Here is a 144,179-nt window from a genome sequence, read left to right as displayed (position 1 = left end):
TTGAAGTACAACAGGATGAGGATACTGGTGTAGCTGGCGCTGAGGAGGAAGTTGGCGAGGAGGATTCTGATGGTGATGTGGTTTGTTTAAATCAGGCTCCGGGGGAGACAGTTGTTGTCCGTGGGATGAAAAAGCCCATCACGGTCATGCCTGGGCAGAAGACCAAACATTCCACCTCTTTGGTCTGGCAATATTTCTATCCAAATCCGGACAACAACTGTCTTGCCATATGTACCATATGTAAAGGTGAAATAAGTAGGGGTAGGGACGTCAACCACCTAGGAACATCCTCCCTTATACGGCACCTGCAGCGCGTTCATAAAAAGTTACTGTCAAGTTCAGAAACTTTGGCTCAGACCGTAAGCAGTCCAGGGACACCTAAATCCCGTTGTCCTGTTGTATCCAAGCGCCTGCAAACCACACCGTCAACTCCCTCCTCGTCAATTTCCTCCTTAGTCAGGATCGGAAGTAGTCCTGCAGGCCATATCACTGGCATGACTGACTCTCCTATCCGGGATTCCTCCGGAGGATCCTGCATTGCTACGCCTACTGCTGCCGCTGCTGCTGTTGCTGCTGCTGCTGGGAGTCGTTCATCATCCCAGAGAGGAAGTAGGAACACCACTACTTTTACTAAACAATTGACCCTCCAACAGTCCTTAGCGAGGAGGATGAAGTACGACAGCAGTCATCCTGAAGCAAAACGTATAACTGAGGCCTTGACTGCTATGTTGGTGTTAGACGTGCGTCCGGTATCCGCCATTAGTGCAGTGGGATTTAGACAATTGATGGAGGTAGTGTGTCCCCGGTTCCAAATCCCGTCTAGATTCCACTTCACTAGGCAGGCGATACCGAGACTGTACAGAAACGTCAGAAAAAGTGTCCTCAGTGTCCTGAAAAATGCCGTTGTACACAATGTCCACTTAACCACGGACATGTGGACAAGTGGAACAGGGCAGACTAAGGACTATATGACTGTGACAGCCCACTGGGTAGATGTATCACCTTACGCAGCAACAGCAGCAGCGTCACCAGTAGCAGCATCTCAGAAACGCCAGCTCGTTACAAGGCAGGCTACGCTGTGTATCACCGGTTTCAGTAAGAGGCACACCGCCGACAACCTCTTAGAGAAACTGAGGGAAATCATCGCCCAGTGGCTTACCCCACTTAGACTCTCCTGGGGATTTGTGATATCTGACAACGCCACCAATATTGTGCGGGCATTACATCTGGGCAAATTCCAGCACGTCCCATGTTTTGCTCACACAATAAACTTGGTGGTGCAGAATTTTCTGAAAAGCGACAGGGGCGTGCAGGAGACGCTTTGGGTGGCCCGAAAAATTTCTGGCCACTTTCGCCATTCAGCGACTGCGTGCCGAAGACTGGAGCGCCAGCAAACACTCTTGAACCTGCCCCGCCATCACCTGAAGCAAGAGGTTGTGACGCGGTGGAACTCAACCCTCTATATGCTTCAGAGGATGGAGGAGCAGCAAAAGGCCATACAAGCCTATACATCCACCTATGACATAGGCAAAGGAGGGGGTATGCACCTGACTCAAGCGCAGTGGAGAATGATTTCCGTGTTGTGCAAGGTTCTTCAGCCCTTCGAACTTGCCACACGTGAAGTCAGTTCAGACACTGCCAGCTTGAGTCAGGTCATTCCCCTCATCAGGCTTTTGCAGAAGCAGCTGGAGAAAGTGAAGGAGGAGCTAAGACGGAGCGATTCCGCTCGGCATGTGGGACTTGTGGATGAAGCCCTTCATTCGCTTTGCCAGGATTCCAGGGTGGTCAATCTGTTGAAATCAGACCACTACATTTTGGCCACCGTGCTCGATCCTAGGTTTAAAGCCTATGTGGTGTCTCTCTTTCCGGCCGACACAAGCCTGCAGAGGTGCAAAGACCTGCTGGTGAACACACTGTCAGCTGAAGCGGAACGTGACACGTCAACGGCTCCTTCTTCATTTTCTCCCGCAACTGGGGCTGCCAGGAAAAAACTTAGGTATCCTAAGCAACCCGCTGGCGGTGATGCAGGGCAGGCAGGACCAAGTTTGGACATCTGGTCCGGACTGAAGGACCTGGCAACAATTTCTGACATGTCTACTGTCACTGCATATGATACTGTCACCATTGACAGAATGGTGGAGGATTACATCGGTGACAGCATCCAAGTAGGCATGTCAGACAGTCCATACCTGTACTGGCAGGAAAAAGAGGCAATTTGGAGGCCCCTGTACAAACTGGCTCTATTTTACCTGAGTTGCCCCCCCTCCAGTGTGTACTCCGAAAGAGTGTTTAGTGCAGCCGGGAACCTTGTCAGCGAAAGGCGTAGGAGGTTGCTTCCACAGAATGTGGAGAAGATGATGTTCATCAAAATGAATTATCAGCTCTTCCAGGGAGACCAGCCTCCAGAACGTACAGAGGGACCTGTGGTGGTGGATTCAAGTGGGGACGAGTTAATACTTTGTGAGGATGAGGATGTACACACTGAAGAGGGTGAGGAATCGGTGGATGAGGAGGATGAGGATGACATCTTGCCTCCGTAGAGCCAGTTTGTGCAGGGACACATTAATTGCCAGCTTGTTTTGTGGGGGCCCAAACGAACCAATCATTTCAGCCACAGTTGTGTGGCAGACCCTGGCGCTGAAATGATTGATTTGTTAAAGTGTGCATGTCCTGTTTATACAACATAAGGGTGGGTGGGAGGGCCCAAGGACAATTCCATCTTGCACCTCTTTTTTTCTTTGCATTATGTACAGTTTGGGGCCTAGTTTTTCTAACTGCCATCCTGTCTGCCACTGCAGTGTCACTCCTAGATGGGTCACGTGTTTGTGCCGCCCACTCGTGTCGCTTAGCATAGTCATCCAGCTACCTCGGTGCAACCTTTTGGACATAAAAACACTATTGTGAGGTGTGAGGTGTTCAGAATAGACTGGAAATGAGTGGAAATTAAGGTTATTGAGGTTAATAATAGCATAGGAGCAGAAAAACCTACAAATTCTGTGATTTTAGCTGTTTTTATGCTTTTTTTAAAAAAAATACAGATGCAAAACACAAAACCCAGAACCCAAAACACGGAAGGGTGGTTTTGGCAAAACCAATCCAGATCCAAAACACGAAGAAAGATCCAGATCCAAAACCAAAACACAAAACACGAAAAGTGGCCGGTGCACACCCCTAATATAAATATAAATACATTTATTGAGCAAAACCATACATATAAATTAGACTTGACTGTAGTCACATATGTTATTATAAGTACGGAACACACCAAGAAATAAGGAGAACAACCAGCGTAATCATGAGAACATAGGGGTCCCTTGGCTGGTATAGCACTAGATTGGAGAGTCACTTAGTTCAGTAGATGGAGAGTGTCCTAGACACCATACATCACCAGGTTTTCATTCCAACCAGCAAGATTGGACAGATATCTGACAGAAAATTGTATAGTGGATGCTCAGCTTTACTCTTGAGGGAATTAGAAGGGCTCCCTCTCATTGGCAGCAGCTGCTAATAACACTGGTTAGCATCTCCTTATAAGAGCACCTGTTGCTTGTTTTTGCCATTTTCATGGACACACCCATCTGCATACCATTGTTACTCATCCGATGCAGATGCAATAGCTTGCTCCTAGAACAGAGGTTCCCAAACGCAGTCCTCAAGGCTTCCCAACAGTTCAGGTTTTAGAGCTATCCATGGTTAAGCACAGGTGGTTATATCAAATTGACATTTGTACTAATTAAATCACCTGTGCTCAACCATGGGTATCTCTAAAACCTGAACTGTTGGGGAGCCTTGAGGACCGTGATTGGGAACCTCTGTCCTAGAAGATAGTGAAGTTTGATCTCAAAGGTTAACTGGTCATCATAATATATTGTAAATGCCCGAGATGAGTCCTGACATCAGATTGTCCTCTATGTAGATCTATTCAAAACTGGTAAGCTTAATGGTCAATAATGGTCAATACATTTGTCATTGACAATCAAGCAAAAATATATTGCTTGATATAGTTATAGGAGTCTAATTTGAGGATATCTCATTTTATTTGTGCAAGCTTTCCCAAAACAGTTATATAAATAACATAAGTCTGAATAAAGAAGTTTATTGTTTATTTTGTATGTACAGTACAAGAGGTACAACATCCAGACACTAAAAGCTTTGAAAAGTTTCTAATACCCCTTTTACACCAGAGCTAAAACCGGGGTATTGCAAGGTTAACCTAGGTAGCTCCTTGGTGTAAAAGGGGACAGGGTTAGATTCCCGGGTAGAGTGACACGGCAATCCAACCCAGGTAACTTGCAGGGTTTAACACGGGAATGACCCGTGAAACCCTGCAGTGTAAATGGCGCGATCCGGGTCACGAATACCTGGATCGATGACGTCATCTCCAAGCGTCCACTTCAACACTGGAACAGCAGACCCGGCTCCGGTGTGAACTGCGCCAACTCGGGAATATCCTGGGTCGGCGCCGGGGAAATTCCGGGTCTGATCCGGATTGGAATCCTGTTCCAACCTTCGGGTCAGGCCCGGAATTTAGGTATAAAAGCAGTATAAAAGACAGATGTTTTCCACTTAGCTCCAGAAAGACCCGATTATTACCCGACATAAAGCTGTTCCAGCATCTCTACACCACTACCTGCAAGCATCATACACTCACCGGCTGGTGAGCTGTATAGGACGCCACTCAAGCTTTGCTCCATCACCAGCGTACATGTAACAGTGAGTACGGCTGTACCTGCTATTTTTCTATTTTTTTTTAAATACGTTTTATTTGCCGGATCACAGTGAATAACACAGATCATAGAAATCAAAAACACATTTGAACAAATACCTGTCAAAAAGACAAGATCTGATTCTCACAAAAAATAAAATTCGAGAATTGTGATCCATTTATACAGTTTTAAACAAATAAAGACACTCAAAAAAAAAGAAGAAACACTTGAATAAAAAGAGGCTGAGTAGAGTAAGAGAAAAAGCCAGAAAGGGGTAAGAAAAGACAGGGAGGTCCCCGGGGTGGGTCGCCAGACTAAAAAATAAATAAATGACCACACATACATGTTAGAGATGAGCGAATTCAGTTCCCTGAGAACCGAACCCACCTGAATTATGGGGATCCGAGGCAGATACAAGTCGGCTCAGGTGTTCCCGCCTGACTCTGATCTGAAAACGAGGCTAAACATCATCATCCTGCTGTCGGATTCTCGCAGGTTTTGGATTCTAGAAAGGTCCCGGGATTCACCACCATTTTTCATTCTGGCTGTGGAGAGTGAAGAGGGAGGGAGCTGGGAGCTGAGCTGTTGTGTTGTGTTAGGGGCTAGTTACTTTTGTCCATAAGGGCTGGCTGTTGTCTTCTATGGAGGGTCTGGCTGTTGTCATGTCCATAGGGGCTGGCTGGCTGTCGTTGTCCTGTCCATACTGACTGGCTGTTGTACTTGTCCTGTCCATAGGGGCTGGCTGGCTCTAGTGCTGTGTTGTCCAGGGGGTGCTCTGTCCTTCAGGGGTGCTCTTCACCCACCCCCAATGTGAAAAAAATAAAATAAATTAGTGTTAGCCACACTTGTCATCAGTGCAGGGGTGCTGTGCTGCTGTCTGTTAAGGGGCTGCTGCCTTTTTTCAGGGGTTCACCCCAGAGTTAATCAATTTTTTGTGTGTGGTGTGCTAGCCACACCTGTCATTGGCGTAGGTGTGGAGGGGTGCTGTGCTGCTGCCTGTCGAGGGGCTGCTGCCCAAAAAATAAATAAACATTTTTTTTGTGTGCGTGTTAGCCACACCTGCCATCGGCGTAGGTGCGCAGGGGTGCTGTGCTCTTGTATGTCAAAGGGCTGCTGCCCAAAAAATAAACAATAGTTTTTGTGTGCGTGTTAGCCACACCTGTCATCGGCATACAATAGCTGTGCTGGGTGCTGTGCTGCTGTCTGTCAAGGGGCTGCTTGAATATTGCAATTAAAACTTTATTCTTTAAGTTATTGGGTTACAAAAAGTTGTTTTTTTTAATCTTAAACATAGCAGAAATGTTATCCTAACAACTTATAAAGTTATATGCTCTAGAAAACTACCTACAGTATATTTATTTACAAACCTATGTAGAGTGGACATCCTAAATTCTAAAACTGTTCTATTCAAAAACGTAAACAAAAGCAAAGATTATGTCTAGTGTGTTATAGTGTGTTATTATGATGTTAGAATGTAGAAGGCCAAAAATTGGGTGGACCACACATGGCTGATTGATCAACCATGGTGACTGGATTAGTGTCATAAGGAAGAGGAGGCTGCAAACTGGGTGTCATGTTATGAGTTGGCCATATGGGGTATATTGCTGTTAAGGGATCAGACTGGTTATCAGTGGACACATTATTATTATAGTTGTTGTTATTTTGGGTTGCCATCTCCTGAAGGGTGTTTACCAATAGATAGAGACTACTTATCAGCTCAAGCATAGACACTTCCTGAGGAACAGAGCTCTGTTCTCTGGAGGGAAGCCAGATAGGTGGGAGCCCCTGTTCCAACATCTGAAGCTCTTCTCTCTTCACATCATCTATTATAGATGAAAAAAAAATTTAATCAGGGACATCTAGCTCCTCTTTCTGTACCCTGCTCACCCTTTTTGGACAGGAAGTCCAGGATGGATGGTTTGGAAGAAGAAGGCCTTGCAACAGATGGGGATGGTCATTATAAAGACCTGGTCTTCCCAGTGGGTGTGGTCTGGGAGGTATTGGTTGGCATGCAGGCAGCGGAATAACAAAGGGCTCCATGTTGTCTGTGCTCACTATTCCATATTTCAGTTTGCGGTTCAGGGAGGAATAAAGTCGGCTACAGAACACAGAATTACTGGATGTCTTAGTGCATTCAGGCCAGATACGATCCATGAATTCCCAGACAGATTCCGGACAGATGAATCCTTTGCTTGTGATATTCTTTGGTAATTCCTGGCAAAGGTGGGTATTATAGCCAGACACTTTGAAGGCTGTAACCTTGAACTGCTTTATAGAAATCATGTGAATGAAACCTTTCCACACTGCAGAACATGATGCAGAAATCCCTTGAAGTTCAGCACCTAGAGCATCTTTTTTCATGTTCTCTGAGGCCTATCCTGACTGTGAAAAAAGATTCTCCACACTGTAGTCTTCCATTGTGACTTTGTAATGGTGATTTCAATGTTGTCCACTGGCTGAGGTCCATCTCATCTGAGGGTTGGGTTTTCCCCATGCTAATGAGACAAATTCACATCCAAAAGGTGACTCTTAAGTTTATCCGTGGTGTCAGTCTCTCTTTTGGTAGAATTTGCACAATCTTGGTCTTGGGGGCACCATGATGAATCAGACAGATCCTCCAGTGTAAACATCTGATCTGGTGTTGTATCTATTTCTATTAAACCTTTGTGTGTGAGTTTAGTCATCTGCCGCTTGCGGTGGAGCTCTTTTTCTGCTTTCTAAATGATCTCCAGACACAACGTAAAATTTAAACCTTGAACTGAAATGTTGCATTTAATGCTCTGTTCTGCTTGTTCACATATCTAAGAAGTGGACAGTGGGAACAACGGCAATTTGAAGGCCACTAACTAACTCTATTTTTTTAATGTCCCTGTACAGGTTGGGAAATTCTTTTACAGAACAGAAGGTTCGCAAAGGATTATTTAAGGCAATTGTTTATCTATTTTTGGAAAGCACACTTCCTGGTCCCTTTCTGGGATGAAAAAACTCCACTCCCAGCAAGCAGGCATGGCACTCAAGAAAGAATTCTCAAGAAAGACACAACGTAAGACTTAGGACTTCATTCAGAATCGGTCGAAGCGGCCGCACGGTCGCACGCAGCCGATGTTCGCTAAACTGCGCATGCGTACAGGTCGCAATGCGCGTGCGCAAACTAGCCGCTACGATCAGAAATTTCTCTCTCCTTGAACACCGCCAGGTCGGTAGTTTGAGTGACAGATTGTGGCGTTTGTGGGTGGTAACAGGGGAAGGTGCTTGAAAACGGGGGAGTGGTGATCCGAACGCAGGTGTGCCTCATTATGCGATCGGCGTTTTATGGGAGTGCATAATTAACAAAGTAGTGTCATGGCACACGTGACGGGAGGTTTTACACTGACATGATCGTAGAGCTTAAGAGAAGGTAAGGTCAACCTTTAGCTCTACGACCAGTTCCGATGGCTTTCGATGCTCGCGATTAATCCTTATGTAGCCGGAGATGACATGTGGGCGTATTTTTAGCGATCCGACCGCATCCACCCCTTGGTCAGCCAGCTAACGATCCGACCTTAGGGACGCAACATGCGGGTGCATCATTAGCATATCCGGCCCCTTTTTCTGTACAACCGTGCGGCCGCTTCGACCGACTCTGAATGAGGTCCTTAAACCTTAAATCTGAAATGTTGCATTTAATGCTCTGTTCCGCTTGTTCACATATCTGATATGGTTAAGTGGACAGTGGGAACAACGGCAGTTTGAAGGCCACTAACTAAATCTGTTTTTTTTTAATGTCCCTGTACAGGTTGGAAAATGCCTTTACAGAAGGTTTGCAAAGGATTATTTAAGTCAATTGATTTTTGGAAGCACTCTTCATGGTCCCCTTCTGGGATGAAAATCCACTCCTAGCCGCAGAAGCAGGCGCAGGATTCTCAAGAAAGACACAACGTAAGGCCTTAAATCAGGGGTAGCCAACCTCGGTCTTCGAGAGCTCATGTTTTCCAGATGACCTAGCTGGTGCACAGGCGTATTCATTACTCACCAAAACATTTAGAAAGATCCACAGGTGGAGTTAATTATTATAGTTGTGATTCTATGAGGAGACCTGGAAAACATGCACTGTTGGTAGTTCTCGATGACCAGGGTTGGCTACCCCTGCCTTAAATCATAGATCTTACGCTTGTCCACATATCTGTGCTGGTTAAGAGGCACTTTGAGGCCACTAACTATGTTTTTTTTTATATCCCTGTAGAAGTTGGGAAATGCCTTTATAGAAGGTTTGCAAAGGATTATTTAAGTCAATTGTTTATTTGTTTTTGGGAAGCACTCTTCCTGGTCCCCTTCTGGGATGAGAAAATCAACTCCCAGCAGCAGCAGCAGCCATGCTCAACGATTCTTCTGTGGCAAAGACTGCTGTGAATGTATCACATTTTTTTTGTAAATACCTCCTCCCCTCCCCTCCCCTTCTCCTTCATATATTTTCTTTGTAATCAAAAAGCAAAATTACATTTACTACCAATCAACCCTCCCTGTCCCTGCCCTGCCTTCAGCTACATACATAATCCAACTCCCTCAGGCCTATCTTGAATAATAAAAGTGTTTCCTGATGTGCCATGTTTGAAGTTGAACTGCCATGTGTTTGTGCTGCCCACTGCTGCAGTCAGCCAGCTATCTTGGTGCAAATTTTGTGCTTAAACTAGATGAAAAAATCAATATTGTGAGCTGGTCAAAATTGACTGGAAACGAGTGGAAATAAATGTTTTTGAGGTTAATAATACTGTAAAGGCCGATTTTATGTAATTTTAACCGAAAAACAAAACACGGAGGTGAGGTTTTGGCAAAACCAATCCAGATCCAAAACCAGGGGAGATCCAGATCCAAAACCAAAACACGAGGGTCAGTGCACATCTCTAATACATGTGCACACAGATTGTAAATACACATATATATATAGAGATGGCTTTTACAAAGCAAAAGGGTAGGGGGTATATTGAGAAGCTAGCCACGGGCTCCATATTTTATCAAAAGATTTAGCAGAATGGTTAATAATGCTAGTCATATATTCCATACAATAAACATACAAGATGCGAGATAGCATAGACTGCATAGAGGGGGGATCGAGCTTCTTCCAATCCGAAGCTATCTGACATTTTGTTGCATTAACAATATGGCGCATCACTTTTTTTTGGTGCCTAGTTAGCGTAGGAAGATCTAAAGGGAGAAGAATATATTTAAAATCATAAGGGATAGGTATATTGAGTAAACTGTGTATCAGGCCAATAACTTCCTTCCAAAGATTTACTATCTTAGGGCAAGTCCACCAGATATGAAGAAAGGTACCCTCAGCTGTACAACCTCTCCAGCACCTATCTAATGTACCAGGATACATTTTACTCAATCTAGAGGGGACATAATACCACCTATATAATAGTGTGTACATATTCTCTTTGCTCCTAACACAAATTGAGCTGGAGGCAGCATTATCCCAGACCTCTGCCCATTCCTCATCATCTAGAGAGGTACCCAAATCTGCTTCCCAAGCCTTTTCGTAAAATTCACATTGCGGAGACAACCCCTCAACGAGCACTGTATAGAGGGAAGAAATTAAACCTCTGGTTGAGGAGCGTCTCAAGCATAAAGCCTCAAAGTAGGAAAGGGGTCTATTGACTAAAAAGGTGTTTCACCTTAGAATGGAAATGCCTAAGTTGCAAAGATTGGAAAAAAAACACTAGGGGGAAGTGCTGTAACCTCCTGGATCTGAGAAAATTGGGGGAAACTTAAATCTTTAGTATTATCGTTTAAATAGAGAATATTCCTCTCTTTCCATGGAGAAAAATATATCTTATCTGTGCCTGGAGGGAGGTCAGGGTTATGAAAAATCAGAATAACGGGAGAAGGACTGGGAGCCAGTCCAAATTTTCTATTAGCATAATCCCATATTGATAGCGAACTGGAAACAATCGGGTGTGAGACTACATTTTTAGGCCGATGTGACCTTGGAAGCCAAAGGAGAGAAGAAACCGTAGATAGACCCAACTCAGCAGCCTCAATAGTGACCCAGAGCTTCCTAGCATCAGGGTTACACCATTGCACACAGTGAGCTAGTTGCGCAGCTGGATAATATCTATTAAAGTCAGGGATACCCAACCCTCCATTATGTGTAGGACGTTGCAATAGTTTCAATCGTACCCGGGTGTTTATTAGCCCATCTAAATCGTGAAGTCTGAAACTGTAGAAATTTAAAAACAGGGAGGAATAAAAATCGGGAGAGATTGAAAAAGGTACAGTATCCGAGGGAGCATGTTCATTTTAACAGAGTTTACTCTGCCTATCCAAGATATAAAGTAACCAGACCAAGAATTCAGATCTGACTTTATTTTGTATAATATTCGGGGAAAATTTGCCTGAAATAGCTGGTGGTAGCGATGTGTTAAAAAAAATGCCAAGATATTTGATTTTTTGTTTATGCCAATTAAATGGAAAAGATGTCTCCAAAAGAAGTTTCGTTGGCCCAGGAATATAAAAGTCCAGTACCTCCGTTTTACTTGTATTAATTTTGTAGCCCGAATAACCAGAGTAAAGATCAATTTCAGTGAGGAGAGGCTGCAGAGAGTGAGCAGGGTTTCCAAGGGATACAATAACATCATCCGCATATAACGCAATTTTATGCTCAGAGGAACCGGCATTTAAACTGACAATGTCAGGATTGTGACGAATCCTAGCCGCCAGGGGTTCCATTACTAGAGCAAAGATCATGGGCGAGAGCGGGCAACCTTGAATGCTGCCATTGGCAATTCCAAAAGGGAAAGAAGTAATAGATTGACAGAGACTGTGGCAGTAGGAGACTTGTATAGGGCTAAAATACCATCCAAGTATTTTCCAGAGAATCACATTTTCTGAAGTACCCCAAACACAAAGGCCCAGGAAATACGGTCGAATGCCTTTTCAGCATCCAGCGCCATAATTATCGAGGGTGATTTTTGAGTATGGATAGCTTGAATCAGGTTAATAACATGCCTGGTATTGTCAGATGCCTGACGTCCTGGTATAAAACCTACCTGGTCTGGGTGGATTAGATGGGTAATAAGGGGGGCTAAGCGATTCGCTAACATTTTTGCGTATATTTTAATGTCTACGTTAAGCAGTGAAATTGGCCTGTAATTAGAACACTGTGTAGGGTCTCTGCCAGGCTTTGGAGTGACCACAATATCAGCTAATGTGGAAGCCGGTGCAAACGATTATCCTTCCAGAATAGTACTGAAAAGAGAGGTAAGATGCGGGGCAAGCTCCGTCACAAATGATTTATAATACTGACCTGTGAAACCGTCAGGACCTGGGGCAGCTAAGGACTGCATGGATTTTATAGCAACTGTCGTATCTAATGAAATCTCCTTATTAAGCTCAGAGAGCTGGGATTCCGACACACACGGTAAAGGAATATTGGACAGATATGAACGTATTCCCTCGGGACCATCGGAAGAGGAAAGGGAAGGCTCTGGTAAATTATAGAGAGAGCTATAAAAGTCCCTAAACTCCTCCACCATCACCGCAGGATCATATGTAAGGACGTGTAACTTCCGGGAATACAATTTATCTATAGTATTCAAGGCCTGCTTACATCTCAACTTGTTGGCTAGAAGAGTATCAATTTTATCAGCTTTGTCATAAAACCGCTGGTGTAGTTTCTGTAAAGTAGTAGTTCGGCGAGACAAAGAGTATTTAGTTGCCCTTTCAGGCATTCTATCTGGGAGAGGAGAGAAGCCTGTTTATGTTGAGCCAAAAGAGTAGAGATTTGAGATTCCAAAGACAAGACTTCTTGGGCTGCTTTTTTGCGGACTGCAGAAGCCTTTGCAATTAAATGGCCTCGAATGGTAGGCAGCCTTATGAGCCTCCCAGATAATTCCAGGAGAGATATCAGGGGATATGTTCTCTTTAAAATAATTCGACAAAGCATTTTTAGTTTCCAGAACCGTAGAGGGATGTAATAAAAGGGAATCATCTGAACGCCATTTACGAGTCCCCCGTGGAGCCCTATATATATCTAACAAAATATAATTCACCGCATGGTCAGTCCATGTAAATGGAGTAATTCCAGCATCAGCAATTAATGACGTGAGTGACTGAGAAATGTGAATCATCTCAATACGGGAGTAATGCTGGTGTGGTGCAGAGAAATGGGTATAGTCTCTAGCGGAAGAGTGGCAAAGGCGCCAAGAGGCACATAAATTGAGCTGTTTGAGGGAAGACGTAAGAGATGGAGAGGCACTAGATGGTGTCGTCTCTTTTTTCGTTTTAGGAGAACCAGACCTATCTAAGAGAGGATCAAGGACAGTATTAAAGTCTCCTCCTAGAATTATATGACCCTGAGCAATTTTACTTAGGTGTTGGAACAAAGGCCCTCATTCAGAGCCGTACGCTCTGAGCAGAGCGCACGCTCTGAATGAGGGCCGGGCTCCATTTTCATGGAGCGTCCTCCTGGACGCTCGTATAGCTGTGGGTCACCACCCACAGGCTATACGAGCGTGCATTGTGATGGTCGCGATGGTCCAGACCATCGCGACCATCGAAATTGCGAGCCGGAGCCTGCGGTTGAGGTTTTCAACCGCAAGCTCCGGAGTGATTTTGGCTCTATCAGAGCCAAAATCACTCCCACTGACATCACTAGTGATGTCAGTGGGCCGGCTTCTGACGGGAGGCGTTCCCGTGGGAACGCCCCCGTCAGGGAGGCACGCCCCCGGCACGCCCACCAAAGGGGGCGTGCTGTCAATCAACATTGACAGCACGCCCCCTTTGATCGGACACAACGAGCGAAGGACTTTCGATCGGACAGCCGCTCGCGAGTGGGTCTGAATCAGGCCCAAAGATTGAAACAATTTTGACTAGTCCTGGTTAGGGGCATATGTAGAAACAAGGGTGAAAACCTCTGTGCGGATGGTGCCAATTGCTATTATATAACGTCCTTCTGCATCAACTATCGTTTTAGTGTGCACAAATGGGATATTACGGTGAATCAGGACAGCAATCCCCCGTTTTTTACAATCTGCAGATGCAAAGAAGGTCTGGATAAATTGCTTACTTTGAAGCCGAGAATGGGAACCAGTGAAGTGGGTCTCTTGTAGGAATAGTATATCGGCCATCTCTCTCCTACAGGCGCCCAAAATCAGAGTACATTTTCTAGGCGAATTAAGGCCCTCATTCAGAGCCGGACGCTATTTGCGGTCGTTCGTTCACAAAAAAGGGGTGGCTATTCAAATGAACCGTTCGCTCTTTGCGGTCTGTTCACGCCTATAAGTCTGAACGAGCGAACAAAACTTGCAGTCGTAATTTTGAAAAAGACGCCCCCTGGCCGCACGCACCATACGTCATGTCCGCTATTTATTTGATTAATCGAGTACATCGAACAGCGTATGAACTGCTCGCTATTCTTGTGGCTGGTTTTTCCTACAGCTATATTGTGAGCAGTTCAGAGTATAAAAAAACCAAGTGACGTGGTCAATGACGCTGCTGTTTTAATTATGCACTCCCTTAAAACGCCCGTTTTGACCTTTAAGCACGCCTGCGTTCTGAATTCCACTCCCCGTTTTCAAGCACCTTCCCCTGTTACCACCCACATACGCCTCCTCCTGTCACTCAAATTAGCAGGCATTCGCTATATAGCGAACAAACGTTTTTCGGCCGCACTGACTGGTTCGTGCATGTGTATTATAAACCGTACGCATGCGCAAATGTGCGAACATCGCTCGGAACAAGCGAACGGCCGCTTACGAGCGGCTCTGAATGTTTATAGATAATAATTTTAGAGCCATGGTAAGGTATTAACAAAGTTCCACGGTGGCAAAACGTATAACAGCCAAACAATTACAGAAAGGCCGTCAGTGGCCCACCCCAGGAAAAGAAAAAGATATAGAATGAGAATATAAAAAAAAAAAGTATTGAAGAAAAAAACAGAGAAAATAAGTAGAAAAGAAAAAGATGCCCAAAAGGGCAAAAACCCTACAGATAAGGATCCTAATCAAGGACCGCTACAAATAAAAATAAACAAACATCAATAGCAGTTAAAATAGGGTGCATGGGGGCAGTGGTATGAAAACACATGCGCAGGATAGATCGGTCCCCGACTAGTCGGATTAATCCGATACATCAAGAACGTTCCCTTAATAATGGGAATCAAAACGTGTCACCTATAGAAACAGTATAAATTGTACCTGCTATCTTTCAATAAACCAACACCACTGGTTAAATAACTGGGCTGCTCATAGTTTGAGCCATCCGCTGCTGTGTGCCTACATAACTCTGCAGTATCAACAACTGCACACTTACCATTTAAATTTTTTTTTAGATATCTATGCCTCCTGATGTAAATTATGCCTATTTATGTAAAGCAGAGGAGTATATGGCTATCTACATGCCATCTGAGATACTTTTGGTTGATATGCCTTTGGATGTTCAAATCTACATTCTGGCTACAACTGGGTATATATTTGTAACACTGGCTAAACACAATGCTTACACCTGTGTATTTAAGGTACAGATTTGCAGTCTCAATTTACTGAAATTTCTCTGTATACAAAACCGCTCACATGACCTAAACCCTATGATAATTTTAACTTTTCTGCCATCTGAATTTGAAGACAAAACATTATATCCAACTGCGGTGTGGTTATTAAAAGAAATCCTAATATTAGATATACTGTATTATTCCTGTTATAACTACAGACGGACAAAAGTTTATTAGCTAATCATATACCATGACCAAGCAGTGTCCCAGTTACTGTGACACTTGAATGACCTTTGCTCCCCTAGCTAATAAAATGTAACCAATCTCTGTATATCAAATACAATCTAACGGTTCTATTTGTTACGGTTCTCGCACGGTTGTGTAAGACCTCTAGAGCCAACAAGAGGATCTTCCACCAATAACAGCTACCCGTTGTTCCCTTAGTGATTTATACTCACACCGCTACTTAGGTGACTGCCTGGATTTAAGCCTTCAGCAGTAGAGGCTTACACAACCGACGAGAAACCGCATGACTGCTGACTACAAACAAGGCAGAGCTGAGGAGTGGCAGTCCTTCCACTACTGGAACTAGCTGGAGTGAGGCTGCAGGCAGATGATTACCAGTACAGATGTAAAGGACAAGACACACAAGCAGCAACAGCTGGTGATGATCTCAGCTACGTCTTGTGACTATGGTGCAGCTACAAGGAGTGGTTAGACAAAGAATACAAGCTGCAGAGCTGGAGTAACCTGGACAGTGATAGTGCAGGATTTACAGACAAGGATTAGACAGGCAAGATAACCGATGCATCAGGGCTGCGTTACAGTCAACGACAAGACAGACAAGAAATACACTATAATGTGGCTGGGCCACTGGCTGAAGTAACAGACTAGGTTCAAGGTGCGGTCTTGAGGACAGAGGTATGACAAGAACACAGTGAGGCCTTGAGGGCCAATGTGCGACAGGAACGACATGGTGTGGCCTTGAGGACCGAGGTACGACAAGAACAGCACAGTGGGGCCTTGAGGGTATGACAAACCACTGACTGAGCAGATAAGTGAACACAGGTGCGGCTGGAACAGAGGCTCGAGGCAGCGAGGTAAATAACACTGCTTGCTTGAATCAGCTGGACACAGACTGACGCGGCTAGAGTGGACTGTGGTATGGAAATGCTGCGGGCTGTGGAGAGGTAGGCCGCGGCTGCAGAAGTCACTGCTCCGGGAAGTCCCACCAGCAAGGACGTGAGCAGATAGAACCACAGAAGATGACTCACAGGCGACTTTTGATCAGACAGACAGGCACAGGACACAGGAGAAATACTCCCAGCAAGCAGGAACTTCAGAACAAGGTGAGACCGGCTAAAACTCATGCTTCTGAGCAAAGGGACAAACACATACTCTGGAAGTCAGACAGTATCACTGGCACAAAGTGTAGGGCTGGCTGTAATTTATCAGAAGCAGGAACCAATCAGCGCAATCCCTGCAGAAAGCCTCTCTAATCACAGTATAGTATGCAGCTGATCTCTGCACACAAACTGACAGGCAGGAATGCAGCAATAAGCTGCATGCAGACACAGACAGAGTTCCAGCTACCTGCAAGAGCCGGAACTGGAATCAAGGCATGATGTAGTGTCCCAGTCACCTTATATGGTCAGGACCTGCCACCAAGATGATCCGCTACCACGGATCATAACACTGTTATGGTCTTATACCATACCAAAGCTGCGTCTATTGGCGGTTGCCTGTCTGTGACTTTATGCAAATGCTGCTACAGACTCCTTCCCTTGTGTTCATGTCTGTGTCCGAATGTGCAAAGGTTGAGACTCCCACTTTAATTGTCCATACACGCAGTAATACCGATTGTTGCGTCCATCGGTTGCAGTATTGATACTTGCACCAGCCCATGTTTGGTCTCCTATGTGAGCTGCTAAGCGTCTGTGTGCGCTACCACTGTTACTGACATGCTCGCGGACTCCCATAAGACGGACCATCTCCGAGCGTGCGCTAAGCTACCTCCATGTCACCACCCAGGAACACCGGATACATTTTCAAAAACACTTCTCTCTGGGTGCGCCTGAAATGAAAACTGCGAATCCACATGGACACAATTGGGGCGTGTGCACGGTGCGACTTAGGTGCATGCACAATAGTAAAACGTTTTAGGGAGACTCAAAATCTGTAATGAATGAGCTACCTAAGAAGACATTTGCTTAACATATGCCTACTCTATGACTGCATTTGGGAAACCAGAATAGAATTGTTAGTCAACTAGAACAATTAAAGTCCTCTATGTAACTATCTAACATAACATTCCTTAACCATTGCACTAGTTAAGGTACATTAAGGTAATACAGATGAAGCAAAGGTAGCCCCAAAATTGCATAAACCTGTGTACTGTAGCTGTCATTCTGGCTGTGGACTCCATGGGGTATATTTACTAAAGTGCAGGTAAGTGGAGCTGTTGCCCATAGCAACCAATCAGATTCTACCTATTATTTATCTAGCACCTTCTAGAAGATAATAGCCAAAATCTGATTGGTTGCTATGGGCAACAACTCCATTTCTATAAACCCGCACTTTAGTAAATAAACCCCATGGGGTGCATATTTAACGCTCCAAGGTGGAGGCCCCAAGACAGAGGTAGCAGACAGAAACACACAGTTCTTGACCATGGAGCTTATCTTGGGGGGGTGAGTATATAATTTGTTGGCCTGGGAATGGAAGTTTTACAATAGTTAGAGGCAATGCAGACAGGATCGTTGGGTTACGGACTATAGATAGACAGTAAAAAGGTCGACAATGTCTAGATAGACAGGAGATGTTAGAAAGTCAATAGGTTGACTGGGACAAAGGTCGACACACCAAATGTTGACATGTAAGAATGTCGACAGTTACAAATGGTTGACGAGGTCAGTGGGTCCAAAAATGGTCGACTCAAAAAAGGGTCACCCCATGATTATTTTTTGGGGTTAGGGTTAGGCAATTACCTTGATGGTTAGGGTTAGGCACTTACCCCGACGGTTAGGGTTAGGCACCAGGAGGGAGGGTTATGGTGCATACACACGGTCAGATTTCTCAGATGAACGATTTTACCAATGATTTGAACGATTTTACCAACGATGAACGATTGAACGATTTCTGACTGTTTCAAATGAATGTTTAAAATGAATGAAATCGTCAAAATCTGACTGCAAACACAGACGATGTCAGATATCATTTTCTGACATGCCGGAACGCGCATCATTGGTCGATGCATGCCCTACATGTCAAAGATATGCACGATTGAATGATTTTTACAATCGTTATCGTTCATATCTGACAACAAATCTGACCGTGTGTATGCACCATTAGGGTTAGGCACTTACCAAAGGGTCAGGCACTAGAAGGAACCGTTAGGGTCAGGCACCTACCCCAATGGTTAGGGTTAGGCACCAGGAGGGATGGTTAGGGTTAGGCACCAAGGTGAGGGTTAGGGTAAAGATTAGGGCTAGAAAAAAAATCATGTTGACCATTTTTTGTATTGACCATTTGCATATGTTGACCATTTGTGTCTGTCGGCCTTAAGTGTGTCAACCTTTTGTCCCAGTCGACCTATTGACTGTCTAACTCTAACATCTGGTGTCTATCTAGACACTGTTGACATTTTTACTGTCTATCTCTTAATCCACAAGCCCTTCCGTTGCATTTTCTCATTTTAGGGTGTGGAGCCAAGCTGTTGTCACGGTCTGTGACGAGATTTCCCCAGTTGATGAGGTGAAAGATGAGGTCCCTGGTTGAGGGAGGAACCGGAGGCGTGGGGCCTGAATATAGGACTTCATCATCCACAAATGTCAGATGTTGGCGATACCAGTGCAAAAGTGCAGAGTCTAACCAGCCAGGTGGTGTTCACCAGTGACCCCACCAATCGTGATATGTGTTTAGCTGCACCCAGCTGGCAGGTCGCAGTCCTTTGCACTGGTGTCCGATACCATGGGAATGGAGTCCAAATATATGATGGCCCAAGGAAATATACTTCAAGGAGAAGTACAGCACAGGAGGGGGAAATTAAAACTTGAATGCTGGTATGTCACAGGGAAGTCCTTGAGAGATATTCCTCCAGGGAGAGTCCTAGACGCTAGTTTGTGTCAAGTACAACACTAGAATTGAGTTTCACCAAGACGAGGTCCTGGACGCTAACTAGCGTCAGAATACACTAAACGCACACCGGGAAGGGGTCCGGGACGCAGTATTGCATTATTCGGTGGTGTCGGGTAATTGCCCCGGCAGATGCTAGATGCACAATTGCGTGATCAGTTGCCACTTGGCACACACAGGCTAGATGTAAGGACGCACTGTTGCACTATAGGTGGTACTCGATGCACACAGGCCAGATGTTAACACACTGTTGCAGAGTGAGATGATACTTCGTCTAGCACACAGGTTTAGATGTTAGGAACACTGCTGCTGAGAGAGAGTTGGTATAGACTTGCACACAGGCTGGATGTTAACACACTGTTGCAGAGGGAGATGATACTTCGTCTAGCACACAGGTTAGATGTTAGGAACACTGCTGCTGAGAGAGAGTTGGTATAGACTTGCACACAGGCTAGATGTTAGTTGCTCTTGCAGAAAAGGACAATACTAGGTCACCAGTAACTCGACGGAACCTGGAACAAGGTAGCGGCAATAACACACATGTAGCGACAACATTGCACAGGCAACTTCCTGTGGTCCGAAGTCTGGCTTTATCCCATGCAGTAGCAGATCATTGGTGGATAGCGTCAGCTGACCACCGCCACGCTACCATTGGGTATGGAGTCGTCAGGTGATGCAAACTGTCATGGCTGCGTCCATGACGGCAAGTGCAGGAACCAGGCACGGCGCAAAACAAGGCAGTTCACATGGCACTAAGCTGAATACTCAGTGCGTTACCCTCTGCCGCACCTGACGTCTGAGCACATGGGAGATCAGGGGAAGCCGGCGCAGAGGTGAGCAACGGCCGATCCTAGGCCGTAACCTGACAGCTGTTTTATAAGGAGATGACAATAAATGCCCTAAATGAATGTCATTATGTTACTCATTCAGTGTTTCAGGTGCCCCAGTAATCCCTGGCGCCATCGTTTGTCTGCATTGTGGTGGCTCCAATTCTGAATGCAGAGGTCAAAAACAAGTCAATACTATGCTAGCTGCAAACCTACTGTAGGCTGGGTGTAATGAGCTGCAATCGGGTTGGGTATGAAATCCCTACGGCTTAATAACCGGTGGGTGAAATACCGACAGTGGAAACCCGACAGAAGCAGAATCCCAATACGCAGGTAAGTCACCTAACCCTACCCTTCTCCCCCCTAGCCCTCCCTTGGGGGTGCCTAACCCTAAAACTCACGGGGTGGTGCCTAAACCTAACTCCCCTTTCCTGCACACTAAACCTAACCCTCCCGGGTGGTGCCTAAGCCTAACCTCCCCCCAGTGGTGCCTAACCCTAACCCCCCTTCCTCTAGCCTAACCCTCCCCAGGGGGGTGCCTAAACCTAAGTCCCCCCTGCGGGTGCCTAAACCGGACCCTCCCCCCCGCAGCTAAGAACTAAGTGTCCCCGCTTACCTACTTTCGGGAAGCCGTCCTGTCGGGATTCCGTCGTTGGGCTAAAGATTGGCGTCTGAATTTAGACGCCTGTCTAAGATCCATGTCAGGATTTAGACTGCGGGATTCCGACGGGCGGCTTCCTGTCCGCCAGTATATTGACTGTATCCCCTGCAATCAGATTACTCCTCACCCTTTATTATACTGTTGTCAGATGAAGGTCTGCTTTTCAATCAGTTGTTGCTCCTCATTGCTAATGTCCACAAAGTGCTAAGATTTGCTCCTAGTGTTTGCGGTTCTGCCAACTGTTGAGCATCATCGTATTATATTAGTGTTGATTCCTAATAATGTGCTTCAGGTGTGTACAGTTTTGCTTCTGTCGAGAATCATAGATATGGCATCACTAACTTGCAACTGATATAGGTTTTGATTGAGCGAAATTATTACTTGCAAATTTCTTATTTTTCCTCAACCCAAACAAAGGGGTAGATGTACTACTAAGGCTTTGAGAGAGATAAAGTGGAGAGAGATATAGTAAGAACCAATCAGCTTCTAGCTCTCTCTACTGTCTCTCTCTCCAAGCTTTGATCAGTTTCCCTCAAAGTCCATTATAGCTGGCTGAAGGGCAAACCTTCTCTCCTGTCATAGGAGCCCACTGGATCCTGCTCACCTCTCCAGTGATCCTGAATCTTGATATCACGATTCACATAAAATTCCATTATCATAGTTCCCGCCCTGGGGTGCAATGGTAGGACTTGTGCCATTGAGCAGCAGGGTGCTTTCAGATCTTGTGTTACACAGCATCAGTCAAACTCAACATCACACCCATAGTGTCTTGCTCATAGGCATCATTACGATGTTAGAGGTCTGAGAGAATACTTTTCTAGTATACAATATTCGCCACTTACACCTTTCATATATTCCTCTATTAAGCCTAATTGTCTCTAAACAGTAATCAAAATCATTAGTACATCCTTATGGAATTATAAAAATAAGTTTACCCATCAAATGTACAATATGTGTCAATACGATTCTATAAACGTTTAACAGTTTCCGTAAAGCAATATATTAACATTTCAAACCTTGAATACTGTGTGATTGTTTAATATGCTGGGGGAGATGTATCACCATAGCCACCAATCAGCTTCTATCATTTCACAGATTGTGCTAGATAAATGATAGCTACTGTAGATGATAATTGGTTAATATGGGGAATTTCTCCATTTTTTTCTGCCTTGAAGGTTCGATAACTCTACCCTTCAGAATTCAGAGCAGAGCCTATCAAACTATGGCTTTCTTAAAGGCCTTTATCCAGTTCAGTAGGGATGTAATTCTATGCTCTTTTTATGTATTCCTATGAAAGGCTATGTGTATCAAAAGCCAACTGATAAACATCTTCGGGCCTGATTCAACTTGGATCACAGTTACTAATACGCACGCAATCGGACGATTGTTGCGTTCTGTGCATGCGTACGCATCGTTGTACGCGCGCACAAGCCGGCCACTGCTATCGGGACTGCTACCACAGAGACTATGCAGATCCATCGCAGAGTGATTGACATGAAGCGCCATTTGTGGGTGGTGACGGGGGGGGTGGTCGGCCAAACACTGGTGTGCCAGTGCGTTTGCGTGCATAAATTAGCCACTGCGATAGCCTACGCAGCCTGAGGTCTCATAGCGTGCCTGACTGTTAGCAATTTCTGAGTAAGGTCAGGGCTTATGAACTGTGCGTATGGGTCCGATGGTAGTCGATTGCACCAATGGTTTTGCTATTCTGCTAAGTATTACGGATGTCCATATGGTAAAGTGGGCGTCCTTATGTAGTGCTGAGTTTGCATTGCAATCGCAGTGGATTAGCTTGGTATTGCAGTTGAACTGCGTGCATACGCAATATTGCGATCCGTAGATAATCAGGCCCCTAGTAAGAAGTTTCAAGTTTGTCTTAGTCACAATTTTGTAAACTGAAAAATATCTCTCATTTAGGGCCACAGGGGGAGATTTATCAAAAGTACCAATCAACTGCTAACTGCCATTGTTCAAGCATAACCTATAAAATGACAGTTAGGAGCTGAGTGGTTAGTACTTTATCTCTCTCCAAGGTTTGTTACATCTCCCCCTTAGTTTTCAATGATCACAAAAGTCCCTGGTTAATTATAATTTGTTATTGCTGCATATCATTTTAGCTATTTATCAATTTTTCTTGCTGGGGCAGTGGCTCTGATAAGAGCCCATCCCAGGGGAGATTAAGAAGTATAGTAATAGCTTACACTATCAGTTTACTGATGGGTTTGGACCCAACTTGTCTACTGCAAATGTACAGCCATGTAGGCAAGCTGGCAAGTTATGCGAAAATGTAGCCTATAGACTACAAAATGGCATTAGTAGGGGTCAAGCTTGGAGCTTGGTAAAGTGTCCATTTTCGCAGTCCCCATAGAAAGCTATGGAGACTTCTTTTATGATTGAAAATAAAGGGACCACTTCAGATTTAGGGGTGCATCTATAATAGGTGCATGGTGTGCGGTGCACACAGGCTCCTGGGTCCAAGGGGGCCCACACTGCACCCATTTATTCAATACTTACCTCTCCAGAGTCCCGCGTCGGCAGCAGCAGCGCTGTATAAATCACCAGCCAAATGGACCCCCTCATTTTACGCAGGCACAAACTAAACTGCTAAACTCTCACATTTTCTAAACTCTCACCCTATTACATTTGGCCCTCTATCTCTAAATTCTAAAATTAATACCTACGGTAACTTTGTTAAAAATCACATCTTCACATAATCCACATATGGCTGTTTATGAGTCGTGTCATTTGAAGTGTACACAAAAAACATAATAAGTATAAAGTTTTTTAATGTTATATTAAAAATATAGTTTTGGGTGGAATTAGGTGAGATAGTGAGTTAAGCGACATGGGGAAATGCTTGTTCATTCGAGAAACTGATGGGGGTGCAGCTTCGATGACACCTGAACAATCGGAAAAACCTGTAGGAGCGGATCTCCTGCTCATTAGACGCATGATGGGGACCTGCGAGGTCAGAGTATCCAAGCTGTAATCGGTAGGTAAGCAATTTTCTTATTGTCTGTTCTCACCTAAACATAAAGTTCAGTTTTGATTGGATTTATCCTTGAAGATACAACACTCTTCAGGTTTTCTTCATTGGTTGATGATTATATTGATTATTATTGATACTTTAGTGGTCCGATACTGTCCTTGCTGTATACAATATCTGCAGTGTCAGTTTCAGTCTTCTCTGTTCTATGAGGATCACTGCAGCTTATGAGAAAGACAACACACATAAAACTCAATTAGAATATAATCTCAATTCATTGTGGTCCAAATGCCACATCAGCTTATGTTATCACAACATACTGTATGTTGCACAGCGGAGGCAGACATTTTAAGGCCTGAGCTCGATAGTCACGACTCAAGTAAGCAGCTTATTCATTGACAAGGGACAAATTACATCATTAAGGTAGAAAGTTCTCATGTTGACAGCCACTCACCTGGTTGGGCAAGTAATATATCATAGATGCTTCTTCTCCTGTTAGAAAACACAAAATTAGACTTAAGAATTTCCAAAACTATGTTTTAAAATGATGTTTTAACACTTGAAGTGTTTGGAAGAACATCTAGATTGATAACTGTAACTGTCAAATAAACCGAGGCGTCACCATGGGAACTTTAGAATGACATAGCTATGTCTAGCTGGACACACCCACCTATGAGCAGAAACTACTATTAGTGTGTAATATGAGGTGCGTTGCTAAATATTTTAGTATTTATCTGACAAACAGTAGTTTAAATATGACAATATTCTACAGCTCAACTAATAAACGACAAATTATAGGTACACAATGTAAAGGGGATGCTCTTTAAAAGGAGAACTTTTAGGATCTATCTACTTGCCTACCCTCCCAGAATGGCCAGGAGACTCCAAAAAAATCGTCTGGGGCTCCCGGATGCTTAAATGATGCAACACAATGGTTGGGATAATAAATACATGGATACTATTTCTTACATAGCAGCACTGTACATGATGAAAGACACAGCTGTAAACCTACTATTATTTACTAGCTACACTTAATATCCTCTACATGGGGACAATTATACACATGGTAAGGGGAAGTGAAGCTTAAAAATGTAATATAGAGCCGCTACCATTATTTGCTATGGCTTAAACAAGGAATGGTCGGTCTACAGAGTTACATTCTCAAAGGCTATGGAGGGAGATGTATCAAGCCACCTAAAGAGTGGAGAAACAGACATGTGAAGAAGTTTCAAATAGTAACCAATCAAATTCTAGCTAGCAATTATCAAAAACAGTCTATAAAATGATAGGTAGAAGCTGATTGGTTACCTATGGGTATTGGCAACGTTTCCACTTGTCATCTTCTCCACTCTTAGGAAGCTTAATAAAGTACACATCCCCTCGATATTTTGTATAACCACCTGTTTCCTCTTGGAGTAACCCCTCATGCACTTTATGGATTTAGGTTGCTTTGAACAAAATCCATCCCTTTTGTTAACAAAATATGTATCCTTTATAATTAGATTACTTAATATATATATATATAATTCCTCCATTCTGGGATTTGTTACATAAATATTATTTATGTGATCTATGTAAATTAGAAACTATCAGAACTTCAAGGCAAATTAATTAATTAATTTCCAAAGATGTTGCCATATTCTATTTTGGTACCTGTTTGGTAGTAATCGTACACCTTAATAAACTGCGATTTCTGATTTTGCACCATAAAATCTTGTTGAACTGAAAACGTGAAGTTCTGAAATTCTTTACACAGCTGCCAGAACAGTCAATGAGAAAGAGAGGAATAAAAGCAAATTAATGGATAACAATACAAATCAACAATCAAACAAAAAAGTGATAAAGATGAAATTTAAAAAAATAAAAATAAAGAATAACCCACATAAACCTGTTTGGGACAAAACAGGTTGTATGAAAACATTGGACTGATAGAGGTTTATGAATTGCTCAGAAGCTTAAATGCTACTTGCCCATTGCACATGTTTAACATAAATGCAGAATGTTATTTACCTGGAATATTGGAAGGACAGCTAAATGATTAATTAAGAATGAGGTAGATTAAACCCCAGGCCGGTGTTTGTGTGTGGAACCTGGGGGATGCAATGAGTTCAAAATGGTGTCTGTTTAATAACGTTTATTCTGAGATAGTTTAATTATTGGTTGTGCTTATGGATAAGGGGGAGTTTGTAATTGTCTTTACTGTATAAGGGACAGCCCTTCCTGGTCTCTTCCTCTTTGAATCTTGAAGTCTTTCCTTCCCCGCTTCCTAGGTCACGCTTTCTGTCGGTGGAGGAGGAGTCCTGACATGGTCTGGATGTTGCAGTGTGGAACAGCTAATGTTAATTTTAGTGGATCAATAAGAATTTTTGGGTGCATCCTCCCTTAGTTTGGTGATGCTGATGGGCAGGGTGACACTGTCCTACAAGAAGCTTCCAAGGGAGGGTGGTTCACCAAAGAATGTTGTGTGTTTGGATGTTTTATGGTTAGTGCCATTTTCACTGGTTGCCACCATATCTTCTCATCTCTTCCAAATACTTTTCCCTGATTTTTGTAAAAATAAATTGGCTTTACTTTTACGGCAAATCTATGTGTCTGACTCTTTATTTAAGGTATTTTATATGTTTTTTTTTTCAGTTAAGTGGTTATATCTTAAGGTTAAGGAATGTAAGAGTTTTGAGTACAAGGTTCACACTCAAGAACTTAGGCCGCTAACATGTTTATAAACTTGACATCTGAAGTAGTCAGGAGAGGTTGCCCTCGATCCTGCAGCCAGCAAGGAGTAGATGGGCAAGGCACTGGCTGCCTCGCCAAGAGTGAGGGCTACCTCCCTTGAACACTGCAGAATGATTTTCAGTAAGGGCTGTGAAATGAACCCTAGCAAGGACAGCTACATGGAGCACCCCCTGTGAAGAACATATTATCAACAAGTTTATGCAGTCAGGAGGTCGGCAGTGATGATGAGCCTGATTGAGAAGTGAACAGTAATAAGACATTGGATGCAAGCGCCCAATGTGTTACTTCTGTGCATGTGTCTGAGATGCACTGCATGTGCGTCTCGATGGGTTACCACAGGGGAAGGCATATCGAAATTGCATAGAGATCTATGCAAATTCGATGGGCATTCCTGGGCGTGGACTGGGGTGGGGTAGTTAATGGGGGCGGACGTGTTGGGTTGTGTCAGTCTCAGGGACTGCATCTAAAGACACAGTTCCCCTGATACCGGCGGTGCAGTGGACCCGATGGATCTGCCGATATTGCATCTTTGTGAGCACATCGTCAAATTTGCGCCACGACCATCTCCATAGGATGCCCATTGGCTGCGGTATTACCATGTACCGGCTGCGGCAAAAGTCACAGCCGCTACACTACTGTGTCCAGCTCTGAATCAGACCCAATGTCACCAATTACTATATTGACCTCAGTATGCCGACAATTTTTATTATTATTTTGTCTCATTCACGCCATCTCAGACTCTTCCCCTTACCTCTGTGATATAAACAACAACTTTGTTGTCTGGAGTTTCAATTCTTCTAACTAAGGTATGAGTTTTCAGCTGATAAAAGAAGAACATGAAAGAGGAACTGTCATTTGTGAGATAAATAATATTCATTTTTACAAAGTGCCCTGTGACATAAACCAGCGGTTACACACAGGGGGTGATTCAGCAGAGAATGCAGTAGCTATCGTAGCTGCTATTAATAATGTAATATGCTGTAAAATAGTAATGCAGCAGGAGGCGTCACACCTCCTGCATGCATTACTCATCTGAGCTGTGTCCAAGGACTACTGCTCCATTCCTCTGACTGGGATCCATAGGTCAGTTCTGGGATTAGATTCTCTGGTTTCTGTTTCTTCTCTGGGGCTGTTCCTGAGTGCCAAGGTCTGGTTCTAGGAGTGAGATCGGGCACAGTCTCCAGGGTCGAGAGCTAGGTCGGCTGGAGTCTTGGGGTATCTCTGCTTCCAGTTTATGAATTCCGAATACTGATTCCAGTTCCAGGTTTGTGATCAGGGTGTGGGTTCACGGGACAATTCAGCCTCATGGTTGTTCGCCTTCAGTTCCTTCATATCTGTCACTAGTCCTTACTTCCGAGTCTCTAGGTTACAGATTCGGTGCTATGAACCTCTAAGTTTGCCCAGCAGGTTTATCTGAGTTCTTAGTCGTGGGTTCCAGCCTTTAGCTCCTGTATCCAGGGGCTGGGGTTGAGTTTGGTACGACTGGTTCCAGACTCTCTCAGTCGGGAATTCCAGTTCTGTAGCCTTGTGAAGTTTCCAGTTCCAGTTGCCACTTGTTGGGATTGCTATGAACGTCTGAGGTTTCAGTTACTAGTAGCAATCACAGCTCACTATGTCAACAGCCACTGGTTGGCTGTCTCGAGCAGGTAGTTAGTCAATGCTGAATGGTGGAGAGATTAGGATCATGAAAAAGAATTTCAGAGGCGCCAAAAGACGGAAAATGACAAGCGCAAGGCCAAAGACATTACGGTCAATGGGAGAAATGAACGGAAGACAGTGCCAGGCAAGCTGAGGAGCCAGCAGGTGCCACGGAGAGGAATATCAGCAATGGAAAGCAAAAGAGAAATGTAATGCTACCTGCTGCTGCATCTTCCACCAATGGTAGGCGTCCTTGGGTTACTATAACGTACATTTAACTCCTGCCTAAACCACCAGGTTTATCAGGTATTAGGCCCATTGGGGTGAAAGTGATTTTCAGGCATTGGGCCCATGCATACACTTTGGGCACTAGGCCCGTGGTCCCAGTATTGTTTCAGGCACTAGACCTGTTGACCATCTGAGGCACGAGGGGTCAGCCAGCCCTCATGCCAGTATTTTTATCATCTTTCCCACCAAGTTCCTTATAGCAGGTTAGGGCACTGCAACAAATTATACCCTCCTTATCTTCTGGGCACAAGACCCTATTTTCAAGGTAGGGATAGGAGCCATCCTGTATTAGGCACGACTTAGGCAAAGAACCCCTGACTTCCAGCAGAATTAAGGAGGTAAATACCCTTGTTGTTTGCCCTGCTTTTGTCTGAGTGTACCTTTATTTGATGTGGTACCGTTGACTTGTTGTCTTGTATTGGGAAACCTTTACACAGTAGAAAGATTGTTGTTAAGCCTTTAGCACAGTGCACCACATCCAAGTGACTAATTTTGTTGCTCACACTAAGGACCTCATTCAGAGTCGGTCGTTGTGGCCGCACGGTCGTACGCAGCCGATGTTCGCTGAACTGCGCATGCGTAAAGTTCACAATGCACGTGCGCAAACTAGCTGTTACGATCAGAAATTTCTCTCTCCTTGAACACAGCCAGGTCGTTAGTTTGAGTGACAGAATGAACCGTTTGTGGGTGGTAACAGGGGAAGGTGCTTGAAAACGGGGGAGTGGAGATCCGAACGCAGGCGTGCCTAATTATGCGAACGGCGTTTAACGGGAGTGCATAATTAACAAAGTAGTGTCATGGAACACGTGACATGGGAGGTTTGTACACTGACTTGATCGTAGTGCTTAAGAGAGGGTATGGTCAACCTTAAGCTCTACGACCAGCTCCGATGGTTTCCGATGCTCGCGATTAATCCTTATATCCCAGGAGATGATGTGTGTTGTGATCTTACCCTCGGTCGTTCAGCAAACGATCTCATCTTAGGACCGCAACTTGTGATCGCTTCATTTGCATATCCGGCCCCTTTCCCCTACCACCGTGCGGCCGCAACGACCGACTCTGAATGAGGTCCTAAGTCAGCTATAGTTAGGGCCATATATTGTGCGTAGTGTTAGTTTATGGGATGGTAGGTGCTGTGTGTTCTTCAAGCAAGGTGACAAGAGTGATTGCGGTGAGAATACCTTTTGTGTGTGGTCGTCCTTGTTTGCCTCCTAATGGTTTTGGTGATCCTTGCACGCCCATGTAAGGGCCATGTTGCCTGTGATGCCTTTTCACCCATCTGGTGAAGGTCACTGTGGGTCTTACTGACTATTTTCTTGTGCTATTTTTGTCTAGCATGTTATTGTCAGTCAACAGGGGGGCTTCGACAGTGCTCAGCAAGGGACATCCTAATCAGGTCATCATGGTGAGCACACGCAAAGGGCCCCTTTTACCTGTCACACTAAGTTCATGGCATGTAATGCCAGCTATTAGGTGGTGGTGTGTGCATGGAGGGAGGGGCTAGACCTAGAGGCCGTCTTCATAAACTGAATATGCATCAGTAATCCTCCTCTTACCTTTGTCAGAGACTCTGAATTAGCACTAAACCCTGAAGGTAATTCACTCTCTAGCAGGACCATGTTTGTTACCTTACGAGGTCCCATGTACCTGAAACACACAACACACCAAACAAATGGTGACCTGTTAATAAATTGGTAGAATTTCTCAACTTCTGCAAATAATAGTGCTACATAAGATTTATTCACCCGTATTACCTATTTAATGAAACAATAAATAAAACTAATACAAGTATAGAATATGGAATAATCAGGTTATGTACTTACATCTAAGACAGCGGTCTTCTATTTTCATTTTGTGCAGTATTTCATAATTTAGCAGCCTACATAAAAACCTATGGGGATTGCCTTTCCAATCAACAATGGAGGAACCGCAACAGATATTCCCATTATCTGCTATGGTCACCTCTATAAACATACTGAGGAGACTTTTCCATCTGTTAGTATCCTCCAGGCTCATCATCTTTTCTCACTTATCCCTGGTACCAGATCATCCAATATTTGCCTGCACACATCTTATGTTTCCCACCATAGACCTGATTCTGAGTCACATGAAATCCCTCTCAGTCCTTCCACATTCAGATGCACAAATATACACAAGTGAAGGAGTGTGGTCATTTGCATAAACCCGCAGACGGGCGACCGCCACTACACGCTGCTGCCTTAGCCTTCGTATATCACTATGAAATTGCCCCAATGTCTTTTCCCCTCCTCAGATCCATTGGTCAAGCTAGTTTGTCATTATTTTGCTTCATAACTATATCTAGCGGAGCTACTGTGCTTTTTTGGAACTTTGCTCCGATAGGTAACACCATCTTTAGATGGCTTTAGCCATGGTAGCCCATGGGATACATTTTTGCAAACCTATAGGGAGAGGGATCCAAAGCAGCAGTTGCACATGGCAGCTGTTAGGCTGATCTGATCACTTCTGCTGCCAGTATGTCTCTCCAGACAGCAAAACTGGCTCACACGTGCACAGTAGACTGGAAGTCCTGCCCGGGGCGTCCAGTTCCACTTTCAGTAAAAATAAATGTAGAAAAAATTAGGTGCGGGTATCTTCACTTCACCCTATTAATGTGGTTCTATAAGGAGAGCCAAGTGGGACTATTATTATGTAGTGTGGGACCACCTGAGCAGAGACGCCTTGACGTGGCCTATCATGTATTTACAAATGTGTGTAACTAAAGCTGGGTATACACAGGGCCTGATATAGAGATGGAGGCAGTTCACATCGCTGCTGCATCTTTGGACGCAGAGAGGAGAAAAAAACGCCTCCTGGCAGCATCACAGATCCAAGTGCTGCATCCTGATGCAGCGCAGGATCATCTGAAAGACCACCTCAGTTACCCACAGGTCCTCACAGCTTTATAGCCGCGGCCTGTGTCGGGGGATGCAGACCCTGGCCTCGGCACTTCAAACAAACAGAGGCATCACACCCATGTTTTCTGCAACGCAGGCCGCACCGCCCCTGAATAGGCTGCTGCTCAGGGGGCACTGCGTGCAAGACCTGTTCTGCACATGCTGTCATGCCATAGGGTTTGTGTACATCTCTGAATTAGTCCCACTATACGATGTATCGTGTGATATATCGTTCTGTTGCTGATCGGAATAATATATCGTAGACATTGTATAGTGGACCTCATTCAGACCTGCTCACAAGCGCTGAGCGCTCGCAAGCGGGTCAATGTTTAGGCCCTGCGCATGTGCAGCGGCCGCACTGCACGTGCGCAAGCACCGGAGCGAGAGAGAATTTCTCTTGCTCCGGGGCTCGCTACCAACGGGGCGGCTGTCGATGTTGGGGGTGGTTTCACAAACAGAGGCGTTCCTTAAGGAACACATGCCGTTTTGTGGGCGGCCGCACTGACATCAACAGTGATGTCAGTGGGGAGCTGCCTGCTCGATCAGAGCAGGAAGCTCCCTGGGGCTTGCGGTTGCCGAGACCCAACCTCAAGGGTCTCGTCGCAAGCCCCGATGGTCGCGATGGTCTTGACCGTCGCGACCATTAACCTGGTCGGTCGCTAAAGCTGTGGGTGGTAACCCACAGCTTAGCTAGCGACCAGGAGGCCGCACTTCAAAAGACAAGCGGCCGCCCACATTCAGAGCGAGCCTGATCCATTGTTCATGACAGCCATTCCTCGCATCGTCCCACCTGCTGTTCTGCATGACAGATGGGATGCAATGAATAACGCTGTGCTGTTACATGCAGCAGGTAATGAAGTGATGCCGGATGATGAAGTGTGTACGGTGCTCGCAGTGTATCGTTACGTTGCACCATTGCATCACTGGGTAACACCGTCGTATGGTGTGCATCCAGCTTGAGTTTTCTGCATTTTATTATTAGGTAGCATGCCTGTGTCTTCTGCTGGCCCATTGCAAAGTCGCGGGGGAATTTGTGTTTTATTTTTCTCTCTTGTTGAGATTAACCCCTCCCTGACATGCACCTGTGATGGGCCAATACATTTATTATGAGCAACTTTGATTCTGTGTATTTTTGCTTAAAGGGCCTGATTCAGGTCTGGACGATATTGCACAGCCGCAAGGTAGCGGATGTACAATACTGTCCAGCAAATATTAAAATACTGCTGGAGGCATCTAAAGGAAGCAGACACCGCCTGACAACAGTAGCAATATGAGTGCAGCATTGGTCACGATGGCGACAGCACCGGCCAGTCTAAGTTTCAGCTTACTCAGGCCTGCAGCCTCGGAGGCCAGGAAATCTGTGTCCACCGACCCATACCATGGCCTCAGACACTCCCAGGAACGATGGCCAGGCACATCTCCACTCCGTCCCCCCAAATGCTGCTTCATGTCAATCATGCTGCGGCTTGAGAGATCTACCAGTGAGATCTCCGGACGGTTCTGCAAATGAGCGGAATGGGTTCTGCACATGATCTGTTTTCCGATAATCAGAAAACTGTGTGAGGCCCCACAACAGTATCTGGACATGAAACAGGGTCATAGGGCCTGATACAGTAAGGATCGCTATTGCAAATGCAATACTGATTACGCACGCAGTTCAACTGCGATAGTATGCTAATTTATTGCGATCGCAATGCCACCGCAGCACTACATAAGGACGCCCACTTTACCTTACACACATCCGTAATGTTTAGCAAGTCTATGAAAACATCGGTACCATCGAGTACCATCGCAGCCTCACGCACACTTGCACAAGCCCTGACCTTAATCAGAAATTGCTAATTTCAGCGCAAGCAATGAGGCCTCAGGCTGCATAGGGCATTATAGTGGATAATTTATGCGCGCTCCTGCAACTGGGTTCAAACGCACTACCATACCTGCATTTCACCGCCCACCCCACCGTCACCACCCACAAACGGCACTTCCTGTCAATCACTCTGCGATGGGTCTGCGTAGTCACTGCGATTGCAGTGACCGGTTCGTGCACACGCATTGCGATGCGTGCGCAGTACGCAACAATCGGCCGATTGCATACTTATTAGGAACTGCCATCCAAGCTGAATCAGGCCCATAGTGTACTAAGTAGCAAAAAGAATTAGTGTAAGTCATGCATCGTTAACGATGCATGGCACGGGTCACTCATATCGGACCCATCTTTTACTAATTCACCCTAGATTGCATGGGCATAATTATCATTGGTGCAAGGGATGCTGCTGCTATGGGACACAGAGCTAAGGACTGGGCCCATCTTCCTTGTCAAAGTTACATGAGTTGTATAGATTTTTTACCATTGGGTGGTACATTTTTATATTTTTTAGGGAGTGGCCACACCTCCGCTTTTTGTCCATGCCCCCTCCAGTACCCAGGCCTGTTCCCACTCTATATGGCCCTGAGTCCGGTGCTGTTTAGTGTGATTTGGGGACAGGTGTATGTGCACACATCCGTATATGATCAGCTCTGGGCCCCAGGTGAAACAAAACTCAATAACGTCTGATTTATACCCTGTGGCTATCCCAACTCACCTTGCAGAAATAGTATAGTGTAAGCGATATTTAGACTGGTCTTTACTGTCTTCTGCGGTGATGTTTATGTGAAGATCAAAGAAGGAGCTGACTTTAGCAGTGTACATGTTGTATCTTAGTGTTATCTGTTGGAAGAGTTGGGATGAATTACTATTTTATTATATGAAATATACTGATACACAAATATCACGTTGTAAAATCACACTTTATTATATTAGATGGCTGTGTTTAGAATACAAAATCTTATAGTGATACTGCTAACCTAATATGTTGTATTACCTGTACAAAGGCACAACCAACACCATTGACCTGCACATTGTAATTCCCAGGCAACTGTTTAAGTTGTGTCTTCTGTAGGAGGAGTCTATTTGCTTCCTCCACCTGGAAATGATCCAAAACATTCTCTTCATCTTGACTCAGTACCACGTCCAATCCTCCATGTCTAGTGTATGTGATCTTAGAAAATCGGCTTAGACTCTGGAGTCCTAGCACTGTTTCCTATGAAGAGAGAGGGAGAGAGATTTTATACTCCCATCCTAGGATCCTGCCTTCTCCTTCCATCACCGTATGTCACTTATGCATTGCAATTACTAACTTGAGTATTATCAAAACCTCCATATGGGTTTTGTTGCCGTGAAAGCCTACGGGAAATACTTGAAGCCTCTTTGATATCCTGAGTTGTTGGGACATCCGATAGATGAGCCAGGACCATATATGATGCTGTCTCCACCTCATTAGAGTTCGGCTGGGACCATGAAGATTCTTTGGAAGGATTATTTGGGTTTGCGGGCCAATATGTTTCTCCAGCTAAAAAGAAGCATGGAAGTAACAATGTCATTTTAAGAGGTTGGGTAAGAGATCCCGGCGCTGATAATGCCGCCGGTCAGAATCCCAGCAGCGTAATCCCAAAGGTTGGAAAACCCGATGCATGCAGGTCATTATTGTAACCCTTCTCCTAACCCTAACCCTCCCCTCCCCTCCCACAGCCTAACCTTAACCCTCCCCTCCCACAGCCTAACCTTAACCATCAACCCCCCCCCCAAGCCTAACCCTAAACCTAACCCTAATTCTCACCATTGGGATCTCAGCCGTTGGAATTCTGACTCCCAGCATTGTATGTCCCAGGATGCCGAGTCAACTACATCCCATTTTAAGTGGTGAGTATAATAATTGTTTGCATGCACTTATATTGAAATAAACTATAGCTATCGCAGGGATGAAATCCCGGCACGGGACTAATGATAGGCGTCTAAATACCAACGCCTATCATCAGCCCCACGCTGAAACCCCGACGCCCGTCATACCGATTTTAGGTAAGCCTGGCTTCGGGAGCGTTTAGCCGTGGGGGGGGGGGGAGGGTTAGGATTAGGGACTCCCGGGGGGATTTAGGGTTAGGCACCAGGAGTGTATCTAGCGATCCAAGCGCCCCTGGCAATGTTATGGACTGGCGCCCCCTACCCCCCTCTATACAATGCCCCCAGTAGTAATCCCCCAGTAGTAATCCTCCCTATACAGTGCCTCCAGTAGTGGCCACCCCCCTAAATTTCCCCCAGTAGTGGCCACCCCTATACAGTGCCCCCAGTAGTGGCCGCCCCCTCTAACTTTCCCCCAGTAGTGGCCACCTCTATACAGTGCCCCCAGTAGTGACCACCCCCCATAAATTGCCTCCAGCAGTGGCCACCCCTATACAGTGCCCACAGTAGTGGGCACCCCCCATTAAGTTCCCCCAGTAGCGGCCACCCCCTATTTCAGTGCCTCCCCCCCTGTAGTGCCAGGCTTACACACACACACACACACAAAGACCCCCCAAAAATTGAACTTACCTGATTTCCGCTCCTGACGCAACCGCCGCTGTCCGTTATGAGTCCCGGCCCGCTCTTCTCCTGCATGGGAGAGACGTCATGACGTATGGCGGCTGTGTGTTTGTAAATTGTGTAGGGCAGACCGCTATCACTGCGGTCTGCCCTACACTTGTGGGCCGGGGGACTTGTCCACCCCTTGGCTGTTGGTGTCACTGCCGGCTGGCGACCCCCCCTTTGGTCGGCGCCCCTGGCGAGTGCCATCCGGGCCAATGGGTAGATACGCCCCTGTTAGGCACCCCCCCATCGCGGTTAGGTTTAAGCTAGGGGAAGAGGGAGAGGGGAGGGTTAGGGTTTTACTTACCTCAGTCGGATTTTCAGCTGCTGGCCTTCCGGCGTCTGTATTTTGTCTGCCGGGCTTAGGTCCGGCGGTGATTCATACTGATTCCCTATCACACATATATACATACAGATGTGTTCTCATACACATGGGGCCAAATGTACAGTAATAGGGCGAGAGTTTAGAAAATGTGAGAGTTTAGCAGAGTGAGAACTAAGGGCCTGATTCAGAGCCGCTCGTAAGCGGCCGCTCGTTCATTCCGACCGATGTTCGCACAACTGCGCATGCGTACGGACTTTAATACGCATGCGCGAACCAGTCAGTGCGGCCGAAAATCGTTTGTTCGCTAAATAGCGAATGCCTGCTATTTTGAGTGACAGGAGGAGGCGTATGAGGGTGGTAACAGGGGAAGGTGCTTGAAAACGGGGAGTGGAAATCAGAACGCAGGCGTGCTTAAAGGTCAAAACGGCGTTTTATGGGTGTGCATAATTAATACAGGAGCTTCATTGACCACGTCACTTGGTTGATTTACAGTCAGAACTGCTCGCAAGATTGTGGTAGGAAAAACCAACCACAAGAATAGCGAGCAGTTCATACGCTGTTCGATGTACTCGATTAATCTATTAAATAGCGGACATGACGTATGGTGCGAGCGGCCAGGGGGCGTCTTTTTCAAAATGATGACCGCAAGTTTTGTTCGCTCGTTCAGACATAGAGGCGTGAACAGACCGCAAAGTGCGAACGGTTCATTTGAATAGCAACCCCTTTTTAATGAACGAGCGAGCGCAAATAGCGTCCGGCTCTGAATCAGGCCCTAAGCCCGTTTGTGCAGTGTAAATTGTGTCAAATTACTATGTGGACGTACATGTGCGACTTTTCTCCTGAATGTAGGCCGAGTACAGAAATTATTTGTTTTGTGCAAATGTGAGCACGCGCAGGCTGACACACAGATGGACATAACTCTGTGAGAGCCATATTGTTTGTAGGAGGTTGCAGTTGCTAGTAGGGATGGACAGCGGAAGCCCAGCATTGAATGGTTGCATGGTTTCCGATGTCAAATCATGCGATATGATAGCAACTAGCCACCGCATTGCAACAATTCGATACTATAAACATTGTGATTGTTATACTTTTGAGCAAAACGGTTGTGGAGCATGTGTGAAAGGGGTGGGGCCTCGTGACCGTCCACGTCACTTTGGGGGCGTGTACAGCACTCTCCGAGATGCTGAGCTGCCCCCAGGCTCTCCCTGCACAGAGAATAGATGCCAGGCATCTACTCTCCGGCTGCACACCCGCTGCTCTGATATGAAGAGCAGCCCTCTCCCCCTCCCACAGCCAGCCATCGGATGGGCATTGGAAAGCTGCATCCGATGGCTGGCAACCATCGAATTCACGATATTCGATAGAAAAAGTATTTCCATTGAATCAGAAACATAGATGGTTGCTAACCATCGGCTTACGATATCTATCCCTAGTTACTAGCACTACCAAAGTGCTTGTGATTAACTGATTGTGGATGCACCGCTGATGCTAATCGCGGGATCCTGGGATTTAGCCCCAGAATGTCTAGGATTTGAATCCTGGGATTGGAGGCGGCAATCATGGGATTTCGGGATTAGTAAAATTAAAAAATGTATCAGTCGGAAGCCATGATGGTTAGAGGCAGGCGTCTGCCATATTTCCCTGGGTCTCTCTGCCAGCCAGCTTCTTAGAGCTTGCACATTGCTACTGCTGTGCTTCGGCATCTGCCGGACCACTGATACACATTGGATCTGTCCTTCTGCACTGGCGGACCCCCGGAGAGTGCACTTCCTTTGCCTACCTGAGTAATCTTCCCCTGTACTTCTTCAGGTCCAATCAGTAAGTTGCTGCACACAGAGTGGGGATTCGGAGCTATGGACTTCTTAGCTTTGGACTTCAGCAGCCCACACCTTCCTACTGGGTCCGGTAGCTGCCTCTGTTCGGGAGAGCACCGGACATTTGCTGCCTCCTGTCTTCACATGCTTCTGACGGTGATTCTGATGCCTGGCAGGCCTTGGACCTCTCAGAACCTTGGTGGCCTCCTCTCATCACAGTGAGTAATATCTCAAATGGGTGAGTGTTCTCAGTTTGGCCCCCATCCATATACGGAATCGGTATGAAATACTGGCGGTTCGATTCCCGCCTGGCCGACAACAGCAGAGTTCCCGGCAGCGGAAGCCCGACAGCGCTGGAAATCCTGATCGTGGATAGGTAAGTACTATCTAACCTAACCTAACCCCCTAACCCTAACCCTCCTTAGGGGTGCCTAAGCCTAACCTCCCCCCCAAGTGCCTAACCCTAATCCCCCCTCTAAGTGCCTAACCCTAACCCCCCCTTCCCCGCTGCCTAACCCTAAGTACCCCGGAGGGATCCTTAACCCTAAATCCCCCCCGGGGGTGCCTATCCCTAACCCTCCCTCCCCCTGGCCTAACCCTAACCCTCCCGGGGGGGTGCCTAACCCTAATTTCCCCCCTGGGTGCCCTAAACCTAAATCTTCCCCCCCCACGGCTGTCCACTCGCAGCGCCCTGCATCCCTTCGATCGGGATGCCGGGCGCCTGTCTCCCGGCGTCGGGGAAATGTCAGGCGTCTACATCAAGACGCCCGGCATTTCATCCCTCACTGGGATATGACAGTCGGGAAGCCGGCTGCCGGTATTAAGGCAGCTGGCTTCCCGATTGTATACCCCATATACTGTCGCTGAATGGACGTACAATTCAATCCCGGGATTGAGATTTTTTTTATCTCGAATCCCAAGATTACAAATATGAATCTGGTTTCCCTAAATTATATCTGATGTGTTAGAGAAGTTTTTTTTAAAGTTTTTTTGACATCTAATAGAGAATGTGGACCTCATTCAGAGGCGGTCGCAAGAAGCGATCGCTCTCTCTGAATGAGGGCGGGCGCTGCTTATTTTTTGGTGCGGCCTCATGGTCGCAGGCTAAGCTGTGGGTTATCACCCACAGCTTAGCTAGCAACCAGGGTGATGGTCGAGATGGTGATCACCATCGCGACCATCGGGGCTTGCGACCAGACCCTAAGGTTGGGTCTGGGCACTCGCAAGCCCCAGGGAGCTTTCTGCTCTGATGGAGCAGGAAGCTCCCCACTGACATCACTGATGATGTCAGTGTGGCCGCCCACAAAACAGAAGGCGTTCCTTAAGGAACACCTCCATTTTGGAAACCACCCCACCGGCCCGCCTACAAAAAGGAGTGAGCTGTCGATCAACATCGACAGCCGCCCCTTTTGTAGTGAGCTCCGGAGAGTTTCTCTCTCGCTCCGGGGCTTGCGCACGCGCAGTGCGGCCGCTGCACGTGCGCAGGGCTACCCATCGACCCGGTTGCGAGCACATCGGTGCTTGCGACCGGGTCTGAATGACCCCCTGTGTCCTTTGCAAGCAAAGTGAATGGGTAATGGATGTACTGTAAGTGTATGTGACCTATGCCTAACATGAGATTGCCAAATATGCTACTAGTGTAGATCCGCATGCATCTAGCAACTTTGCATATACTCCCAATTTATTCCCGTGATTTGGGTGCAACTGCATCACCATGTAACAAAATGCCTGGACAGACTGTCCGATAAATGTTCTTTAATGCTCCAAGTATTTACACAATGCTACATACATTATACTGCAAAGTATGACCAGCATCTTTCATTTTGCTCCTCCTATATATGTTAAGTGTGAGTGGTGACCTTCAGTACTGATACATTCACACCAACTAAGCATGTAAATACTAAAACTGACAGAACAATGGACCTCATTCAGAGTCGGTCGAAGCGGCCGCTCGGTCGTATAGAAAAAGGGGCCGGATATGCAAATGATGCACACGCATGTTGCTTCCCTAAGGTCGGATCGTTAGCTGGTCGACCAAGGGGTGGATGCGGTCGGTTCGCTAAAAATACGCCCACTTCTCATACGCATAGCACGTCATCTCCGGCTATATAAGGATTAATCGCGAGCATCGTATACCATCGGAACTGGTCGTAGAGCTAAACGTTGACCTGACCCTCTCTTAAGCTCTACGATCATTTCAGTGTAAAACCTCCCCTGTCACGTGTGCCATGACACTACTTTGTAATTTATGCACTCCCATTAAACGCCGTTCGCATAATTAGGCACGCCTGAGTTCGGATCTCCACACCCCCGTTTTCAAGCACCTTCCCCTGTTACCACCCACAAACGCCACAATCTGTCACTCAAACTACCGACCTGGCGGTGTTGAAGGAGAGAGAAATTTCTGATCGTAGCCGCTAGTTTGCGCACGCGCAATGCGAACTGTACGCATGCGCAGTAAAGCGAACATCGGCTGCGTACGACCGACTCTGAATGAGGTCCAATATGTGTCGGCACAAGTAATATCCTATGAATAAAAGGGGCGGCTCTCAGTTTAGGGATGGACATGGTGGAGTTCACCATTGTGGGTCTCCATTGATGGTGCCATTAGTCATTTCCATAGATGGTTTGAAACCGTCGATGGAAAACCATCGATGGTTTGAGCCATCGATGGACATCCCTGCTGTGGGACAAATGACAGTAGTTGGTCAATCAGGGAAGAGGGTGAGGCTAAGTGGTGCCACGGGGTGCAGAGCTATCCACCGTTAGCAGTGTACTAAATAAAATATTGCCGCATCTCTGCCACTGTCGGAGAACCGTCAGACCTCCATCATCATCGGCAAACCATTGATGGTTGCTAACCATCGATAGTCAATGTCCACTCCTATCTCAGTGTGAGTGTTTATTATGGACCTGTGTAGATTCTTACATATATTATTATTATTAGGCATTGCCAACGTCATACAGTCACCTGTTTTTACAGCTTTATTGTGCAGTTCTTTCAAGAGGGTCTCTCTAATCTCATAATCCTTGGACAATGTGAACATGTAAGCAAGCATGGCCTTTGTATACAGGCTGTCTATTTGAAAGACAATGCTCCGTAGCCACTGCAGAGCATTCTGCAACATTTCATTCTCCATCATTTCATTCTGTATAAAAAAAGAAGGATTATTGCAAAGTAAGAAAAATAATGTGGAACTGCAAATGTTGTTTCTTCTCATTTTTAAACATCATATACCCATTTTGAGTGATTGCTATCACTAGTATTTGCAACATAAAGTTTAGCAGATCAAGACTGTAGGGGTTGCAAAACTTGCTCCTTCTGATAGGAGAAGCTGGACAGACTGGGGCATACTTTGCTGAATGCAGGTTAGGGGCAGTGATGAGATTTTTAAATGAACTTCAAGGGACTGAAGGGTTTTCATGGTCTTTCCTGGTCCTCAGTGGTTCTGGAAATCTGATGCTGACAGTAAGAGGACACTTTTGGCTCCTCCCATTTGCACGTTCTAAGGCAAAGAATTTATGTGTGTACAAATACAATGTAATAAAAACATGAAAATCTAGGAATGTGACACATGAAACAAAGTCATCCTTGATGTTCCTACATGTTCCTACATGTTCCTACTTTTTACATTATACATGTTTTTACATGTATAATGTAAAAAGTTTTAATTAATTAAGGAAGTCATCTACAAGTGATTGTAGCCAGAACTGACATTTTGTCTTTTGTGTATATGTGTCATAGTCTACAATCTCGCATATGGTCTAGGTGACTGCACAGAGCTGGGGTGGGCTAAGCTATGGCCTACAGTAGGTCTGGAGCCTTATAAATGTGAGCTGCCTATATGTCGCTACAGCCAGGTTATTCAGTCATACAATCTTAGTCTTACAGTTCTCTTAAAAGAGTTTGAAGTAGTCTGTGGGAGGCCTATGGGCTGCGTCAGGTGGTTCTTGGGGCGGCTGCATCATAATCACAATATTGTGTTATGATCATTCAGAAACATCTGGCACATTCTGGTACTCAGATCATGTGATCACTTGATAAATGGGTCTTTCATTGATTGGATACCGGGCCATGATCTGATTCTTGCCCCCAAACTCTCACTCAGGTACCGGTGATAGCGCTTACCTTGCTTCCTGGTTGCTGTGTTCTGTAATCCTGTTCATGTTACTGACACTGGATTACTCTCACCACTCTCAGACTGATTGTTATGGCTTTGACCCTGGCTTGCTCTCACCACCTGTGGTACCCCCATATGTGTGCCCAAATAGGAGTACCCCACACCTTTGGAATGATTTACATACTCTAACTCCGGCTTACTTCCAGCTACCCTAGAAAGGGTTGTGCGGCCGGTGCCATTGCACAGGGCACCACAGGTCAGGGGGCGATGTTTGGGCCTGTCAAACTTCTGTTTATTATCATTCTCACTGGTAGAGTTCTCTTATTTTATCCCCAGCATCTCCTGGCCTCCCCTATCTCTTCCCTGGCCCTTCCCCATGAGGCTATTTCCCTTTTTTGGGTGCATTATGTCCCTTTGAAAAATGAGGGGGGCACCAATGCTCTTTCTGGCACAGGGCACCAAAAAGTCTAGTTACGACTCTGAGTGTCCTCATAAATTCATCCTCAAATTGCGCCATGGATTTAGTGACTTATCTGCTCCGTGCAACTTTTTCTTAAAAATATGTATCTTAATGTGCTACTTTATACCAATTCCAGTACACTATTAGCATCTTAGTACACTATTAGCGAATTAAGACGCAGTACTCGGAATAAAGTAATAATCTGGGCAAAAGGCAGAGGTCCTATATGAGTGGCCTCACGCCACACATTGTTATACTTAATCTGCCTCTTTAAAGCACTTCCTAAACAACCAAAAATACGAAAGTATAGTACTAAGTACACTATTAGCAAATAAAGCCATAAAATTCATGGAAAATATGTAAAAGGCAAAAGACAGAGATCCTGTCAGGTTGCGGCTTAGGATCGGCCGTTACTCAACTCAGCACCAGCTTCCCCTGACCTCTCCATCAGTCAGACGCCAGGTGCGGCGGTGAGTTACGCGCTGAAGATTATACCTGGGGTCTGCTAAGACATCCATGTGCTGCTCCGTGATTTGGTTCCTGCGGTTGCCATCATGGACACAGGCATGACAGTCTAAATCGCCTGATTAGCCCTTTACCCAATGGTAGCATTGTTTGCTGTCAGCTGACACTATCCTCCAATGGACTGCTACCTTAGGGTATTTAGCTGGGCTCTGGACAACAGGAAGTTGCCTCTACAACATTGTTACTTCCAGTGAATATTTTCTGTTGCAGTGTTCCAGGTTCCAAGCTCATTTCTTCTAGTGATATATTCCTAGTGTTATCCACGGTGTGTACTCAGTACATTATCCGAGTACTATCTCCTAAGTGTCAAACTCCTGTGCCAGTTCTGCATCTGGATCCATGGTGTGTGTACTCAGTACGTCATCCGAGTATTATGTCCAAAGTGTCAAACTCCTGTGCCAGTTCTGTGTCTGGAACCAGGGTGTGTGTACTCAGTACATCATCTGAGTACAATCTCCTAGTGTCATCCTCCTGTGCCAGTTCTGCGTCTGGATCCACAGTGTGTGTACTCTGGGCCTGATTCAGACCCGCTCGCGAGCGCTGAGCGCTCGCAAGCAGGTCATGTTGGCCCAGTGCGCATGTGCACGAGGGAGCCAGCTCCGTCGTGCGCATGCGCGAGACCCGGATAGCGACGGCCAAGCCGTTGCTATGGGTCTCGCTACAAAGGGGGCGTGCTGTTGATGGTGAGTGACAGCACACCCCTTTGGTGGGCGTGCCGGGGGTGTGGCTGGCCAGACGGAGGCGTTCCCATGGAACGCCTCCGTCTGGCCGTGGCTGGCCAGACGGCTGCGTTCCCGTCTGGGGCCGGCCCCACTGACATCACAAGTGATGTCAGTGGGAGTGCTTTTGGCTCTGATAGAGCCAAAAGCACTCCAGGGCTTGCGGCAGACGAGACCCTACCACAAGGGTCTCGTCGCAAGCCTGATGGTCTTGACCATCGCGACCATCTTTTTGGCCGCTCGCTATAGCTGTGGGTGGTCACCCACAGCTATGCGAGCGGCCAGGAGGCCGCTCTAAAATTCAGAGGGACGGCCCTGATTCAGAGCGTGCGCTCTGTCAGAGCGTCCGGCTCTGAATCAGGGCTTCTGTACGTCATCTGAGTATTATGTCCAAAGTGTCAAACTCCTGTGCCAGTTCTGTGTCTGGAACCACGATGTGTGTACTCAGTACGTCATCTGAGTACAATCTCCTAGTGTCATCCTCCTGTGCCAGTTCTGCATCTGGATCCACAGTGTGTGTACTCTGTATGTCATCTGAGTATTATCTCCCAGTATCATTCTCCTGTGCTTTCCCTGCGATAGTGTTCTTCCGTTTCCCACTTGTGCCGGATACCTGACCAAAGGACCGCGACCAGCTTGTTGGTTGCAGCTTAAACCCAAATACCAATTGAAGGGTTCACTGGTGCACACCTCCCAGTAAGTTAGACTACGCGCCTTTCATCAGGTTTAACCAACATCCGGTACTTGTGGATGAGGAAGGCATATATCCAGGCCCCTCGCCTCCGGTTCCTTTCCCAACCTGGGACCCCGATTTCCAATCCCTCAGTAGAGGATCTCCATAGTCCGAAAGTGACAGGTCCTTTACCGTTATGCTTAATAAGCTACTTTATACCATCTCTTTGCAACAAACAATACAGATCCTAAATACAGTACTTAGTACACTATCATCAACTTTGTACACTATTAGCTTATAAAGATGCAAAGTTTGGGAAAAATTATTCAAGCACAGCAATCACTACACATGGCGGAGCATCTGCAGAGGTCACTTTAGGCGTCTCATGCCATATGCACAAAAAGGATAGGTGTATGAGGACACATCTGTAGCTGCCAACTGACTTTACAGGGGTACTTCCAAAGCACATGAAACGTTTACTGGATGAAAGTCATGTTTTAATGCAAAACACACAATGATAATACAACCATCAATTTTACATTGTAGGAAAATTGTTGTGCGTTGTTATCCTGACAAAACACAAGAAGAATTAAGCTCTACAGATACAGTATAATGCAGAAGAAGGTCAATTAAAATAGAGTATTGATTTTATGTACTAGCACACAGGGAACTAAATGACTGACTTGATTATAAGTAGGTAGAAATGTTACTACAGTACTTACCTTCAAAAGCTGTCCAGTCTCCAGTAGCGACAACGTTACATATGCATTCAAAGTGACTTCATCCGCAACACCTCCCTTGTATAGAGAGAAGATAAATTGTGTTACTAAAGTACATTCTTCCATGTGTGCTACTGCTTACCCATAGTTAGTCCCAGTGGTGGCTCCAGAGGTGAGGCTGCAGTACGGTCCAAAATTCAAATAGGGGAGCCACACCAACTGCCAGTGAAGTTTGGCAGTGTTTGACATGGCAGGTGGTGTGGCTCCCCTATTTGAATTTTGGACTGTGCTGCAGCCCCGCCTCTGGAGCCACCACTGGTTAGTTCCCAAGTTTAGGGCAATTTCCCCATGAGCTGGCCATACACACTGATAACAAATTAGCAGCACTATTCATAGTGGTAAGAAGGAAACTGTTGTCTGGGGCAAAGCAAAGCCATGTGATTAGGGACAACCTGAGGTCAGAGGGATCGTCATCTCATGTCAAGAACAAGCTGCTGTCAGGTGTGCAGTCAGGAAATGTAGCCAAATACCAGTTGAGCTAATCCGTACAGAGGCCAAGTGGTCAGGACCAAGGTGAGGTCAGGGGTGCGGTCAGGTAGTATGGTCTGGTACAAGCTGATGCCAGGAGCACCAACCATTGGTAATCAGGAACCAGATTAGGTCACGGTGGAGGAAGGCAATGTAGTCAGGTCAGTAATGATATTATACACTGTAAACAGAGAAGTGCCCTACAGAGACCTGACTGGTAACAACATTGTGCAGATAAGCCAGCTATATAAGAAACTGTTGATAAATAATAATAATAATTTCAGAGAAAAAAAAAGTGCTGTAAATCTCAAAAATGATTTAGGAATATAAAGGGGCATATTTAATTGCCAGCGCAATGTAAAAAAAAACCCCAGTGGTGCTGATTTTTCTAGCAGCAACAAGGTTTTTCCTATTCGGTTGCTGGGTAGAAATTCAGCCTCGGTGATTTGAATGGGAAAGAACACATTTTATTTCCCGCAGCCCCCAGCAGGCGCGAAATCAGTGAAAATCCCTATTTTACTGTAAGTTAAAAATGCCAGAACTTTATTTAAAACCCCTTGGACAACCCTAATTAGGCAATTGAAAGTTTTCCAATTAGCTTAATTAGTCTAATAATTACATGTAATGACTGGTGTTAAATTAAAAAATGGGCTCAAATTACCTCAAAATAAACTTTTTTGTTAATTTATGCACCCCATATTTATTTACAGTATTTATGTAAATTAAAAATAGTTTTTTATCTATTATTTACATTTTTTGCATTTTAAATTGGCTTCAAATTACCCCCAAATCACATTTTTTCTACTTTTCGTTTGCACTTTTAGGTTTTTTGTTTATATTTCAATGAAAACATTTTTGCTTTTTATAATTTATCTACTTTAAAATAGAAAATGCACAAATCAGCCATTTGCAGCATTTTTAAAGATCAAAGTATTTTTCTTTGGGAAAGCAAAATAATAATTAAAAACAAAAAACAAAACAATTCCAGTGTGTATTTGCAATAACAATTCAAAATGATTATTTTTCAATTGGATAGCATTTGATTCAGGAGCATTACCTGCATTAATAAAAGAAATGGGTGGCGATGGCCATGGTAATTTTTACCTCAAAATTCGAACACCTAATTGGCTATGCCCCATAGAATTTCATCCCTACAACCTATTTTGAGTGTAGCAGCTAGACTGATTTTCCATGCAATACATTCTTCTGCTGCTGCTGCTCCACTCTGAAACACTGCTGCAGTCCTTATATTGCCTGCTTGTATTGTATCCAATCCAATGTAAAATACTTTTGCTAAAATACAAATCTGTAAACACTACGCCAACATACATCTCTAATCTTATCTCAAAATATCTCCTAGCTCAATCCCTCTGCTCTGCCCAAGATCTGCATCTCTCATACATATTCTTTACCTGCTCCCATTCATGGTTAAGGACGTTTTTGGGCTGCACCCACTCTGTGAACACCCACCCTCACACAGCAAGACTTTCTTCTAGTCTCTAACTCTTCAAGCGTTCCCTGAAAACTCATCTTCCCATGCAAGCTTATCAAGTTCCAGAACCACCTGCATAACCTTCATAGACTGTTCTACTCAACTAGTTCCCAATTGTACAGTCCACACATTACTCTACATGCAGTATGTTCTTCTGCACTCACATAATCCACTGACTCCAGACTGGTATTAATGTGTGACTGAATCATGTAGAGCACCAATATCCTTTGAAATCTGGCTCGACCATTTGTAATACAGTATGTAGCACTTCCTCATGTATCAAATTCTTGCGAGCAGGGCATTCTTTACCTCTTTGTCTGTCTGTCATTACCCAGTCTTTTCTTATTACTGTTTTGTTCCCAATTGTATAACACAATGGAATATGCTGGCACTATATAAATAACTCTTAATAAATGTATAATGTATTGCTGTTTATAGAAACATTGTAGAACTTTTAAAGCCTGTGTCATTTGTCAATACTTTTGCTTCAACTAAGAAGTTAGACCTTGATGTACAATATTAAATTATTTTATATTTAAAAAGCTTGTCTCTCACTCCTTTTCAGTGAGCTGCCATTTAAAGGGATTGGAGCTTCTCTAATACAGCTGATACACAGTGACAGACAGATTTTCGGGCACTTCCCAGTTTACCTGTAAGTTGTTAAAACATCAAAAAATTGTCCTAGAGAAGGAGGTGGAACTACAACTGTCTGTAATGGAGAGATGAGATAATATCTTACTCTTTAACAAAGCTGCAGAGGAAACCATATTAATTGATATAGTAATTGAAACAGCATTGTGATATAAAGTTTTGGTTCATCTGTGAGTTTTTATTAATGTCTTGCCCAGTTTAACATGAACCATCTGTGGCAGAAATGCCGGCATTGCTCGCTGTGTTATTTGGGGCATACTTGCTAATTTTATGTTTCTCCACTCTGGGAGAAGCCCAGACAGGAAATGCAGCTGACCGCTTTGGGGGCGGTGGTGTACTCTTCATGACATTAGGCCCCGTCAAGGCAAAATGTTGTGAATTGCAGGTGCATGGGAAAGGAGTGGGGCCTTGTCCCCTCCATACTGAATATACAAATATAAATTCAGGCGCACAAATATTAACGGTCAATGGACCTCATTCAGAGCCGCTTGTAAGCGGCCGCTCGTTCGCTCCGAGCGATGTTCGCACATCTGCGCATGCGTACGGATGCGCGAACCAGTCAGTGCGGCCGAAAATCGTGTGCTCGCAAAATAGCGAATGCCTGCTAATTTGAGTGACAGAGTGAGGCATTTGTGGGTGGTAACAGGGGAAGGTGCTTGAAAACGGGGAGTGGAGATCAGAACGCAGGCGTGCCTTAAGGTCAAAACGGGCGTTTTAAGGGTGTGCATAATTAACAAAGCAGCGTCATCAACCACGTCAGTTGGGTGTCTTATAGCCAGAACTGCTCGCATGATTGCAGTAGGAAAATGCAACCACAAGAATAGCGAGCAGTTCATTCGCCTTTCAATGTACTCGATTAATCTAATAAATAGCAGAGATGACGTATGATGCGAACGGCCAGGGGGCGTTTTTTCAAAAATACGACCGCATGTTTTGTTCGCTCGTTCAGACATGGAGGCGTCAACAGACCGCAAAGAGCGAACGGTCAATTTAAATAGCCTGCCCCTTTTAATGAACGAGCGAGCGCAAATAGCGTCTGGCTCTGAATCAGACCCTATGATCACTTATCAAAAAAGCAGCTCCCAATTAAAGCACTGGTTTGCTTAAACACACAGTAAAAAATACATATTTCTCAAAGGGAGAGCTTAATTATAATATTTATTTAAAGATATAATATTACATTAAATACCAACATTAAAAAACATTAAATGTTAAAACAATCTCTTTGCATAAAACAAACAAATTCCCGTAATAGCGTTTTTAGGAATACAAGGAAATAATCTGTCAATATTGTATGAGTTCATCACATCACTTGCAGCGGCTAAAAATAGCAGCGATAAAAAATATAGGAATATTCCAATATAGTTGAAAAAAATGGGGAATCCGTACTCCTGGTTTATGATGATGCGATTGGTAAAGCAGCTCCTTGGGTATATTTAACTTTGTATTTACATTGCCTGCACAGTATCAGTTCTTATATAAGTGGCCAGCGCCTACCTCTACCTTCCCCACCAAGCACCGCTGTTTTTTCACCAAGCTGTTTCCGGATGGTGGGCACAGTGCCAGGAAATAACTCCAGACGGGGACCGACAGCCGGGAGGTGTTTCTTTATATTCGGGAGTGGGGGAGGGAGCACGCCGCCATCACAGGTAATTATGGATAGCAGGATTAGCTGTGAATAAAGACTTCGAGACCTAACGCGTTTCTCCTTACTGGTTTCTTCAGAGGGGTGTCAACGACACCCCTCAGCTTCTAACTGTATCAGCTTCTAACTGTATTTTTTCAAACACATCCTGTAAAATCACAGCTCAGAGCTGATTGGTTGGTACATTATATCTATTTTATCTCTCTTCAAGCTTTGATAAATCTCCCCCTCTAACTCTCTCCGCTTTATCTTTCTCCAAGATTTGATACATCTCCCCCTTCATTTTGTTGGATAGGCTAGCAGTTGGCCCCCATCTATGTTTGAGTTAATGGTGATGGGCTGACAGGTGGACCCTATTTATTAGGTTAGAGTGAGTTCACATTTACACTGCATGGGGCGTTGTTTCTTCACATACCATACCTTTCCACATTACAACATAAATAAAGCTGACCCTTCTACTTGCCAATACGTCTCTGAGTCATTATATTAGACAAGTTAATGTTACTTTTTTGTGTATAGAGTGTTTAATGCACTGGGAACCAGCAGCATCTCACCTTTAATGAAGCCTTGAAAAGTTTCCCCCTGTTCTTGAAACTTCCACTGGGGAGTTGGTTTTCTTTAAGCCAATTAACAATCTTGCGAATGCATTTCTTATCCACAGGGATGTAGCGGGAAGCGGCACTGAATGACTTCATCACAAAGGCCGACAGCCTGAGAAAGGAGGAGGGTTAGGTGAGCAGGAGATAGGTCAGTGACATTTATGTGTTTAATCTGGAATAAGAGTTAGACACTACACAATGGAATGGTATTCACCAGGTGTTACCCTCTTCATCTCTTTCCCCAAATGCACTGAATGACCCATCCTTTCTCTGGTAGTTCAGCTGCCTTTGATATCCTAGTAAGACATAAAAAAGTTAAGCTACTGCACTCCTTTGGCTTCTGTAAAGGCAAACAATTGTCACCGTACAAGGTTATTGATAGAATACTCAATATTTTCCCAGTGTAAAATACCAATCACACACTGAGTCCACCTTTCATATCCCAGATCATTCACTTCTTGTCACTTGCACAGTATATTACTTGTCCTTGTTTTGCAATTGTCACATGTCCCAACTCACCGTGCATAATGTACTCCTGCCCCAGTTGCTGAATTTCCTTTGTACGTTGGTTTGTACTCTCCAAGTAGTCCATCAGGTAAATATTGGGGACAAATCTGACCATAGTCTGCTCCCCACAGCCTACTGGGCGGTCAAGAAGCTTCTCAATGCCCTGGAGTGCAGATCCCATTATATCTCCTATAAGAAACATGAATATAATCTCTTAGGGCCTGATTCAGCAAGGGACGCAAGTGAGAGAACGCACGCACTTGGCCGATGTTTTCAACTGCGCATGTGTATACATCGCACTGCGCATGCGCGAATTAGCCAGTGCGATAGGGTAAAGGTACGCAGACTACGTGCAGTGTGTGCGCAGACCCTTCAGATATTGATTGACAGGAAGTGCTGTTTGTGGGTGGTAATGGGGGGTGGTCTGCTGAACGCAGGCATGCCAGTGCGTTTGAACTTTGAACGCTCTTTGCAGGGGCGTGAATAAATTTGCAATTGTGCGGCCCTACGCAGCTTGAGCCCTCACTGCATTCAGGAAGTGTAGCAATTCCTTAGCAAGGTCAGGTCAACCACAATTCTGCGTATGGGGCCGATGGTTTTCGATGTTACCGATGTTTCCCGCTATCTTGCGGACTACTCAGGCTGTGAGTGAAGTGAGGTGGGCGGCATTATGTATTGATGGGCGTCTGCCTCTTGTGCTATGGTTGCCGTACGCAGGGCCGTAGCTAGGGTAGTGCGGCCGTTGCCATCGCACAGGGCACCGCAGGCAGGGGGCGCTGTTTGGGCCTGTCAGTTTTCCTGTTTATTATCATTCTTGCTTGTATTTTCCTCTTATTTCATTCCCAGGATCTCCTGGCCTCCCCTATCTCTTCCCTGGTCCTTCCCCATGAAGCCATTCCCCTTTTTGGGGTGTATTATGTCCCTTTGAAAACTGAGGGGGGCGCCAATGCTCTTTCTGGCACAGGGCACCAAAAAGTCTAGTTACGGCTCTGGACGTGCGTAGGCATTGATTAGCATATTTTCTCAGTGGCTGGGTGCGTGCGTTCTCTCATTTGCGTCCCTTACTGGATCAGGCCCTTAGTTATAAGTCTGCACACAGTACATAGAAAATCATACAGTGACCCACTGACAGTCAGACAATGCACATATTAGTACAACAAAGTATTTATTCAACTTACTCAGAGCTGCAGTATGACAGATGGAATAATAATAATAATAATAATAATAATAATATAAAAGGCAAAACTTCTAAAGAGAACAGGTGAAGTTTCCCATAGTAACCAATCAGCTGCTAGCTATCATTTTAAAGACTCCATACCTCCCAACTGTCCCGCATTTAGCGGGAAAGTCAAGTTTTTCTGGGACTGTCCCGCCCGCGGGCCGCAGTGTCCCGCGGTGGGGGGGAAGTTGGGAGAAGCATACACGCTGCCCTGCTATGCACAGCATCTATTCAGCGTACGGGGGGGAGCCCGGGGGCTGCCCAGCATCTCGGAGATGCTGGGCACGCCCCATTAGTAATGTAAACGGGGGCGTGTCATCAGGCCACGCCCCCTTTATGATTAGGCCATGCCCCCTTTTCGGGCGCGCGGGCCTTCGGCGCGTGCATGTCCCGACTACCTCCCAACAAATGTTGGGAGGTATGAGACTCTACTTGTTAAATGATAGCTGGAAGCTGATTGGTTGCTATGGTCAGATTTACCTGACCATAGCAACCAATTTGTTCTCTTCAAAATGTTTATTCATTGTCTCCTGGGAAATGCATGCATTCCTCCAACTCGCATGACTTACTAAAGACCTGAATGAGTTTGACACAACATTTCAGAAGGAATTTAATTCAAATGAATGTTTGCACTGGTAAGCACCATGGCTGCCATCAGAAATTGTTGGGCCCGGGATGGAAGGAGCAGAGACGGGGGTGGAACGGACAGACATCAATTGCTATAATACTCACACACACATAAACCAAATTATATATATATATATATATATATAGAGAGAGAGAGAGAGAGAGAGAGAGAGAGAAACCAACATTGATTCTAATATATATATATATAAATATTTATATCTCCGACATAGAAATACACTGTAAAAGCTGGATCCACATACAAAGCCAAAAGGAAGGGTAAGTGTAGGACACAGGGCAGGGAAAGGCTGGCTTGGCAAGGGAGAGGGCGGGGTGGGGGGGGGGACAAGGCAGGGAAGGCTGGCTGAACTATGGGGCGGGGCGGGGAAGGCTGGCTGAACTATGGGGGGAGGTACAGGGCAGAGAAGGCTGTAACAGGGAGGGGTCAGTGCAGAGAAGGCTGGCTAGAACAGGAGGGTGGACAGGCTGGCTGAACTAGGGGGGTAGCACATGTCAAGGCCATGTAGTACCTGGTTAGTGGTGTGTTCAGCTGGCCAGTTAGAATACATGCTGGCTGCTTTTGAAGAATGAAGAGATGGGTCCCGGGTGCTAGCGGTGCTGCAGCTGCAGCCAGGACAGTCACAGCAGAGATAGAATAGGAGGCTGACGTTTAGAAGCTTATTGAGCTGGGAGGCAAGCCAATCACAACTCGCTGACCGGCAGCCAATCAGGAGTGGCCGCTACGGCCGTTCCTGATTGGCTGGTGTTCCGCGATCTCATTCACTGCTACCTGGGCACCCCTCTCTATCCCCTCCCTCCGGGCCCGGGACCCGAGGCCTGGTGGTCCCCACCTGATGGTGGCCCTGCTAAACACAACCTTGAAGTGACATCGGTCGCGATGGCGGCAGCACCGGCCAGCTTACTCAGGCTGGCAGCCTGCAGGCCAGGAAATCTGCATCCACCAACACAGACCCTGGCCTCAGCACTCCCAGAATATGGAGGCGGCACATCCCCATTTCCAGGGACACTGCTAAGGCACGCCCCCGCTCCACCCCCCAATCTCTAGGGGTCTATTTACTAAGCTGTGTTGGGAGATAAAGTGAACGTTGATAAGGTTCAAGTCAATCAGCTCCTAACTGGGCAGCACAGATGGTGTAATGGTTAGCATTACTGCCTCACAGCACTGAGGTCATGGGTTCGATTCCACCACGGCCCTACTTGTGTGGAGTTTGTATATTCTCCTTGTGCTTGCGTTGGTTTCGTCCGGGTACTCCGGTTTCCTCCCACACTCCAAAAATATACTGGTAGGTCAATTGGCTCCCATCAAAAAAAATTTAACCCTAGTGTGTATGTGCGTGCACATGTGACAGGGAATATAGATTGTAAGCTCCACTGGGGCAGGGACTGTTGTGAATGGCCAAATATTCTCTGTAAAGTGCTGCGGAAATATGTGTGCGCTATATAAATAACTGGTACTAAATAAATAACTGCCATTTTTCAAATGGTACCTTATCTCATTTCACTTTATCTCCTAACACAGCTTAGTAAATAGAGCCCTTCATGTTCCTTGATCTACACACGTTACACCGCTTTATATATACAGTATAAGGTATGATAAAATTAATTATTGTTGGCCTTACCCATAACTGTGAATACAGCAGATGCAGAATTAGGCACCACCACTGGGGGTAAAGCAATGGAAAAGTTTTCAGAGGAAACCGAATCTGAGTAATACAAAATGGAAGATAGAAATTAAAGTTTCTCCTGATAATCCAGAAATGCTGTTTTGTCCTTTTTAAAAAAAAAAAATTAGCTTTAATGTCAGTATGATGTAATATTACTAGCAATTAACAGTACTTTGCAATGCAATTTTTTTTTATATCTTGAGTAGAAATTCATTTAATTGATCAAATATAAAAAAAAAAAAATGTGTTTTATTATTGAAATATTTTGAAATGATAGTTAAAGTTTTTTATGTGAAACAAGTCAGACTTACCGCCTTTGTATAAATCCTTTCCGGGAGCAGCAGCTGCAGGCAGTTTCAGGGGACAGGGCCAGACTGTTAACGTAATTTTCCTGGGAAAGTCCGCTAATCGTGGGTCCGCGAGAGGAGGGGGCGGATCTAAACAATGCAATTTGTGTCATTTAGCCCCGCCCCATCCCCACGGACACACAAATTCCCCATTAAATCTCCCCATCCTAGGAAGTGGGCAGGATGCAGGAGATCTGCCTACAGTTCCAGAGGTGAGGGGGTTAACCGAAAAACCGTGAGCCTCCCGCGACTTCCGAGAGTGTAAGCAAGTATGATGTAAGTGCTGCAATATAGTACTGTATAAACAGACAAAAAAGGGAAAAACTCTGTGTTGTGAGCACTCTTGGGTATTGTACAAAAATGAATACATAACTTTTAATCAAATAACAAAAAACATAAAATGCATGCCCTACATATACTACTTTAAAAATAGTGAGAATGAATATAATAATAAGAAAAAACTTATGATATACTAAATGATATAGTTGTATTTATCTTACTGAGTGGCTACTAGCTCAGTTAACTGGTCCTTTCACTGCACGTTCTATGCACAAGTAAGACGTCTGGGGATTTGAGACTTATTCTGAGAAACGTACCACTCACTCTTTCTATTCCAAGGATCAACGCATGTTACTAGCTCTTTTGTTCTCACAGATGACCTAGGCCAAGTGGGAGCTGTTTGAGCTATTGGCAGCATTCTTGTTGTCTCCTGACTATTTTGTCATTTCCTCTTAAGGTTATCAAGGAATGCCATGTGATGTTTCTATCTATTAAATACCGACTGTACATACCATTATGACATCATGATTGGTTTGGATATGGTATGAATATTACTCCACTTGATATTTCGCCAGGTGTTCATTTAACAAATATATATGCTCCATCAATTTTGAATTGGTAGAAATTAGAGCTTATTGCTCTGTTCACGTAGCCATTTATTTTTTACTGGCAACTGATTATATTTTCATAAGGAGTTGTCCTTTTTGTCTTATTGTATGTATGTACCCAATATATGTGTGTGTCTAACTATATCATTTAGTATATCATAAGTTTTTTCTTCTTATTATATTCATTCTCACTATTTTTAAAGTAGTATATGTAGGGCATGCATTTTATGTTTTTTGTTATTTGATTAAAAGTTATGTATTAATTTTTGTACAATACCCAAGAGTGCTCACAACACAGAGTTTTTCCCTTTTTTGTCTGTTTATGCTTATGATCATGACTCTAGTGAGCACCACCACTGCCTCAATACATTCATTCTAGATGTGTTCTAGTTTATTTTCAGTAAAGTGGTCCCATCATCATAAGATAGTATTTCTCTCAATAGTCTGTGCGACGATATTCCCCTTTTCCCCTTTCCCTGTCTTTGTGTCAGCAATATAGTACTGCTCATCGATGTATCTATAATGGCGGAGAGGTAAGTATAGGTTATAGGTGCAGGGTGTAAGATGTGGGTACTCCTACACCCATAACCTATACTAACCTCTCCATCAACGCTGCTGTAGTCACCACAAAAATGACGTAGGTGCCATTTTACCACAAGATCTGCACGTGTGAGGTAGAGAAATCAAGAAAACCATTAAAATGGCACCCGTTTCATTTTCCCAGAGTTCTGCGCGTGCACAGTAGACTCTGGGCACAGTGACACAGTGGTAAGAGGAGGGGCCTGTACAGACATTGTACATGGGCCACCTCCTCTCTTAAACAATGCTGTCACTGGAAAGTGTTGATTAGCAAATGCTTTTAATAGATAGCAAAACACACCATACACAGGCTGCTACAGAGCACTTCCTGCCACAAATTAAAGATTAACCGACTGATAGGAAGCCGATTAGTCTGCACAGTAAAAGGTACTAAATTTATGTGCTAAACCAATACTGGAAGTCCGTCATGTCACCTGTAATACCCTTTTCACATCGCAAACTCGGCTCTGATCCGGGATTTTGAACACGGGTCCAACCCAGCTGCGACCTGGGTCAGACCCCTTTCACACTGCACCTTCGACCAGGGTTATTCCCGGGTTGGCCCTGTTCACACTGAACCCGGGTCAGCCATGTAAAACCCTATGGATGTCATTAAAAATAGATTTTTTCAGTCTCACAAAGATAATATCACAAAATGGAACACAAGGGAGGGGTGGGGACTGCTCACAGCATTGCAGGAATCATGGCTGAATGGCTTATCACTGTGTCATACATGCCTACTCTCCCGGTTTTCGCAGGAGGCTCCTGATTTTTCGAGTAACCCCCCGCACCCCATAGTGAAGCAGGCAGAATGGGGAGAATTTCTGCGGCGATCGCGGGTCCCCGTGTAGGGGATGGGGCTTAATAACACGATTCTCCATCATTTAGCCCCGCCCTTATTGAAATTTAAGCCAATCGTGACAATTTGCAGTGAAGGGGGTGGGGCTTAATGATGTGACCCATCAGGCCCCGCCCCGTCACAGCCCACCTGCTTGTCCCCCCCAGACTTCTCCCGTGGAGGATAAGCAAAAGGTTGGCAAGTATGCCACTGTGTAGCTCTGATATTTGATTCAGCCAGTGAAAGCATGATGCAGCTTCTGACAGCATAGTGTACAGTTCACTTCTTCATCATTCCAATTAGCCATCACTGTAGTGACAGTAGTGGTATTAAGCCCCTCCAGGCTGCCAGAATGCTGCCTCTGCTGTTGTCTGCCTGTGTGTCTGGCTGCTGATATCATCAAGTGAGACCCAGGAATGTCTAATCAGCGTTGTTTGCCGAGTCCCGGGTTGGGCCCGTTCACACTGCACATCAACCCAACTTGTTCCCGAGTTCAACTCTGGTTGATTCCAGGGTTGAAATGCCGAGTCGCCAGACTCGGCAATTTTTCTGTTGGCGCGTTCACACTGCACCTCGACCCGGCAATATACCGGGTTACATTTGCGATGTGAAAGGGGTATTACTGATTACAGTATTGTCATGAATATTGGTCCAGCCCACAATGGTTTCCTCCACTGTATATAGGGCACATTTCTACCATTTAGGGAGGTAATGGAGAGTGGCAACAAAAAATGCAGGCATGCCCCGGGCCTTTTTTTCGGGGCGTGTCGTAGCCTGTGTCAGCGATCACGTATGCAGGTAAAGTGTTTCGCCGCCTCAGTTTAGGTGGCCATTCTGTGTAACCGTAGGGCTTCTTAGATGGCCAATTATCACATGATCTGCAACAGCGGCTGCATATTTGAATGACCTGCTTGGATCTGCGAAGTCGCTGGTGAGCGTCTCAATTAGGGATGTGCAGGCTCGGATAGGTTCGAGTTTGCAAGTTGAGTTCGGATTTTTCCCTCCAAAAAAACGGAACTCAGAAAGAGGCAAAACGTCATCTTGCATGGACGAACATCATCATTCCTGGACAAAAGTCCAGGAATGATGATGTTCGTCCATGAAAGATGAAGTTTTGCCTCTTTCTGAGTTCCGTTTTTTTGGAGGGAAAAATCCGAACTCAACGTGCAAACTCGAACCTATCCGAGCCTGCACATCCCTAGTCTCAATACATTTCCTGCCGCTACAGCATAAGCGTGTTTTCACACAGCAGCTAAGTGTGGGGTCGCAGCTGCGAGCAGGGACGGACTGGGGCTGCTCAGTAGCCCTGGCAATCCCCCTAATGCACATGCCAAAGGGACGTGGTCATGCCTCTTGGGGGTGTGTTGTGAGTCATGGGGGCGTGGCCTCGCTGCCGCCCCATCTTTTAGTGTGCTGGCCGAGCAGAGCATCGGGAGGTGAAGCTGCTCGGTCGGGGTTTGCAGCCGGACCGGCCCATCTGGCCATCGGCCCTTCTAGAATTTGCCAGAAGTGCCAGATCGGAAGTCGGGCCCTGGCTGCGAGAGCATTAGCGTACATCCCTGGATCAGGCCCTGGATCCTGACATCATGTGCTTGGTGATTTACTTAGTAATAAAAATATTTACTCTGTGCGTATTCACAAATAAGTAAATCTTATGAAAAAAAAGCGTTATTGGTAATAAATAATACATTCTCAGGCTTGTAGTATATTAGCATTATTGGAAATATATCCTGTTTGTAAATGGAAATCCCGTGCTACAATGGAAATTAGGACCATTATTCGGATCATATGTAGTAGAGCCCTATGTACTAAATATGAGCATCATACTTCTCTGACTCAGAGGCGGACGCTATTGCAGTTGTTGTTGCGACTTTTTCTGTAGCCACAACAACGATAATATGCAAATGCTAGTTTTCATCCTGCCCCTTATGTTCTATGTGCGCCAGATACTGCAAGCTCTGAGTCGCCCACTTGCAATGCCCGTGGACAGTGCAACGCCACTGGTGATTATGAACACTCCACTATCGGCGCCCCAATGTGTTTACCGTCAACCCTTGCACCAGACTATGGCAAACGCAGTGTCTCCTGAAATCGCTGTAAACATGGCCTCTATGGCTGCAGTTCTGTATTTGGGAACACAAAGCCAGTGAAAGTCCCATAACATGCCCATGAGACGGCCTTTTTTGTGCTTACATCAAGTCACCTCCCAGGAATGCCAATGGTTTTACGCCACCAGTTCTAATGCCAGTGACAAATGAACACAACAGCGGTCTCTGCATACACTCAGGGTAACGCATTCACCAGAGGGGTTTTCAGGACTCTTCGCATATACGCACTAGCAAATAATCACTGAAATGCTCAAACATCGGCACTGCTTCCCAACTGTGATTCAGGCACTGAGTATCAGTTGCAGTGATATTACAATGGGCCTGATTAGAGTTGTACGCAGACCCGATGGTTTACTCATAACTCCCATGATTTCTGATTTGCGCATGCTCAGAATCCGTGCTGCACATGTGCCAATCTCTGCCTGCAACGACAGTTGCAGTGTCTCCTAAGCCACATCATGATTGACATGCTGTGGCCATTTGGGGGCAGGGCGCCACCGGTGACCATTTTACAAAACAGGGGCATGTCATCCCCCCATTTTGTAGGTGTGTTGATGCCTGGGTCTGTGGGCCTGATTCAGACCCGCTCACAAGCGCATAGCGGTCGCAAGCAGGCCGATGGTGGGCCAGTGCGCTCGTGCAGTGTGCACACTGCGCGTGCGCGAGCCCCGGGGCAAACGCAAAAACCACTCGCTCCGGTGCTCGCAACAAACGGGGCGGCTGTCGATGTTGATCGACAGCTCGTCCTGTTTTGTAGGCGGGGAGGGGGGGTGGCTGGGCAAACGGAGGCATTCCTGCAGGAACGCCTGCCACTTGTGGGCGGCCCTACTGACATCATTCGTGATGTCAGTAGGTGGACTTCCTGCTCTATTAGAGCAGGAAGTCCATTGGGGCTTGCGGCCACGAGACCCTACCGTAAGGGTCTCGTCGCAAGCCAGATGGTTGCGATGGTCATACCCATCGCGACCATCACCTGGCCGCTCGCAGCTATGCGAGCGGCCAGGAGGCCGCAACTTAAAAAACAAGCGCCCGTCCTGATTCAGAGCGAGCGCTCGCTTTTAGCGAGCGGCTCTGAATCAGGCCCTGTGTCTTTGGAAGAAAATTTTCATGGGCCCTGCATAGGAGTTCCATAGACTTATTCAAATTCATAGGCTTATCCAGATGGCCGATGGTGGTTCGATGCTGCGTCTTCGGAGGCAGCACTCAGATCTGCAATGCAGGCAGCGAGCGTCTTTAGCCTTCAGACTCCTCCTGGTGCATTAGCATTTATTCACTTTGCTGCTGCATCGCGATGCTAACAACGTAACACTCTGCATCAGACCCAATGGGCCAGATGTACGAAGCTCTGAAAAGTGATAAAGTGGAGAGTGATAAACCACCAGCCAATCAGCTCCCAACTGTCATTTTTCAAACATAGCCTGTAATATGACAGTTGGGAGCTGAGTGGCTGGTCGTTTATCACTTTTCAGAGCTTAGTACATCTCACCCAATGACCCTTGTACTTTGCTGTCCAAGGTGCTGAACATTTCAACTGCTGTATGATGGAGAAAGCTGGGTGCTTCAGTCATTGGTAAGTAACACGCTACTGTACCTTCACCACAGAGAATGGAATTGTAGAATGTCTCAACTGGCATTCCCTCCGCCTGCAAACAGACAGATAATACATACAGTAGTGTTATGTCAGTTATACTATACACAGTGCTCTATTTAACTGCATAGTCTTAGCTGCATTTTGGCAATAATATACAGATGTTTACATTAGTTATGACTAAGGAACTCATCAGTTTTTTTTGTAGCTGCATGGGTGCTGAGAAGTATTGGTTTCGTACATTAGGGCAGTGGTTCCCAAACTGTGTGACTAGGCACCCTGGGGTGCCTCAGGACACTTGCAGGGGTGGTCAGGTTCGTGGTCTAGCACAAAATCAAATTATTTATGGTCAATGTAATTTAAATATGTGGACAAACAGAAGCGCAAACCTGTCCACCACCACAAAACTGAGCCTAAAGATGACAGGTCAGCACAATTTACTTTACAACAATTTTTTCAGCATTTCTCAATAACAAACATTTGGCTTAGCGGTGCCGTGAAAACAATGCTGATACTCTAGGGCGGTGTGATTTTAAAAAGTTTGGGAACCACTGCATTAATGTAAGTTTCTGTTTGGGACAATAAAATTATATTTTATGTTGCAATATCAGTTCAAACCTTGTGGAGATAGTAAAGCAGCATGTTCATTATTAAAAGCAAACCTGCATCCAGTTGGAGGAATTGTAGTGCACCTGCTACAAATACATGTCTCATAAGTGTCACAGAGATGTGATAGGCTGCATCCCTTAATCAATGGCCTCCTTTACAGTCTTGTTTTACACCTTTAGTCAAATAATGAGGGATATGTTAAGAACTTATCTTTGTTATCTCTCTTTCTTCGAAGTTTATAGGGTCCACAGAAAGACCTTGGGGTGTAGGTGATGGCTTGGACACCCAGGCATCACGCAGTTAATTTTTGTCTCCCAAGGATACACCGGGCCACTCTTCCTATACCCCGCCCCTGAGCCAGAGGCACCTCAGTTCGTAATAAGCCAAGGGTCAGAGGAGGTTAAAAGTGAGAAGGAAGTCTGGAACACACAGGAATCACATTCTTACATAGAAGGAGATGGAAAACCGGCGACCATAGAGAATGCCCATCTGAAGCAAGGAGCGCCAGGGTGGGTGCCCTGTGGACCCTATGGACTTCAAAGAAAGAGAGATAACAAAGGTAAGTTCTTACCATATCTCTAATTTTCTTATTCAGGGTCCATAGGCTCCACAGGGAGACCTTGGGGATGTCCCAAAGCAGTCCTTTAAGGGTGGGTATGCTCCTGAGCAGACAGGAGAATCCGGCGCCCAAAGGAAGTATCCTGAGAGGCAAATGTAACAAATGCATAGAACCTTAAAAAGGTCTGGACAGAAGACAACGTGGGTGCCTTACAAAGCTGAATAGCCAAGGTGCCACGACGAGCTGCCCACGATAGGCCCACAGACCGAGTAGAATGAGGAGTAACAGAAGGTGGTACAGGAAGGCCCTCTTGAGTGTAAGCCTCAGATATTGTCAGACTAAACCACCTAGCCAATGTCTGTGTATTGGCTGGCCATCCCTTCTTGTGAAAACCATAGAGGACAAACAAGGAGTCTGATTTACAAAGGGAATTGGTACGGTCCACATAAATCCTGAGAGCACATACTACATCCAATGAGGCCTCACCTGCCGAGAGGTCTGGGGATTGAAAGGCTGGAACAATAATTTCCTCATTAATGTGGAAAGTAGAGACCACCTTAGGAAGGAACCCAGGGCGATTCCGAAGAACCGCCCTGTCCTGGTGAAAATTCAGAAATTGGGAATGACAGGAGAGTGCCTCTAAGTCTGACACCCTTCTGGCCGAAGCTATGGCCAGAAGAAAAACAGTCTTAGCTGTCAACCATTTGAGATCCACTGAGGCCAGTGGTTCAAATGGAAGACTCTGGAGAGTCTTAAGGACAACAGCCAAATCCCAAGGAGCCACAGGGGGTACAAAGGGAGGCTAAATCTGAAGGGCACCTTGCAGGAAAGTACAAATATTCGGTAGAGGAGCAATCCTACATTGAAACCACACTGATAGAGCTGAAACATGCACCTTCAGTGAGGCCAAAGCGGAGACCAAGATCCAAATCCACTTGAAGGAAAGCCAAAATCCTAGGTATCCCAAAAACCAGAGGGTCATAACCCCTGGGACGACACCATTGAAAATAGATATGCCATACTCTATGATATATACGAGCAGAGGCTGGTTTACGTGCTATGAGCATGGTACCGACCACAGAGCTGGAGAAACTTTTTTAACAGGGAAGTCTCAAAAGAGCTACGCCATCAAAGACAGATGACCCAGGTCCGGGTAAAGGCAAGGACCCTGAGACAACCGGTCCGGACGTTGAGGCAACAGCAATGGAGTGTCGATGGAGAGACTCTGAAGATCTGAATACCAATGCCATCTGGGCCATGCTGGAGCCACCTGCAAGACCGTCCCTCCCTCTTGTTTGAACTTCAGAATGACCCGAGAAAGAACGGAGACTGAAGGAAATGGTACACAAACTGGAAGGTCCACTTTACTAACAGAGTATCGACCAGGAGAGCCCCGGCTTCTCTTGTCCTGGATCCGTATTTTGGCAGCTCGTGATTGAGTCTGGAGGCCATGAGGTCCACTTCTGGAAGGCCCCACTTGTCCACTAGGAGTTGAAAAACCAGACCATTCCCCTGGATGCACGTCGTGATGGCTGAGGAAGTCTGCTTCCGAATTGAGAACTCCCAGTATGAACACTGCCGGTATGGCTGGGAGATGGCCTTTCACCCGTGTCATTGCCACCTGACTTCGGGTTCCTCCTTGATGGTTGATGTAAACCACCGTCGTGGCGTTGTCTGACTGAATCTGCATGGGTTTTCCATGAAGTATGAGTTTGACTAGCAGGAGGGCCCTGAAGACCGCCCGAAGCTCCAATATGTTGTTTGGCAGGGCAGATTCCTCTGCTGTCCAACGTCCCTGAAAAGAGTGTGGACCTGTCACTGCACCCCAACCCCTGAGACTGCCATCCGTCGTCAGAATTATCCAGTCTGGGATCCAAAAGGGGCACCCTTTGGTGAGGTGATCTGTCTTCAACCACCAGGATAGGGATAAATGTACCTCCGGAGATAGCACCATTGCCTGTGCTTTCATACAATGGGGTAACCCGTTCCACCTGGAGAGGATCAGCTTCTGCAGAGGCCTGGAATGGAACAGGGCATATTCTACCATGTTGAATGTCGACACCATGGATCCCAGAACCTGCATCGCTGAGTGGATTGACACCCGGTGACTGTGGAGACATCTGCGTACCCGCGTCTGCAAATTGGAGGTCTTTTCTGTTGTCAGAAAAATCCTCTGCTGCTGGGAATCCAACAGCACTCCCAGATGGAGCATCCTTTGTGATGGAATCAGTGATGACTTCTTCCAACTGATTAACCACCCGTGAGACTGTAGCACAAAAATTGTAAGCTGTAGATGTTGGTGGAGTACTTCTGGAGACCCTGCTAACAGGAGGTTGTCCAAGTATGGTAGCAGCTGCCGGACACCCTGTCCCCGCAGATGGGCCGCCATGATAGCTATAACCTTGGTAAACACCCAAGGTGCAGTGGATAGGCTAAAAGGTAGAGCCCAAAACTGGAATTGTTGTTGCTGGACAGCAAACCGGAGAAACCTCTGGTGAGATGCAGGTATGCATCTTGAATATCCAATGAGACCATAAAATCCCCAGGTTCCATAACCAGTATAATTGAGCGTAGAGTTTCCATCCTGAACCGAGGTACCCTGAGGAACTTGTTCAGGGACTTGAGATTGAGGATAGGATCCGTTCGGTTTCTGAACCAGAAAAAGTTTGGAATAATAACCTGTTCCTCTCTGAGGCAATGGGACCAGGACTAATACTCCTGCTTGAAGCAAGGACTGTACGGCCTTCTGGATTTGTAATGTCTTGTCCTTGTCTGACAGAGGGCCTGCTCAGAAAAACTGATGGGGAGACCTTCTGCAGAAGGAGAGGGCGTACCTGTGAAAGACCACTTATCTTACCCAAGAGTCTGTGGTGGTCCAACACCAGCACTGGGCGAACTGAAGAAGTCGTCCTCCCACCGTGGGATCCCCCAAGGGGAGGCCCGTCCCGTCAGGCTGAGGACTTGTCATCAGACTTGGCCACCGGACGTCTGGTACTCCAGGCCTGCTTCTTGGGCTTGGTAGTCTTACTGAGGGCTGACTGCCTAGGAAAGGGCTGACCCTTAGGCTTACCTTGGGGATAAAAGGACCAAAGGAAGAGGTCCATGGTCCTGAAGAAGTAGATGCCGAAGGCAGACACGCAGACTTAGCTGCTGCCAACGTATCCACAATCTTGTCCAGGTCGGGACCAAAAAAGATCTTACCATTATAAGGCAAACACTCTAATCCTTACTTAGAGTCCGCGTCCGCTCTCCAAGAGCGCAGCCATGAGGAACGGTGAGCTGACACCGCAGCATTCGACATCCTGGAAGTTAAGAGGTCGATATCCAAAGCAGCCTCATTAATATATGCAGCTGAATCACGGAGATTACTTGATCTGTGGAAGCATCTGAAGGAAATGACTCCTCTAAGGAGTCTTCCCAGAAACTCCATAGCCTTGGCCACCCAGGAGATAACCATGGCCTGGCGATAGCCCCTGAAAGAGAATACATTGACTTTAAACAAACCTCTACCTTCCTAACCATAGTGTCCTTTAAGGAAGATATGGATGGCATAGGTAGAGAAGCACTTTTAATTAAGCACGTCACCACCGCTGGAGGTGATTCCCATTTGGTGCAATATTCCTCAGGAAAGGGATAGGCATAAGCCAGGCGTCTTTGAAGCTGGTATCGGTTCCCAGGCAACTTCCAAGCCACTTCCATATGCTCTACTAGTTGATCACAATAAGGAAATTCCGCAGAGGTAACCTTTATTTCCTTGAACAGAGCATGTTTGGACCGGGGAGTTGGCGGTTTATCCTCCTAAGGCTGAACGGACAGTACGTATCAGAGCCGGAATGTTGATCTGAGACCTAGATTCCTCCTCTCGCAGAGAGGGCTCAGAGTCATCTACATCTAGAATCTCCCCATCATCAGTGTCATCATCATCTTATAGTGTAGACTGAGATGACGGCATAGGCCTTTTAGCCGATCTAAGGGGTTTATCTCCCTGCAACATAGCCTTGAGGGCAGTAGAGGTATCCGCCAGGTTCTACACTGTAGTAGAGAGTGTATTCACCCAATGAGGAGGCACAGGGGGGACCTGCATGGGTGCAACCTGTGGATGCAGTCCCTGTGAAGGAAAAACTGCCTGCTGTTGAAACCCTATAGGGGGAAACACAGGAGATACTGCCAATCGTCTTGCAATAGACGTTAATGCCTGAGCAAAGGAAGCCCAAGCAGGCTCCTGCGAGATGGCTGAGACTACAGAGGAGACTGGAGGATTATATAACACCTCACACATAATCCCTCTAGCACCATGTCTCCCAAACCTAACCCTGCAGAACATGATTTGCATGACAGCAGGGCTGGAGCAGAATTGTACAAATCATCCCCACTTTCAGACATTGTAGAGAAGGAAGTGTACGCTGTATGTGACAAACCACACAGTTATTAATATAACTGTGAGGTATTTTAAACACCCTGACAACACTTGTACTGTAAGGGCTGAGAAGGAAAGGAATAGTAATATCTTTGACAGATGAGTAAGAAATACAGAAAGGTAGCGCTAGCATAAAGTCACATACTATGCAGAAAAACACCTGCAGAATGGCACTACAATTCAGCAAACCAGACTTAGAGCCATATTCAATCAGACGCGAAAATCTGTTTTCGGCGAAAAAGTTTTGCCGATGATGTCATTTCGCCAGGCAGAAAAGTATCACCATATTCAAATCCAAATACTTTTTGCAGACGCGAAAACACAATGCAATGTATTAGGTGAAAAAGATTCGCCTATGAATAGGTGGTGAAAAAAAGTGCAGAATTGCGGTTTTGGGGTGCAAAACGTCGGGAAACCACTCAGTACCCTTGGGACAGCCCCCCAAAGCATAACTGCGTAAAAAAAAAAACTAAAAAAGAAAAGAACACCCCAAAAATGGTTTTGAAAACGGGGCAAAAAAAAAAAAATCAAAGTTGGGGTACAAACTTAAAAACTAGCAAAATAAGCTTTTGGGGGGTCTACAAGTATCAGGGAGGTGTTTTTTTGATTGCAGGTGCTTACTGAAGGTGCGTTTTTTAAAACTTCACTTTTGTGATTTGTAACCATGCTTGCACACATTTTCATGTACCCAAAATTTGCTGGGACTAGTTATTTTCTCAAGAAAACCAAACTGCTAAATGCTATTCTTCACCACTTGTGCAAAGACCCTAAGTAGCAGCTATTGAGAGCATTTAAATACCCCAAATACCTTCAGCAGGGCTATTCGGGGGCATCTAGATTGATCCCCAATATTAGTGCATCTTTTGGGGGGGTTCACGCTGATTTCCCCAAATCTGACAGCACTTTTCGCCTGTTTGCGTTTCGCCGGGTCCCGTTTTCGCGTCCTTTGGTTTTGAATAGGGCGAAAAGCGGGGCCTCGCATGAAAAGTTTTTCACCTTCAAAACAGGCAAAGTCGGCGAAAAGTACATTCCGCCGACAGCTGCGAAATTATTGCGGCTAATTGAATATGGCCCTTAGTGTCTGGAAGGCTATAGTGCTACATACGCTGACCAGGAGGTGAGGTATGTAGGGGGACCCGGGCTCCGTGTTTTCCTGAAAGATCTGCAACTTCCAGTGGAAGAAAATGGCCGCAGGAGACCTCAGAGGGGCTGTGCCCATGGAAGGAGAGCTGCCTCAGCTAAGCCAGACCACAGTGGAAAGGCGCCCTGGGCAGAGGGGAGGAGCCGGCTGTAAAACAGGGAAAGCTGCCTCCCCTAGCCGGCAATTAACCCCCGGGATGCTGGTTTGCACTCCAGCTTATGTCCCTGGTACTCTAGTGGATGCGCAGGTTTTCCAGGCCTGGCTCTACTGCCGTCATCCCGCAGTCTGTCCCTAGAGACCAGGGAGGAAAGACTGCTACAAGCGGATCACCGCAATCAGTGATCCGCTTCTTACCTAGTCCCTGTAGGTCCGGCTGCAGTCCTGGGATACCGCAAGGTCTGGCTAACACAGACCCCGCGGTCCCGCCGCGATCCCCAGATCAGTACCGGCATCTCCGAAACCGGGCAACAACGAAACTGAGATGCCTCTGGCTTGGGGGCAGGGTATAGGGAGAGTGGCCCGGCGCATCCTGGGAGAGAAAAATTAACTGCATGGTGCCCAGATGTCCAAGCCATCACCTACACCCCAAGGTCTCTCTGTGGAGCCTATGGACCCTGAAGAAGAAAAAAATTGTATTTGTTCATAGATTGCACTAAGGGCCTGATTCATTAAGGATCGCCATTGCTAAAGCGTATGCAGACAGCCGATTGTTGCGTACTGCGTATGCATCGCAGTGCGCAAAGGCACCGCTGTTATCGCACTGCAATCACACAGAACACAGAGAGCCATCGCAGAGTGATTGACAGGCAGTGAGCATTTGGAAGTGGTGACGGGGGGGGGGGGGTGGGGGTCGGAGAAATGAGAAACGCAGGGGTGACTGTCCATTTGAACGCCGTTTCATGGGCGTGCATAAATTAGCGAGTGCGACGGCATACGCAGCTTGATACTATGATGTTAGCAATTTCTAAGTAAGGTGAGGGCTGCTGTAATTCTGCATGAGGGGCCGATGGTGCTTGATGTTACCGATGCTTATAGAGGTTTGCAAGGTATTACGGATGCGAGATAGCGGTAGTGGGAGGCAGTGGGCGTCTCTATGCTGGCAGTGCGGCGACATTGCGATTGCAATCATTAGCATATTTTCACAGCAGATATGCGTGCGATTACGAAACTGCGATCGCAATAGCAATCCCTAATGCAGGGGTCTTCAAACTTGGCCCTCCAACTGCTGTGGAACTACACATCCCAGCATGCACTGCCACCTTTTTGATATAACAGCATGCTAAAACTAGGTGCAGTGCATGCTGGGATGTGTAGTTCCACAGCATCTGGAGGGCCAAGTTTGAAGACCCCTGCCCTAATGAATCAGGCCCTAAGTACACATACAGCACCAGATTCTGAGTTGGATGCAGCATCGTCCATATCTGCGTAATTTTCCGCAGTCGTGTCTTCAGCTTTATGCTAATACTGCTACAAGCAATGTCGCCACAGCACTACATAAGGACGCCCACTTTACTTTACACGCACATCCGTAATGGTTAGCAAGACTGTGAAAACATCGGTACAATCGACGACCATCGGACCCATACGCACAAATAAGGCAGGTCAGACCTTACCCAGGAATTGCTTACTTCAGCGCACGCTTTGAGGCCTCAGGATGTGTATGGCATCGCAGTGGATAATTTATGCACGCCCATGCAACGGCGTTCAAATGCACTGGCACACCTACGTTCAGCTAATCACCCCCCCATCACCACCTACTCTGTGATGGGTCTGTGTAGTCACTTTGATCGCAGTTCCGATCGCAATGGCTGGTTCGCTAACGCACACTGCGATGGATACGCATGTGCACAACGCAACAATCGGCCCATTGCGTGCGTATAAGCAACTGCGTTCCTTACTGAATCAGACCCTGAGACACCCATTTTCAGTGTCTTTAGACCCTGAAATACTGCTTGGTGCATCTTTACCCAGGTGTAGTAGGTATAACCGCCGGCCGCCCTAAGGTAAGTACTGCTAACCCTACTCCCTACCCTAACCTCCCCCCAAGTGTCTCACCCTAACCCCCCCTTCCCTGCAGCCTAAACCTAAGTCTCCAAGGGTGGTGCCTAACCCCCCTTCCCATAGCCTAAACCTAACCCTCCCAGGGGGGTGCCTAACCCTAATTCCCCCCGGGATCCCTAAAATCTAACCTGCCCCCCCTGTGGCTGTCCGTGCCTGGCTTACCTTCTTTCGGTATGCCGGGCGTCGGTCTTCCGGCGTAGGTCTAAATACAGGCGTCTTAATTTTGACGTCTGCCTTTAGTACCTTGCCGGGATTTGACAGTCGGGAAGCCGGCGGTTGGCATTTAGACCATCGGCTTCCTGACTACATCTTCATTTCAAAGTGCAGTTTCCTAACACCTATAAATTGTGCAAGACCTCCACCTAGTGACCATATTAGTATTGCTCATATAATATACAATCTAGCATGATAATTCTCTTTTTCAGATGATGCATTTTGACATATTTTGCGTAAGAAATATATTTTATACTTCACATCATGTCATGTTTATGACCTCTATTCCTTTAAAAAAAAGGGCAACTGCCCAAACTGATAATTATTGAGGAATAAGACAAACGCTCTCTGATCATGATATACATATTTAATGGTGATGAATCACTATAACAAGGCCATAAACCTTGTGGCAATATTAAAGTAACAAAACTATATAAAAAAAAAAATTGTCAGATATACAAATGATAATACAATAATATATAGTAAACACTAAGGGCCTGATTCAGACCCGCTTGCGAGCGCTATGCGCTCGTAAGCAGGTCGATGGTGGGCCAATGAGCACGCACAGCGTGCGCAACGTGCGTGCACAAGCCCCATAGTGAGTGAGAAATCACTCACTCCGGGGCTCGCAACAAAACGGGGCGGCTGTCGATGTTGATCGACAGGTCGCCCCGTTTTGTTGGGGGGGGTGGCTGTACAAATGGAACCGAAGGAACGCCTGCCATTTGTGGGCGGCCCTACTGACATCACTCGTGATGTCAGTAGTGGACTTCCTGCTCTATTAGAGCTGGAAGTCCACTTGGCATTGCGAGTGCTGAGACCATACCACAAGGGTCTCCTCGCAATGCCGATGGTCATGATAATCGCGACCATCAACAGGCCAATCGCACAAGCTGTGGGTGGTCACCCAGAGATGTGCGAGCAGCCTGGAGGCAGGAATTTAAAAAAAGGGACGCCCTGATTCAGAGCGAGCGCACGCAAATAGCGTGCGCCTCTGAATCAGGCCCTTAGAACCAGCTATTTTTCTCCTAAATGTTTGTCTAAAATTGTCCTATCTATTTTAATAATCACAATAAAAGTTAAAACTTGTCTCAAGATAAAAAGTACCCGGCACTCAACCTTAGTTTATATTTGTAATCAAAGGAAAATGCAGTATATTATAGGAATAAAGAACATTTATTAGAGTCACTTAAATCTGTTAAAAAGTATATACAGTATATGTATCACTTAACATATACATGAGGTACTTTTTATCTTGAGACATATCTTAATTCTGAGGTCGGTTACCTCTTTTGCCCAGAGCAGCCCCGACAACAAGAGAACTGGTCTTGAGCGCGTGGGCACATACAAAGAGTGTTCTAAAAATTAAAACCTAGGCCCTGATTCAGACCCACTCGCGAGCGGCTGTCCGCTCGCAAGTGGGTCGATGGTCTGCACTATGCATGTGCACGACGGAGGGAGCTCCGTCGTGCGCATTCGCAAGACGTAGTGTCTGATCAAAGGGGGCGTGCTGTCGATGTTGATTGACAGCACGCCCCCTTTGGTGGGCGTGCCTGCCAGACGGAGGCGTTCCGAAGGGAACGCCTACCGTCAGAAGCCGGCCCCACTGACATCACTAGTGATGTCAGTGGGAGTGATTTTGGCTCTGATAGAGCCAAAATCACTCCTGGCCTTGCGGTTGAGAAACTCAACCGCAGGCTTCTGCTCGCAGTGGAAATGGTCGCGATGGTCAAGACCATCGCAACCATCATCCTGCACGCTCGTATATGCTGTGGGTGGTGACCCACAGCTATACGAACGTCCAGGAGGACGCTCCATATTTATGGAGGTGGGCCCTGATTCAGAGCGAGCGCTCTGGTCAGAGCGTCCGGCTCTGAATCAGGGCCCTAACTAATAATTCTTCACGATTACAAGCGTGCCCCACACAGCGTCTTCTGTCCCTCTTCTCACACAGGGTATCACAGAGCAGAAAGCTATCACCCTTGCACGCACCTCCACTTTTTTTCGAACTTCTAAATACATGTACATAACAGCTATTGGAGATCACTATATTATACAGACTCACTGACCTTAATTAATACAGTCTTCATTAGAGAGTCTGTAGCTCCATCCTCTGGCACCACTGGTTGCTGTCCATTGCACAGCTCTGCTGTACTGATGGCTTCTGTGTTCATCACAATATTTGCAGAACCTTTGGACAGGACAGCCAGTATTACACTAGATACACACTATACAATAATTTTCAGGTGCACAGGAAACCGCAGGGCAGGGGGCGCTGTTTGGGCCTGTCAGTTTTCCTGTTTATTATCATTCTTACTTATAGCTTACTCCTTCTTTTATCCCCAGCATCTCCTGGCCTCCCCTATCTCTTCCCCGGCCCTTCCCCATGAGGCCATGGCCCTTTTTCAAGTGCACTATCATATGTCCGTATTTAAAAAATGGAGGGGGGGGGGGGGGAAAGAGCGCCAATGCTCTCTCTGGCACAGGGCACCAAAAAGTCTAGTTACGGCTCTGCCGACAGCAGTCGGAATCCCGACTCCATGATCACAACTGCTGGCAACCCGACGGTAAGTATCAGGGTTAAGGTGAAGGTTATCTTTAGGGTTAGGGGTTAGGCACTAGGGGGTGGATTAGGGTAGGGGTACTTCCAGGGGCAGAACTATGGGAGACAATGGAGGCGCCTGCCGCCGGGCTCCAGCTCTGAAGGTGCACCTCCTCCTTTGTCCACAACATATTCACCCACTTAGGACTGTAACTATGTACCTGGAGGGTACCGTCATGGCTGCCCAATACATTGCACCCCATCCCGGGACCTGAGAAGCCACCACACACTAGTGGAGAGCTCCATGTCAGACCATCAGCTGCTGCCTTTGTCTATCTATAGCCTGTCTGCATGTGCATTGCTACATTACAGTGTCAGCGGCTGTGACTGGGGGGGGGGGGGGGGAGGGGCACCAAATTATAACTTGCCTCCGGGCATCTGGGATGAACTTACGCCACTGGGTACCTCCCTGCAGGCGTCGGGATTCTAACTGTTGGGATGCTGCTGTCGGTATCCCGACCGCCGGGATGACGACCGCCAGGATCCCGTGCCCAACCCCTGATTATTGTTCCAAAAGCGGTCGGATTGGATGATTGGATCTGACCTGATAAATGACATTTGTCAAAAACGATGAGCTGATAACTGGGCCTGATTCAGAGCTGCATGCAAATGCCATCACAGCTGCAATTTCTCATGGACCACAATTACAAAAATATGCTAATGACCAACTCGTCGTCCAGAGACACCCACTGAAAGCATCTCACATCTGCCATTTATGCACAAAGCCGGCATCATCAGAAGTAGATCAGACGGCCATCAGCCTTCTGAGTAAGAGCCGCATTCAATTTGAGCAGACCCGCAATACTTTTCCGCCTCCCGGACTTTTCGCCTACATCGCGTTTTTGTAGGTGGAAAAGTATCGGGCGCGTGCCCGCGTATCCCCATATTCATTTTGAAAGTACACGAAAACGGGAGCCGGCGACACTTGAACAGGCAGGGAAATCAGCCTGACACCCCCCAAAAGATGCTCTGACATGGGGGTTAGCTATGTTTACCCCCCCGATTTGGCTTGCTGAAGGTATTTGGTGTATTTAAACGGGCTCAATAGCTGCTAAATAGCGTTTTTGTATAAGTGATGCAGAATAGTATTCAGGAGTGTTTTTTGCTGAAAATAACTTATCCCAGCAAATTTGGGGTACTTGAAAATGGGGGTCAGTGTATTTTAACGTTGCTAAAGTTAAGCTGAAAAAAAAACATGAAAAATCCACCTGCCTCAAGCCCCTGCAATGTAAAAAACACATGGGGCATACTCGGGGACCCCCGCAGAGCCTGGTTCGCTAGTTTTTATCTTTGTCCCCCAACATTTTTTTTGTCGCCCCCAAATTCAAAGTGATTTTTTGGGGTGTCCTTAAGTGTTTTTTTTTTTTAAAATGTTTACGCAGTTTACCTTTGGGGACCTGTCTGAAGGCTGCATGGGGTTCCCGCAATGTTGCTCCCCAAAACCCCAATTCTGCACTTTTTTCCGCCTGCTATTCATAGGCGAAACTTTTCCGCCTATTACATCGCATTGACTTTCCGCCTAGGCAGAAAGTCTTTCAAATTGAATACGGCAATACTTTTCCGCCCGGCGAAATGACGTAATCGGCGAAACTTTTCCGCAGATTCCGGCTTTTCGCCTCAAATTGAATACGGCCCATAGTCTAAGAGAGGGTTAGGTTTAGGCTAGGGGAAGGGGGGGTTAGGGTTAGGCACCCCGGGGGGAGGTTAGGGTTAGGCACCCCCCTGGGAGACTTAGGTTTAGGCTGCGGGGAAGGGGGGGGGGTAGGTTTAGGCACTTAAAGGGGGGTTAGGGTTAGGCTGCGGGGAAGGGAAGGTTAGGGTTAGGCACTTGGGGGGAGGTTAGGGTTAGGCACCCCTAAGGGAGGGTTAGGGTAGGGAATTAGGTTAGCGATACTTACCTTATTTAGCATTCGGGATCTTCACCTCTGCCGGGCTTCCGCTGTCGGGATTTGAATACCTACTACACCCTTCATTTCAATCATCTGTCTGACATTTCTGCCCATAATTTGTTTAAAATGTCGCCTTTGTGAAGAGATTTAGGACAGATAATTGTTCGGATTTCAAATCAGCTATGTGTACACTAGAAATGAGATGTACTCAAGATCATTTCATCAATGAGATATTGGTCTGCTGGTGAATGACATCTGTAAGGTGTGTACCTACTATTAGATTATATTATGGAGTGTTAATGATTTGCAGCAAGCAAATTAAGGGCCTGATTCAATTTGGATCACATGGCTGCGTTCGCATCCAGCCGGTCGATGTTTGCAATCTGCGCATGCGTGAACCGGCCAGTGTGATCGGGAAGCGATCGCAGTGAGCACGTGGAGTCTTCACACAGTGATTGACAGGAAGTGTCCGTTTGAGGGTGGTGACGGGAGGTGGTCAGAGAAACGCAGGCGTGCCTGTGCATGTGAACGCCGTTACAGGGGGGTGCATAATTAAGCCTCTGCGTTTGTATATGCTCACTGGCAGAGGTCTATATGGCGACAGGAAGTGTAGCAGTTTGTGGGGTAGGGTCAGGTCATCCACAACTGTGCGAATGGTTCCGATGTTACCGGTGTTTTTGCTGACTTGCGGGTGCATGTCATGGGAAGTGGGCGGCTTTATACAGTGATGGGCGTCTTGGTATAGTGCTGCGGTTGCTGTGCGATTGCATTCATTAACATATTTTCGCAGCCATGCGATCCATGCTGAATCAGGCCCTAAGCAGAGCCGGATTAAGGGAGGGGCGACAGGGGCGGTCGTCCCTGGGCCCCCACACCCAGAGGGGCCCACACTAGCAGCGGTGCGCTGTCTGCACCTGCCGCTAGTGCCCCTTCCGCTAGTGTAGTGTAGACCGCGCAGTGAGCGCAGTCTACACTACACAGTGACATACACACAGTCGCCGGCGGCAGCTGTGTGTATGTTACAGCAGCTGATGAGAGTCACACAGACTCTCATTGGCTGCTGCACAACGGAGGCAGCCGGCCGGAGCTCACTCATGAGCTCCGACTTCCGGCTCCCCCCGCATCTGCTGATAATGGGAGAGACGTCATGACGCTGACGTCTCTCCCATAGTGCAGTGGAAGAGCCGGGACTCGGAGTGGGCAGCGGCAGCCGTGTCAGGAGCGCGGTTTCAGGTAAGTGGTGATTTTTTTTTTGTTTGTTTGTTTGTGTGAGCATAGGGGAGGGGGCCGCTACAGAGGTCACTGCATGGGGGGACAGCTATAGGGGACACTGCATAGGGGAGGGGGCCGCTACAGAGGTCACTGCATGGGGGGGCAGCTACAGGGGACACTGCATAGGGGAGGGGGCTGCTACACAGGTCACTGCATAGGGGAGGGGGCAGCTACAGAGGTCACTGCATGGGGGACAGCTACAGGGGACACTGCATAGGGGAGGGGGCCGCTACAGAGGTCACTGCATGGGGGGGCAGCTACAGGGGACACTGCATAGGGGAGGGGGCCACTACAGAGGTCACTGCATAGGGAAGGGGGCCGCTATAGAGATCACTGCATGGTGGGGGGGCAGCTACAGGGGACACTGCATAGGGGAGGGGGCCGCTACAGAGGTCACTGCATGGGGGGGCAGCTACAGGGGACACTGCATAGGGGAGGGGGCCGCTACACAGGTCACTGCATAGGGAAGGGGGCCGCTACAGAGGTCACTGCATGGGGGACAGCTACAGGGGACACTGCATAGGGGAGGGGGTCGCTATAGAGGTCACTGCATGGTGGGGGGGCAGCTACAGGGGACACTGCATAGGGGAGGGGGCCACTACAGAGGTCACTGCATAGGGGGGAGGGCAGCTACAGGGGACTGCATAGGGGAGGGGGCCACTACAGAGGGCACTGCATAGGGGGGAGGGCAGCTACAGGGGACTGCATAGGGGAGGGGGCCGCTACAGAGGTCACTGCATGGGGGGGGCAGCTACAGGGGACACTGCATAGGGGAGGGGGCTGCTACACAGGTCACTGCATAGGGGAGGGGGCAGCTACAGAGGTCACTGCATGGGGGACAGCTACAGGGGACACTGCATAGGGGAGGGGGCCGCTACAGAGGTCACTGCATGGGGGGACAGCTACAGGGGACACTGCATAGGGGAGGGGGCCGCTACAGAGGTCACTGCATGGGGGGGCAGCTACAGGGGACACTGCATAGGGGAGGGGGCTGCTACACAGGTCACTGCATAGGGGAGGGGGCAGCTACAGAGGTCACTGCATGGGGGACAGCTACAGGGGACACTGCATAGGGGAGGGGGCCGCTACAGAGGTCACTGCATGGGGGGGCAGCTACAGGGGACACTGCATAGGGGAGGGGGCCACTACAGAGGTCACTGCATAGGGAAGGGGGCCGCTATAGAGATCACTGCATGGTGGGGGGGCAGCTACAGGGGACACTGCATAGGGGAGGGGGCCGCTACAGAGGTCACTGCATGGGGGGGCAGCTACAGGGGACACTGCATAGGGGAGGGGGCCGCTACACAGGTCACTGCATAGGGAAGGGGGCCGCTACAGAGGTCACTGCATGGGGGACAGCTACAGGGGACACTGCATAGGGGAGGGGGTCGCTATAGAGGTCACTGCATGGTGGGGGGGCAGCTACAGGGGACACTGCATAGGGGAGGGGGCCACTACAGAGGTCACTGCATAGGGGGGAGGGCAGCTACAGGGGACTGCATAGGGGAGGGGGCCACTACAGAGTACACTGCATAGGGGGGAGGGCAGCTACAGGGGACTGCATAGGGGAGGGGGCCGCTACAGAGGTCACTGCATGGGGGGGGCAGCTACAGGGGACACTGCATAGGGGAGGGGGCCACTACAGAGGTCACTGCATAGGGGAGGGGGCCGCTATAGAGGTCACTGCATGGTGGGGGGGCAGCTACAGGGGACACTGCATAGGGGAGGGGGCCGCTACAGAGGTCACTGCATGGGGGGGCAGCTACAGGGGACACTGCAAAGGGGAGCGGGCCGCTACACAGGTCACTGCATAGGGAAGGGGGCCGCTACAGAGGTCACTGCATGGGGGACAGCTACAGGGGACACTGCATAGGGGAGGGGGCCGCTACAGAGGTCACTGTATGGGGAGGGCAGCTACAGGGGACACTGCATAGGGGAGGGGCCACTACAGAGGTCACTGCATAGGGGAGTGGGTCGCTATAGAGGTCACTGCATGGTGGGGGGGCAGCTACAGGGGACACTGCATAGGGGAGGGCGCCACTACAGAGGTCACTGCATAGGGGGGAGGGCAGCTACAGGGGACTGCATAGGGGAGGGGGCCACTACAGAGGGCACTGCATAGGGGGGAGGCCACTATAGGAGTCACTGTATAGGGGGCCGCTTCATGGGGGCACTGGGGGGGGTGTTTTCTAGGGTCAATGCATAGTGGGGACAACTACTGGCCCCACTGTATAGGGAGGGACAACTACTGGCCCCACTGTATAGGGGGGACTACTACTGGGGGCAATGCATAGGGGGGGCTACTATTGGGGGCAATAGGGGGGGACCACTACTGGGTCTGGGGGCACTTTATAAGGGGCACTACTGGGGGCACTGTATAGGGGGACCACTACTGGGGGCATTATATAAGGGGCACTGCATAGGGGGACCACTACTGGGGGAACTGCATAAGGGCATTACTACAGTGGGCACTGCATATGGGGGACCATTACTGGGGGCACTGCATAGGGGGGGGCACTACTGGGTCTGGGGGCACTATATAAGGGGCACTACTGGGGGCACTGTATCGGGGGACTGCTACTGGGGGCATTATATAAGGGGCATTACTACAGTGGGCACTGCATAGGGGGGACCATTACTGGGGGCACTGCATAAGGGGCACTGCTACTGGGGACATTGCATAAGAGGCCCCCACAAGTTTGTTGCCCAGGGGTCCCCACAGACCTTAATCCGGCCCTGGCCCTAAGTATAAAAGAAAGCTATTGGAATGCTAAAAAAAACACATGAAGGGTGTGTGTATTTTATATTTAAAATGTGACATTTGCACTTATTAATAACACTGTCCAGGTATTGCTCAAGATACTGCATTACATTATATTGTGTACAAATAGGGCAATGTGACTTTTGTATTACAACTACCACTTCAGGGTGCATCTCTGCACTATTGTATGTCATTCACTATACACATGACGCACAATCCCTGGGTATATGTGCTGCATGGATTTGTTCTCCCTCGCGTAACATGTCATTGGCTTCAATTGTTTATTATAGCACTCTACCGCATTTCACATATCGCACACACAGCTTTTAAGAAAAATCATAATGTCACTTAATAACTGCATTTGAAACCTTAATTACAGGAGCAATAGGAGCAAAAACCATTGGACACCTTCATACAGCAATTTATATATAAATACTGAAACAGTGTCTCTAGTTTTTGTCCATCAGTAAATAAAGTTTTTGTTTTTTTTTTAATGGCAAGTCCTTGCTAGCCTGTGTTTTTTTACCGACTAGCCCTATGAGCTGACATTCTCCAGTTTCACAGAGTCATGATTCTCTCGATTGTATATTTTTTTGTATTAAGGGCCTGATTCAGGTTGATTCGCAAGGCTGCTTTCGCACGCAGCCAGCCGATATTTGCAATCTGCGCATAAGACGCAGTGCGCGTGTGCGAACTGGCCACAGCGATCGGGAAGCGATCGCAGCGAGCACGCAAAGTCTTCACACAGTGATTGACAGGAAGTGACCGTTTGAGGGTGGTGACAGTGGGGGGGTGTCAGAGAAGCACAGGCGTGCCTGGGCGTTTACATGCCGTTACAGGGGCGTGCACAATTAAGCCCCTGCGATAGCATACGATGGCAGAAGTCTTCATGGAGACAGGAAGTTTAGCAGTTTCTGCGGTAAGGTCAGGTCAATCACAACTGTGCGGATGGTTCCGATGTTACCGATGTTTTCGCTGACTTGCGGATGCATATCATGGGAAGTGGGCAGGCTTTATACAGTGATGGGCGTCTTGGTACAGTGCTGCGGTTGCCGTGCAATTACATTCATTAGCATATTTTCGCAGCGAGCGGGGGGGGTGTGAACGCAGCCTTGCAAACCATCCTGAATCAGGCCCTAAGTGCCTGAACCGAAAGGGGAATCGTACTCATGTACTGTAAAGAGTTTAGTTCGATACCTTATTTTTAAAAGGGTTTTAAAATACACATTCAGATTCTGTAAGAGCAAGGTCATATTAAGGAATGAGGCTCCTGCAGAGGTACCTGTTTCACCATTTCTGTATATCCAGATATAGTTACCTGTGCGGAGAGCTTTAGCTTCCCAGGTGAACACTTTGGTCTGTTCAGGGAAGACACACTGCAGGGAGCTGCATGTGGGGCAGTCCTTGATCTCTAATTCTGGACAGTCTTCAATGTTGATTTTCACCTGAGCAGAGACAGTGCAGTTGCCTTTATTAGTAAGATCGGTTAGGTTTAGGCACTAGGGAGGAAGATTAGGCTCAGGCACCAGGGAGGGAGGGTTAGGGGAGGGGAAGAGGTTAGCTTTAGCAGTACTTACCTACGGGTGTCGGGATTCTGGCTGTCAGGATGCCACTGTCTGTATTCTGACTGGCGGCATCACGACCACCGGGATCCCATACCCAACCCATTTTTATATATATTTTATATATATTTGAAACATTGTCAAAGGAACACTGTTAAATGTACAGTGTCATTACGATACACTTACACACTATCACACCTCATTGTTTTAATAAATAAGAGAATAAACATTTCCTCATGTACAGGAGAAAGACTTTGGGCCTGATTCAGAGCCGTTCGCTATTTGCGGTCGTTCGTTCAAAAACAAGGGGTGGCTATTCAAATGATCCGTTCGCAAATTGCAGTCTGTTCACACCTCTAAGTCTGAACGAGCGAGCAAAACATACACTCGTTTATTTGATAAAAACGCCCCCTGGCCGCACGCACCATACGTCATGTCCGCTATTTATTAGATTAATCGAGTACATCATACAGCGTATGAACTGCTCGCTATTCTTGTGGTTGGTGTTTTCAACCGCTATTTTGCGAGCAGTTCTGAGTTAAAAAAAACCAAGTGACGTGGTCAATGACGCTGCTGTATTAATTATGCACTCCCTTAAAACGCCCGTTTTGACCTTTAAGCACGCCTGCGAACGGATCTCCACTCCCCGTTTTCAAGCACCTTCCCCTGTTACCACCCACATACGCCTCATTCTGTCACTCAAAATAGCAGGCACTCGCTATATTGCGTACAAATGATTTTCGGCCGCACTGACTGGTTCGCGCATGCGTACTAAAAACCGTACGCATGCGCAGATGTGCGAACATCACTCGGAACGAGCGTACTGCCGCTAGCTAGTGGCTCTGAATGAGGGCCTTTGTTTGCTTTTTCTTTATGTACTGTGAAGGTCCTACATGCATCACTGAGCTTATAGTGGGAGGGCTGGACCCCCTTCCTGCACTAGGCCTCGGGCTAACAACCAAAGTCCCCATGTTATAGGGATGGACATCAATGATTGTACCATCTATGGTCAATGGTTTCAGACCATCGAGCAACAAACCATTGATCCCATGTGCCGGTGGTAGGAGCCGCGGCCATGAATGCACAATGCGGAGAGGACTTCTACCATTGGACCATCAGTTACTGGAACCATTGCTATCGGGTGCAAACCATCGGTGGTTTGCATCCATCGATGGTCCATGTCCATCCCTACCATGTTATTTTCTTACAGTGAGATTTTCAGATACTCCACCACTCTAATACAGTTTTATATCTCAGTTGAAAATATTTTCCCTCTTTTAGAGCTCCCTCTGACCAGTGTCTCTCACGTAACCAGCTCTTACTTTTGCCTAAAGGCTTCCTTCATGCCAGCACACACTCATGCAGTTCCATTCAGACTCTCCCAAAACTTTGGTAGCTGCCTGGTCTTACAACTCGGAATAGTAGGGACTTACACGGCAATCCTGCTGTTCAGAGGATATATGCAGCTAGTGATGGTTAGTGGAGCTGAGATGTGACTTTGGTGGCAAGTTGCGACCTTGAGGGTCGAGACGTGGCTTTAAGGGCCAAAGTAAGCCTTTGAAGGCACAATGCGGCCTTGATGGCTGAGGTGTGGCACTGATGATGAGGTGCGGCCTTGATGGCCAAGGTGTGACCTTGAGGGCTGGGATGCGGCCTTGAGGGCTGAAGTACGGCACTGGTGCCGAGGTGAGGCCTTGAGGGCTGAAGTACGGTACTGGTGCCTAGGTGCATTCGAAGGCCGAGGTGCAACTTTGTTGGCAGTGGTGCAACCTTGAGGACCATGATATGATCTTAAGAGCAGAGGTGCGGCAAGGTGTCGAGGTGCGGCCTTGAGGGCCGAGGTATGACACTGGTGCCGAAGTGCGGCCTTGAGGGCCAAGGTGCAACTTTGTTGGCTGCGGTGTGACCTTGAGGGCCATGATGCTGGTTTGAGGGCTGAGGGGTGACTTTGTTGGCATCAGTGTGGCTTTGAGAGCCATGATGCGGCCTTGAAGGTTGTGGTGTGACACAGGTGCCAAGGTGCGGCCTTGAGGGCCGAGGTACGACACTGGTGCTGAGGTATGGCCTTAAGGGCTGAGGTACGGCACTGGTGCCGAGGTGCAGCCTTGAGAGCCGAGGTGCAGCACCGAGGTGCCGAGTTGCCACCTAGGTGGAGAAGGTAACTAAGCCACAGGCAGAGCTGCAGAGGAAGGTAACGTGTGCGGCAGGCATAGATGGCTGTAAGACAGAGGAGGTAGTCGCCACCGAGAGGTTAATGTCGCAGATGTGGCGAGGCCAGAGACTGAGGGCCTGATTCAGCAAGGATCGCTATTGCAATTACGCACGCAGGTTGCCAATTGTTGCATACTGCGCATGCATCACAGTGCGCGAAGGCACCACTGCGATCACACCGCGATTGCAGTGAACACGCAGACCCATCGTAGAGTGCATGACAGGAAGTGACCATTTGGGGGTGGTCGAGGAAATGCAGGTGTGTCATAGTGTTTGAACGCCATTACAGGGGCGTGCATAAATTAGCCACTGCGATAGCACACGCAACTTGAGTACTCACTGCGTGCAACGAAGTTAGCAACTTCTAAGTAAGGTCAGTAATTCTGCGTGAGGGACCGATGGTGCTCGATGTTACCGATGTTTCTGGAGGTTTGCAAGGTATTACGGATGTAAGATAGCGGTATTGGGAGGCAGTGGGCGTCTCTATGCTGGCAGTGCGACTGCATTGCGATTGCATTTATTAGCATATTTTCGCAAGCAGACCTGAGTGCGATTACGGAGCTGCTATCGCAATAGCGATCCTTGCTGAGTCAGGCCCTGAGACTGCATACAAACCCACAAATGTTTCAGGAGCACAGACAGGGCAGTCCAAGACACATACTGGCAGGATACTGGCAGACAGACACTGACAGAATGACAGGAACCAGTATTCACACATGAGGTGTAAACTATCACCAGCAACATGGCGCCGGTACAGACAGAGGGTGCTGTCCCAGTTCTGCATTTGACGTTGCCTGTTTACCAGGGAGGTTGTCAGACCCTGCTGCCAGAGGATATGGCGTGATGGTAACAAACCGCGACGGTGGCTTGTGACACATACACACTGAACGATCAGACAATATGTCGTTCCGATTCGGCCGGAAACTACATATTGGGCTGATATCGCTCCAGTGTGTACCCAGCTTAAGCCACACCTCTTGTCTCAACTGTACCGTTTCCCTACCATGAGCAGGGCTCTCCCTACCTTTGGTTTTCATGTTGGCATTTATATGTCTACCTTATATGATCCTGTTTTATATATACCCTATTTTCCCATTTATGTGACAATAAAAACAACAATAATGATAATACAGGACTCAAATGCCGTCTGCTGCTATTACTGTAGTAGTGAACACGTTATTCTACTCACCATCAGTGGTTTGGGCATGTAGTTGAAAACAGTGGCTGTGAAGGTGAAGGCCTCTCCTCTGACAGCACTGTATGGAAGATTCAAGTCACTAAATAAAGGCTGGAAGGCTTTCATGGAGGTTGTAGGTGCGATACCCAGACCTACATCTCCCATACAGAATGCCATGGTTTTCCATTCAGTAATGGTATCAGGCAAATGTACCTGTATGTCAGTCTGACCAGATGTCCTGGTGTCATAATTAGAGCAAACAGATATAAAAACAAACACTTCAGTAAAAATATGATACACTATTAATCAAAAGAACACGATATGCACACAGCATGTATATATAATTTATATGGGATTACAGTTTATAGCAGGTTAAATTAATATAAAACGTTCCTGTTTTTGGTTTCCTATCATAGCTAAGAAAAATGAACTCACCCTACTGTCACCAAATTCCAGATCCAGGTCTCTGGAAATATTTTACGAATCTTCTTGAGTTCGTGAACAGAAAAAGTGAGACGTAACTCTTCATCCTCCAACTTATCCACCTCAGTTATAGATTGTACACTAGAGACGTGACTGTCTGAAAGGTGGGAAATGTGCTCAATTAATAAATACAGAATCTGAAGGGAATACACAGGCAAAGTGTTGCACATACCCTTATTGAGCTAGAAGAAATAATTTGGTTGGAGGTCTTTATTGTTTTTCTCTCTTTTGGGATTTTCAAAAGTGATCTCCCTTCATAGACAAAGCTTCCCCCATACAACCAACAACCAGTATTCATTTTTCTAACTGAATAATATCTTGCCCAGCTCTGGTCTTATCATTCCATATAAAGATAGTTACAGCTTTCCCGAAGCTATATCGTATTCACGATCTCAAATGTGGAACACCCTTAAAAAGTCTAAAATCCTTAAAAGAAGGACCATTGCAGACCTTACTCTGAGTACACTAGGATTGGCAAGTACGTTAACTGTTTAAAATGATAGAAAAGGTAATTATAGTTAGTTTTGGGTGCCATTCCTAAATTATCAGTAAACTAAATACCACTGAGAATTTAAGTATATTGGGGTAGATGTATGAAGCCCAGAAACGGTATCAGCGCACGTTATGTACGCTGATACCGCTTCTCCCCGATGTATGATCGGGGTCTGGCGGTAAATGACAGGGGCGCTATGCGCCCCTGTCATTATCGGCGCTGCTATCTACAAGATAGCAGCGCTGATAGCCTGGGCTATATACGAACGGTCAGATCGTCTGACCGTTCGGCCAGCTGTAGCTGTCGTTATCGACAGCTACAGCCTGGCGTTAGCCTATCCCCACAGCAGGGACAGCGCTGTCCCTGCTGCGGCGGCTACCGGCTCCATGCGGGGATCTCGCTATACTTGCGAGATCCCGCTCATGCTCAGTGGAGCCGGCCGGGACAGAGACACAGCGCATCTGCACTAGGCTGATGCGCTGCTGTCTCTAGCGGGTAGCGCCGGAGGGGGGAGTTAACGCTCCCCCTCTCCGGCCGATGAGATGTTTATACATCTCATCGGTACTGCTTCCTGCTTCGCCTCGGTAAAGAGGCGAAGCGGGAAGCGTTATAGCGGCACGTTAAGTGCCTCTATAATACATCTACCCCATTATATATTACATTATTTTTTATATGACGAATACATTTACTTCTATTTAACTAATTATACAGAGCACACGTGCTAGACAGCGACAATAAAACAATAGCCGGCCTTCTAGCACCTTGACTCTGAGTAGGACGTAAAGGGACTGTGTTTGTCTGATGCCAAGGAAGCTTACTTTACCACCTGTAGTGCTAATACAAGGCTCCGTGCAGCTTCAAGTGGGTATTCCTTCCGCCCACTGGTGTCCTGTTCACAGCCACAACATCATCATTGGTATCTGCACTTGTACCAGCCTTATGCTAAGTGCAAGAGACCTGTCAGAAGCAGGCTTCCCTTCTCCATATGCAAGACTCGGAATAGCACGGACCCCTAGCTACACACTCATGACCCTCCCAAATGACAGAACAGCTCAGTGCTATCACATTGTCTCTGCCTATTCCCCGCCCCAAAACAAGGATCCATTCATCTGAGAATCGGATGGATGTGCACGCAATGTGTAAGTTGGCTTCTGGGCATGCGCTGTATGCCTAAGCTCGTTATACTGTATGTGTCCATTATCTCTCTATTTGTGTCCGTAAAAAGAGATTTGTCTGACTCAGAACCAGCCCATAAATGTTCTTTTGTTGGACTTCCCACAAAGGGCCGTTTTCAATTAGTTTTGCACCCGTGATACTTTTTTGCCTGCTGGACTTTTCACCTACATCGCATGTTTTTTTACATGCGGAAATTGGGCGCGCTCCCGCTTTTCACCGTATTCAATTAGAAAGGACGCGAAAACAGCACCCGGTGAAACTGAAACAGGCGAAAAGTCCTGTCAAAATTGAGGAACTCAGCCTAAAACCCCCCAAAAGATGCACCAACATTGGGTTTCACTATAGATGCCCAGAATAAACAAAAAAATACTGCGCTGGTGTGTCCCTGTCAAAACAACAAATATATACACATCTTTAAACTCATCACATAAATTTATTAGAAATAGGTCATGTAATACCGAATAATGATATATATGTAAAAACCTATACAACAACAATCAGACTGAGCACCAACAGTAAACCTGTTACTATAATAAGGTTCTATTAAATATACCACAATAGATCTCAGTTCTGTAGTAGCAAAATTGATGTAGTATTAAAAAGCAATTGTATCCAGTGGGGACTCAAATTGCAACAATGTCCCATACAAATAGAAAAGTATCAATTCACGGAAAATGTGTGTGCCGTGAATAGGTAAATTAAATCCAGCACTTGATATAAATCCAGATAAAGAGGTTGGGTTAGGCATCAACCTTGGGACATACCTCGCAAGTGAAATTAATAGAGATATACAGTTATATAATGTCCAATCACACCCAAACAGGGGTTAATAGGCCCACTTGGAGATAGTTGATTAAGCAACCTTGTCGGTATCTTATCACAGTCACGGAGCGTCTCCAGCCCAAGCTTCAACACACGGCAAAAACAACCCAGCAGGCTACGATTTGTTCCAATGGATACCTGCAGCAGTCCCGCTCTGTCACTCCGCCAGCGGAGAAGGAACAGACAGCGTCCACCCAGCCAGCAGAATGTATCAACCGGATGCCTCCGTACAGCAGACCGCAGTGTCAGATGTAATGGCAATCACACGTGTCCAGGTAGAACGGCAGCGTCCAGTCTCTGTATTAGCTGGATGGGCTAAATTGGAGGGTATCCGTATAACTTCCAATATCAAGATGCTGGTTAGTAGGTGCAAAGGAGTGCAACAGCTATCACCTTCCTCAGCCAGCCCCCATCACCTTTTTTAGCCTGCCCCAATCACCCTCCTCAGCCGTTCCGAGGCCCCTATCACCTTACTCAGTCATCTCCCATCCCCTTCCGCAGTCAGCATCAAGCCCTTATCACCTTCCTCAGGCATCCCCCATCAGCTTACTCAGCCAGTGCCAGCCCCCATCACCTTACTCAGCCAGCCCCAAGCACCTTCCTCAGCCATCCTACAGTCCTATCACCTTACTCAGCCATCACCTTTCTCAGCCATCCCGCAGCCCCTATAACCTTACTCAGTCATCACCTTTCTCAACCATCCTGCAGCCCCTATCACCTTACTCAGCCATCCCCATCACCTTTCTCAACCATCCTACAGCACCTATCACCTTACTCAGCCATCCCCCATCACCTTCCTCAGCCATCTCCCAGCCCCCATCACCTTCCTCAGCCAGCCCCCATCACCTTCCACAGTCAGCATCGAGCCACCATCACCTTACTCAGCCAGAAACATAATCCAGAAGCAAAGTCCATTGTTTGGTACACAGCAGGGGGTATTAATCAGCAGACAAGGATGAAGCAAAGTGTAGACAGGTAATAAGCCGGGTCAGTACACAGCAGTTCAACCAAAAAACAGATGAGGAGTAGGCAACAAGCAAGCCACTGACAGCTGTGTGAGATACCATTATAAAGTAGCAAGGGACGGAGACCTGAGAACAGACAGGTTGACTGGTTGCACATGTGCAGTTATATTCATACAACGACTGGACCTTCAAACCTTTCTCAGCCAGTGGGGATGTCTAGGAACACCTGAGAGCCATACCGACTGGCCAAGTTGCTAAAGCAAGTGGCACACAGTTTACATATGCACTGGGATATCACAGCACATATGATGCATGACAGTACAGACAATTCGGGTGAACGCACAATTGGTCTAGCGAGGTCACATTTATTGGCGGGCCTCAATATACTGCATTATGTATGGAGGTGATCTTCATTTAATAACATGGAGTCGGCTGAACGACGGTCAGGAGCATTGGAGGTTTGATAACCAAATGATCCAGGCTGTTTTTTTCACGCGTTTTTAGGATGTGAACAATTATCGTTCATGTCCATACATTGAACAATAATTTTTAAGACAGTCAACAAATGAAACAATGTATCCCAGAGCTGGCTATCATCAATGAGTATGCAGATCAAGTTCTAAGAAAGTCATCTTACCAATAGGGTATGCACCATAACTTGACAAAGCCATGACCGGTGGATACCAGGGGCATTCCCGAGGCTTTTTTATTTGAGTATTTGTAATAATTTTTAGTCCAAGTTTCTGGGAGAGAAAGAGAAAAACAAAAACAAAAATGTTCTTAACTAGGTTATTACTAGAGAAAAACTAGTCAAAGGATAATATTTCATAAAGATAATGTAGTGTTTAGCACTAACATCAATCTTTAATCACCTCTCGGTGGCATTTGCAAATATACTCGATCACTGTGGTTGCCTGTCCTATTGTGTGTGTAGTAGCTTAAAGTTCTGACTATTAGGCTCCACCTAAGACTTTTCAAATCGGTCCCTTTTTCAAAGAATAATTTGTTTGCAAACACTGCTGGGAAGTAGTAAATGATTCCCATTCACCCCCTCATATATTACTGTGTTGCAGCACATCTAATGTACTCTCTTTGATTATCAGAAGATAATAAGATTTATAAATAAAACCATAAACAAACCTGGTGAATATAGGTTACTTTCTTTATGGAAAAGTAATGCTGGATTAAACTTTAACAGAGGGAACCAATTTAATTTGGCCATTTTCTAATAATCAGATGAATTGGGTTATTATTGATTGTCATGTTCTTTTTTGTTACTGCAAATAAGTCTGATGATTATTTCACATTCCCTATGTTTACTTAATTACATACAATTCAATTTCCTATTTGTTTATTTTATGGCTGAAAACAGATGGCGGACATTCTCTGATGTTTTAAGCAAGGCTGCATTCATTGATTTTCTTTTAAGTATGTTTTAAGTATTTTTGTGTGAATTGATTCCAGATTTTATATATATATAATATATATATTATTGTTTTAATAAATAATTTACATATTGTGATAGGAGCACTGGAGAAGTTAGGGATGGCGTGTATATGTGTCTCAGATTCCTGTAATATGTATTTTATCCCACAGGAAAAGTCTGTTTTACAAACAGATCTGAGTGTCGGCTTTTGGTAAAAGACGGAGAATGGGTCCTGGGGGTGTGGATGTGAGAGAGACGGGAGGGCTACATCCACAGGGCCGTTTCAGGTGTTAGGCTAATTAGGGATTATACCTGGAAGTGGCTCAATATAGCTGTGTAAGAGATTTGATGCAGTGTCTCACACACCCTGGGGAGAACAGACACTGAGGTTTGTTCAGAGACACTGGGACCTGTTGAAAGTGCTGTGTTTGTGGTGAGGCAGCAGGCCTTGCCACTTGTAGAGAGGAAATTACCTGTCTAATTAGTGCCCAGCCGGGCTAGGATTTATTTTATGTTTGGTTTATTTGACTATTGGTGTTGCACAATAAAAACTGGTGCCAACCAGCTTGCACGAAGACCCACGACTGGAGTGTTGTTTCCTGGCTGCTGTGTGTACAGAGGTGTCCATCTACCCCAGGAGAAGGATCCCCTACCCCGATCATATCACAATATGTACACTTTTTGAGCTGTCATTCTACTTTTTGCTTAATTTGAGTATATTAAAGATTGTTTGAACTATGAGCCACATTTAATAACGAGTCTTAATACCAGCGGCACATTTCATTTGGTATCATTTAGTATATGCCATTGGTATTAAATATTACTTCTCTGGCTAGGTCCCACTCCTCGGCAGAATCCTCCACAACGGTGCCGATGATTGGCTGCTCTGTCATGCTCATGTGCCTCAGTCAGTCTGCACATGTGTATGACACTTTCACCTGGCGGGGACACGGCATAACCTGGAAGGAAAGGCTGTTGCCAGCAATGGGGAACCGTATCGCTTTCACCATCTATAGATGCATAAGCGATACAGTTACAAACAGTGGTAATCTTAGTTTATCGCTGTTTGTTCAATTTTGAAAGGATGACATAATCCTAAAGGGCTTATGTATCATTGTTAAATGGGGGCCCTATATGTTATGTTTTTCTAAGATGAAATTAGCTACAGCGAGTGAAGAGACAGTAACGCACATAATATGCTGTATTTATTATATTCATTCGCTATAAGATATTGTGCACAATTTCGATCTTTCCATGTTTAAGGTTATACCTTGATGAGAGTGAACACATCAGGAGCTGTTGGAGTTGACCAGTCCAAGGACCGCTTTCTACGCTTATAGGCATTGAATGGAACAATCACTGGATTCCAGCAGGGGGCATCATCCTCCCGTACACGATATGGGTACCCATACTGATTTCTTTGTAGCAGAAATCGATATGCCTACAGCAGCGTGGAAATACAGAGAAATAAGAGGAAATACAGAGTCACAGCTATGAGTGCAAATCAGAGGGGCAGAAGCAAATTAAGACCCTGTGGGGCTCTAAGCATCGTACTGGTTTAGGCATCCGTTATAAAAATAATCTTCATAATGTGTAATCAGGTGCCCCAGGTGCCCACTAACTAGTATTTATCAAAACTTCTAAAGGGAACAAGCGATGGTGTTGCCCGTAGCAGCAAAATCAGATTCTAGCTATTATTTTAGGGAATGTACTAGATAAATGATAACTAGAATCTGATTTGTTGCTGTAGAAAACATCTCTACTTGTTCCCTTTAGAAGGTTTGATAAATCTCTCCCTTAGTCCCAGGTGTGAACCTTGGTTGCCTAATGAATGAGCTGACTATAATAATGGGACAGGCTGACATGGCCCCTCTATATCTAGACTACAATTTTCTAAAATGTTTGCCCTAGTCTAGCTGACCTGTGTCTAGTAGAAACTAGTTAATGTTATACCCTGTGTATACTGACCCTATCACTGCTTATCTCCTGTGAATGTTCAAACTTAGGGCCTGAGATGTACGCTAATACAGGTTAAGTCTCCCATATCCAAATATTCCGAAATACGGAATATTCTGAAATACAGAATTTTTTTGGCTTGACTGAGATAATGAAACCTTTGATTTTTGATGGTTCAATGTACACAAACTTTGTCTAAGCCAGAGGTTCCCAAACGCGGTCCTCAAGGCTCCCCAACAGTTCAGGTTTTAGACATATCCATGGATGAGCACCAGGGGGTTAAATCAAACTGACTGAGGTACTAATTAAATCACCTATGCTCAAACATGGATTTATCTAAAACCTGAACTGTTGGGGAGCCTTGAGGACCATGATTGGGAACCTCTGGTCTAAGGTACAAATTATTAAAAATATTGTATAAAATTACCTTCAGGCTGCGTGTATAAGGTGTATATGAAACATAAATGAATTTAATTTCTGTACACAAACTTTGAGCCACAAAATTATTGAAAATATTGTATAAAATGATGTACAGGCTGTGTGTGTATAAGGTGTATATAACACATAAATGCATTCTGTGTGTATATTTAGGTCCTATTCCCAATATATTACATTATGATGTGCAAATATTCCTAAATACAGAATATTCCATTATCCAAAATACCCCTGGTCCCAAGCATTTTGGATATCGGAGACTCAACCTGTATAATTGCAACTGTGATTCCGCACGGAATGCAACTGCGAAAATATGCTAATGCTTCCAAAGCTGACCTGCACATAACGACACCCACTACTGCCTTCTCACATCTGTCCTATGTCATGCTCCTGCGTAAATATCGGTAACATCGCCGCACATCAGCTTATCACACATCATGTAAGTAAAGTCTGATCAGCCGCAAACACTGCAGCTCTCCTGATACGCTAAGAGCACGCATTCTGCGAAGGTGATTGCAATGGCTAATTTATGCACACCCATGAAACGGCGTTTAAACGTTCAGACAAGCCTGCATTTGCCTAACCACCCCCCTATCCACCTCAACATGCCACCTACAGTATGTCACTTACATATTGTATTTGTTTAATAAAATATATAAATCACTATTTATGAATCTTTTTTTCACTAAAATAATGTGAAAGCAGATGTTTTCACACCCTCTTTATTTTAGTATTACTTAAATGTATCAGTTTTTGTGAAAAAAAACTCCTTCAAGCCCTTAAATTCACATAATTTTAATAAGCAGATCGCATTTCCTTTTCATCTGTTTCAGATTTACTAAAAGAAATTGTAAAAAAACACCAGGAGGGAGCCCTGCGATAATAACGATATCTGGAGATGGCGTTATGCGGATTTCCCCCTGTTTCACCTACCCCAGCTTAGCCTTCTCTGCCTGCTGAAAGGAAGAGCAGAGCCCGGAGTAAGCTTCTGTGATCAGCAGGTGTGTATGATAGACCACAGGCTGATCACAGAAAAAAAAAATTACACTTACCTGCACCCAGATACCGGTGATTGGTGATCCAGTGAGCACCTCGGTGACCCGGTCAGCTGATTGCTATGCTCCTCCTATAACCCCAGTCATCTGATCTGTCCTGTGAACTGAGATGCAGTGAAAGTCCCTGCCCCTATTTCAGTTTACTCCGCAGATTAGACGACCGGTGTCACAGAGCAGGAGCACAGCCATCAGATAACCGGAGTCACAGAGGAGCTTACCGGATCACTGGCCACCTGAACGGAGTTAAGTGTAAGCTGAGCTGGGAGGGAGCTCTCTGCGTGCAAATTATAATACATTCATGTGATGTTCCCTAACTTCGCAATTTGAATTTAGGCTAAAATATCACACCAGAGCCACATTTTAAATGTGGATTGTGGTAAACAGACCCATAAGGCCTTACAAGGCACACTAAGAAATATATGGATCTAAAGACAAACAAACTTTGGAATATTTGAAGAACGCAAACTGGACTGTGCACACATATTCATTGGGCCTGATTCAGGGGTAAGCGCTGCTGTGTCCGCTCTTGCATCTGTTGCAGCTGCGATAATATACAGATACTAGTATCAGCCCTTCTCCAGGTGTAGTAGCCTGTGTCTGAATGTACAAGCACTGAGACACCCACTTTTAATGTCTATGCATGCAATAATGCCACTGGTGATCAGGGACGTACATCATCGACACTTGCACCAGAACTATGGAGCTATGGCTGTGTGTCTGAGAACTTTGCCGCCCCACTTCTGACACCATTTGTCCTGATTGTGACAGCTTCTTTGTGCATACAATCTATGTAACACATATGTTGTAGGGGTTTTAGGACATCTCACACATACACATACCTGTATGCAAATATTTGCGTAGCTATGTGAACGTTGGCATTGTGTTCGAATTGCATACAGCTCTGACTCAAGCTCCCATTATGGAGCTAATTGTGATATGGATGCAGAGCCTTTACATGGCTGTAGAAGCCTGGCTGTAGTGCTCCACTTAGAAGTGTGAAATTAAAAGTGCAATTTAAACATAATTGTACCGTTATACCCCCGTTATTAGTTTTTATCTTCTGCTGACATCGATTGTGAAGTGACCTCAACGTTTCTTTCCATCCTGCAGGTAATTCCATACCAGGCATTGCTGCAACTTAATCTTCCTGTCTGCAAAAATCTATTGATTACTGGGTAATTCCATACCAGGCATTGCTGCAACTTTATCAAGCATATGTTTTTCTGTTGTGTTTTTTGTCTTAGTTTGTAGCTGTATAGATCCAGTTCTTAGCTCTGTGGTATTTCTTGCTTGTTTGTTTAATTAAATTTATTGCTACCCATCCAGTGGGTGGGGATTGGGGGTTGTTTGTAGTGATTGCATACACATGCTAGGTCTCATTACTTAAGAGCCTTTACATGGCTGTAGAAGCCTGGCTGTAGTGCTCCACTTAGAAGTGTGAAATTAAAAGTGCAATTTAAACATAATTGTGCTGTTATACCCCTGTTAAACCAAAGTCAGACAGAAGGATAACATGCAAACTTCAGCAGAAATCTGAACAACATTTGGACAAAGTAACATCATGAAATGAGAACTCAAATTACTACTTATTCATGTCAGCATTGCCAGGACATTATTCACTGGATTCTGCTTGCTCATTGTAAGAACTTAACATTATACTTACTAAACTTTGTCCTAGCTCTGTGATTACACATACCTCAAAGCCCACTGTATTCTGCACCAATTTCAGTTTTCTTCTTAGAAAAAAATGTCTTGTTACCTAAGTCCTATGCCCTGCCACATGTAATCTAGCTTCTAACAGTCTACTTTCACATTCATTTTCTCCACCTATTAAATCTCCACTTTTACTCCCCTCAATAATAAACTTTTGCTATTGTGCAGACACCTTTTTATCCACTGTATTCTCACATGATTTTCTGCAAATCTCCTGCACTGTCACTCACATTCATACTTTATTCCTTCTTCCAGTTTTCCTCCCCCTAACCACCTCTGCGACACCATGACCATGTTTTCTTCCACCCTCAATCAGTGTCTACCTAATCCTCTGCTCTGCCCCTTTCCTCCACCTTTATCCTTTTCCCATTGCCTCCTTCACCTTCTCCTTCCCTTATCTCCCCTCCTCTGTCTGCCTTCCACCCTCTCCTCTCCTACTACTACACTTGCATTCTCTTCTAGCCCACCATGGTCCTACTACCCCACTGCTAATCCCTCCTCCAACCCTCCTCTCCATGCCACCTCATCCCACCTCCATACACATCTCGTTAAGCCCCCTCCCTACTCACCACCTAAAGGTTCCCTTCCCAGCATTGGTGCCTGTACAATCTCTCCACTCTATTCATCTCGGTCCCCAAAATCAATCTCACATACTCATTACAGTAATCCTGAAAATCTCATTCACATCTCTCCCACAAACTCTGTCCATTTATCCTGTGCACTCTTGAATGCCAGATCAGTCTGAAATAAACTAGTTCCCACCCATGACCTTTTCATCTCCAACAACTTGCATCTCCTAGCCATTACTGAAACCTGGACTTCACCTTCTGACACCACTTCTGCTGCAGCTCTCTGCTCTGGATGCCTCATCTTCTCTCACACCCCTCGGCCTGGGGGTCGCCATGGTGATGGTGTTGGCGTCCTTCTATCCCCTGGTTACACCTACCAACTTATACTCCTTGAACCATCCCTTACATTCTCTACATTTGAGGTTCATACTATACGTCTTTTCCAACCAGTACACCTGCGAGTAGCTATCATTTACCGTCCTCCTGGCCCTCCCTCCAAATTCCTTGATGACTTTGCTTCCTGGCTCCCTCACTTTCTCTCCTCAGACCTTCCTTCAATTATCTTAGGTGACTTCAATATTCCAATTGATATCCCCACTGAACTCTCTGCTTCCAAACTCCTTACCCTCACATCCTCATTTGGTCTCTCCCAATGGACCTCCTCACCCTCCCATGTGAGTGGGCATTCGCTTGATCTGGTCTTTACTCACCGTTGTGATATTTCTGATTATTCCAATTCCCCATTCCCCCTCTCTGACCATCACTTTCTCTCTTTTAACTTATCCCTCTCCCCTTCCCCCCCTCTACCTACCAAGGCCACAATCACTAGGCATAACATTGAGGCTATCGACACCGTATCCTTTTCTTCCCTACTTTACTCGCTTCTCTCTCCTTTGCTCTCTCTCTCCTGCCCTGAACAAGCTGCTGCCCTATACAACACCTCTCTTACTTCTGCTCTTGACTCTGTTGCTCCGGCTATCACTACTCACCCTCGCAGATCCACACTTCAATCCTGGCATTCCAAATGCACCAGATATCTGCAAAAGTGTTCCCGAACCTCCAAGCGACAGTGGAGAAGGTCACGCTCTAAGGTAGATTTTCTCCATTTCGAATTTATGCTCTCATCCTACAGTGCTGCCCTTTCCCTCTCTAAACAGTCATACTTCAAGCACCTCATCTCCTCCCAGTCCTCAAATCTGCAGCATCTCTTCACCACCCTGAACTCTCTCCTCTGCCCACCCCCTATTCACCTTCCCTCCTTGCTCTCTGCTCTTGACTTTGCTTCCTACTTCACATCTAAAATTGACTTCATACGTCAGGATATCATATCCCACCAGTCCCCCAGCACTACACCTCCACCTTTCCTGGATCATCCCTCCCCTTCCATTTTACCTACACTGACATCCTCCCCTGTATCTGGAAAGGAAGTCATGGCCCTTATCCAGTCCTCCCCCTTCCACCTCCCCCTTTGACCCTATCCCTTCATGTCTCCTAGGCTCCCTCTCTCCCTGTGCCTGTTCCCATCTTGCCCTCCTCCTCAATCTCTCCCTCTCATCTGGCACTGTCCCTTCTGCATTCAAACATGCCCTTGTCTCCCCCATTCTTAAAAACCTACCCTTGATCCTAACACTCTCGCCAACTACCAACCCATCTCTCTCCTCCCTTTTGCATCCAAACTCCTTGACCATATTGTTTACAACCGCATTACCAGCTTTCTTTCCTCCCACTCCCACCTTGACCCTTTTCAGTCTGGCTTCCGTTCTCTCCAGTCCACAGAAACTGCCCTCACTAAAGTCAGCAACGACCTACTTGCTGCCAAATCCAAAGGCCACTACTCTCTACTCATTCTCCTTCACCTTTCTGCTGCTTTTGACACTGTGGACCACCCTGTCCTGCTGCAAATCCTTCACTCCCTTGGTCTACATGACACTGCCCTCTCCTGGCTATCCTCCTACCTCTCTGATCGATCCTTCTTTCTCCGCTCATGGCTTATCTTCCCCCCCACATCCTCTCACAGTAGGTGTTCCCGAAAGGTTCTGTTCTTGGACCACTCCTTTTCTCCCTCTATACATCCTCCCTAGGTGAACTCATCAGCTCTTTTGCCCTCCATTATCATCTCAATGCTGACGACTCTCAGATCTACCTTTCCTCCCCTGACATCTCTCCCTCTCTCCTCACTCGTATCTCCATCTGTCTTTCTGCTATATCTTCCTGGATGTCCCAGCGATTTCTTAAACTTAATATGTCTAAGACTGAGATGATCATCTTCCCACCCTCCCACATAACCTCACCTCCCACTTTTTCTTTATCAATTGATGGCACAACTATCTCCTCTAGCCCCAAAGTGCGCTGTCTTGGAGTTATCCTGGACTCCTCCCTCTCCTTTAAACCACATATCCAGAACCTCTCACAGTCCTGTCATTTCCATCTTAAAAATATTTCCAGGAGCAGACCCTTTCTCACCCAGGATGCTACTAAGACCTTAATACACTCACTGGTCATCTCAAGATTGGATTACTGTAACCTCCTCCTGTCTGGCCTCCCCAAATCCCATCTCTCTCCTCTCCAGTCTATCCTTAATGCTGCTGCACGGCTTATCTTCCTCTCCAAAAGCTCTACATCTGCCTCCCCTCTCCTACAAGCCCTCCACTGGCTCCCCTTCCCCTTCAGAACCCAATTCAAGGTTCTCACACTCGCTTACAAAGCCCTCACACACTCCTCTCCCATTTACATCTCTGACCTCATCTCCCTTCACTCTCCTGTCCACTCTCTTCGTTCAACAAATGCACACCGCCTCTCATGCCAACTGATTACTTCCTCCCACTCCCGCCTCCAAGACTTTGCCCGTGCTGCTCCCCACCTCTGGAACTCTCTCCCTCTCCCCATCAGACTCTCCACCTCTCTACAATCCTTCAAATGGGCTCTCAAGACCCACTACTTCATCAATGCTTTCCAGCTCTCATCCTAACTTGCTACTACATGCCCCCTCCTCCCTGTCTTCCCTATCTGTATCATGCCCATCTGTCTGCCCCTCCCCTTGAGAATGTAAACTCTTGCGAGCAGGGCCCTCTACCCTCTTGTGCTTCTCCTTACTTTATGTTCATCTACTTCTTACTCACCACTAGGACACCTAACACTTGTTGCCTATGCTTTGTTGCTTAATTGGGTGTTATGGTCACCTATGTATGAATGTATATTATCCATGTCCTTGTCCTTCATTGTATTGTATTTTACTGTAAGTCACTGTTTGGTTATGTACCTTGTAAGGCGCTGCGGAACACTTGTGGCGCCATATAAATAAACAATAATAATAATCTTTCTGTGCAGCTGCGACAGCCTACTTACTAGCTTATGCTAATGCAAGAATCCACCCGTGTATGCTGAACATCCATGCGTTTGCATCCCGCCTAATGTTTCTCCATCTACAGCGACAGCTGTCATCCTTAGTATCGGCACTTGCACCCAACATGCTGGCTACAAATGATCTATCTGAGAACAGGCGCCCCATCTCCATCTGCCTGAAATGAGCTTACATGCCCATGACACGCCCACTTCACGAAATAGGTACATGCATCCGCATGGCCAAGTTACCTGTCGTAAAGAGTGGTCCGATCCATATATCCGCACTTCCATCTGTGTGCGTATGCCTGATTTGGCACATGCACAGACGCCAATTCCTTTCTACAGAGCGTGCGCAGTATGCTGAAATCCACTGACTCAGAATCAGGGCCTATATACATTACATACATTGTGACTTCCAAACAGTGTGTTGGTTATATTTGCAGGTCGCACTGCTATCATAATATATATATATAAGGTATGCAATTGAGATGTCATATAAAATATATTTTATCACAAAGTTAACAGAAATATGTAAATACCTAAGATTTTACTTGTATTTTCACTTTTTTTTTTTTAAGAATTACATTTAAATATATAACAATAATTTAGCACAAGTGAGTTCACTTTTAAGTAGGTGGAACATCCTTACAAAACTGTAACATTTTCGTTTGTAGCATTTAAATTTGTATTTAACCAAATACTAAGTAGTGCTTAGCATAACCTGGCTGCATGCAGGATCGGTGCACACCCTGGTGCTGCTCAGAGTGCCCTTCTGCTGGAGCAATGCCACAGTCTTCCCTCTCCATCCCGGGCAAATCTCAGATTTTGATCATCCCTTTCTTCCTAACAATAACCACAGCACAAAAAAAAGAACTACAGGGGAGCAATCGCTAACAGCAATGTACCACACACTGATCTACTCTCCTGGAAGGTGCTGGAGACTCCCAATTTAGCCTCGCCCCTTCCCCGCGGACACATGATTTGCAGCATTTTACTGCAATGGGACGGGGCCTAATGATGTGAGATTCTGCCTCCGCCTCCAGGGTGGTTAGCTGGATCTCCTCTCCAGGCATCTAAAGTTGGCAAGTATTATATAGGGGGAGATTTATCAGAGAGAAAGTACCATCCACTCAGCTTCTAACTGTCATTTTACAGGATATGTTTGAAACATGACAGGAGCTGATTGGTTGGTACTTTTTTTTATCTCTCTCCACTTTCTCTCTCCAAGGTGTAATAAATATCCCCTTTACAGTTAAAACAGATAAGGGGGTGGAGCTAGGTAGCACAACAGGTCAGCTGTCATTTTCTTGCCCCAGGAGAGCAACAGAGATCATTATCTGTGTTAATAAAAAGACCAGTAGCAGGTAGTGCCAGGTAGTTCCTTTAACAGCAAAGTACAGTACCTGTTTGGCAATGGGTGCAGTAGTGGTTTATTATAGAGGGTGTGGTATAAAAGATAGACAGTTAAAAAGTTGACAGTGTCTAACTAAGCACCAGACGATAAACAAGTAATAGGTTGACAGTGACAAAAGGTCGACACACTAAAGGTTAACATGGAAGAAGGTCGACATGTTCAAATGGTCGACAGGGTCAAAAGGTTGACACAAAAATGGTTGACACATTTTTTTGTTTTCTAACCCTAATCTTCACCCTTAACCCTCCCTCCTGATGCCTAATCCTAACCATCGGGGTAGGTGTCTGACCTAACTGTCCCTTCTAGTGCCTAACCCTATACCTCTCTCCTGGTGAACCATCGAGGTAGGTGTCTGACCCTAACCATCCCTTCTAGTGGCTAACCCTCTGGTAAGTGCCTAACCCTATACCTCTCTCCTGGTGCCTAACCCTAGCCGTCAGGGTAAGTGCCTAACCCTATACCTCTCTCCTGGTGCCTAACCCTAGCCGTCAGGGTAAGTGCCTAACCCTAAAAAAAAAAAAAAAAGTTTGTCAACCTTTTTTGTGTCGACCGTTTGTACATGTTGACCTTCTTCCATGTTGCCTTTTGTCCATGTCGACCCATTGCCTGTCTAGACACTGTCAACCTTTTAACTGTCTGTCTATAGTCCGGAACCCATTATAGAAGTAATTAGGGACAGAATGCATCAAAAAAATTTTTGCCGTCAAACCTCATAAATTATGTTTTCGGAGGTTTGGCCACTTACCGCATATGCACCAATCTCCGGAATGCAATACACTCCAGGGCTTACATGCGGTGGGTAGTTAGTTACCCAATAGAAGCTTATCGGCTTCTATTTGCACTTCCACATGAGAGAGAACAGCATCCCCCGCGGCACGTGTGCGTCACTCGACACGTGTGCAGAAGGACTCCTGGGTTCTAAACCACACAGCTCTTATCAGGAGATCTGTCCCTTATAATTTTTTTTCAAGCCTACAGCGTTAGTAAATGCCGTTATGCTTGCGATGAGTGGCGGTATCCGTCGCATTCAAAATGCGATGCGTCATGCATCTCGCCCTAGATGTACTCATTTTCATTGGAAGCACTGGACTGTTCCGTGTTAGCTGCAATTGTCGGTTAAAACACCAGGAGCAAGTTCTACAAATCAGTGTATATGCAGTGTTTATATATGTATATGAATAAAATACCAAATGGGAGCAGGGCAAGGGAAGTGTGTTGGACAAAGGGCCTGATTCAGACCCGGTCGCGAGCGCTCTATTAGAGCCAGAAGCTCTCTGGGGCTTGCGGCCATGAGACCCTACCACAAGGGTCTCGTCGCAAGCCAGATGGTCGCGATGCTCTTGACAATCGCGACCATCAACCTGGCCGCTCGCAATAGCTGTGGGTGGTCACCCACAGCTATGCGAGCGGCCAGGAGGCCGAACAAAAATAAAAAAAAAACGCCCTGATTCAGAGCAAGCACTCGTTCAGAGCGTCCGTCTCTGAATCAGGCCCAAAGTCCTGATTCAAAAAACAAGCATAGGATTTTTATGATCCCATTTTATTTTATTTTCATAGCATCCTGTGTTCAGGATCAAAGTAACAGTTGTTGGCTCTGGAACACTGGGTCTGAATCACTACGGATCGCAATCCTGCATACAGTATCCACGCAGTTCAACTGAGATAGCAAGGCAAACCACTGCGATTGCAATGTAATCTCAGCACCACATAAGAACGCCCACTTTACCATACGCACATCCGTAATGCTTAGCAGAATAGCGAAACCATCGGTACAGTCGAGTACCATCTGACCCTTACGCACACTTGCACAAGCCCTGATCTTACACAGAAATTACTAACAGCCATGCATGCTATCAGGCCTCAGGCTGCGTATGGTATCGCAGTGGATAATTCATGCACGCCCCTGCAACGGCCCACCTGCGTTTGGCTGAACCCGTCACCATCCCCCCATTACCACCCACAAACGGCACTTCCTGTCAATCACTCTGCCATGGGTCTGCGTAGCCTCTGCGATCGTAGTCCTGATTGCAATAGCTATTTCGCGCACTGCGATGCATACGCATGTGCAGAACGCAACAACCGCCCGATTGCATGCGTATTAACAACTGCCATCCAAGCTGAATCAGGCCCACTGTTTGCTGCACATGGGCTAATGGGAAGCTTATCTACCTCCTTTTCTGTGTTACTGGTAACTTGTCTCTAAACATACATGTGCATTCTTACCATGACAAATGATGTGTACAACTTACAGCTTCATTGGAGATTTCTGCTTCTGGCCTCATGAGCAGGACACCTTCATCCACAGCTCTCACTGAACACAGAGACCCGGGATGTGCATTTACCTGCAAGGTAACCTGTGACCCTGGTGAAGCTTCAGGCTTAGAAAAGTTCAGAGTCACCTGGAAATACAATACATGAGGTCTGTCAATAAATCAATAAATCAATTTTTTAACCCATATCTCAGTTGTTCCCTACACCTGTTAGATTATAAGCTCATTGGACAGGGCCATTTTTAGCTTTTGCTTCTTGTCATTATGAGGGTGATTCTGAGTAACCTGCAAATTGTCTGTAGTTTCGGGCAGCAGCGGGAGCCTGTTCCACTCCTTTATGCTAATGAGAGCATCTGTTCAACTATTACAGGGATCATGCGTATGCAAGCGGAAACCAGTGCTGCCCATTAATGTTATGCTACGCAACCGTTAGTGTCGGCATTAGCACGAGACCCATGCTTGGTGCAAGCGATCCGTCAGAAACAGCCTCCCATCCCCGTGCGCACAGAGCTTTTGATCCACGCTTCACGACACTCCCACAAGTTAGGATGATACCGTGCGACTGCTTTGCTACTGCCCAGGTTACGCCCTGAAAGGCCCTATTTCACAGAAAGACAAATCCGGCCAAATTGCGTCCGACTTAGATTAGAACGAACATACGCAAATATGCATAAAGTTGCTTCTGCGCAAGAGCTGTACGCAAGCACTCCCCATTTGCATCTGTGAATAGAGATCTGTGTGACTATTTATTTGTGTCACTTTTCAAAGTACAGTGTTGTGTAATATGATAAAGTTTTATAAATAAAAGATAATAATAATGGTTTCACTTCACATATTCAGGTATTCGGTGCAAAGCAAAGCTGTTACTCTAACACAATACAGGATATTTATAACCACTAGATCAAAGGAAAAATGTGTTATTCTTATGCTGGGTACACACAATATCATTCACAGATATATTGTGTTAGCTGTGCAGCACAACAGATATTCTATGTCCTGCAGATATAAGGTTGCATTTGCTTTTGTGTGCAGGCGACAGACCAATCCATTATACTGGTCGCATGAACTGCTGACAATGGCATCACACCTGGTTAAATGCCCGCCCACATGTGATGTCTGCCACACATATCGAGTGGCCGATTAGTAAGTGTGTACGCTTAGCAAATCGGTTGCTCGGTCTGCGTGACGGTCTGCTTGCCATGGCTGTCGCTCAGGTGTGTACCCAGTAACTTATCTGGTCCTGACATTTAGTGAGCACAATCAGGGGCGTTTTAAGAGAGGAGGGGGCCCATGTGCAGCCACCGTTTGGGCCCCCTCCTCTCTGTCGGCAGCTCAGCGCAGTACTGAGCATTGTAGATTCTGGCTTCATGCCAGAATCTACAGCGCATGTGCATGTCTCCAGGAAAATGGCACCCACGCCTACTTCCCCGGGGACATCTTCTCTGCGCATGCGCGGATCAGTGGGAAAATGGCGGCGGACATTTTCCCAGTGAGTGTTTGCTCTACAGCCAGTCCGGCGCTGTGGAGCAGCACTTCGGGAATTGGCGGAGAGGTAAGTATAATTACCTATGGGTGCAGGGTGTGCGGTATGGGCCCCCCTGAACCCCGCACACCCTGCACCCATTATAGAAACACCCCTGAGCACAATTTACATATTGAAAGAAAACATCTTAATGTTTGCTATTGACAACACAACTTTCTTCCTTTGCACAGTTTTTTCAGCTCACCACTGAAATTGCAGGTACAGTACTAAATGGCACATCCTGATCTATAATACGTTGGTACCAGTTATACATAGTCCTGTGCTACTCATAAGAGATGTGGAAAATGTATCCTACTGGGGATAACACAGACCAGGGATGTATTTAAGGGTCAAGCAACATTTATGACCACCCCCACCCCACTTAACTTTATTATTTTAATTATTAGGTTATAAGCACTAATTTGGCAATTGCCTGTATAATATAATGGGGGATGGAGCGGCACTCAAACATTTGTTTTATAACTGTCGACAGGAATAAAACAAGCTTACACCTGATAAGTGAGAGTTTTTAGAAGTGGATATGTTACCTATAGCAACCATTTAACCAGCACCTTCTAGAGGATAATAGCTAGAATCTGATTGGTTGCTATGGGCAACATCTCCACTTCTAAAAACTCTCACTTTAGTAAATATATTCCTTAGTCTAAAAGTGTTTTATTACTGGAACATGCGTGTGTCCTACCCATCCACACTCCACTCGAGACAACACTATGGTGCAATGAAAATATTTTGTAGTTATTGGGAAATTTTAGTCTGACACTAATAAAACAAATACCTCATAATGGGAAATTCATCACTGCCTGGAACCAGTTGTGTGTATTCTCTAACTAATGTATTACTTCATTGGCAATGACCGTTCTTGCCCAGAGTAGAGCTAGCCTGGTCTTCTGACCAAGAAAGTAACAGTGCATACAGCTGAGGTCAGGCAAGATACACATGTGATAATATATTCACCTTGTTATTAAAGCATTTGGTGACTTGAAACTGTTCTGTGTCAGCTGCTATTCTCCCATTATTACCGAGTAAAGCATAAACAAGAATGTTCACTGTGGGAGCAATGTCAGCGGTGACCATAAGAGGGAGCTCTACTGAGCCCATTGTTACTGGACAAAGAAATATGGAAAATTATTAGTATTGCAATTTACCAGTGAGAAGTGAAACAACTGCAAGATGTTACACAAATAGAGCTTTGCTATGAAATAGGCCACTTAGGTGCAAACTTCCAGCAATGCAATCTTTGAGTTTCGCCTTTGCTATTCTGCAGAACGCCGTTCAGTGCAATATTTGAAAATTTACGTTGTCTTATTTCTAGTCTATGAACAGAGGAGCTCATTCAGACCCACTCGCTAGATGCATTCGCTCACTCCCAGGGTATGCAAATCCAGCGCACGCCCAGCAAGGCAGGCGAACGCACGACAAGGCATTAGCACTCCCACTATGTCTTGGCGTGCGATCACTTTGTGTATGCAGACGCCCACCAGCCATTCATAAGATGCCCAGTTGCACACGTCATCTCCTGGAAGTGCATGAAACCATTGGTACATCGAGCACCATCAGATGTGCTCACAGTGCTTGAAGTAGGCTATACCCCTCCGCAAGCACTGCGATCACATCAGAGTGAAATACAACCAGGTGATGTGTACTATGACGCTGCCTGTTAATTATGCATGCCTCTGAAACAGCGTTGAAACACTCAGGCATGCCTGCGTTCACACCTCCACTCCCCCGTTTCCAGTGGCCTTCGGAGTTCGGGCCAGATTAATGATGGGGTGGATGGGACTAAAGCTCCAGGCCTCCACAAAAAAATAGGCCCATCTATATGACAGCAGGATGATGACCAGCCACCCAGCTGGCCAAAATTGGATTTCTATTTTCCTCACAAAATGATTAAATTCTTCTGTTTTATTCATATTGACATTGGGGCTGATAGTGTGGGGAGTGTACGCGCCCACCTGGCACTGACCACACCCACACAACAGAGACAATCATTTTCAGCTAATGTGGCCTTTAATCCAGCCCTGGCATAGCTAGGGTGAAACAAGATTTCAGTTGGACAGTATCCTAAATCATGATTTAACACAAGTGTTTGGAATGCATCCCTTTCACATCAGAGCCACACTGAAGCTGCTCTAGTGGGGTGGACAGCTCTGCTATTCTCAATCTGGAAAGGCAGACCTCTGACAGGTACAGATTGTATGTACAGCATACTTGCCTACCCTCCCGATTTGGTCAGGAGCCTCCCGAAAATCGGGTGCCGCTCCCGACCTCCCGGGAAGGCAGGCAATCCTCCCAGCCCCGGCAATGTGTCCGCACCCCCCCGCGCTTTTAAGTACAAACCCCGGCAGCAGGGGGCCGGTGACGAGATTCGCGCTGAATCGCGTCATCGTGGCTCCGCCCCCGGCTGCACAATGCCATTAATCACGGCATTGTGACGAGGGGGCGGAGCCACGATGACGCGATCGTGCTGCCACGCCCCCATGCTCCGCCCCCAATGCCACATCATGTGCCGGGCCCCGCCCCCTTTGGCCGCGTCACTCCCCCAGCCCTGTAAGCCCAACAGCTCCCTCCCGGAAGGAGGGAGCTAAATGTCGGCAAGCATGATGTACAGTATGTATGTATAGTCTTAGGCTCCTTGGTATTCACTCTTGAGTGAGCAGGGGATGTCCATTACTGTGGATTTTGTTTTCATGCTGTTTACTTTACTTAGGTACCAAGCTGTTCCCTGTTTGGACAGGTGGTGTACAGGAGCAGGTATGCCCAGTATCCTGGTGCACTTCTCTTACATGCTGAACTAATAACCTAGATTTTGTGTTACATAACTGGTCCTTAATACCTGTAAAGGGGCCTATCCATTAGCAGATCTTTCTCTACGATGAAAAACAAAAGATTTATCCTTTGAAAATTCCTGGGGCTTCGGTGACAGATATCTCTCATGTACATGACAGATTTTTGCGAACGACAAACAATATTGCATGACATCATTCAGGGAGTGGATTTTTTTTATGTTTCTATAAATTTTCATTAAAAATATCATTTGTCGTTTACCGCTTATAAACTGACAGATATTTCTAATATCTGTCAGTGATAAGCGATAATTGACCAACATGTTGGAGAGACGAAAGACACAATTTGTAGGCCACGGGAGTGCGCATCTGTCATCATTCAGGCCCTATCCATGACAGATAAATTGAACGACTGAACGATATATCGTACATCGTTCAAATTTATCTGCTAATGGATAGGCCCCTTAATTATCTACTCACTCCAATACTTTGCTCTGAAATTATTTTCAGTCCATTTTGTAGATAGACATTTAACCCAGATTCATCAGTAGGAGCCAATGGATGCTTAAATGAGTATCTATAATACCCAGGTAGCATGAAGACCTTTCAGATCACAATTCATAGTTTGACAAGTCTCTCTAGATTTACAATATACCAGACATGTTCTCCCACATGTGAGGTCACCCCTTTTGTTGAACATTTGACTTTATCATTGGGTGGCAGTGAGCTTGGGTATGGCAATGTGAGCTGAGTAGCTAGGCTTTATCTGGCACACTCTTTCCCCATTGCATTTGACCATTTCTCTCCATGTTCTGTGTTGTGTCTTTATCATAGCTCAGGGTTACGCGTATGAAGGGAAGGGGATGCCTTCGTGTTCTGTGTTGTGTATTTATCATAGCTCAGGGTTATGTGTATGAAGGGAAGGGGGTGCCTTCGTGTTCTGTGTTGTGTATTTATCATAGCTCAGGGTTATGTGTATGAAGGGAAGGGGGTGCCTTCGTGTTCTGTGTTCATCATAGCTCAGGGTTATGTGTATGAAGGGAAGGGGGTGCCTTCATGTTCTGTGTTGTGTATTTATCATAGCTCACGGTCATGTGTATGAAGGGGTGTCTTCATGTTCTGTGTTGTGTATTTATCATAGCTCAGGGTTATGTGTATGAAGGGAAGGGGGTGCCTTCATGTTCTGTGTTGTGTATTTATCATAGCTCAGGGTTATGTGTATGAAAGGAAGGGGGTGCCTTCATGTTCTGTGTTGTGTATTTATCATAGCTCAGGGTTTTGTGTAGGAAGGGAAGGGGGTGCCTCATGTTCTGTGTTGTGTATTTATCATAGCTCAGGGTTATGTGTATGAAGGGAAGGGGGTGCCTTCATGTTTTGTGTTGTGTATTTACCATAGCTCAGGGTCATGTGTATGAAGGGAAGGGGGTGCCTTCATGTTCTGTGTTGTGTATTTATCATAGTTCGGGGTTATGTGTATGAAGGGAAGGGGGTGCCTTCATGTTCTGTGTTGTGTCTTTATCATAGCTCAGGGTTATGTGTATGAAAGGAAGGGGATGCCTTCATGTTCTCTGTTGTGTCTTTATCATAGCTCAGGGTTATGTGTATGAAAGGAAGGGGATGCCTTCATGTTCTCTGTTGTGTCTTTACCATAGCTCAGGGTTATGTGTATGAAAGGAAGGGGGTGCCTTCATGTTCTGTGTTGTGTATTTATCATAGCTCAGGGTTATGTGTGTGAAGGGAAGGGGGTGCCTTCATGTTCTGTGTTGTGTCTTTATCATAGCTCAGGGTTATGTGTGTGAAGGGAAGGGGGTGCCTTCATGTTCTGTGTTGTGTCTTTATCATAGCTCAGGGTTACGTGTGTGAAGGGAAGGAGGTGCCTTCATGTTCTGTGTTATGTATTTATCATAGCTCAGGGTTACGTGTGTGAAGGGAAGGGGGTGCCTTCATGTTCTGTGTTATGTATTTATCATAGCTCAGGGTTACGTGTGTGAAGGGAAGGGGGTGCCTTCATGTTCTGTGTTGTGTCTTTATCATAGCTCAGGGTTTTGTGTATGAAGGGAAGGGGGTGCCTTCATGTTCTGTGTTGTGTATTTATCATAGCTCAGGGTTATGTGTATGAAGGGAAGGGGGTGCCTTCATGTTCTGTGTTGGGGGTGCCTTCATGTTCTGTGTTGTGTCTTTATCATAGCTCAGGATTATGTGTGTGAAGGGAAGGGGGTGCCTTCATGTTCTGTGTTGTGTATTTATCATATCTCAGGGTTATGTGTGTGAAGGGAAGGGGGTGCCTTCATGTTCTGTGTTGTGTCTTTATCATAGCTCAGGGTTATGTGTATGAAGGGAAGGGGGTGCCTTCATGTTCTGTGTTGTGTCTTTATCATAGTTCAGGATTATGTGTATGAAGGGAAGGGGGTGCCTTCTTGTTCTGTCTTGTGTATTTATCACAGCTCAGGGTTATGTGTATGAAGGGAAGGGGGTGCCTTCATGTTCTGTGTTGTGTCTTTATCATAGCTCAGGGTTATGTGTATGAAGGGAAGGGGGTGCCTTCATGTTCTGTGTTGTGTATTTATCATAGCTCAGGGTTATGTGTATGAAGGGAAGGGGGTGCCTTCATGTTCTGTGTTGTGTATTTATCATAGCTTAGGGTTATGTGTATGAAGGGAAGGGGGTGCCTTCATGTTCTGTGTTGTGTATTTATCATAGCTCAGGGTTATGTGTGTGAAGGGAAGGGGGTGCCTTCATGTTCTGTGTTGTGTCTTTATCATAGCTCAGGGTTTTGTGTATGAAGGGAAGGGGGTGCCTCATGTTCTGTGTTGTGTATTTATCATAGCTCAGGGTTATGTGTATGAAGGGAAGGGGGTGCATACATGTTCTGTGTTGTGTCTTTATCATAGCTCAGGGTTATGTGTATGAAGTAGGGGTGTGCACCGGCCACTTTTCGTGTTTTGTGTTTTGGTTTTGGATCTGGATCTTTCTTCGTGTTTTGGATCTGGATTGGTTTTGCCAAAACCACCCTTCCGTGTTTTGGGTTCTGGGTTTTGTGTTTTGGATCTGGATTTTTTCTTAAAAAATTAAAAAAAAAACGCTAAAATCACATAAAATGGGCATTTTTTTGTTCCTACGCTATTAATAAGCCCAATAACATTAATTTCCACTCATTTCCACTCTATTCTGAACACCTCACACCTCACAATATTGTTTTTAGGCCAAAAGGTTGCACCGAGGTAGCTGGATGACTATGCTAAGCGACACAAGTGGGCGGCACAAATACGTGGCCCATCTAGGAGTGGCACTGCAGTGGCAGACAGGAAGCCAATCAGCGTTATGGTGCCCATTTGCATGTAGCACGAACCCGGGAGATCCGTGCTACATGCATCTGTGTGATTGGCACAGAGCAATGACAGGTCCGTGAGACCCGTCTGTGCTGCTGTGGTAACAAAAAAAAAAAAAAGCTGTGTAAAAAAAGAAAAAAATGGCGTGCACCCCCCCAAAAAAGAGCACCAGCCCCGGGCATTAGTAACCCAGTGCTGGGTGTGCTTAAATACAGGGGACAAACGACGTAGGGGTCCCCTGTACTTAAGCACAACCAGCACCGGGCTAGTCAGAACCAGCGCTGGTTGCCAAAATACGGGGGACAAACGACGTAGGGGTCCCCCGTATTCTGCGCAACCAGCTCTGGGCTCTGATCCGGTCCTGGTTCTAGAAATACAGGGGAAAAAAATTAGTAGGGTTCCCCTGTATGTTCCAGAACCAGCACTGGACTTTTTCTAGCGGGGGGCTGATGCCACAGCCAGGGGAGCCCTTTCACCGGGCCCCCCAGCCGCAGCATCAGCCCTGACCGCTAGTCAGCCCAGGCCGGGGATCCCTGGAGAGCTGGGGACCCCCCCAATAAAGGGGTCACCCTCTCCAGGGCACCCCAGGCCCAGGCTGATAGCCCGGGGCTATCCCCACCACCCCTGGTGGCGGTGGGTGGCGGGTTGATTGTGTGGTGTGGTGTAAATAAAGAATATCAAACATTGTCTTTACAAGTAGAACTGCAAGTCCCAGCTAGCCTGCCCCGCATGCTGGTACTTGGAGAACCACAAGTACCAGCATGCAGGGCATTAAGGGCCCACTAGTACCTGTAGTTCACCTGTAAAAAAAATGTTTAAAAAAACACAGGACACACACACCGTGACAGTATAAGTTTATTAAACATACATACACACACACACACACATGTACACATACTCACCTATGTAACATCGTCCACTTGTCCGGTAAAGTATCCATAGGGGACCTGTGAAAAAAAACATACTCACCATCTCCTATGCGAGGTTCTGTCCTCTTCGTTCCAAAGTAGGCATCCCCGGACTTGGCAAAAAAACAAAACGAAAACGCGATCCACGAACTTAGTACCGTTCTATAGAACGGTACTTCCCGAATGAGAGCTTAGCGGTGGGGTATCACCATGGAAACCCCGCTGCTAAGCGTTCATTGGCTGAGAGAGGTCATCTCCCGTCTCTCAGCCAATGAACGGCTCCCTCCATTGTAGTCAATGGTGGGAACCGCAGGGTAAACTTTAATAACCTTGCGGCTCCCACCATTGACTACAATGGAGGGAGCCGTTCATTGGCTGAGAGACGGGAGATGACCTCTCTCAGCCAATGAACGCTTAGCAGCGGGGTTTCCATGGTGATACCCCGCCGCTAAGCTCTCATTCGGGAAGTACCGTTCTATAGAACGGTACTAAGTTCGTGGATCGCGTTTTCGTTTTGTTTTTTTGCCAAGTCCGGGGATGCCTACTTTGGAACGAAGAAGACAGAACCTCGCATAGGAGATGGTGAGTATGTTTTTTTTCACAGGTCCCCTATGGATACTTTACCGGACAAGTGGACGATGTTACATAGGTGAGTATGTGTACATCTGTGTGTGTGTGTATGTATGTTTAATAAACTTATACTGTCACGGTGTGTGTGTCCTGTGTTTTTTTAAACATTTTTTTTACAGGTGAACTACAGGTACTAGTGGGCCCTTAATGCCCTGCATGCTGGTACTTGTGGTTCTCCAAGTACCAGCATGCGGGGCAGGCTAGCTGGGACTTGCAGTTCTACTTGTAAAGACAATGTTTGATATTCTTTATTTACACCACACCACACAATCAACCCGCCACCCACCGCCACCAGGGGTGGCGGGGATAGCCCCGGGCTATCAGCCTGGGCCTGGGGTGCCCTGGAGAGGGTGACCCCTTTATTGGGGGGGTCCCCAGCTCTCCAGGGATCCCCGGCCTGGGCTGACTAGCGGTCAGGGCTGATGCTGCGGCTGGGGGGCCCGGTGAAAGGGCTCCCCTGGCTGTGGCATCAGCCCCCCGCTAGAAAAAGTCCAGTGCTGGTTCTGGAACATACAGGGGAACCCTACTAATTTTTTTCCCCTGTATTTCCAGAACCAGGACCGGATCAGAGCCCAGAGCTGGTTGCGCAGAATACGGGGGACCCCTACGTCGTTTGTCCCCCGTATTTTGGCAACCAGCGCTGGTTCTGACTAGCCCGGTGCTGGTTGTGCTTAAGTACAGGGGACCCCTACATCGTTTGTCCCCTGTATTTAAGCACACCCAGCACTGGGTCACTAATGCCCGGGGCTGGTTGCTCTTTTTTGGGAGGGGGGGCACGCCATGTTTTTCTTTTTTTACACAGGTTTTTTTTTTTTTTTACCACAGCAGCATAGACGGGTCTCACGGACCCGTCAGTGCTCTGTGTCAATGACACAGATGCAAGTAGCATGGATCTCCTGGTCCGTGCGTGCATCTGTGTCATTGAAATACACAGCAGCACAGACGGGTCTCACTGACCCATCTGTGCTCTGTGTCACTGTCAGTCACACAGATGCATGTAGCACGGATCTCACGAGTCCGTGCTACATGCAAATGAGCAACATAATGCTGATTGGCTGAGAGCCGTGACAGACGGCTCTGTCAGCCAATCAGCACTTTGCCCATTAAAGGCAAAGGCATTTTTTTTTAAATGGCCGCTCGAGGCAAAACCTCGAGATCCGACAGCAGATCTCGAGGTTTTGCCTCGGGAGAGGGATTCGGGGCAGACAGGGAGATCCGAGCTTGGGCTCGGATCGCCCCGGATCCCCGAAGTTCGGGTGGGTTCGGTTCTCAGGGAACCGAACCCGCTCATCCCTAGTATGAAGGGAAGGGGGTGCCTTCATGTTCTGTGTTGTGTCTTTATCATAGCTCAGGGTTATGTGTATGAAGGGAAGGGGGTGCCTTCATGTTCTGTGTTGTGTATTTATCATAGTTCGGGATTATGTGTATGAAGGGAAGGGGGTGCCTTCTTGTTCTGTGTTGTGTATTTATCACAGCTCAGGGTTATGTGTATGAAGGGAAGGGGGTGCCTTCATGTTCTGTGTTGTGTATTTATCATAGCTTAGGGTTATGTGTATGAAGGGAAGGGGGTGCCTTCATGTTCTGTGTTGTGTATTTATCATAGCTCAGGGTTATGTGTATGAAAGGAAGGGGGTGCCTTCATGTTCTGTGTTGTGTATTTATCATAGCTCAGGGTCATGTGTATGAATGGAAGGGGGTGCCTTCATGTTCTGTGTTGTGTATTTATCATAGCTCAGGGTTATGTGTATGAAAGGAAGGGGGTGCCTTCATGTTCTGTGTTGTGTATTTATCATAGCACAGGGTTATGTGTATGAAGGGAAGGGGGTGCCTTCGTGTTCTGTGTTGTGTCTTTATCATAGCTCAGGGTTATGTGTATAAAAGGAAGGGGGTGCCTTCATGTTCTGTGTTGTGTATTTATCATAGCTCAGGGTTATGTGTATGAAAGGAAGGGGGTACCTTCATGTTCTGCAGTCATGCAAGTTTCACGCTCTTTTTAGTGCTATAGATTAACTCAAAATGGAAAAGTGACATCAGTCATTAGTTTTTATGTGACATATATGAACTTTATGTAATGTAACGGGCTGGTGTGCAGCCGACTTCTGTGGAATTGTATTACTTACACCTGGATGTGTATTTGTGCTATTTGTAGTCAAAATTGAGACTTACCAGAGTTTCTGTTAATGCTGACTTTCATCTGTCCATTCAACACTAGATCCCCCTTTGCCACAACCTTAAAAAATAAATTGTTATTTTATCAAAAACAATTATGGGAAAGAGAAAATTAATTTATAAGCCATCTTTGGGCATCATTGGGGCATGAGGCATTTTCTACCCTGTATCTTATTAATGTCCCAAATTTCTAGCTGAATTGATATTGATAAACTGTAATCCCACTGTATGCAGGTGATGAGTCTACATTAACTTCATAATACTGTTCTCTTCCATGCATAATGGAAAGGTGCAAAAACTATCTTTACCACATAGTGTAGATCAAGATGGTCCTCATCAGTTATGACCTCGCTGCCTCTGATGATGTAGTCGATCTCAATCTGGTGCACTCGGTCGCATGATAGGACTTCAGCAAGTGGCTGGATCTTTAGAAAGGTATTAGTGATGGAGCTAAATGGTTGCAGATTTTGATATGCGTCAACAAAGTATGGATTCAGCACTTGAAATTCCCGTTCTGGCCTGTTCTTCTTATATGTAGCCTAAAGATGTTTACAAATGCATTTCTTTTATCATATAACAGTTCACATTTATCATAAATCAGAAACCTACACCCGTGTCAACATGGCATTATTCATTTATAACACGTCTAGGCTCACAAATATAATAGAGGCAGATCTCCATCTGTCCCATAGCTCATACAAGTTGGTGGTGGCTAGTATAGAAATTGGAGATGAGCAATTCAGTTTTACTCGGTTTTATTCGGTAATGTTCGGACCTCAAAAACAGCATAATTTTGGCTAGAGATGAGCGGTTCGGTTTTGTCTGGTTTCTTTTTGCCAAATTAGCGCAAGTTCGGATTAGTTCGGATTTATTTTATTGGCTATCCAAAACACATGAGAGCGGGATAGCAATATGATGCTGTTTTTAAGATCCGAATATAAATGCGTAAAACGAACTGCTCAACTCTAATTTTGGCTATTTGACTTTGTGTGTTTTGGATATTCAATAAAATAAATACAAACTAATCTGAATTTAGTGCTAATTTGGTGAAAAGAAGTTAGTCAAAACCGAACCGCTCATCTCTAATAAATATATATATATATAATTTATAATTATTCAAACCACTACTCAATATGCCTCATTTAGCCAAAATACCCAAATACAACTCTGCACACCTCCACTATTATATTCATATGTAGTAGTGCCATAGTCAAAATACCTCAATATAGCGTCATGTGCCAATATACTGTATAGCCTAATATGCCCCAGTGGCGTAACTAGGGCAGGGCGGGTGGGGCACGTGCCCTGGGCACCGTGGGACTGGCAGCGTGGGATGTGTGTGTGTGTGTCGCCGGCCACGGTGCCGGCCCATCCTAGTTACCCAGTGTAGTGCCGAACACAGTGAGTGCGGTCAGCGCTACACATTTACACAGCCACGCCCCTTCCCTTCCCCTGAGTGCTTGCCCAATAGCGCCAGGAGGAGGGTGGGAGGCGGGCTCAGGCTGTGCATTCTAACACACACATCGCCGCCAGCATGGCGGCGATGTGTGTGTTAAACAGCAGCCAATGAGAGTCAGACAGACTCTCATTGACTGCTGCAGCGCCCACTGCAAGAGCCGGGCTGGAGCTCACTCATGAGCTCCGCCTTCTGGCTCCTGCAGTGGGTAATGGGAGAGACGTCATGACGTGTCTCCCATAATGCAGAGCGCGCCAGCCTGGGAGGGCTGACATGCGGATGGCGGCGGCAGGAGTGGGAGCCGGAGCCGGAGCGTGGATGCAGGTAAGTTTTCTTTTTTTTTTTATTTTTGCTGTGTATTTGCGGTGGGCACCTCTACTGGGGGAAGTAATCGGGGGGACTACTACTGGGGGCAGTAATCGGGGGGACTACTACTGAGGGCACTAATCGGGGGGACTACTACTTGGGGCAGTAATTGGGGGGACTTCTACTGGGGGCACCACTGGGGGGAACCTCTACTGGGGGCACTAATTGGGTGGACTACTACTGGAGGCACCACTGGGGGGACCTCTACTGGGGGCGCTAATCGGGGGGACTACTACTGGGGGCAATTCATCAGGGACCACTACTGAGTAGACCACTACTGGGGGCACTTTATAAAGGGCACTGCAAAGGGGGAGACTACTACTGGGGACCACTATAAAAGGGCACTGCATAGGGAGGACTACTACTGGGGGCACTATATAAAGGGCACTGCATAGGTGGGACCACAACTGGTGGCACTGCATGGGGGGACTGCTACTGGAGGCACTATATAATGGGCACTGCATAAGGGGGGGTCTACTACTGGGGGCACTATATAAGGGGCTTACTACTGGAGGCACAATGGACACTGCACTGCATAGGAGGGGCTACTACTTGGGGCACTATATAAAGGGCAGTGCATAGGTGGGGACTACTACTGGGGGGCTCTATATAAAGGGCACTGCATAGGGGGACCACTACAAGGGGCACTGGATAGTGGGACCACTACTGGGGGGCTGCATAAAGGGGATTACTACTGGGGGCACTGTATAAGGGGCACAACTGGGGGCCTGCATAAAGGGGACCACTACTGGGGCACTGTATAAGGGGAACTAATGGGGAGCTGCAAAAGAGGGACCACTACTGGGGGTACTGTACAAGGCGCACTACTGGGGCCTGCATAAGAGCCACCACTACTGGGGACATTGGATACAGGGGGTACTGTACAAGGTGCACTAATGTGGGCCTGCATAAGAGGGACCACTACTGGGGGCACTGCATAGGGCGGACTGTATAAGGAACACTACAGGTGTTAAGGTGCATATGGAAAGGAATGTTAAGAGTGACGAGAAAGGGGTATATGTGTCCTGTTGACACGCCTCATTTTTAAGTGACCCCGCCCTTTGTGACTATGCCCATTTTTTGACGCGCACGCCTTCGGTGCACACATACAGGGGTGAGGGGGGGCTCCATTTTAAAATTTGCCCTGGGCTCCAAATACCCTAGTTACGCCACTGATAATATAGCCAAAATACCCACCTATCCTATGCCTCTATAGTATATGGAGACATAGCAGATTATGGGGGAGATGTATCAAAGCTTCTATTGCATGTTAAAGTGGACAAATGTAGCCCATACAGGGGCAAACACAGGATTTTAAGGGGTTGTTTCTAGTATATATATAGTTATACACTGACACACACACGTGCACACACTTACCATGCTGCAGGTTGGAGATGGAGACGGGACCAGGCACAATGTCAATAAGCCCCGCCCCCTCGCTGCAAAATGCTGTGATTCACGGGTCAATTGGGAGGGGGTGGAGCCAGATGATGCAATTCAAATTCTATTGCATCATATTGACTCCGCATCCTCCCCATTGACCCTCGAATTGTGACATTTTGCCGTGACATGGTGGTGCTTGCTCTCCCCTCTGTCAGGGGGGGGGTTCTGGGTACTCAGAAACCCCCCCTGCGTGCGCTACTGCCATAGCAACCAATTATCTTTTAGCTAGTATTCATCATGTACATGTATAAATGAAAGTTCAAAGCTGATTGGTTGCTCTGGGTAACTTTTCCACTGTTCCCTTTCTCCACTCTTTGCACTGCATGATATATCTCCCACATAGCCTCATTCTCCTCCTTGATCAAGAGACTACTATGCCATCATTGCTCCAGCGCGGAGACAGCTGATCCAAAAATCAGCTGCTCCCCGAAGCGGCTTCACTGCACCTTTCACTGCAGAGTCAACACAAGTCGTGTACAAGGAGTCCTTACTCACCGATAGTAACACTGTGTGTCTGTTCCAGGGATTGGTGTCCAAAGTGATACATGCTTCCCCATTCTCATCTGTCTCATACACATGATCCTTTGTCACGTTGTCATACTTCTCTGTCACATACAGTGTTTGTGATTTCATTGGGGAGCCATCAGCACCTACTAACTTCAACTGTGAAGACATCATAACATAAATACATGACTGCACTCAGATATTTAATCACAAGTGAAACAGGAGTGCGTTAATTAATACAAATGTTTCATTAATGATTAAACTACTATAACAGGAGTGATATGAAGTTTATATTTGTTACACAAATCTTTAATGCATTTTTCACACTTTACTTATAGCGAAGGGTTTGAAACAAACAAATGTACATTTAAATGTTCAGCATATGCAGAGTAAGTTACTTCCACTGCATGTATGGGATAATGCGGAATCGGTATGTAATGCCGCCGGATGTGTTCCCGGCAGACATAATACCGACGCCAGAAGCCCGAACAGTGAAGATCCCGACTTGGACTAGTAAGTACCCTAACCCTCCCCTCTCCCCCCCTAACCCTAACCCTCCTTTAGTGGATGCCTAACCCTAACCTCCCCCTGGTGGTGCCTAACCCTAACCCCCCCTTCCCACACCCTAAATCTAACCCTCATGGGGGGATGCCTAACCCTAACCTCCCCCCAGTGGTGCCTAACCCTAACCCTGCTCTGGGGGGTGCCTGACCCTAAGTCCCCCAGGGGTGCCTAAAACGAACTTGCAGCTAACAGCTATCCTTCGTTCGGGATGCCGGCTGTCGGGATTTCAGCATCTGGTGATAGGTGTCGGGATTTAGATGCCTTTCTTTAGTACCAGTTTCGACTTGCAGCATCGGTATTCTGACGCCCAACATTCCGGGCGGCGGTAAGTTAACCACATCCCGCTGATGCTTGTTGTTATTTGTTGATTGTTAAGACTAGACAGAGAAGCATGATTTCTCATTTCCAAACCACATTGTATCAGATTAAGGGGCCCATGTATCAATCTGTTACTTAAAATTATGCAGAAACTGAAGTTTCTGCATAATTTTATGAGTTGTTCCTATGTACTAAAAGCACAATGCAGGATATTTCACAGAAATCTCAGGCAAAGAGCTAATTAGCACTTTAGATCGCAGTCCCCATTATAATCAATTGGGACAACGATCTGACCCTTATGTACTAACTCCAAAAAACTAAGCTTTTCGGAGTTTAGCCCTGGTAGTTTGCACCGTCTTCAGATGGTGTAAACTACTGTAAGCCTAAGGAGGCTCCAGGGGCAGGAGAGAGATCTCTTGATCTCTCTCTTGCAGCCCCCGACCACATGCGCAGTATCAGCTGAGCTTCCCCGGGGACGTCTTTTACTTCTGTGAAAGCAGTGGCGTAACTTCATCCCAGGTGCCCGGAGGCAAGATAAATGTTGGTGCCCCACCCCCCAAATTAAAATTTACCACCCCCCAGCACCTATGCCAGCCCCAGCTGCCGCCGCCCGCCTATGCAGTTTCTTTTATACAGTGCCCCCAGTAGTGGTCCCCCTGTGCACTGCCCTCTGTAGAGGTCCCCCTATGCAGTGCCTGTCTATGTAGAGCCCCCCAGTAATGGTCCCCCTATGCAGTACCTCCAGTAGTGGTCCCCATGTAGTGCCCCAGTTGTAATTGTCTTGTAGTGCCCCCAGTAGTAATGCTCCCTACAGTGCCCCAGTAGTAATGCCCCTTGAAATGCCCCCAGTAGTAATGGCCCCTGTAGTGCCTCCAGTTGTAGTGCTCCCAATAGTGCCCCCAGTAGTAAGGCCCCCAGTAATAAGCCCCCTGTAGTGCCCTCTGGTAGTAAGCCCCCTTTAGAATGTAAGCTCTTACGAGCAGGGCCTCTACCCTTTTGCGCTTCTCCTTACTTTACTTTCACCTACTTCTTACCCCCCACCATGGCACCTAACACTTGGTTGCTTACGCTCTGTTGCATATCTAGGTGTTATAGTAACTTATGTATCAATGTATATTATCCATGTCCTTGTCCTATTTTTTACTGTAAGTCCGTTGTCAAATTATTTGTTTATGTACTTTGTAAGGCGCTGCGGAACACTTGTGGCGCCATATAAATAAACGATAATAATAATAATAGTGCCCCCTGGTAGTAAGCCCCCTGTAGTGTCCCCAGTAGTAAGCCCCTGTAGTGTCCCCAGTAGTAAGTCCCCTGTACTAAGCCCCCTGTAGTGCCCCCTGTAGTACCCCCAGTAGTAAGCTCCCTGTATTGCCCCCAGTAGTAAGCCCCCAGTAGTAAGCCCCTGTAGTAAGCCCTCTGTAGTACCCCAGTAGTAAGCTCCCTGTATTGCCCCCAGTAGTAAGCCCCAGTAGTAAGCCCCCTGTAGTGCCCCCAGCAATGCCCCCTGCAGTAAGCCCCAAATAGTAAGCCCCTGTAGTGCCCCCAGTAGTAAGCCCCTGTAGTAAGCTCCCTGTAGTGCCCCCATTAGTAAGCCCCTGTAGTGACCCCAGTAGTAAGCCCCTGTAATGCCCCCTGTAGTAAGCCCCCAGTAGTAAGCCCCTGTAGTGCCCCCAGTAGTTAGCCCCCTGTAGTGCCCCCAGTAGTAAGCCCCTGTAGTGCCCCCAGTAGTTAGCCCCCTGTAGTGCCCCCAGTAGTAAGCCCCTGTAGTGCCCCCAGTAGTTAGTCCCCTGAAGTGCCCCCAGTAGTTAGCCCCCTGTAGTGCCCCCAGTAGTTAGCCCCCTGTAGTGAGCCCCCCCACACGTGCACACATACAAAAAAACCCCAAAACAATACTTACCTTAAACCCCAATCCAGTGTTGCTGCCGTCCGTCCCCGGTGCCCGCTCCTCGGAACTATGGGAGTGACGTCACTCCTATAGTGCATTGCGGGACCCGGAAGCCGGAGCTCAGGAGCTGGCGCCGGGGGGAGGGAGGAAAGAAGGAGCGGGCGCCCGCTGGTAACACACTCAGCAAATGGAGGTGTGGGCTGCACCCACCGTAGATACGCCACTGGACGTGGAGCGCCGATCAGCGGTGCTCCTTCTCCATGCAGCTCCTCAGCAGGTGCCCCTTCAGGGCTGGCGCCCGGCGGCAAATGACCCCATTGTCCCCGGGAGTTCCGCCACTGCTGTCCCTCCTTGCAGCACTCAATCCCCCCTTATAGCACACACTGACTCCCTGACAGCTCACCTCCCCCTCAAATTTCACTGCCCACCCACTTGCAGCACTTACTGACCCCCTCCAAAGCTTACAACCCCCTCATAGCACACACTGACCCCCTCACAGCCTACCTCCCTCTCATAGATCACTGCTACCCCCAAACAGATTATGACCCCATCATAGCACGCACTAGCCCCCTCACAGCTCATACAGTCCTCCCTTGTAGCACTCGCTGCCCCCCCCCTCAACAGCTTACTGTTCCCCCTTGCAGCACTAATTGGCACCTCTCCCTGGCACCTGGCAGCACCAGCACACTTACCTGCAGTGGCGTTCCTTCCTCAGCTTGCACCCGGAGCGGGCAGGGACCTGTACATTGCACGGTGCCGGTAAATAAGGTACGTGGCCTCGCGGATGGGGCGTGGCCTTGCAGACGGGGGTGTGGCTTCATGACCCGGACCCCCCTTTTTTGCCGGAGGTCGCGGCTGCTCCAGGGCCCCTGTAGCAACCGCGCCAGCCAGCATCCTCCTTCTTTGTTAGGGCCTGGCCTGGGCATAGTGTAATGAGTTAGTCTGACTCATTAGTATGCATCTGATAATGCCGTGGTGGTGGTGGTGGAGCTGGAGGAGGAGCGCCGCTGATGCTGATGGTCGCTCAGCTCAGCGGCTCCTCTACTACTCGTTACAACTAAAGCCAGTAGGTGAAATGGCCGGGTCCCGGGTGACAACTGACTCCATTGTCTCCGGGAGTTCCGCCACTGTGTGAAAGACTTCTCCAATTTGTTGGGGATATAAATCGCAGAGACAGTGGTTACCGCAACCGCTGTCCCTGCGAGTTCCCCTTTGTACATGTCGTGGATATTTTCATTAAAAATTAAAATATCCCTGTTGATATGGATAGATAATAATCGTGGCTGGTCTGCGATTAATAGTACATAGACCCCAAAAAGGCTATGTTAAGACCACATTGAAACAGACTGTAAAAATCTATTAATTGTCTTTTAATCTACCATCATATAAACAGCTTCAAATCTATCAATATGTTAACTAGAGCCGCATATCCAATACACGATTAATTAACGATTGAACCATAACGATTATCGTTCATTATATTGTGCTGTAGACATTGAGCCCACACTGAATGATATATCATTCACACTGAACGATATATCATTCAGTGTGGGCACCCTCCCTCATCCCCGGATCTGCACAACCTGATGATATCGTCAGGTTGGACAGCAGGTTCGGGCGATGAGCGACAGCGTCAACGACCAATGGAGCACGCATCGCTGGTCGTTGCCGGCATATCCACTGCACGATATTGCGGACGATGAACGATAATGATATAGTTATCGTTCACATCATCATATTTATCGTGTAGTGGTTATGCGCCATACCGTAAGTAACATTTACATTCCTATTTTATATATAAAGTACTACTGCCATCTACTGTCCAAAGTTAGTATTGGTCTATCCAAAGTGGGACATTAATTCAAATCTCTCTGTCATGAAGAATCCAGTGTGCACAATTTCACCTGAAGGGCTAGAGACTTGGTACAAGATTCTGCATATTAAGGTATGCCAGGTGAAATTAATGTGTGCTGAAGCTATAGTTTTGCTTATAGTCAAATCATTATTAATATTACAGATAATAATAGCTTTCAACTCTCACCTTTGTTTTATATTTCAGTCCTGGCTTATAAAAAGAATCTGATACTTCCAGGTCTTCAAAGGTCACTCTGGCAATCATTGCTGAAATACGGCAACTGCTGGTAACATTCATTTGAACTCCTACAGTACAAAGAAAAACAAGTTATTTACTCTAGTGTATTGGTTCTCAAACTCGGTCCTCAGAACCCCACACAGGTCATGTTTTCGAGGTCACCCAGCAGGTGCACAGGTGTACTCATTACTCACTGACACATTTTGAAAGATCCACAGGTGGAGCTAATTATTCCACTTGCGATTCTGTGAGGAGACCTGGAAAATATGCACTGTTTGGGGTCCTGAGGACCGAGTTTGAGAACCTGTGCTCTAGTGGATAAATCTATTGGTGGATAAATCTATTGGATAAATCTAGTGGTTCCTTTCGATGCTGTTGCATCTTGGGTGGATTTAGATGCCTTAATTTAAAGGGGCAATTATTTGGAATACTAAACCATGAGTTTTATGTAGTTAATATTATTGCCTCTTTAAATCCAGCTCCTGTAAACAGCAGAAGACGCAGTGGCTTTGAAAAGCGCTGCTTAGTAAATTTAGCCATGTCATATGCTTAAATATTTTTAAGCACTTTTCAGTGTAATCATTTATACTAAAATAAGTCTCTACATGTTTTTGCACAATTGAGTTAAAACAGTTTTGTGCTTAGATGTTTACATATTTTAATATTACTGTGCATTGTGTTGTTATCAGAGTATGTTCTATAACTTCCGTGAATTTAAATAGAAGAAAATATTAAATATAAACTTTAGATTTTATGGATCATGTTACCAACAAGAAAGAAATGAACATTTTTTTACACCAGCACCATGGCTCCTTAATTGTACCTGTTCCATCTTCTACAAGAAAGGCCTCTGCATCAAAGTTTAATTGGTAGTCATATGAGCGTAAATGAAATGGCTCAGTCTCTATTTCCACTTCAAAGCAGCCATTCCTGTCAGTCTGTAAGAAGAAGAAATATGCATGATATTATAATACATCCAATTCAAGCCAATGAGGATGATCAGGTGTGGAGGCGAGTGACGCGCTGAGGATTATTCCTGGGGTTTGCTAGGGTATCCATGTGTTGCTCCATGATTAGGTTCCTGCGGTTACCATCACGGATGCAGCCATGACAGTTTACATCATCTGATTAACATTCACCCAATGGTAGCATGGTTTGCTGTCAGCTGACACCATCCTCCAGTGGATTACTACCTAAGGGTATTTAGCCGGGCTTTGGGCAACAGGAAGTTGCCTGAACAAGTTCGCTGCTTCCAGTGACTACTTACTGCTGCAGCGTTCCACGTTTCACCCTCCTAGTGAAGTACTCCAGCGACATTCACAAGTGTGTGCGTTTGCGCAGTGCATCATCCAAGCATTGTTTCCCAGTGTCCTACTACAGTCCTGCGTCTGGATCACTAGCGTGTGTGTACTCAGTACGTCATCCGAGTACTGACTCCTAGTGTCATTCTCCTGTACCAGTCCTGTGTCTGGTTCACCAGTGTGTGCACTCAGTACGTCCCCCTAGTACTGACTCCTAGGGGTCTATTTACTAAGCAGTGTTAGGAGACAGAGTGAAAAGTGATAAGAAAGTGATAAGGTGCCAGCCAATCAGCTCCCAACTGCCGGCTGGAGCATTTTTAGGGCACTCCTCCACCCCCTCAATGTGACGTTTTCATGTCACATGTTAGGGGGCGGGGCTAGAACAGGGTGCAAAATTGCCCTGCTACGGCACTGTTTACTATGGTATACTATTAAAGACAGCAGTAGAAGAACATAATGTGATCCCATAGTGAGCTGCACATTTATTAATCACAAAAATCTGTCGTATAATTTTAAATTATATAAATGTTTTGTGACAGCACAGTGTGTAATGATAGTTTTTTTTTATTCACAGTCAGTTAAAGTTGTTTCATATAGTAGAGACTTAGGATTTAGCTACACATTTCCAGGTATATAGTCACTAGTCATACCCGTCCTCTGTATTCCATGCACACATCCGATGGACACACGTTTCCATGCCAGTAATGCCAGTAATAGCAGCTGGCTTTGCGGCACAGCTTCCCATTAATCTCACCCTGAATCGGCTTTCCAAATGTGTACCTGAAGGATGGAGAACAGTGAATAAGAATGTGAATAAACTAATGGTAGGTGTGAGTGTATGTTGGGTGAGTCTGCAGTCTGAGGGGTAAATTTACTAAGAATCGTGTTTGGCCGAGACTGCACTCCGGTGTGTGTTTCCCCTGATTTTGCAACTCAGAGATTTGCTAACAGCAAACACGAGTGCAAAAACACAATCCCGCACTGAAACAGACGACCAAACATGCAAATAGACGTCAATAGACCATCAAACGAACATGTGAGTACTTTCAATAGACAGGAGTGCTTGTGTGTGTGTGTGTGTGTGACTGTGTAAATAAAGGGTAAAAAAAAAAAAAATAGCAGAACTAGTCCCCGTTCTGGTACTGGGAATTTTTTGGAAAAAGTATGTGGGGTTCCCCCATATTTCCAGTAACCAGCACCGGGCTCAACCAGCCAGGGGTAATGCCATCGCAGGGGGACAGACATCATGGGGTCCTTCTGCCATAACATTAACCAGCCCCAAACTGGTCACCCCACCCCTGGGATTCCTCAGAAAGTGGTCCCCTTCCTGATGATACCCCAGGGCTTGGGTGAAGCCCGGGGCAATACCCTGCACCCCTGGTGGTGGTGGGTACAGGGTTAATGTGTGATAAATAGTAAAAAATATTGTTCTTAACAGTGGAAACATAGGTCCCAGCAAGCCTGACACAAATGGCCGCATGGACCCGCTGGCACCTGTACCCCCACTGTAAAGAAAATATAAAAAATAAAAAAAAACAAGACAGGACACCCTGTTAACCCTTTAGTAACCACTCAGGCACACTCATGCTACATACTTACCTACTCCATGGCGTCCAGCCCCCTTCTCCAGGTAGACAGCCAGTTATTGGCAAAATAACAAAGCACAATCCTGATCCCATGGACAAGCAGCACTGTATGTACATACTGGCCTGATTCGGAGATGGACGGTATTGCACAGTATCAGCTGTGTAATATCGTCCAACAAAATGCATTTGCAGCAGGAGGTGTCTATAGGAAATAGACATTTCCTGCACTGCATTTGCGATTCAAATGCAGCGTCCATAGATGCTGCCTCAGATCATCATCATCATCAACATTGGAGATGTACGCTAACCATTGGGTGCTGCAATGCTGGGGCAGGCTTGCTGGGACCTGTAGTCCCACTGTAGTGAACAACATTTTGAACTATTTATTACACATTAACTCTGTACCCACCCAGAGTCTTATGAAAGGGGACAACACGACTGAACTCGCACACGATGCAATATGATCAGTATCACCATCGATCAGATTAGTCAGGCAATCAAGTATATCCGTGATTTTGGTCACTAAAAAACATGCGCAAATCCCAGCAATGTCCATCAAGTTTATTCTTGGCCGAACACCAATCTTAGGCCCTGATTCAGACCCACTTGCAAGCGGCTGTCCGCTCGCAAGTGGGTCGATGTTGTGCACTGCGCATGCGCACGACGGCGGGAGCTCCGTCGTGCGCATGCGCCAGACGCGACGAGCGAAGGAAAGTCCTTCGCTTGTTGTGTCTGATCAAAGGGGGCGTGCTGTCGATGTTGATTGACAGCACGCCCCCTTTGGTGGGCGTGCCGGGGCCGTGCCTCCCTGACGGGGGCGTTCCCAAGGGAACGCCTACCGTCAGAAGCCGGCCCACTGACATCACTAGTGATGTCAGTGGGAGTGATTTTGGCTCTGATAGAGCCAAAATCACTCTGGGCCTTGCGGTTGAAAACCTCAACCGCAGGCTCCGGCTCGCAGTAGCGATGGTCGCGATGGTAAAGACCATCGCGGCCATCAAACTGCACGCTCGAATAGGCTGTGGGTGGTGACCCACAGCTATACGAGCGTCCAGGGGGACGCTCCATAGTTATGGAGGACGGCCCTCATTCAGAGCGTGCGCTCTGCTCAGAGCGTACGGCTCTGAATGAGGGCCTTAGTTAACTTGCCCCTTATAATACACTATTTAGTGCAATGAATTCCGCTATGTACTGTATAAGCAATGGGCTGCTCTCTGTAAAAGATGTCTTTATTTAACTCAATGGATAATTAGAACATGTCATGATTTAGCCACATTTCTACAGCAAACAGCATTGAAAGCAGTCACATATATACTTTTGTCTTCTAAGTGATGCATAGGAAGCTGTTTATTAAACAATGCCATATTTATGTAGGAGGATGCATATGAGATGGTATATGATTAAACATGTAACTAGTAACGCATTGGGTAACTTATTGATGCTATAAAAATGAAGGTTACTAATAATAAAAAAGATTATTATTATTATTATCTATCCTTTCTTTATATGGTGCCACAAGTGTTCCGCAACACCTTACATAGTACATAGAACTAATAAGTGAACAAGAAACAAGTAACTTACAGTACATTACAGTGCAGGACAAGGACATGGTTTATATACATTGCTGCAATAGTGATTAAAGCACTCACAATAAGCAGCCGCGAGTTGGCAGTCACGTGTTAGGTGCCCTTATGGGGAGTAAAGAGTAGAAGAAAATGTAAAGAGAAGCACATGATAGAAGAGGTTCCTGCTCGTGAGAGTTTACATTCTAAAGGGGAGGGGCAGACAGACAGGCGTGACACAGAAGGGGAAAATAGGGAAGGAAAGAGCATGAGGTGGGTTAGGATGAGAGCTGGTAGGCCTTGATGAAGTAGTGGGTCTTGAGAGCCCGTTTGATGATTTGTAGAGAGGTGGAGAGTCTGATAGGGAGAGGGAGAGCATTCCAAAGGTAGGGAGCAGCACGGGCAAACTCTTGGATGAGGGAGTGGGAGGAAGTAATCAGTTGGCAAGAGAGGCGGCATGCATTTGTTGAGCAAAGTGGACGGGCGGGAGTGTGAAGGGAGAGAAGGTCAGAAATGTATGTGGGAGAGGATTTGGTGAGGGCTTTGTAGGCGAGTGTAAGAACCTTGAATTGGCATCTGAAGGGGAAGGGGAGCCAGTGTAGGGCTTGAAGGAGAGGGGAAGCAGATGTAGTACATCTGGAGAGGAAGATGAGCTGAGCAACAGCACTGAGAACCGATTGTAGTGGAGAGAGTTGAGAGACTGCGAGGCCAGCTAGGAGAAGGTTACAGTAGTCCAATCTGAAGATGACCAGTGAGTGGATGAGGGTTTTAGTGGCATCCTGGGTGAGGAAGGGTCTAATTCTGGAGATATTTTTTAGGTGGAAACGGCAGGACTGCGAGAGGTGCTGAATGTGTGGTTTAAAGGAGAGGGAGGAGTCTACGATAACTCCTAGACAGCGCACTTTGGGGCTAGAGGAGATAGTTGTGCCATCAATAGATAATGAAATTGTGGGAAGTGATGTAGTGGAAGAGGGTGGGAAGATGATCAGCTTAGTCTTAGACATGTTAAGTTTAAGAAAGCGCTGGGACATCCATGAAGAGACAGCAGAGAGACAGTTGGAGATACGGCTAAGGAGCGAGGGGGAGAGCTCAGGGGTGGAAATGTAAATTTGAGCATCATCAGCATAGAGATAATATTGGAGGTCAAAGGAGTTTATGAGTTCACCTAAAGAGGACATAAATAGGGAGAAAAGGAGAGGTCCAAGAACAGAACCTTGGGGAACTCCTACTGTTAGTGGAAGTGGGGGAGAAGAGGAGTCATGAGAGGACACAGAAAAGGAACGATCAGAGAGGTAGGAAGAAAGCAAGGAGAGGGCAGTGCCATGTAAACCAAGAGAGTAAAGGATTTGGAGGAGGAGAGGGTGGTCTACAGTGTCAAATGCAGCAGAGAGGTCAAGGAGAATGAGCAGAGAGTAGTGGCCTTTGGATTTGGCAGCAAGGAGGTCGTTGCTGACTTTCGTGAGGGCAGTTTCAGTGGAGTGGAGAGAAAACGGAAGCCAGATTGAAATGAGTCAAGGAGGGAGTGGGAGGAAAGAAAGGTGGTAAGGCGGTTGTAAATAATACACTCAAGGAGTTTGGAAGCAAAAGGGAGAAGAGAGATGGGTCGATAGTTGGAAAGTATGTTAGGATCAAGGGTAGGTTTTTAAGAATGGAGGAGACAAGAGCATATTTGAATGCAGAAGGGACAGTGCCAGATGATAGGGAGAGATTAAGTAGGTGAGCAAGATGGGAACAGGCAGAAGGAGACAGGTAACAGAGGAGACGGGAAGGGATAGGGTCAAGAGGGGAGGTGGAAGCAGGGGAGGAACGGATGAGGGCCATGACTTCCTCTCCAGAAACACGGGAGAATCATGTCAGAGTTGGTGAGACAGGAGGGGAGGGGTGGTCAGGGAAAGGAGGGGGAGGAGTGCTGAGGGTCTGATGGGATATGATGTCCTCACGTATGGAGTCAATTTTAGATGTAAAGTAGGTGGCAAAGTCATGTGCAGAGAGCGAGGAAGGGAGGCGAGGAGGGGTAGGGGCAGAGGAGGGAGTTGAAAGTGGCAAAGAGACGCGGGGGTTTGAGGACTGGGAGGAGATGAGGTTCTTGAAATATGTTTGTTTGGAGAGAGACAGGGCAGCACTGTAGGAAGAGAGAATAAATTTGAAATGGAGGAAGTCAGCCTTAGAGTGTGATTTTCTCCAGTGACGCTCGGTAATTTGTGAACACTTTTGCATGTATCTGGTGCATTTGGAATGCCAGGGTTGTGGTGTGGATCTGCGAGGGTGAGTAGTTATTGCCGAAGCAACAGAGTCAAGAGCAGTAGTAAGGGAGGAATTGTACAGGGAAGTAGCTTGTTCAGGACAGGAGAGAGAAAGGATAGGGGAGAGAAGAGAGTCCAGCAGGAAAAGCAACAGTGTCAATAGCCTCAATATTATGCTTAGTAATGGTAGCCTTAGGAGGTAAAGGAGGGGAAGGAGATAGGGATAGGTTAAAAGAGAGAAGGTTATGGTCAGAGAGGGGGAATGGGGAATTGGAGTAAAAAAAGATGGCAAGACATGTTAATAAAAAAAGTACAGCAACACATAAGGCCCCCAGGAGGCACATAATACTTCTCTTCATACCAAATATATACAGTATTATACAAAGTATACTGTGTATAGACAATGATTGGCAGGATTCATATATAACATTAATTGTGGGTATTTTATACACTGTGTATCACAATATGTTGAGTTATCTAAAAAACAGTAGTGGTGGAATGGCACACATAAATTCGCTATGCTTGCCTAGTAATAATTCCCATTCTACTGTAGCACTTACACATGCAATACTCGGCTCTAGACTTCTGCGCCTGCTGGGAATGCTGATGTGTACAGTATGAGGGGGGCATTGGGGCTGATTCTCAGTTGGGCAAACCATGGGATGCAAATACATCTTTATTTTTTATTATTTTGCATGCAGGGTAAATACTGGCTGCTTGTGTATTTAAAATCAGGCAGATCTGCAGTGCAGCATGGTTTTGCCTAGTTGTAAAGTTATGCATTATTTTGCTTTGCTCCCAACTGTGAATCAGCCCCATTGTATGCAGTCAGGAATCTTAGGCTGAACTATAATTTGAATCTGTCTGCTCAGGACTCCATTGGACAATATCAGTAATTTAAATAAACTGAAGCTACTGGCACCATACTTGCCGACTGAAGTCGGCTGTCACGAGGTTGAATTACATGATTCATAAAGAACAAAGTCATCCTAGACCTGTCTACGCTGTAAAATGCTGCAAATAGTGGATTTATACAGCATGAGACCTGGCCCCAATGATGTGTACAGTAGTACTGCCCCCTGCTGAAATAAAGTAGTGAATTGGAGCTTTAAACAGTGGGGGTGGGGCCATTATGGAGAGGGTTGCTCTCAAGACTCTTCCTGAGGGGGTTTAAGTAAATCAGCAAGTATGACTGGCACCCATATATTTATCTTTTATTTGTATAGTTCACTATATTCACTACATTTGCTAAAAGCCTCCACAAATTTAGCATTGAGAACTGCAGTTGCTTAGGGATAGTTACGAGACAAGGGGACTGATAAACACTCAGCTGACAGTTGAGCAACCACAATTGCCAAATATATATTAGGAGAAGCTGGACAAATAGGATTATTTATTGCAGGATATAAGGTAATAGAGATCTCCAACACTGAGAACCTACCTGCCACATGTTTTTATTACAATGCTCTCATCCAAGACGCTGACCACCGAAGGAAGTTTAATGACAACTTCAAAGTTTGGCACCACTGAAAAACAGAGTTAAAGCCAAGGAACATTCTTGTAATCAATGTCCATGAGAAAATACAAAGGAGTTTTGTAACATCAGTGAGAGGATGACTGAATATACTCAAATTGTATCAGCAACAGCTACTGTATGTACCACAGAACAGATACATCATATAAACCAGGAAGTAACAGTAACAATTAATGGTCCCGGCGTATCCTTATGTCAGAAAGTCTAATACAAACAGTTCTACAACCACCACAAGCTTTCCACAATGGGACATCTATCATTTATTGCACTGTGCACACTGTCCTGCTATTATCACTATTAACAAACATGTAAACATAGATACCTACTGTTGTGCAAATGTACCAGTTTTTACAAGTGCTGACCAATATCTGCAGGAACAGATGAGGGGAGTGGAAATATTTGTACGCTCTATGCTTAACATACAACTACTTCCGTAGTCACTTGCAAAAAATTACATTTTGTTTTGTGGAATAAGATTTTTTCAAATGAACTTTAGTTGGGGGCAATTTATATTTAGCTGCTTTGTAGTAGAGCTCACATCCTTTTTTTCTTGCAAAAGTTCTTGTCTTTTCACTCAGAGGTGGCAGGGATCAGTTCTCATTGTACAATGACCACCTCCGCAACATCTCTAGAATTAGGTCATTTGCCACCCTGATGACACCAAGGCTTTTATACTCATCATCTCCCATCTCAACTACTGTAACCTACTCCTCTCTGACCCCTCCACATTTCTACAGCAAACAGCATTGAAAGCAGTCACATATATACTTTTGTCTTCTAAGTGATCTATTTAATCTATACTGAACACTGCTGATTGTCTTATTTTGCGGTTTCGTCACTCATTGTCCTCCTTCCCCCTCAACACCCTGCATTATTGGCTAACTATCCTCCTTAGAGTCCAGTTCAAACTCCCCACCCTCCCATCTCCACCTCCAACCTCATTTCTGTCCAAACTACCTCCTGCCCCTCTTATTTACCTGATAACCACCTCGCCTCCATCCTGGATAGCTCCTCTGACACCTACCTCCAAGACGTCTCCTGCTCTGATCCCCTCTTGTGGAACTTACTCCCTCACCAAATCTGACTTTCTGCTAGTCTCGCCAGCTTCAAATGTGCCCTCAAAACAAACAATTTCATTAAAGCCTGCCAGCCCTCTTCATAGATTTCCTCTAATCTCTCTACCCTTGCCCTATCCTCCAACTTCCCCCCTATTTCCTCTTGCTCCTCCCTTAGCGCTATTCATGCCATCTGTGCTCCTTGCCTTTTGTTTCCAAGTCTGATCAGCGACTCCGATACGGTATGCTTGTCATTACCATGTGTATACTTATAGAGTAAAGAACCTCCTCCCCTCCCTGTGACTTACCACCACTTACCCTACAAGACAAAAGTTGCCCTGCCCTTGCCCCGCTTCCTTGTCCTATTTAGTCTCACATTATTGTTGTATGTTGTTCCTAATATGTCAATTTACAAAGTGTTGCACTTATTAGTCACTTTCTAATAAAATAATAATAATAATAATAATAATAATAATAATAATAATAATAATAAATGTAATCCTGGTAGCTTTTAACTAATAAAAAAACCCTAAAAAAATGTGACCCAGTCTCTAACACAGTGGTTACCAAACTGGGTGCCATGGGGCACTTGCACCAGTGCCACGGGTTGGTGGTCCAGGACCCAATAAAATTATTAATGGTCAATGTGATAAAATCAGAGCTGTTGGCTGCCAATCATCACATGGACAAACAGAAGCACAACCACCACATAACTGAACCTAAGGATGACATGTAAGCACAATTTATTTCTCAATACCTGTATAAAACTTTTGGCCCTTGGGTGCTGTGAAAAAAACGCTGATACTCTAGGTCGCATCAACTCAAGAAAGCTTGAGGGTTTTGAAGTGACATTGTCACTGTTTGCATCATGGGCATTTTCCGATGTAATAATAAACTTGTAAAACTAGGTGCAGATTTCCCGTGGGCAGTGCATGTGTAACTAATGAAGCAGCACAGATCTAACGTCTTCTGCTTTATACTGTAGCTTTGGTTTCCTTCTGCAGAGTTGTTTCTTTTTGGTGCTCATCTGTACTCAACATTCACGATGTACTTATAACTGCAGAGTAGTTTTGGATGTTGTAGACAAGTACATGGTATTACGCAGCAAAATGTTTAATAGTATAAGGTATCAGGGAGCAGTACATGGCTGGGCTCCATGTACAGGGCACTTGTAACAAAGGGGCAATAGCCCGCTATCCTAGCAAGACAAAAGTACATTTCAAAGATGGTAGTTTTAAGATGCATGGCTCAATTTAGTTTAAGCTAACACATACTAGAATAAAAATGGATTTAAGAATAATATTTAAAAAAAAACAAAAAGAGAAATTATTAATTACACAACCTAACTCCAGCTCAAATGACAATTGTAACTCCTTACATACCCATAATTTGACCTAGTGCCGAAATATCCCTAGGCCTAACATTAGCCCTGTCCATAATTTAAGAGTAAACCCAAACCATAAACTTTGTTCCAGCTACCAAAATATACTGAGTCCTTCAGAACTCTGGTCTCACCTGCCATTTACAAAATGGAAAGAAATGTAATACTTCCACCCAACAGCATAATCTAACAACGGTGTACTGTTACATATAACCACTAATTGTTTTCCAGTGAGTAGCGTCGGTACTAAAACACAGTATTTGCCCTGGACCCACTATTGTCTTAAAGTGGCCGTCACCCTTTTGGGTAGCTGCTGCACCTTACTGTATGTACTAGTCTAGTTCATGTAAAACATAGAAATAAATAACAATATGCTCACCATATTCTGACACATGGAAAAATTGACGGGCTTTGGGAGAGATGATAGTGTAAGCTCCAAGCTGTGCCTCAGAATCAAGGGAGTGGGAGAGGTCTATAATGCCTTTCTGAGGGGTAAGATTTAACCATTGTCCAATACGATTCTTATTTGGATCCTTGGAAGACAAGACAAAGAAGCAAAGAGACACACATTTTTGGATCAGCATAAGGGAAGCAACATGCAGTTAGGATTGGTCGGTATACTAGATTTACATAAGAATAATTGACTCCTAGGCAGCTGAGGAAGAAAGACAGTACAACTAACAGCTTAATTACATTACATTTCATAATTTGCTATCAATGTTCGTAAGGATGCCTTTTACTTAACCTAAGTTTACGTTTCCTTCCTAAATGGGCTGACCTACAGTTTTTTCATGAAATAACCTTCATGCCTAGCTAACATGGTTTAGGTTTATAAGGCGATACATTTCCAGTTGAATCTTGTGAATCAATGTGATATATTTGCATAAAAATGGTCCTTTCTGCTTCTCGTAACAGATTGGTACTATACGTAAGGTGAAAGAACTAGGGTTAGGGGCAAAAGTACATGGCCAGGATCAAGGGTGGTTATTAACAGAATGGATTCAGAACGGAAAAAAAAAGTATTGGATGTGGTATGATATGTTGACAGCCATAATGTCGATACTCATCATGTCCACATGAGAATGTCGACACTGGGGAAATGTTGACATGTTAGGATGTTGACATATCATTCCAGGTGGCCCAGTGGTCACCTACGCTCCTGACAGCTGCAGCGGCTTTTATCGCAGATTCCAGGTCCTGAGGTCATGTGACCGTTGCTTCTGGGTCAGACCTTTGATGCTGCAGAGTTCCATTGTGTATTTTGTCCCTAACCCTAATAGAGTACCTAACCCTCCCTCTAGTGCTTAACCCTAAACCCCCCATAGCCTAACCCTAACCTCCTCACACAGCTTATCCCTAACCCTCCTGCAGCCAAACCCTAGCCTCCCCACGCAGCCTAACCCTAACTCTACTGCAGCCTAACCCTAGCCTCCCCACGCAGCCTAACTCTAACTCTACTGCAGCTTACCCCGAATGTCCACATTTCACACGTCAACATTGTGAGAATGATGACACGTTGCCTGGTGACATTTTAACAATGTCAACATAATAATTGTCACCATACTACATCCCAAAATTATGTACCACAGGGATTGGTATTCCTGTCATTTTCGATCTTAATAGCAGTGGCATAAAATGTAAGGTGTCCATATACAGTCAGGTCCATAAATATTGGGACATTGACTGAATTTTCATATTTTGGCCTCTATTCACCACCACAATGGCTTTGAAATGAAACAAACAAGATGTGATTTAACTGCAGACTTTCAGATTTAATTTGAGGGTAATTACATCCAAATCAGGTGAACGGTGTAGGAATTACAACGGTTTCTGTATGTGCCTCCCACTTTTTAAGGGGCCAAAAGTAATGGGACAAACTAAACAATCCTAAATCTAACTTTCACTTTTTAATACTTTGTTGCAAATCCTTTGCAGGCAATTACAGCCTGAAGTTGGGAACGCGTAGACATCACCAGACGCTGGGTTTCATCCCTGGTGATGCTCTGCCAGGCCTCTACTGCAAATGTCTTCAGTTCCTGCTTGTTCTTGGGGCATTTTCCCTTCAGTTTTGTCTTCATCAAGTGAAATGCATGCTCAATCGGATTCAGATCAGGGGATTGACTTGGCCATTGCATAACATTCCACTTTTTAGCCTTAAAAAACTCTTTGGTTGCTGTTGCAGTATGCTTCGGTTCATTGTCCAGCTGCACTGTGAAGCGTCGTTCAATGAGTTCTGAAGCATTTGACTGAATATGAGCATATAATATTGCCCGAAACACTTCAGAATTCATTCTGGTGCTTTTGTCAGCAGTCACATAATCAATAAATACAAGGGAACCAGTTCCATTGGCAGCCATACATGCCCACGCCATGACACTACCACCACCATGCTTCACTGATGAGGTGGTATGTTTTGGATCATGAGCAGTTCCTTTCCTTCTCCTTACTCTTCTCTTCCCATCACTCTGGTACAAGTTGATCTTTGTTTCATCTATCCATAGGATGTTGTTCCAGAACTGTAATGGCTTTTTTAGATTTTCACCAATAGTTTGCATCTTGTGGTGAACCCTCTATATTCACTCTTGTGAAGTCTTCTCTTGATTGTTGACTTTGACACATATACATCTACCTCCTGGAGAGTGTTCTTGATTTGGCCAACTGTTGTGAAGGGGTTTTTCTTCACCAGGGAAATAATTCTTCTGTCATCCACCACAGTTGTTTTCCGTGGTCTTTTGGGTCTTTTGGTGTTGCTGAGCTCTCTGGTGCGTTCTTTCTTTTTAAGAATGTTCCAAACAGTTGATTTGGCCACACCTAATGTTTTTGCTATCTCTCTGATGGGTTTGTTTTGATTTTTCAGCCTAATGATGGCTTGCTTCACTGATAGTGACAGCTCTTTGGATCTCATATTGAGAGTCGACATCAACTGACCAAATGCAAATGTCACACCTAGAATCAACTCCAGACCTTTTACCTGCTTAATTGATAATGAAATAATGAGGGAATAGCCCACACCTGTCCATGAAATAGCTTTTGAGTTGATAGTCCCATTACTTTTGGCCCCTTAAAAAGTGGGAGGCACATATTGAAACCGTTGTAATTCCTACACCGTTCACCCGATTTGGATGTAATTACCCTCAAATTAAATCTGAAAGTCTGCAGTTAAAGCACATCTTGTTTATTTCATTTAAAAACCATTGTGGTGGTGAATAGAGGCCAAAATCTGAAAATTCTGTCAATGTCCCAATATTTATGGACCTGACTGTATATTGGTGCCACTAAGCCACGTAGCAGTTTAGCTAGTGGGGTCTATGTACTAAGCCTTGGGGAGAGATAAAATGGATGGAGATAAATGCCCTCATTCAGAGGCAGTCGGAGGATGCAAGCGATCGCTCAGAAACTGGGCGGCCACTTGCATCCTGACCGCCCGCCTCTGTTTCGGTCTTTAGGCTGTGGGTTTACACCCACAGCTCTAACGACCGCTAGGGTGATGGTCGCGATGGTCATAGACCATCGCGACCATCGGAGCTTACGACGAGACCCTAGGGTAGGGTCTCACTTGTCGTAAGCCCCAGAGAGCTTCTGGCTCTGTCAGAGCCAGAAGCTCTCCACTGACATCACTAGTGATGTCAGTGGGGCCTCCCCCAAACGGTAGGCGTTCCCATGGGAACACCTCCGTTTGGGCTGCCACCCCCCCCGGCCCGCCTTCCAAATGGGGTGAGCTGTCAATCAACATCGACAGCTCGCCCTCTTTGGAAAGAGACCTGCTATGACCGGGATTACCACTGGAGGCACTGAAAGGGGGGATTACCACTGGGGGCACAACCAGGGGGAATTACTATCGGGGGCATTCCCACCCTAGGCTTATACTCTAGTCAAGAAGTTTTTTTGGTAAAAGTAGGTACCTCGGTTTATATTCGGGTCGGCTTATACTCGAGTTTATACGGTAAGTGATCGACGATTGTAAGAAAGATGGTTTTATCATCAGCATAGTGTAAGAGAGGTTAATCTGCTAAATGTTTTATCATATGTGTTGTTTGTGCCAAATTCACTAACATAAATACAAATGGATTGGGTGTCTTTCTTATAGAGAATGGTATCTGAGGCAATAAGTCGCTGAGGACATTATGGTAGTGATTATATCAGTGTATTTATCCATTTATTAGGAAAGACTCTTACCCCTGTAGGCCCAAACTGGCACAATGATGTTTGTTAAGTCTTGATTTAGATCAACACAGTTAAAATGTATGAAATGTTGCAGTTGATGAACTTTTGTGTTTTTTCATTGTTAATATATGGTTATATCTGTAATATTACACACACAGCATTCACCATTTATCCCAATGAATCAGTCACACATATTTACTCACCTGTAACTCCACCAGGGGGCACTACAGAAAAAAAAGAAAATATAATTGATGTTAAAACTTAAATTAATGCTAGAATGCACTTAATGGGGCTCATGCTATGCCATAGCGTAAGTTACATGAAATCAGTCTGCTCATTTTCACAGTCTGATGCAGACAGTGGGAGTACAGTAAGGAGGTATTCACACAAATGCTGGCCATGCAGACCTGCAAAAATATGCATGTATACATGTTAGTAGGACAGATGCGCAAAGCCAGGTGTGGAGCCAGATACATCTCAAGATGCATTCGGTTCTGCATATGGCTGCATTATTTTACATGTGCATTTTTAGGGTAAGTCTGCATCAGTGTTTTTTCCCTTGAGTTTATCACTCCAATATAGAGCAACACAAAAAAGTGGGGAAATCATTATCAAAATGCTAAAAATCTCTGTAACCGGGCAGGTTCTAGATAGCAGATAGCAGTAAAGCATTGCCTGTCCACTCCAAGGCCATGGTAGATCCCAATGACACCGTTACTTACAATGTCATTAATAGCCAGAAAGTCTCTGTCAAAGCTCACGATTCGGAACCTCACTGCGTAAAATTGGAAATGGGGTTATTTTTAAACAAGAGTCAGTCAATCAAGAAATAACTGCATGAGCTATAACAAAATATATAATTTAGCATGTGGATCTGATTTTAAACATTGACAAAAAGCTTTTACAATTTAACAGCTCAGATAATAAAGGATTATAAAAAAAACACTCACTATGTAAACAAAAACACCTCTTTCTGCTACCTGTCCTGACCACAGCTACATTACTGGAAATCTGCTGTGTACTAAATGTTCTGATTTCAGCTACATTAATGGAAATTAGCTATCTGCTGCCTGTCCTGACCTTAGCTATATTTCTAGAAAATTGTTGTGTGCTGCCTGTCCTGACCTTAGCTATATTTCTAGAAAATTGCTGTGTGCTGCCTGTCCTGACCTTAGCTATATTTCTAGAAAATTGCTGTGTGCTGCCTGTCCTGACCTTAGCTATATTTCTAGAAAATTGCTGTGTACTGCCTGTCCTGACCTTAGCTATATTTCTAGAAAATTGATGTGTACTGCCTGTCCTGACCTTTGCTATATTTCTAGAAAATTGCTGTGTGCTGCCTGTCCTGACCTTAGCTATATTTCTAGAAAATTGCTGTGTGCTGCCTGTCCTGACCTTTGATATATTTCTAGAAAATTGCTGTGTGTTGCCTGTCCTGACCTTAGCTATATTTCTAGAAAATTGCTGTGTGCTGCCTGTCCTGACCTTAGCTATATTTCTAGAAAATTGATGTGTACTGCCTGTCCTGACCTTTGTTATATTTCTAGAAAATTGCTGTGTGCTGCCTGTCCTGACCTTAGCTATATTTCTAGAAAATTGCTGTGTGCTGCCTGTCCTGACCTTAGCTATATTTCTAGAAAATTGCTGTGTGCTGCCTGTCCTGACCTTAGCTATATTTCTAGAAAATTGCTGTGTGCTGCCTGTCCTGACCTTAGCTATATTTCTAGAAAATTGCTGTGTGCTGCCTGTCCTGACCTTTGATATATTTCTAGAAAATTGATGTGTACTGCCTGTCCTGACCTTAGCTATATTTCTAGAAAATTGCTGTGTGCTGCCTGTCCTGACCTTAGCTATATTTCTAGAAAATTGCTGTGTGCTGCCTGTCCTGACCTTAGCTATATTTCTAGAAAATTGCTGTGTGCTGCCTGTCCTGACCTTAGCTATACTTCTAGAAAATTGATGTCTGCTGCCTGTCCTGACTTATAGATATGTTTACTGCATTATGCTCTTTGCCATTAGCTTGAACTTCTAATACATTTATATATTCCTGTCTTTCAAATGCTCCCTCAAAACTCATTTACTCACTGGATCTTAGGCTGATCCAATCTTCATTCCTACATCCTCCTGCACTGTTCCCCTTTCCTTATAAAATGTAGCCACTCATGAGCAGGGCCCTCCTTCCTTTTGTTCCATCTCTTTCCTTATGTCCTCTATCTTAGCCAGTTGGTATAAATCTGCCTACATTTGTAATTATGTCTATATGTTATTCTGTTTTATTTTGTTTACCCCATTTAGAATTTTTGATACGTTTTCTGCATGGAAATTTGTGGTGCCTCATAAATAAATGCTAATAGTAAGGAAAGGCTGGAGTATATCTTAGGGTTTATAAGTTTGCTGTTTTCCTGTGGGCAGAGTGATTGATGCTGGGCAATCTGGTGCTAGATATCACCAAGGAATAACAGGATGTACAGTATATTTGCATGTTAGGTGACACTAAGACAATAAATTGCATGATTGTTTCACCAAAAATACACTAATACACTATGAGTGTCATTCTGAAGGTGTCAGTGCCACAATACAGAGTTGCAAAACATTAAAAATAGCATTAGATGTGTCAGTGGGTTTATTATTTGTTCATTGTGTGGCAATAATGAGAAATTATATGATTGCTACTCACCAGTCTCGCCCTGTTTGTAAATGGGTTTGTCGGTTTGAATGAGAGTGGCAGAGCCCACACCGCGGACTAGAATATTTTTGCTCTCCGATATTTGCGTGTTTGGTCCAATAAGAGAAATATGAACAAACACAACTTCTTCTGCGCCCCCTTCTGGAGGAAGTGTCTATACAGGAGACAACATTGGGAATTGATTGATTCCAAAATACATTTTGGAGAGTTACTGTATAAAGTATAAACCAGATCTAATTAGTGCTCTCCATTTAGTTATTGTAAATATTTGTTATAGCACAGTGGGAAAGAACTTTTTTTTGGTTATAAGTTAATACAGAAGGTAATTTCATAGGCCTACCATTTAACTTCCTGTTATTTTCTCTAAGATAGCCTGACCTAGAAAGGCCAGAATAATTATATATGTTCAGTAGACTTCACAATATTGTGAGCCGGCAGACTGTTAACGTAAATTTTCAAATGTATCATTATTATATGTTTGCAGTTTAAAAAAATTTTTTAAATATGATGCTTGCGGTTAAGTATTCCGCATATGCTGTGGAAGCTCCAAGTTTACATATACGAAATGTATTGTCTAGTAATTGGCTTTCAATTAGCCTCTACCTGTGAATCATTGAACAATGTCAGCTTTTATGGATGAAAGCCCCATAATTCAAATAACATTGGTCATATGGCAAATCTGAAAGAAAACTGTGAAAATGAAGACCAAAGTGTATGCTAAGAAAATTAAAGATAAAGTTGTAGACATGCAAAAGGAAGGATAAGACATTAAAATAATGTCCAAGTGTTTGCATATGTCCTGTGAGTGCTGTTGGGTCAATTGTGTGGGAATGGAAACTGCATCATACCACCCAGGCACTGCCTAGACAAGGCCGTCCTTCAACTCAGTGTCAGAGCAAGAAGGAGACTTGAAAGAGGCTGTTGGTTTATGGAGTGCGCTACTTTACTACCTCCATGATGCTCCATAAGCAAAACATCTCCTTTACCAAATTGGCCGTCGTTAGGTACTGTGTATCCGACCCACACTGTATCCAGCCCACACTGTATCCAGCCCACACTGTATACAGCCCACACTGTATCCCACACTGTATGCGACCAAGACTGTATGCGACACGTAGTGTATCCAACCAACACTGTATCCCACACTGTATGCGACCAGGACTGTATGCAACCCGCACTGTATCCAGCCCACACTGTATCCCACACTGTATGCGACCAAGACTGTATGCGACACGTAGTGTATCCAACCAACACTGTATCCCACACTGTATGCGACCAGGACTGTATGCAACCCGCACTGTTTCCAATCCACACTGTATCTGACCCACCCTGTAACCTGCACTGTATCCAACTCACAGGTATGGAACACAGGGCCTGATTCAGAGCCGGACGCTATTTGCGCTCGCTCACTCAGAAAAAGGAGCTGGCTATTTAAATTGAGACATGCGAAACATGCGCTCGCTATTTTGTAAAGACGCCCCTTGGCCGCTCGCATCATACGTCATCTCCGCTATTTATTAGATTAATCGAGTACATCGAAATGCGTATGAACTGCTTGCTATTCTTGTGGTAGCATTTTCCTACCGCAATCATGCGAGCAGTTCAGGCTAAAAGACAAACAAGTGACGTGGTCGATGACGCTGCTTTGTTAATTATGCACACCCTTAAAACGCCCGTTTTGACCATTTAGCACGCCTGCGTTCGGATCTCCACTCCCCGTTTTCAAGCACCTTCCCCTGTTACCACCCACGAACGCCTCTTCCTGTCACTCAGATTAGCAGGCCCTCGCTATTTTGCGAGCACACGATTTCCGACCGCACTGGCTGGTTGGCGCATGAGCATTATGACCCATACGCATGCGTAGATGTGCGAACATCGCTCGGAGCGAAGGAGCGGCCGCTTACGAGCGGCTCTGAATCAGGCCCACTGTTTTTATGGTTGGGGAGATTTTAGGGAACTGATCAACAAAAAGGCTGATTGATCATATTACTAGTTTGCAAAACATTTTTAAACAGAAATAGCTGCCATGTATTTGTGCCGCTGCTCTGTTTCTGAGTTTAGCCAGCCAGCCTTTGGCCTAAATCGGTGAACAATAATGTGAGCTGTGAGGTAGTCAAAATTGAGTGTAAATCACTGGAAATTAATGTTATTGAGGTTAATAATGCTCTAGGAACAAAAACAAGTCCCAAATTATGTTATTTTAGCTTTTTTGTAAATTTTTGTAAAAAATCCAAAACCAGAACAAATCAGGGCGTATTGGCAAAACCAAAACCTTGCTCAAAGATTGCAGCAAGCTCTATAAGAGACAAAGCTCCACTGGTGCAGCTACTTTTAATAATCAATGTAATTTATTAAAAATGCGTCATAAAATCTGCTTATAAAAAGCATAAAAACAGCAAGGATGTCATTTTAGACTACACCCGACTTCCTCCAATAGTTCGGCTTTAATGAGATTATGGTTTCCTCATTGATATAGTTCACTATGAGTTCCCCCTTGTTTCCTTTGAAGGAAATTGTGATTTAAATTCTTGACTGGTAAGGATTTTAATACGGTACAGCAGCCCCTAGCAAACACCCAATCACTATAATGATTTGGAAATATAGCATTATATATATAAATATATATACACACATATATATAGTATGATTTTTTTTTTTCTAGAAATACCTGAAATTTTATACTTTTCGAAAGTCCGGGTGGGGTCACCTCCTCTTGGAGTAGGATATGATCCTGGCCACTGCACTGTAGAGTGATGGTGACAGTCAGCTTCTCCCGTGCCCCACTGACGTGCACATAGACTGTCTCAGTAGAGGGATAGTGGACCTCTGCTGGCACCAGCAATAAGTAATTTCTGTTGAAGACAAGACAACATGAGATCAAAACATCTCTTATGTTTTTGTGATCTTCCTCTCAATCATAATTTCCCTGTTTGGATATATATGTGTTAATGTCACTGCTTGTTTATTTCATTGACATTATTTAATCATCTAAACTTTTTTTATTTTCAGCTGCAGTGGTTTGTGGTAACCTCTCTCCTATATAAATGTAGATGCATGTCCTGTAAGTAGCATAAACGATTTTTTTAACATTGATTTTATTTTATAATTTTACCTTTCCACCGATTAGTCTCTTTTGGAATTTTCAGAACTTTTTTTTTACTGTCTTCAGAGAACAATTATTTAAATACAAACAAATGCACTCTATGAAGTGTGATTATCTCCTCTTGTGAATTTTCCTTTGGACAGGTCACCTTGGCAGATCTTGATAGTAGGAGATTGCCCTTGATCCTCAAATGTAAAGTTCTCTACAGTATGGTAACCAGAATTTCCAACCTTTTCTGTCCTTCAAGTTTCTAAATTAAATACTACCTCCACACTGATTAGCATTTTATAGCCTATATAGTTTATAAACACTCCTTTATAGCTTCAAATCTAAACCTTATAAATAAGTTTCATGGAGGTTCTGTCTCCTAATACAGCTTTACATCTTATTTCTTGCTATAATTGTTTTTTCCTAATGAATATGGAATAATAAAATAAAGTTTTTCTTACAGAAATGAACTCTGTCCAAGGCTAAAGGGGACCAACGAGACCACAAGTAGAATCAGATGCTGCATCTTCTGAAAAGGGACAGGCCTTCTCAATGTGTATAAGTTTTCTGTCTGCTGGCTGCTCCAGCCACGTCACAAGGGTGACTGAGCCTCAGACTGGCTCCTTTTCCTATACACCCACTTTGTTGCCTTAGAAACTTTATGCCAACTTTGGCAACTTTCCTCGACTCATTCACTACTGTATCATTATATTAGTCTGATGACCCCGCCCACACCTTGTATTATTCCAGGGCAATTATTTTTTTTTAGCAAGTTATGTATACAGTATACACACACACCTTCATAAGTCATATATTACAATCTCATTTGTATAATAAAATTCTGCTAACATCACTCTCTACATGTTCTTCCCTCATTTTGTTAGTAAATTAATTAATTATAATTATTAGTTATAATTTAGTTATAATTTTGAATCAATGGTTTTATATATATATATATATATATATATATATATATAGCAAGCATACACGGCGGCACTAAGGGCTTTTTCCAAAAAAGACAGTAAACAAGCTGTATTCAGTCTAGTCGACGTTTCAATGCAAAAGGCATTTTCATCAGGCCTTTTGCATTGAAACGTCGACTAGACTGAATACAGCTTGTTTACTGTCTTTTTTGGAAAAAGCCCTGAGTGCCGCCGTGTATGCTTGCTACATGTGTCATACTGACTGTGTGTTCTGGTCGGAAGACAACGGGGTAAGATAACATCAGTTATTTTGAGTGCCGGATTCCTGTCCTGGATTTATATATTAGAGATGTACGGGTCCAGACTTATGAAATGAAACACCTGAAATGAAGGTACGGATTTACTTTTGCGACTGTCTCAGTAGAGGGATAGTGGACCTCTGCTGGCACCAGCAATAAGTAATTTCTGTTGAAGACAAGACAACATGAGATCAAAACATCTCTTATGTTTTTGTGATCTTCCTCTCAATCATAATTTCCCTGTTTGGATATATATGTGTTAATGTCACTGCTTGTTTATTTCATTGACATTATTTAATCATCTAAACTTTTTTTATTTTCAGCTGCAGTGGTTTGTGGTAACCTCTCTCCTATATAAATGTAGATGCATGTCCTGTAAGTAGCATAAACGATTTTTTTAACATTGATTTTATTTTATAATTTTACCTTTCCACCGATTAGTCTCTTTTGGAATTTTCAGAACTTTTTTTTTACTGTCTTCAGAGAACAATTATTTAAATACAAACAAATGCACTCTATGAAGTGTGATTATCTCCTCTTGTGAATTTTCCTTTGGACAGGTCACCTTGGCAGATCTTGATAGTAGGAGATTGCCCTTGATCCTCAAATGTAAAGTTCTCTACAGTATGGTAACCAGAATTTCCAACCTTTTCTGTCCTTCAAGTTTCTAAATTAAATACTACCTCCACACTGATTAGCATTTTATAGCCTATATAGTTTATAAACACTCCTTTATAGCTTCAAATCTAAACCTTATAAATAAGTTTCATGGAGGTTCTGTCTCCTAATACAGCTTTACATCTTATTTCTTGCTATAATTGTTTTTTCCTAATGAATATGGAATAATAAAATAAAGTTTTTCTTACAGAAATGAACTCTGTCCAAGGCTAAAGGGGACCAACGAGACCACAAGTAGAATCAGATGCTGCATCTTCTGAAAAGGGACAGGCCTTCTCAATGTGTATAAGTTTTCTGTCTGCTGGCTGCTCCAGCCACGTCACAAGGGTGACTGAGCCTCAGACTGGCTCCTTTTCCTATACATCCACTTTGTTGCCTTAGAAACTTTATGCCAACTTTGGCAACTTTCCTCGACTCATTCACTACTGTATCATTATATTAGTCTGATGACCCCGCCCACACCTTGTATTATTCCAGGGCAATTATTTTTTTTTAGCAAGTTATGTATACAGTATACACACACACCTTCATAAGTCATATATTACAATCTCATTTGTATAATAAAATTCTGCTAACATCACTCTCTACATGTTCTTCCCTCATTTTGTTAGTAAATTAATTAATTATAATTATTAGTTATAATTTA

General features: G+C 45.7%; 1 protein-coding gene across 1 annotated transcript; it reads right to left on the bottom strand.

Annotated features, from left to right (window-relative positions):
- Nucleotides 1-23,967: 23,967 nt before the first annotated feature.
- Nucleotides 23,968-143,786, bottom strand: LOC148518866 (alpha-2-macroglobulin-like protein 1). Its single transcript, XM_088476946.1, has 37 exons — nucleotides 143,722-143,786; nucleotides 141,211-141,394; nucleotides 138,534-138,696; nucleotides 136,579-136,631; nucleotides 136,060-136,080; nucleotides 132,072-132,225; nucleotides 129,164-129,248; nucleotides 122,982-123,111; nucleotides 121,854-121,968; nucleotides 120,980-121,098; nucleotides 116,163-116,330; nucleotides 112,711-112,941; nucleotides 112,400-112,463; nucleotides 103,538-103,686; nucleotides 101,020-101,169; nucleotides 89,557-89,727; nucleotides 87,498-87,603; nucleotides 83,357-83,501; nucleotides 82,934-83,159; nucleotides 79,290-79,416; nucleotides 71,517-71,638; nucleotides 60,451-60,502; nucleotides 54,056-54,139; nucleotides 50,585-50,761; nucleotides 50,280-50,361; nucleotides 50,021-50,177; nucleotides 45,154-45,228; nucleotides 41,247-41,249; nucleotides 40,905-41,082; nucleotides 34,534-34,745; nucleotides 34,218-34,436; nucleotides 33,939-34,063; nucleotides 29,998-30,088; nucleotides 27,267-27,335; nucleotides 25,436-25,538; nucleotides 24,237-24,274; nucleotides 23,968-24,000 (listed from the first exon to the last, which is right to left on the bottom strand). Exons 1-37 carry the CDS (start codon nucleotides 143,784-143,786, stop codon nucleotides 23,998-24,000), a joined length of 4,416 nt encoding a protein of 1,471 aa, XP_088333072.1. The 3' UTR covers nucleotides 23,968-23,997.
- Between the last annotated feature and the right edge of the window lie 393 nt (nucleotides 143,787-144,179).

This window comes from Taudactylus pleione, unplaced genomic scaffold (assembly GCF_031769625.1).
Source record: "Taudactylus pleione unplaced genomic scaffold, aTauple2 ptg000198l, whole genome shotgun sequence".
Classification (NCBI taxonomy): Eukaryota; Metazoa; Chordata; class Amphibia; order Anura; family Myobatrachidae; genus Taudactylus; species Taudactylus pleione.
The sequence above is the reverse complement of the archived record's forward strand: the minus strand, read 5'-3'. Positions and strand labels throughout refer to the sequence as shown.

What these genes read in the sequence shown, in the direction of transcription:
- LOC148518866 (XM_088476946.1), bottom strand. Translation starts at nt 143,786, where the DNA reads ATGCAGCATCTGATTCTACTTGTGGTCTCGTTGGTCCCCTTTAGCCTT. An exon ending in TTGTTGTTTATATCACAGAG is followed by an intron (nt 25,539 to 27,266) that starts GTAAGGGGAAGA and finishes CTGTTCTGGCAG; the next exon opens with CTGTGTAAAGAATTTCAGAA. An exon ending in GTACGATTACTACCAAACAG is followed by an intron (nt 24,275 to 25,435) that starts GTACCAAAATAG and finishes GTTTTCTAACAG; the next exon opens with GAGAAGAAGCATCTATGATA.